The sequence below is a fragment of the Rhinolophus ferrumequinum genome, chromosome 20 (assembly GCF_004115265.2).
Source record: "Rhinolophus ferrumequinum isolate MPI-CBG mRhiFer1 chromosome 20, mRhiFer1_v1.p, whole genome shotgun sequence".
Lineage (NCBI taxonomy): Eukaryota > Metazoa > Chordata > Mammalia > Chiroptera > Rhinolophidae > Rhinolophus > Rhinolophus ferrumequinum.
Window position 1 is genome coordinate 19611098 of NC_046303.1, and position 144179 is coordinate 19755276.

General features: G+C 37.0%; 1 protein-coding gene across 6 annotated transcripts; it reads left to right on the plus strand.

Moving 5' to 3' along the window:
* The first annotated feature begins 13901 nt into the window (after window positions 1-13901).
* Window positions 13902-81929, plus strand: MACC1 (MET transcriptional regulator MACC1). Of its 6 annotated transcripts, none has more exons than XM_033087942.1 (5): window positions 13902-14017; window positions 58432-58553; window positions 59997-62032; window positions 65180-65368; window positions 78129-81929. In XM_033087942.1, exons 2-5 carry the CDS (start codon window positions 58439-58441, stop codon window positions 78339-78341), a joined length of 2553 nt encoding a protein of 850 aa, XP_032943833.1. In that variant the 5' UTR covers window positions 13902-14017; window positions 58432-58438; the 3' UTR covers window positions 78342-81929. The 6 variants fall into 6 exon arrangements, with proteins under 6 accessions (XP_032943833.1, XP_032943834.1, XP_032943832.1 ...); XM_033087943.1 differs by lacking the exon at window positions 13902-14017 and adding an exon at window positions 16300-16347; XM_033087941.1 differs by lacking the exon at window positions 13902-14017 and adding an exon at window positions 16456-16584.
* The last annotated feature ends 62250 nt before the right edge of the window (window positions 81930-144179 follow it).

Below are 144179 nucleotides of genomic sequence, written 5' to 3' on the forward strand. Positions count from 1 at the left end.
ACATTAAGCATTTTATGATAAGTCTGTGCTTCCTCAATTTATCATTCTATAGCTATCTTTCAAGTAAAGCTAGGAATGCAATGGGTCTGAAATTCCTGCAACCATTTAGTAATTGGGATTTGCCAGCCTTTTACTGTCTTGTTTTGTCTCATAAACAAGCAACTATATATATAAAAAAATTCTTTCCGAGTACAGCCACCACACAGCACTTTTTGTGTTTCTTGCACACATTTTTACTACTGGAAAGGGCAAGTATAAGACTCAGATAGTGGCTTGCTACAACGTTTACTATATGATATATGGGGTGGAAATTTGGAATTCATAAGACTGCTAAGAGAGGTACATTTTGTAAATCAAACAATGCTATAATCAGGATTCATGTATACTCAGTGGCTTCTTTCAGACAATGTTTCTGAGATTAAATATGCTTTCCCTGGAGAGTTATACTAAAATGTGACAGCAATCAGATTCCTTGGCTGATTAAATACTTAGTGAGCATTGAAATCAACTTCACATTTTCTGCCTGCGCAGTCAGGACAGAGGCTTATGTGGGGGCATCACAGCAGCCATCCTGTGAGGATAGACACACCACATCTGGTCACTAGAGTAATTCAGGCACACAGGAGAAACCCACCCACAGGCAGAGTGGCTTCCACCCTCTTCAGGCAGAGGTGGCACAGTCAGTTGTGACTTGTGACAGCAAGTCATCCACAGACACTCCAAAACTTTGATTTCTGAAGAAATAGCTTGGATCCATTGTTTGTCCTATTTTAATCTGGGTATTCAAAACAGTTGACACTGTAGTGATGGATTCTTGTGACTGTAGACGTCAGGGCACGTTTGCACCATAATGGATTTGAGGATGGTTGTGACGTTCTGTGTTGTTGCAGGTTTTGTAGGGAAGCTTGCTAGAGTAATTGTGTCTTTTTGAAGTAAAGAATGATGCAGACCATGCTCGTCTCCAGCTTTTGTTTTGCCTTTCTTTGTCAGAACAGAATTGCATATGGATATTCGGGAATATTTTGGGAAGCTGGATAGCATATTTGGGAAATCTGAGACTGGAGTTAGGGGAGCTGGATTAGAATCTTGACTCTGACTTACTAGTTGTGTGACCTTGGATGAGAAATTCACTACCTCAGTGTCTTCACCTATAAAAGAAGATGTCAAAATACCTGTCTTGTAGGATATTGGGAGGATCAGAATAAAAGAGTTATATGAAAACGGAGAAGGCCTCCATATGGTACATAGCACTTAGTGATACCCAGTACATGTTACTTCTCTGCAGTTGAACTCCCAGATAAAATGTAAGCTGGCTTTGCCTCAGGTCATATTTGATAGTGGTAAAGATGACAACCACGTTATTCCCCATACAGGAAACATTTAGTACACGTTAATCCTGTGATGCACCAGGGCACCAAGAGAAGTATGCTGGACCCAGTTTATGTGTTTGTTTGGCATCAGCTGTCTTCTTAGGCTTACGTCTTGCTTTGGTTATCAAGGCCATCACAGTCATCACCTCATTTCTGAACGACACCCGTTATCTTTGCCTCCCTGAGATGAGATGAAACCTGGACTGCTGGAAACCGTCATAGCTCATCTCCAGCACCTAGGTCCATTCTGACTACACCCATGAGGCTCAGAGTTGTCCAATAGATGCCCAAAGGGGCTGGGCAACACACTTTGGAGATATGAGAGTTCATGCCCTGTGGGGTGACTCTTGACTAACGAAAGAGAGAAAAGAAGAGCAAATAAAACACTCACCTTTCTTTTCTAGATGGCCTGGTCTGAAATACAGTGGTTCCATATGGTCAGTTCAGTAACAAATCACCTGGTATTTACTTCACTCGTTCCCAATCACTTTACTTTCTCCTTTACTCTTGTTTCCTTGGGGTTATACTCCTCAGTAAAATGTTAGTAAGTTAGCTTTGCCCCCATTCTCTAGGGATCTAGGGACTAGAGGCAAGAAACACCATTTTCCCACAATAAACTGATAATACAGCTTAATAAACATAAAGACATTAACAACATTTTCAAAATAATGTAGTAATGGCTATTCTATTACCATGGCCACAGAAAAGATGTATTCCTCAAAAAAGAAGGAAGGAAAAGTCAAGCAGGCTTCCCTGAAGAGACTTTTGAAGGATGAATATTTTTGAAGCATGAATAAAGATGGTCAAGAAAGACACAAAGAACAAATTGAGTGAGGGCAAAGGTGGATGAACAAATGACAACTTGCATGTAAAGAATAAGGGATCCCATAGGACTAGAGTGGAGGGCGTTTAGATGAGCGGGAAGTGTCTGCTGACTCAGACTGTGAAGGGCCCTGGAGGCCATGCTAAGGAGGCGTTTTGCCATTAGACTCTATACCTAGGGAGCTTTCAAAGGTTTTGAGTTGGGAGGTGATCTGATCAGAATGTAAGATATCGGAAGCAAGCGACTTACTTAGCTGGCTACTTACTACAGTGCACATGTTGCCATAAGAACCTAATCTAAGAAAGAGGAGGGACTGGAAAGTGAAAGATAAATTCCAGAGATGTTTTGGCGACTGAATCAAGGGGACTTGAAACACTTTGCCTGTGGTGTGAGAGAGGAGTGGACGATGCTCAGACAGTAGGCAAACAGCAGAATGAATGATGATATCATTATGACGATGGAGGGCTGCCGGGTCCTGCATGACAAGAGTTGTGAGGAGTGAGGAGGGCTGCGCAGGGTTAAGAAATACAGTAGCCAAGAATAGTGTGCAAGCGGGGCCAAGGGACTCCAGCCTCAAGGGCTGAGCCCTGAATCGGGCCAACGCATAGCTTTTATTAGTTAGGTGAGGAAGTAAAAGAAGTAAAGCTTGTCAATCTCAAGATCTATGAATCCCATATATTATAATAGGAAACTGATTCAAGCCAATCACCCTTGCTTGCAGGCAGCTGAACTGTAAGTCTCAGGATGTATGTACTTCCCCAAGGGACAAAACCTTTACGCATATGAATAGATGGAGAGCACATCATTGAGTCACTTCCCCTGCACGTTGTGGGAAGGAATGCAGCCACAGAGGCAGAGGCTTTCCTTAGCCGGGGAAAGGTGGGGGGCTGTGCCCACCTCTATCGACCCCGTGAGTTCCCCAGATGGTCCCCACCCAGCTGTGTCTGGCTTGGGTTGCTCCCTCCCCCCACCATCTGCCGTGGGGAATCTTACTCGTCATTGACTAGCCAGCCATCTTTTGGGGCCAAACAGGGAGACATAGGTGTAAGCACAAAGGTGAAGCAAAGTCCCTGAAAGGATCCGTCTCACAGACTCTCCTTTCTTTAGGGACAGGTACGAGGAGACAGACGGGTAGGCTGCTGTGTGGCAACAGAGGGCAGAGGGAAAACATGGTTTTTGGGAGGGAGCTAATTTTATAATAACTTAGTTAAGTTTCCCCATGAACATCTAGGCAAAGGTTCCTAGATATTGTTGGCAGTACAAATCCAGACCTAAAGAATGTTGTTAAACTACAGATAAAGTTGACTGCTGACATTCACTGGGAATAGATGCCAAGTCTTTTTAGAATAATCACATTTGTAAATACCAGTTTAGCAGGTAACCCTCACCTCCAACTCCCCCATGCCCAGCAAATGCACTGGACTGCAATGGGAAGTTCTAATAAGCTTGAGTAAGGATGTTAAATTATGTGATTGATATGTGAATGATGTAAATTCACTAGGTCATTAGGTTCACTCTTACCTGAGCATCCGGGCCCTTTATAAAACAGGAGAGCCAGATGTTGGCCTCAGAGAAACAACAAATTATTATGTCTTCAGAAGGACCTTTAGCGTCCTTCATGAATACTTCAAATTATGATGATTAGAGTTATTTATGAATGTAAAAGACATTTATATTCAGGTGCTGAATAAAGGCAAAATAGACCAGGGAGAGTTTGCAGAATGAAAACATTTATTAGGGAGGGAAGAAAACCTCACATATATTTATATTTCAGTAATGTATGTGAATTTTATAAATAACAATTAGCATTTATTAAGACATCTTCATAACATGCCAGACACAGTAGGACGAACTTGACATGTACTAACTCTGTTAACCTTTGCAAAATCCTGGTGATATCAGAATTATTTCCATTACTTTTGCGAGGAGGGCACAAGAGGGTCATAGATCACGCGGCTGGTGAGTCAGGCTTAGAACCAGGCAGTGCTATGCAGGCACTCTTCCTGGAATCATCATACTGTTCACCCCCCTAGTTCTCGAAGAACGGCAACGCTATTACTGCCAAGCAATTTACAGTTCTTGATGCATTATTTCATATTGACAGAAAACAGACTTATAACCTAGAAAATACAAGTATCATTAAGGGGCGTGAGGCTGACAAGGTTTGTATTCTTGAAGGTTACCCAGCTTTTTCATAGCTCTTCTGTGACATGAGCTGATTTTGAAGGCAAATACTATCAAGGCTGGAGAGTGCTTACTTCTGAGTAGAAAAAGTGAAAAACCCAAAGCTGAGTGAACCCACAGCATGGTGAAGTCAGAATAGAATCTAGGAAGTGTGATTTATCCTTTCTAGATTTGACCATAGTTCCAACAGCTTCTGTGGGGCCTGTTCTTTGGGAAAGAGAGCCCCAAGGTCCAGACTTTTCCATTGAACACAGTGTACCCCCACAGCTTGCCAGAGGTATAAATGTGTTCTGAGAGATGAATTCGAGGAGACAATTCTGGAAATCATTTCACCCAAAGGCCACTAAGACTTAGTGGGCAAGCACTTTGCCCCTCACTGCCCTGTGTAATCCGGCCTCCCACCTGCTCAGAAAATGGGACCATTTCCCTTTGTTGCTCCAAGGAGGTTTTCTTGGTCACTTTACAGGAACACAAAAGGAAATGTCCATCTTTCTTCATCAAATGCACTTCACTAACATTGTATCCTTAGGTATTGATAATTATAGTAGAAGATGGGGTTTCACACATTTACTTAACAAATGTTTGTGTCCAGTAAAACATAGCATTTAAGAGAATGGACTCTGGAGCCAGACTGTGTTCAAATCCTGAATCTGTCCCTTTACTGGCTCTGAGATTGATCAATGTCACTCTTTCCTTGTCTGTAAATTGTGGCTAATAATAGATCATGGGGTTGTTATAAGGATGAAATGCCTGGCACACGCATGCTTTGTTGGTGTTAGTATGTTCCGGAGTGCCAGGGCTGCTGTAGGGACCTGGGGTACTGTCATGGTCAAAGGTAGACAAAAGCCCTGTCTTCACACGTGGCCTATATTCCATCATTCTAGTCTGGAAGACAGATAGTCCGCAAGCATCAAGTTCGGTATACATTATGATTTCCAGTTGTGAACTAAATTGCACTGCATAATGTCTGTGCATACTCATATGCTTAACAATGCAATACTTTATATTACATAACCCTCCACTGTTTTCAAGCACCTTCCGCGTCTTGTATGATCACTGCAGTTTATTCACTGGCCCAGAACTTATTTGGCACATATTATTTTCACTCCTCCCCCGAAACCCGAAAGGCAAGGACCTTAGACTTGGAGAAATTCTCTAAGTTGGTAAATGGTGGAGGTAAAATCCAAACCTATGTTTGTCTCACTTTCAAGTCAATGTCCTTTACCTGCACTGTGCTGCCTCACTGCCCTGAGAAGTGGTGAGACGGAAATTACACCTGTTTCCAGGTGTGTCCTGGATCAATGTCACAAGGCTTAGTAAGTGGAAGAGTCGGCGTGTGAATCTAGGTGTTTGGATTTCTTTGTCGATGCTTTATCTACTATAGCAAAATTGTAAAATTCTACAAGCATGGAAAGAATGGTTAGAAATGCCTCTTAGTCCCTCAAACAACTCTCATACTTTATTGTTATTCATGTCAGCCTCAGGCTTAAAAATCCTTATCAACTGTGTGTGAGTCAATGGTTTGGAATCTGAATGCAGCTTCTCAAAAAATAATGTCCGGGAATAGTGGTTAGGTTCTTAGATCAGCCCGCAAATGTCTCCTTAACATTTAGGGGCACGGACATACAATGTTAATGAAGCTACTTGGTACTAATGATTTGTTAATTCTTCTGGATTTACACCAAGAGGGTTTCCTTTCTAGGAAAACCTCAAAGCCCTGAGATCAGTGCTCAGCTGGGAAAGATGGAGGGTGATTATACAGGAGGGTCACTCTATCACCCAGTGGGTCACTCGTTAGTCAAGGAAGGCCTGCATTTTCATTCTCCTGGAACAATGCCATGACAGAATTAGCATAGATGTTTCTGAATTTTGTATGTGACAATAGTCGTGTTTTGTACAATTTTTAATGGTTAAAAAATAGCATGACAGTCTATTTTAGTCTATCCAGACAGTGATCTGTCAATTCCCCGGTGCCACCCCCACAGTCTCCCAGAGAGATTATGTGTGGAAAGAATCTTTGAAAATCACTTTCAAATCTAGTATTTCTTTGATACCCCGACGTTCTCAGTGATGTTGGAAAAGTTGGCCAGGAGAGAGACCAATAGGCAAATCAATTGCAGCAGCATGAATATAAAAGGAAATTGTGTGGTGACACCACAAACTATCCTCCTAAGGCCATTAATTTGGCCAGAAACATTCTTTTATATTATGTGGTTTACGTTTTGGAAATGCAGGCAAATGTATCTAAATGAGTGCCAGAGCTCTTTCATATTTCTGAACTTTTACTTTCATCTTCCCACCAGTGAATATGAAAGGGACTTTTCTCTGTTTAATTTCTTCTTTGGAATCCTAAACCATTTCTGTAAAGGGTTTTTGATCCTCAAATACTTTTTTGAAAATTATTTTTACCCTTTTAATATATGGTTCCTTTTAACCACTCATATAAAACATTTATTTCACAATATGCAGTATTATGGTTTCCAGAGTATTGGAGCATTGATGATGCCAGAAAGATTATATTAAATGCCTTCATGGTAAAGTAGAAAAAACACTGAATTAGGAGCCTAGAGACCCAGGGTTCAGCCTGGTTCATCCACTAAGAACATTCTTTTAGATCTTTTGAGTCTCGGTTGCCATGCCTGATACATTGTTTGTGTTATAATGTTGTATGAATTTGTAAAGTAAAGGTAGTCTCAAACCTGAGAAATTCTAAGTAGCTCTTTAGAATTTGAGATTCTTTTTTTTAGACTCTACTTTAGCTCCTTTCTAATAACTTTCATGATACCTATGAGTGAGTTGGGCATCATTGAAATCGGTTCATTAGCTTCTTCCCTCAATAATGAGTAAACTATTATTCTTTTGCAAAGATGAATGGAATAGGAGTAAATCTATTTTATAAATTTTGATATCAATTTTTATAGGTATAAATAATAGAAGCAAACAATGTTCTTATAGTAGCACCAAATTTCACTATAGGCGTCTCCAAGAAGTCAATGCTTTAAAGTACTAAGGAAAGTTCAAAATAATTTAATTACACCAAGTAATTAATATGAATAATATCCCACTGATTTTAGTCTGAAACATGTTTGATATTTTGTCTTTCTTGGATATATTAAAATTCCTTTAGTCATGTTCATTTTAAAATGCGTTATTGCTCATGCATGGACCTTAAACATATATTTGGATCTTAAAAAATGTAAAATTTCTGGTGTCTTGTCCATTATTGAGAAATTGACTCCTTAAGTTCACATGCAAATTGTACTGTTTATGTGTGAAGAAACATAGTTATTGAACAGCATTTAAAATTATACCACAGGAACCTTAGTAACTTAAAAAGAGTTAGTATATGTTCAAATTGAGATAAATTATTTTCCTCTTCCTGGCAGCTTCAGTTCTTAGGATGACTACCTTAAATTATCAGCTTGGAATTTAGGGTGACACATTAATCACTTGCGTGTAGGGTAACTTAATTTCATTTTCCAGAAATTCAGTGAAATCTGCAGGCCTGTATTTATTAAATGTGGCACCTATGACTTTAAACTCTTATTTTGGGAAATTCCTAAATTTCTTCAAAAAATGAAGAGGGGGAAATCATTCTAACAGTGTTCCAGTTAACTGATTTTTTGTTTTGTTTTGTTTTTTAAATAAAAATGGCCATTTGGATGTTTCTAGTCTCTACCCTAGTATCATGTTAGAAGATTGTCCATGGCATATAATTGGGAAAAGATGAGCACACTGTGTCTCTTTTATTAGTGCGGTTATCACTAATAATCTCATAAACAAGTACATTTTAGCAAAAACTTCGTCTGGTCCTAGAAAATATTTCTTTATGAATTTCCCTAGTGAGAAGGACCTCAGTCTCTCTCTCTCTCTCTCTCTCTCTCTCTCTCTCTCTCTCTCTCTCTCTCTCTCTCTCTCTTTCTCTCTCTCAGAAACTTTAAACAAAGTTATAAATATTGTTTCCACTGAAATCTAGTATACAAAAGGAATTCAAAATTTGCTACTTGGTCATACATTTAAACTATGTGTAATACACATCTGCTGTATCCCAGACACTATGCTAGCAGCTGGGCAAATAATGAAGAAACAAACACAGGCTCTGGCCTCATGGAGCTTACCTGATCAACAAACATGAATTATTTACCAAAATTATCATGAAATTAAAAACTTTATGTGGATGTTCAATGGAAGGCTTTCCTGTGCGTGGGCAAGGTCTAACGGGAAAGAAGGAAGAGATTATTCCAGTTAGAGGGAATGTACAAAGACTCTTCGGTGGAAGGAAACTTGGAAAATTCCAGGAACTAACAGAAGTCTTCTCTGGAGCAAAGCAAATCATTGAGTGTTATATTATGAGCGTGGACAAATAGGAAGGAGTCAAGAAACCATGGAGTTATTTTAGCTTTACCCTGAGAACAAGGGAAAGCTATTTAAGAAATTTAAGGTGGGGGACTGGTATTTACATTTTGGGAAAAATTTTCCATTTTCAGTGTAAAGAATGATTGAGAAACATCAAAAGTGGATAAGCAGAGGCCAGTTAGGCTGTTGTTTAATTCTAGGCATGGTATGCGGTGCGTTGGGAGTAGGGTAATGTGTCAATGAACATGGAGAGAGGAATATGGGATGAGTTATATTTAGGAGGCGAACCTGACGGGCTGGTGATGGACGTGATGAACAGTGAGAGAAGCAGAGCATCTGTCCTGGGAGTTTGACAAAATTGAATGGCTCCTGGTGCCACTCCCTAAGGGAGGAAACATGGGCAAAGAAACCATTTGGGGGCAAATTTATGAGTCCAGTTTTGGATTGAGATGCACAAGTCGAAATGAAGAAGAGTGGAGAGCTGGATATTTGGGTTTAGAGCTCAGAGAAGGACTCTGATATAAATTTAAAATTATTAACGTATAGAAGGTAATAGAAGCAGTGGCAAGGATGAGATTGCCCAGGGAAAGAAATGAGGTGTGAGGTCAGTCTGACTAGGGGAGAATGAGCCTGCAAAGACAGAAAAAAAGAGCAGCCAGAAAGAGAGGAGAAGCATCAAGAGTGTGGTCTCTCAGATGATGAGGGACAGTAAGTTGCATGGAGGGGAGGGGTCAGTGAACCTCCTTGTAGGAATTTCATCCAACTTATCAGAGTTTTCTACCTCTTCATCTACAGGTGCATGGTAACAACTACTTCCTAGGTGAGTGTGGCTATGTCTTCAGTTTTGACTAAGGAATTAAGAGCGAGAAGGGTGTGTGTTTATTCTAGGCACAGGCAATAATAGCCTGTATGAAGTTTACCTGGGCTCTCCCTCTACCAGGACAACGGGCAGTGTTCAGAAAACAGGCTTCTCTGAAGATCTAAGTCCCTGAGTGATTAAGATGAGCAAAGCCCTCCGGGTGACTCTCAATGGACAGGCAGAGTGAGCAAGAGAGAAACCTTTGCTATGGTGAGCCTGAAGTCTTGGAGTTGTTTTTTTCTGCAGCATAATGTAGACCATTCTGACTGATTTCACTATTAAAAATCTGCTGAGAGATTAAGAAAGATAAAGATGGAGAAAAAATCCATTGGGTTTAAAAAAATGGCCATATGGAGAGCTTGATGAAAGCAGAAGTCAGATTAGAAAGGGTTGAGGACTGAGAAGAAAATAAGGAACTGACAGCAAGTTCATATAGAGAGAGTCTGTCAAAAGTTTATCAATGATGGGGAGCGAAGATTATCGTGGTTGCTTGAGAATGATGGAAAAGTTTGTCGTTTTTATGAAATGGGCGAGACTTAAGAGATGTGTGAAGAAGGAAGGGTTCCAGTGAGAGAAGAAGGAAGGGTTCCAGTGAGAGAAAGGTATAAAACAGAAAAAAATTGCAAAGGAAAATAAGAGATTATTGACGTTAAATGTTTCTTGAACAGGCAGGATGAATATGCCTTGAGAACTACTAACAGAGTTAGGCAAATTTTGACTAACAAGTAATTCTTGGTTCCTTAAAAAGAAAATCATTTATTGGAGCAAAAATAAATTTAAAGTAATAAATAAACAAATAAATATTCTGCAAAACAGTAAACCTGAAACAGTGATGAAACGTTCATTATATTTAATTACCTCATTCTTCTGTTTTGGTCACAGTGCCATCTGCAAGAAGAGACAAGCTCCTACTTCAACCCATTCTGTACAATGAGAGCTCTGTCCATTTAGAACCAGTTCTAGGCAAAACTTTAAGTCATCAACTTTTAATTTGGGCCACATTAATTAAGGTCTTTCATGTTGCAAGCAATACAATAATGAGGGATCTGAAAGGATAGAGAACAAAGTAAGAGCACAGGAAGTCACTGTGACGTTTGTACAATCAGAAAGAACTGAAACATAGTTTAGGGTGTAACCCTTAGTACACAATTCACTGGAATGTAGACTCTGTGAAGGCATGGATTCGAGTCTGTTTTTCTCACTGCAGTATCTCCAGCTCTTAGAAAAGTACCTGACACATAGTAAACACTCAGTAAGTATTTGTTGGATGTGAGAATGACTAACAACTCACCTTGCTTTGGCCTTATAAATGGGTGTCTAATACTTTTGAACTCTGATTCTGCCATTCCTGTGACTAGCCTTTCTCTTTGTTTCTTTCTGTCTGTTTCGACTCTACCACCAATCACCAACCGTCCACCCTACTGCTCTCTCCTCCCACGGTCTCTGCATATTACTCAAGTTTTTGACTAGTTTGTGGTTTCTATTTTCCGTCTTGTCAAGATGTTTATCTTGGTTTTGCAATACTCCCAAGCCTGTAACTCTATTTGAAGTTTTTCATTTGCATGTCATAAAAGAGATGATTTGATTGTTTTGTTCGTTAGTTACTATTCAATAAAAAAAAAAATAAGAAAATAAACCCAGATAGGAAATACCTCCATGTCAGAATACCTCATAAGACCCCTGTTTAGCTCTGCAGCTTTCAAATTTGCTACAGAAAGGAAAACATTTTGTATTTGACCCAACATTCAAACATCCATACAGACACATGCGTGCACACGTGTGCACACACATACACACACATATTCACATACACACTGAAATGAACACTTCATGAAACAATACTGACCTTTCTAAAATGTGTTTTCTTCTACTTATTCCATTTCATCCATTCTATTCTGTTCTATTTCCATATATTCTATCTCACTGGAAATGTTGATGAATTGACTTAAGACCACAAACACGTCTAACACACAGTGTGAAAAACCCTGGTCTAGTTTGCATTTGGCCAACTTCGGTTTGGACATTAATTTTCAATCCCGTTGTCCATGATCAATCACCTGTGGTCAGTCAGGACAGAGTCATGTTAGAAGGCTTGCAAAATGCCATCTGTTGCTAGATTCTCTCGTGAGTCGGGAGAGGCCCTCCTTTCTCATGTGGATGTGAGTGGTACTTGTGTAGTCTTTCTGCTACAGGTGATCCTGCTCAGTGTCACGCTGCCTTTATCCGCCCCCACTCCGCCCATTTCATCAACTAACCCCTACTAGAATGGTGGTTGATGAATCCTTGCCATGGGAACCCTTCTAAGGTATATTTCCACTTTAATATGGACTTATTGAATTAATTTACTTGCTCTTGAGAGCACTTCCTTTTAGAACTGAATCATGGGTCTCTCATAATGAAATAGTGGGTAACAGTGCAGAGGCAGGTGATGGTTAGAGGACCATCACCTCCAACCAGGTGATGGTTGGAGGACTCTTTATGCCTTTTCAATTACTTACATTCTCCTAACACTGGTCCTGTTTGCAAATAAAACTATTTTCTCTCGATTCCAGTAACAAGTTTGTAAGGGACCCTTAGAATACTATATAGATAACTTCCTGAGGTGGAAACTTGGCGTGGTAGACAGAATAATGGCCCCTCCAAGACGTCCACACCCTCATTCCTAGAACCTATGAATATATTACCCGGCATAGCAAAAGGGGCTTTTTAGGTGTGATTAAGCGTCTGCACCTTAAGGTGGGTAGGGGACGGGGGTTAGAATCCAGGAGTTCTCGTGTAATCAGCGAGTGAGTTCTTCGCAGAGAAGCTCCCCCAGCTGTTGTCAGGGAAAGAAAGGGGGGGGGAAAGGAGGGAGAGAGAGAAAAAGGGAGAGAGGGAGAGAGAGAGAGAGAGAGACAGAGAGAGAGAGAGAGAGAGAGACAGAGAGAGAGAGACAGAGAGACAGAGAGAGAGAGAAACAGAGAGGGAGGGAGAGTTGATGTGATGACAGGATCATAAAGATGTGACTTGAGAGGACTCAACCTGCTGTTGCTGGAGGAGGGAGAATCTAAGCTAAGGAATATGGACGACCTCTAGAAGTTGAAAAAGGCAAGGAAGTGGAGTCTCCCGCAGCATCTTTGGAAAGGAACGTGGTCATAATGATACTGTGGTTGTAGCCCAGTGAGACCCTGTTAGCCTCCTGTCTTCCAGAACTGTACAAATATAAATTTGCATGGTTTGAGTCACTAAATTTGTCGTAATTTGTTATGACAGCAATTGAAAACAAATACACTCAGAATGAACTTGTTAGCACCAGGAGAATGTGTGGAAATACAAACAGCCAACCTCATAAAGGCTCTGACATCCCAGATGGGAATCCTTATGTGGTAGTGGATGATTGGCTGAAGACATTCTCCTTCTGTGCTAGGGAACACCAGATGTTTGCATCTTGTAGGTAAGCCTGTCTGTGTCTCTAGGGAGTTCAATCTCTAAAACACAAGGTAGAGAATAGATCACACTGTGGTTTAATACCTAGTAGAAAGATACAAAATAAGTAGCAATATTCCAGAATATGAAATACACTGCTACCTGTTTTCAGTAGGTTTCAAACTGACAGAAAAATGATTTGAAAAATTCCATTGATGGTGTCCACAGCACACAGCAGAATGTGAATGGATGTTAACATTAAAAAATGTTTTTTCTTCATGTGCAAAATTTAAAAATGTTTAAGAAACAGATGTGTGTGTGTGTGTGTGTGTGTGTGTGTGTGTATGTTATCTAAATTATGTTTGCACATGAATTAGGAATATCTGCTGTCCCCTTGTCTTGGCTTCTAGATTATGAGTTTTAGAGAACACAATCAAAAGCTGGTATTTTATTCTCAAATAACTTATAATCTAGTATACCAGGGACTCAGAGTAAACTCTTTTATTCCCCCTAAAGTGGGTGAGGTAATTTGTATGCTTGTACACACACATCTTTTAATGGAATGCACAAATCACTATTTTAATGAAGAGATACAAAAGTCCATACATTCCTAGGACTTAGACAAATATACACTTTGAAAATTTTCTGGAAAAGCATGTGAGATCTCGGGAAACTGATGTAAAGGCAGCTGAAGATTTTTCCAAGGCGTGGTCGTGGTATGAAAGTGGCAGTTGTACCAATAAAAATACAGGGAAGTCAATAAACGGACAACTCTTTAGGTTATGAGGCAAGTACTCCATGGACGTTCCAGCCAAAACTGCACAGAGGGTTCTCTGTTGTTGATGAGTAGCAAAAGGGCAGCATGGAAACCTAACCCTTGGAAGAGCTGGCATGGATTTCCTTGTGTTACCCTGAAAGCAAGAAGTGAAAGAAAACAGTGATGAACTTCTAAACTACAGCTTGGTGGGGGTCAATTTATGGATGACTCATCTTACACTTGGAATCCGGAGCCAGAAAGAGGTAATGAAGGAAAATATGAAATTATAAGAACAACTTGGCTCGCTTTCTTAATCTAGGGAAATAAGGTCGATCTGACCGAGGTTAACTTTAGCCGTAACGTTTTACTATAATTTGAGCTATTCACTGAAAGTAACTGGTAAATGGCAGAGTTATTAACTATTTTTGGAAGGTTACCGTGTGATCATGACTCAGGACAAAGTGAACCAGGATGTCAGAGGCAGCATACAGACTGAAACAGGACAGAGAAAAAACTCCAGGGGGGACTTTCATATAAGCTTGCAAATGTGGCCTTTCTCTTTCCAAGATAGCCTCATACTGGAAAAAAATCTGAGCACGTGGGGAATATGGCTGTTTCCTATTACTCTTTTTGGTATATTTGTGCTACAGAGACCAAACAGGAGTGACATTTAACATAGGTCATTGAAGGATACCAGGAAAATCCCCTTTTGATTATTAAGTAACAGCATGGGCATATTTAAACCACTTTTTGTGTGTTTGATTTCCCCCTCCGGTGCAAGAATTCACTTGTTCTGTTCCCTAGTAGATACCGAGAGGGAGTCATGTCCAAATTCTAAACTAGCTGCAGCATTAAGAGAAAAAAAAATACCCCTGCATTAATAAGTAACTAACAGCTTCCGTGTGGTCAGAGAATTTTTAAGTTAGAAGGAACTTGAAGCAAAGTTTCCCCATTTTACTGGTCAGTACAATTTAGGTCAACAAATCTGTACCATGGGTAGGCACTGTGGAGCTTTTGGATATTTAGAGATTAAATACAACCCAGTCCTTCATATGATGGAGGCTAAATATTGTGGGGTAGGCAGAGGTGATATCTAGTACAGTGAGGTAAGAGTTGCGTTAGATGTATTAGTCAGAGTTTTTAGCTCCAAACAATAGAAATGACTTTGGCTAGTATAAACTGAAGAACGACACACCAAACTCCAGTCCCACAATTGCTGGGAAGGCTGGAGAATCGGGCACAAGGCTTATGAAGCCAGAGCAGCAGCCAAAATACAGTAATGCTACTGGATAAATTAGTTGTTTCTGCTGAAATCTAGAAACCTCAGTTTGTATGTCCATCACTGAGAATCCTGGGCTGTAGTCTCCATGGCTGCGACAGCCACATCCAGAGCAGGGCATTGTTTTCACAGCTGCCTCTGTTCAACACGACAGTGTTTCTGCTGTCTCTGCTTCTGTGTCGCCAGTTCCTAATTCCAGCTCCCAGATAGCTGTGTCTGTTTAGCCACTTAAGTGCTTTCTTCCCGCTTATCTCCAAGGCTGGCCTGAGTCACTGGCATTTCAGCTTGCATGTTGGTTGTCACCATTAGAGTGTGGATGGGGTGAAGCAGTTTTTAAACTCCCAGTTTAGTCCATCACAGTCTTTTTTCTCTTCAATAATCTTTTGGGCAAGTCCTTTTTTATTCTCAGTCTTTCAGTTTCGCCGCCTCCTCCTCCATCTCCAAGACGGTAGCTAAGTGTATGGTAGGAGGACACACATGACATTATGGTGTCGGGGCAAGGGGGCTTGAAGCCCTTGTGTTGCCATCTGGGTCCTGGCTGGTCACGTGCTGTGAAGGTGTGATGCTGCTGCTTAACCGACAGGCCTTTTTGGAACATTGTATAAGCAGGCCATCCATTGATGGGCGATTCTTATCATTTTCCTGGCACCACCAAGGCATAGTGTACCCTCTTTATCCTAACCCCTGGCTCAAAATTTACTTTACCCTGTACCACCCCCAATTTTCTTGTCTTGAATTTTAAGCAATCGGAAATAATGCTGGAATATGCAGAAGGAAAACACAAAATGAGGAAATGGAAAGGAAAAATGGAAGGAAATATCATCCATCTTACACTTGAAAGCACATTTTAAAAAATCCAGGGCATTTTGGAAGATGAAGGGTTAAAGGTCTCCATTGTATCTGTGGCCCCTCTGAGTGACAATCACAGTGCTGATGTAGGAGGAATTAGAAGCTTTCCATCCCCACCTGGAAAGCCCTTATTCGCCTGCTCAGTGGGCAGGTAGGCAGGTAGGCAGTGAAGCAGCCTTAGCTCTGAATCACTGAAGGAGAATCTGGTGGGGCCGGTTCCACAGCTGCATGAGCATTTGTTTGCACGAAGAGTGTTTAGTTCTTGCCAACATGAGGGTGCCTGCTTACTCTTTGGCAAACATCAAACCACTTTTGTTTCCTTTTACAGAAATGAGTTCGTATTTACAAATTGCCCCTAGATCTACCCACCTGATACGTATTTTTTTATGTACTGCTTTGCCTTTCCAGTTATTTTTTCTTCCTAGGGTGAAACTGTAGCCATCCACCCTCTTCTCCTGGTTTCAGGTGAGGAGTATGAATTGTGGGTGTTGTAGTTTTGCCTCTTAGGGTTTCTGGTTGGGCAGCCTGAAGCTACACGGGGAGGACTTCTAGTCCCAGGTGGCTCAGTAAGCAGCAGGTCAGGTGCCATGCCGCACACAGAGCAAGACACGCTTGAAGAGAGTCCTTGCTTTTCATAAAGTGACTTTCATTCACTAACATAATGTTCCTGAACTGAAGAGACTTGGGTTCATTTCCACAACTGTAAGTGTTGTTTTTAAAAATTAATATTCTCTTCATTATTGATATATGGTACATATAGGAAATTGGGCTATATCCAGAAGAATTGAACAAACTAAATGCTTCTTCCCAGGCCCTGCCTAGAAAGGAAAAAAAAGAAAGGTAATTGATATTCTGTGAGTTTGTGGGGCATGGTTTAGAACAAACTTTGACACATAGAATAATACCTTGAGACATAGACTACAATAAAATAATTTATAAAAAAAAGGAGAAAGACATGCAACATTCAAAATCAAATGTAAAAAAAAAAGACTCTGGTTTGCTTCAAATATGTCGATGGTTGAAATCCTCAGAAAATTTTAAATAGTTCAGAAAACAGCCAGGTGTGTTGAAGAGATTGTGGGCATTGAAGTCAGATGAAGTTGGATTCAGTGGCCCCAAGCTTTAGATGTGTGACCCCTCACTAGATGCTTCACTTTGTTGAGCCTCAGTTTCCTCACTTGTGAAGTCGATATAAAACCTACTTCATTGGGTTAATATAGTGAAATCAGCATAGTGTGTTGTACTAAACAAATGGTTAGGCACTAACTGACGGAGGATAAACTTGGCTTCCTCCCAATTAAGTTTCAATTAGACTTCAAAAACAGATTAAAGAGACAAAAATATTGTATGAGTCCACTGATGTGAGGTATTAAGAGTAGTTGAATTCATAGAAACACAAAATAGAATGCTGAGTGCCAGCGGGTTGGGGGAGGTGGGAATAAGAAGTGTTTAATGGGTATAGAGTTTTAGTTTTGCAATCTGAAAACGTTCTGGAGATTGGTTGCACCACAGTATAAATATACTTAACGCTTCTGAACTGTACTCTTAATAGTTAAGATGGTAAATTTTATGTTACTTGTTTTTCACTACAATTTAAAAAAAGATAGAGAATATAGTGAAAATTCTGGTGCCTCCCATTTATTAAGGCGTCCCTGACTCCAGAAAAAAATGTCTAAGTCCATTATCAGTGGATCTAATTTCAGGACCGATATTGGATCAACTATGTTCATGCCAAAGTTTTGCATGACAATAATTAGCTATGATGATGCGTTTCGGGTATATTCTTAAAGTTTCCTCAACCTTTGTGATGATCCTTTTATACCTTCCTTAACTTAATCATGTGATTATCTCTAATTCACAATAGTGATTTTTAATATGATTTCATAGGTACTGTACAGATAGAGGAATTATGAAGTCATAATTATTTGGTGCAACTTAATTGAAAACTATATACAAATAAATATTATTTATTCCAGTTGTCTCACATTCCCTGTAGCATTTTGTAAACAGATTATTTTTACGTGTCTCTGTCCTCAAGATAATAAAGACTATTAAGACGGGATGTGCCAAACACCATCTTATCTTAAAATAGCTAATTTGGAAGACAAAAGACAATTTGGGGTTATATTTATTTTACACTTGAAAGCATGTCTGAATTTTTGGAAAATCTTTTCTTGAAAAACCACACATATGCCTAACTATCTATTAAAACTAAGTATCCTCTATGGTATTTGGTGATAGCTGAAGGTGATAGCAACCAGTATTTGTGATGTGTGTGGAAAGTTTTGTATGTGATGTACTATTTAAATTAAAACTCTCTGAGGAGCTATGTCAGCAAGTGCAGGGTAGCATTAGAATGAAAACAAAGAAGAAGGGAAGCTGCAAAAGCACTTGATAAATATGGTATACTGTTTAAAAGGGCAGCATTGGTTTTACTGTTGAATGCCATCTATGGTCTACTCTCTCTAGGAAGTGTCATTATTTGACAATTATTTTTAGCAATTTTACAGTGTTCTTCCATTGGACTGGGCCTTGGGGTTAAAGAGTGACAGAGGCATAGCCCTTGAGGGGATCCTCTGCTCCTAGAGGAGATCCGGACTTATAAAAAGCTAAAGGGAGGAGATGCGACTCCATCAAACACTCATGCCCTTCCCAGTATCACTGTTGGTCCATTCATCCACTCCTTAGAAGGTGTGATGCTCAGTATCATGATTAAAAACAAGCCTCCATAAATCTTTGCTTGAACTATAATCACTGGAGTCCAGAACAAAATAAATTCGAAAACTTGTTTATGGGTCACTCAAAAACAGAGTGGAGTGACTTCCCAAAACATGAAAAAAACATGTGCCCAGATGCCAGAGGAAGGGGAGGTCATGGAACATGAATATCAAGATGACATCCTGGGAAGTGGTGGAGCTTCAGCCAGGCCTAGAAGGATGTACAGAGTTGAAATCAGCAGAAAAAGATGAAGAGAATATCTCATCTAGAGCAGTTTCCCAAATGTTTTATGGATGAAATCATTTTAGGCAATATCAATAACAATAATATTGAGTTAGCACAGTGAGAAAGTTATATTTTTCAACTTACTTTTAATTCTTCAAGGACTAAGTTTTGTTATTGTTGCTATGACTTTAAAATTCTTCTAACACATGTTTAATCCTCATTTTTAACAACAATAGAGTAAGTAACAGGTTTAATGATTTTAGCAGGCAAAAAGTATTTAGTTATAACTCAATAACTTAGAAAAACATTTATTTTTATAGTTAATTGCGTATTTATTCCAATAGACCTTAGTTTTTCCACTTATGGTACTAATAGAAATTTGCTTTTAAAAGACTTACCTGAGCTCAAATCAGAGTGGATTTACAGAAAATGTTAAGTAAAAAAATGTTCAGATGGTACTTGATAATGGAAAAATCATAAGGAGGTACTAGAATGTCTGAAGTTTGGGACATATTCAAGTAGAGGCAATGTCAAGTACAGAAACTAAGATGGGAAGTTTGAATAGGCTGTTTTTATGTATAGCTGCAAAGGGGGGACATTGGGTATTCTTTGAGGGTATCCTAGGGAACTTTGGGTGATGATGCTGGAATAAGTTTCAAGTTTATGGAAGCTTTAAAGAGATTTGTACTTTAGCTTCAAATTGGTGGAGTTCCAAAAAGGTCCTGACCCAGGGACAACATGTTGAAAGCTGTGCTTGAGGAAGATCATCCAAGGAATGGCATACATGGTTTGGAGCATGGGAACATGAATTCAGAGAGCACGTTGGAAACAGGTTTTAGTAGTCTGAGCATCAATGAATAATGGGTGCTGGGAATGAAAATGGAAGAGAGGAAATAGGAAGTCATGCAAAAAAAAAAAAGCAAATTAAGTAATAATAAAAATTATGATGATGATGAAAAACAACAGGCAAGATGTTCTTGAGTTTCTCAGCTTGGTGGCCTGCGAGAATGACAATAACACTGAGTCAAGAGGTAGAGCTTCTTCTTGTGGGAAGAAATGTTGCTTTTACTTCAGGCCATTTGAAATGGAGATGAGTAGACCCCCGGTGCAAAGGGAAGCTGCATTGTTAAAAACGTGGGACTGGAATTCGGGAGAGCCCTCAGAGTTGGCCAGAAAAATGGGACAGCGCACCTCCTTCACTAAAATGCAGCTTAGTTCTGCTTTTCTTCCTGTTCCACTCAAGAAGGAATGCTGAAGAAAGAGAATCTTCAGGTGTCTAAGGATGCGAGGGGGAAGGAAGAGGAGGTTGACTGCTTCCTCCCAAGATTTTACTGTTTCTTGGAGACTCTCTCCAGCACCTTGCTCAGAGATGACACTTCATTATAGGATCCTTCCTCAGAATAAACAAAAATATCTTTATTTCTAGCAAGGACAATAGCCACCAGATTTAATTTCTAGCAATGGTAGAGGGAAATTTGTGTGTCTTCTGTTTCCATTGGGAAAAGCACGGAATTCAGATGTTTTCCTAAAAAAATTATAATACATAATAGATAGATGTTTAAATATAGATTATCACAAAGACTTGTGCACTCACCTCCCAGCACACAAAAAATAAAATATTAGAAATTTTTTAAAAATGAAGGGCTCTTTTTAATCCTGTTCTCTTTTCCTACTTCAGTGGCTACTGCTGTCTCTCTTTGTAGATTTTCTGTCCATTGTGTGTTTTTATTCTTTTATCTGTATTATTTTTGTTTTATTTTTTCTACTGCTATGTGAATATACCCATAAATAGCATATGACATTGTTTTGAATGTTAAAAAATTTTATATAAACATCAGAGTACACATTATTCATCTGTTTTCTCTCAACATTGTACTTTTGAAATTAATTCATGTTGATGCTTGTAGCACAACTTATTCAGAGTCGTATCTACATGGTATTTTGTTATCATAAGTAGCACTCGAATAAATATTCTTATACGTGTCATTTGTCTACAAATGTAAGAATTACTCTAGTGAATGTTTCTAATAGATTTGCTGGGCCATACGCACATGCATCTTCAACTTTATGAAATACCGATAAATTGCTTTCCAAAATATCTATACCAGGTTATATTTCTAGCCAAAATGAATGAGAGTTTCTGTTTCTCCCCAATCTCAACACACTTATTTATGTTCTAATTAAATAACCTTTTTACATATGTAACTGAAAACTAGGTGCTTGTGGCATCTGGGAGACTCAGATATGTTTGGAACACTGCAATCTCTAAAATATAGTATAAAATTTGATCTCAAATCAACTTCCTTGCTTCTCAAACTATGGTGTAAGAGGTTGACTGACTTTTCCATTTAATAGACATTTGCTTTAGTATTAATTATATTAAAAATAACAATATTGATAACAACTGTTGACATTAATTGAATGCTTACCACATGCCAAGTACTGTCCTAAGCACTTTAATTACATTATCTTATTTAATTAATTTGGGGGGGCATATAATGATGTCAAACAAATTTTAGAGGTGAAAAGACTGAATCACAGAGACATTATGTCAATAGTAAGTAGGGGTGGTGGATTTCATATCTACTCAGTCTACTCCAATTAAGACAGATAAGAAAGGATAGGTGGGAACAGACTGGGAAGAGAGACATCCAAGTATCATAGTCCTTAACTCCTAAAAGTTTACAATCTAGTTAATATTTAAATAACATCAAAAGAGCTGTGTAAGTAAGTGGAAGTATCAAATAAGTGCTATATTTCTACTGGGGAAAATTTAATTTCCCTGGGAAGATTGAGAAGTGATTCTTGTAGGTGATCAAATTTTATTGAGCTTGGAAATGAGAGAAAGGGAGTTAAAGAGGCAATAAAATGAAGATAGTAGTTTTTTAGCAAATATGGGAAAGTGGAAAGTACAAGAACATTTAGTAAAGGTAATTTATCCAATCATTAACTCAACAAATAATTTCTGAGCATCTACTAAGTGTGAGGCACTGAGCTAAGTTGTGGAATACAACATGAACAAGAAAGACACCAGCCTTCCCCACAGATGGGTGTGCTTGGACGTGTAGAATTTAGTAAATGGGGGCAAACGTCTGAAGGGAAAGATAAGTTGCCTCTAATTTTGAAGGATCTTCAACTCTCAGCTTGAGGAGTGTGCCCTTTGTCCTGAAGGCAGTGAAGGATCAGTGTGAGTCACTGTGAGATGAGCTGCAATATTAATTTATTCAGTAAATAGTTACTCTACCTGTGCTTTGCTTAGTGCTAAGGATATAGGAGTGGAAGAGCTCATGTTACAGAGGCAGTGAAAAAATATGTATATAAAATTGATACGTAATACAATGTGAGCAATAAGGCAGGGGTTGCACAGGCTAGAGATGCCTCACCCAGACTGGAGAATTGTGGTGAGAAGATGGATGACCACAGTGGGAGATATTCCAACATGTTTTTGGGGATAAAGAAAACTGCTTGAAGAAATGTGACAACTGAGTTTAGTCTTTTATAAAACAACATTTTCTTTTCTGATTTATTTAAAAAATCTTACATGTTCACTGTAGAAAACTTGAGAACTACAATCATAATTACCAATGATATACATCTTTAAGATTTGTGTGTATATCCTGATAATGTTTTTATGCCTATAATATGTTAAGAATGAATCATTTACAAAAAATGTTATGCAATCATTTTAGTTCACTTGACAATATGCTACACATTTCCGTATCATGACATAGTCTTCTATCACATAATTTTAAATTGCTCATTTGTTTATGATAGAATTTAACCAGTCCTCTACTGTTAATCCTTTACTCTTACTGCTGTTTGCTATTGTGAGTAGTGCTACATTGAACATCATTGTACAAACATCTTACACATATCTGATTGCTTTTAAAGGTAAATGTGTAGAATTTGAATTATATGTCATATTACCCACTAAAACTCCTGACCATATCATACTAGAGAAGGAAAACCCTTACAGAATATTAATAAGAGATTGAATTGACGAAACCTGCATTTTAGAAATATCATCCTTAAAATATTGTGATGGGAGAATAGAAAAGATGGAAGCAGCCGATCAGGTAGGATTTATTGTGGAAATCTAGGTGAGGAAAAAAATAAAGCCTGCACAAATGAAGTCACATTAGCAATGCAGTGTTGTAGACTTTAGAGATATTAATTTTGCCAAAATTAGTGGATTAGAGACAGTGACTCAGAGGCAGGAAAGGGGTTAATATTGTGGATTACTTCTCAATTTCTGACATAGATAAGTAACCCTGGGGGGATGGTGGTATCTTTGTTCCTTCAGATAGGGAAGATGACAAACAGGTTCAGTTGAGGCCAATGGACTTTGACATGCCTATGACCATCCGATGGAGAAATTGCTTAAACAATTGGACAGGTCTGGAATCAGGAGTACAGATGGGTTAGAGATAGATAGCTGTGGGAGGCACTGATCCCTAGGCAGTGTTACAGTCATGGGTGTGGATGGGATTTCCCAGTGTTAAGGATCGCAGCATGAAAAGAGTAGAAGGCTCATGATGGTGTCCTCCGATGTAGTAATAACATTAAAGTTTAATCAAAGGAAGCCACCGCCATACTGGAGAGTGAGAAGGAGAGGCCAGAGAAATAGGAGAAAATCCAATGGAGAGCAGAACGAGGGAAGATAAAAGAGAACGTTCCAAGATGGGAGAAGTTAACAATGTCACATGTCATAGAGAGGCCCTAATAAAACTGAAAGGTGTCCTTTACATTTCACTGGAAGTCTTGTCCAGAACAATTAGAGTAGCAGGGACAGACACCAAAATACCATGGTTATAGCTGTATTTCAATCCGCAGTGGGTAACAGAGCTTAGGGAAGGAAGAGATGAGAAAGTGGGAAATCAGTCCCATGGAGACGGACTGGGGCTCCAGAAAGGAGGTTATAAGAGCTAACGCAGGGCATTGGATAGAAAGAGATTGTGGCAGTAAGATGTATCAAGTAGAGGGATGTGATGTGTGAGGGAGAGGACAGAGTTTAAAAGGGCTCCAAGATTTTAATCTGATATGACTAACAAGATTGCGAAGCCATCAACAAAGGCAGAGTTGAGGAAAAGCAACAGGCAGTTTTGTTGGTAGAGAGAAGAAAGGAGAGATGAGTTATGCATTGGATATGTTGATCTGAGGTATGTGTGGAGATGTGTAGGATATGGCAACATTCACACGGAGACATTCTGAAGTTGTTAGGATCCTGCAGCTCAGGGCAGAGATCCAAGTTAGAGACAAAGGTCATTGAGCTCTTCCTATAAAGGTGGTGTATGAAATTATGAGGAAGGCTGCAATAGCTTAAAGAAAATAAAAAAAATCACTGAGCGTGAGAAGTGCAAGAAAACCATAGGGAATGTTTAAATAAGCAGGTAAAGTAGGTGGAGCTACTGAAAACAGGGAAGGAATGATGAAAGCAATAGTAGAAAAACCACTGGGGGATAATTTAAGAAAGAAGAGGTGGGGGCCTTTTAGGCAGCCAAGGTCCTGAGCAAATCAGCCACAGGCAAAGCAAGCAGGAAGAGGACCAAGGAAGGCCTCTGGGATCTGGGCTAATTTCAACTCTTGCTTTGTCCTGAAAAATACATTTTTAGAATATTTATTGTAATGCTGTAATTTATGTTGTCTTCTAAGTTTTTGTTTTCCTTCTCAATTTCTTTTTACTTTTGTATGGAACTAAATACCTAACTTTAATTCTATGACACAGCTTTCAATTTCTCTTCCTGACTGAATTTACAGGAAATACTTTATGACAAAACTAACATTTCTAGAAACTAACTAGTTTTGACCTTATGAAAATTTATCAGAGGTAAAACTTTATGTGGGTTTTTCTTCCTTTTTTTTTTTTTTTGCCATTCTAAAGAAAATAAATTGCGTTGATTCACATACCAAACTTTTTTTGAATTTTCCGTAACTTTCTCCATGATACATAGAGCTTAAATTTATTTCTAGACCTTCAGACTAAGGTATTAGAAGAAGCCTCTTTATCCTTTGCTAATTAAAAAGTAGCATGTCTCCAGCAAAGTGAGCAGTCATTCTTACTGGGCCATTTCTTTGTGGATGATTTTGATAAACTGAAAATTCAGTAAAAAATATAACTTGATTTTGAATATCAAAAATCAAGGATGATTTTCCAGGTGTAAAGGGTACGACCGTGGTTTTATGTTATACCTGAAATCCAACTTATGTTTATGTATCCTCCTGGGAAAAGAAAGCACGTTTGGTATATAGCTCACCTGTTTACTGAAAAATATAGACTCATTTATTGTATCTCCGATGTTTCATTCAAGTTTCCAAAGGTTGATGTTATAAATACGCTAGTCAGTCATTTGGGAAGTGCATTTCACTTGGACTGTGATTTAGACACAACTGTGTCAGGATGTCAGGGTTGGAAAAAAAGCTGTTGGAGACTTTGTGCCAAATAAAAACTTGAAAATAGTATTTTTTAAAAATTGAACTATGAATAGAGGCCTTAATATGTACCTAAATGTATTTACAAAGATATTAAAAATTTAAAGTAGTTCTTACATATAATAAAAAATCCAAGTAACATAAAAGCATATAGAATGAGAAGTCAGCTGAAATGCCCGGTTGCAGTATGTGTGCCCTCTCCTTAGAAGCATAGCATGGTAAGCTTTCAGTCTCTTTTGAATGCTTCCAGTAATAAATATTCTGAGCATATGGGGTATCTGGCGCCTTTCCTATTTTTACTTAATATGTTTTGGTGATTAACCCATATCATTGCATATGAAGATACTACATTATTTTTTATTATTTTTATTTTTCAATTTCAGTTGACATTCAATATTATTTTATATTAGCTTCAGGTATATAGCATACTGCTTAGACATTTATATAAGTTACAAAGTGATTCCCACAATTAGTCTAGTACCCATCTGATACTATATATAGTTATTACAGAATTACTGATTATATTCTCTATTCTGTACTTTACATCCCCATGACTGTTTTGTAGCTACCAATTCGTACTTCTTAATCCCTTCACCTTTTTCACTCAGTCCCCCAAAACCCCTCCCTTCTGGCAACCATCAATTTATTCTCTGTATATATGAGTCTTTCTGTTTTGTTCGTTCATTTATTTTGTTCTTTAGATTCCACATATAAGTGAGATCATATGGTGTTTATCTTTCTCTGTCTGACTTATTTCACTTAGCATAAAACCCTTTGGGTCCACCCATGTTGTCGCAAATGGTAAGTTTTCATTCTTTTTTTTGGCCGAGTAATATTCCATTGGATATATGTACCACTTTTTTATCCAGTTGTCTATTGAGAAGCATTTCTGTTGTTTCCATATCTTGACTATTGTCAGTAGCACTGCAGTGAACATAGGGGTGCATATATCTTTTCAAATTAGGGTTTGGGATTTCTTTGGATAAATACCTAGAAGTGGAATTGCTCAGTCATAGGTAGCTCTATTTTTAATTTTTTGAGGAACCTCCAAACTGTTTTCCATAGTGGCTGCACCAGTTTGCAACCCCACTAACAGTACAAAAATTCCCTTTTCTCCACATCCTTGCCAACAGTTTTTTGTTGATTTGATGATATCTATTCTGACAGTTATGAGGTGATATCTCATTGTGGGTTTAATGTACATTTCTCTGATGATTAGAGACTTTGAGTATCTTTTCATATGTCCATTGGCCATCTGTTGTCCTCTTTGGAGAAATGTCTGTTCAAGTCCTCTGCCTATTTGTTATTTGTTTGTTTGTTTGTTTTTAATTTTTATTGGGGGATATTGGGGAACAGTGTGTTTTTCCAGGACCCATCAGCTCCAAGTCAAGTCGTTTTCAATCTAGTTGTGGAGGGCTCAGCTCACTGGCCCATGTGGGAATTGAACCGGCGACCTTGGTGTTATGAGCACCACGTCCTAACCAACTGAGTCAAACGGCTGCCCTTCTGCCTATTTTTAATTGGATTTTATTTTTTTTTTTGGTGTTGAGTTATATGAATTCTTTATAAAATTTTGGATAATAATCCCTTGTTGGATGTATCATTGGCAAACATTCCCTCCCATTCAGTAGGTTGTCTTTTTATTTTGTTGATGGTTTTCTTTTTGTGTAAAAACTGTAGTTTGATGTAGCCCCATTTGTTTATTTTTTCTTTTGATTTCCTTGCCCGAAAAGATATCAGAAAAAAATATCACTAAGAATAATGTCAGAGAATTTACTGCCTATGTTTTCTTCTAAGAGTTTTATGGTTTCAGGTCTTCACCTTGGAGACTTTAATCCATTTTGAGTTTATTATTGTAGATGGTATAAAAAGGTAGTCCAGTTTCATTTTCTTTTGCACATATCTGTCCAGTTTTTCCAGCATCATTTATTGAATGGACTGTCTTTACCTTATATATTTTTACCACCTTAGTCATAGCTTAAATGACCATATAGGTATGGGTTTATTTTTGGGCTCTTTTTTCTGTTCTATTGACCTATGCACATGTCTCTGTTTTTATGCCGGTACCATGCTGTTTTGATTCCTATAGACTTGTAGTATAGTTTGATATCAGGTAGTGTGATATCTTCAACTTTGTTCTTCTTCCTCAACATTGCAGTGGCTATTTAGGGTCTTCTGTGGTTCCATATACATTTTAGGATGATTTGTTCTAGTTCTGTGAAAAATGCCATTGGTATTTTGATAGGGATTGCATTGAATGTATAGATTACTTGGGGTAGTGTGGACATTTTAATGATGTTAATTCTTCCTATCCATGAGCATAGTATATGCTTCCATTTATTTGTATCTTCCTCAATAATTTTCCAAGTATAGATCTTTTACCTCCTTGGTTAAATTTATTCCTAGGTAATTATTTTGATGCAATTATAAAGGGGATTGTTTCTTAATTGCTCTTTCTGATAGTTTGTCATTGGTGTTTAAAAATGTAACCGATTTCTGAATATTAATTTTGTATCCTGTTATTTTACTGAATTCATTTATCAGTTTTTTGATGGAGTCTTTCAGATTCTCTCTGTATAGTATCATGTCATTTGCAAATAATGATAGTTTTACTTCTTCCTTTCCAATTTGGATGCCTTTAATTCTTTTTCTTGTCTGATTGCTGTAGCTAGAACTTCCAAAGCTATTTTGAATAAATGTGGTGAAAGTGGACATTCTTGTCTTGTTTCTGATTTTAAGGAAAATACTTTTAGCTTCTCACCACTGGGTATGATATTAGCTGAGGGTTTGTTGTATGTGGCCTTTATTTTGTTGAGGTATGTTCCCTCTATTCTCACTTTGCTCAGAATTTTTATCATCGATGGATGCTGGATTTTTTCAAATCTTTTTTTGCATCTATTGATATGATCGTATGACATTTATCTTTCATTTTGTTTATTTTACCACATCATTTTTTTTTACCACAATGATTATGTATATGCCAGAGTTTATTTATTAGCCTTGTATTGATGATTTTTAAATGTAATTTCTAGTTGTTAGCTACTATTAACACAGGTGCAGTGATCAAGGATGTTAAATTGAAGATTTTGTAGGGTATCTGATGGATACTTGTCTCATTAGGGAGAGCACCTCAAAGATGATGTAGATACCTGATCACTGCATTATACACCTGAAGCTGAAGCTGAACAATAATGAATGTCAACTACAATTTTATATATATTTGCAAGAAGTGGAGTACAGCATTAGGAATAGAGACAGTGGAAATATAATGGCTTATGCAATGTCAGGGGGTAGTAGATGGGGGAGAGGGGTTATCACTGTGTGAGGGATATAAATGATAAATGTCTAACTATTCCATAGTTTTGTACACCTGAAACTAAAAAAAAAAAAAAAAAAAAAAGGATGTTAAATTGGATAATTTTGATGTTAAATTGGCTAAGATTTTAAGACAATGATTTCAGATACAAAAATGAGAGGTATCTGACTAAAATCCCCACTGGGAGTATTTTCACAATTCTTGACCTCCTTACCTACTTCCAGGTTATAACAAAAAATAAAGGGAGAAAGACCATTGAGAGGATTTTGCGAGAATGACTTTTGGACAGCTAACCCAATGTAGAGAGGTAGAACCATGGGATCGTTTTTTTTTTTTTTTTTAACCTCAAGCTTAGAGGAACTTGCTTCCTTGTACAATCCTGGAAAGCTTCATATGTTTTCCTGCTAGAAAACCAGAGCTGAGGGAGGCATAGCTGACAGAAGAATTAAATGCATTTCTCAATTCACAGGAAGTTCACAGGAAGTTGTAAGCTTCTGAGGGTCCCCCAAAGCTCATCCGTGTACATGTATGTGTGTACACACACACACACACACACACACACACACACACATTACACGTAATATAAGCAATAAATATTGCAGAAGCAAAGCCAACTTTCAATCTGAGCAGTAGATTAAAAGTGTTCTATTTTATGTCTCCCTTTCCACCCCGATTCTCGAACTTTGGAGGCTTCAATAACAAGAGCTTGCACTCTGGGTGATGGAAAAGGTGAGGTAGAAAAAGAGAAGGTGTGCATTGCACGCTGTCCCCATAAGACTGTAGAATTGCACAGCAAGGGGGCAGGGAAATCTGTCTTACACTGGGAGATTGGTATGCTGTTGGCAATATTGGACGGGGCATTCTAATTTATGAATCAAAACTGCATTTTGCAATTTAAAATAACCACAGGATTTTCTTTAAATCTAAGAGTGACCAGAAGCTACATGGGGCCAACTGGGGAATTTTCGTCAGTGGTATTAGAGAAAACTCCCCCCAGTGAATACATTTTTAAAAAGAAAGTGGTGGATAAAAATGCAATTGCATTCTGATTTGTCTGGCAAATTGTGTATAAAATGGTTATATACTATCTTTGCCTACATATAAGGGAAGCACTCATTCTTAAACAAAGACAATATTCTAATCTATAGATTTTCAGAGCAGTGTAGACTCAATTAACTTACAGTAGGAATAATTGAAACTAAAACCATATCTTAGGGCTGCATTTCCTATGTGGTAATCACTAGTTACAGGGCCTTTTAAAATTTAAATTAATTAAATTTAAATAAAATTAAAAATTCAGTTCAGTTGCATTATCCATATTTCAAGTGTCCAATAGCTACGTGTAGCTATTGACTACCTGATTTGACAAAGCAGATGTAGAACATTTCGCAAATCACAGAATTTTTGTTCCTTATCACAGGCATTAAACCATTTAATTCTCACAAAACACAGTGGAAAAGGTATAATTATTTTTCTCACAAATAGATGTAAAAATCAAAGATCAGAGAGTTTTAGAAACTTGATCAAGTTCTCTGAATCCTGGTGCCATGTTCTTTCCTTTAAACCACACTGTTTGACCCTCAAGGCAACTACAAAATATGAAACTGATTTCACTATACTTTCAAAATACAACAGGGAGTATTCTGAAATCTAGAAACTCCTAAGGGAAGGAGGCTTTTGCTCATCGCTATATCATTATTGGGTTGGTGAGAAACACAATCTCATTTCTAGTTTCTAATTCCTCCCATTTTACAATCCATAAAATTTATTCACAGAAGGAGATTCAACTAAAAGACTATTTTAGTGAATGCCAAAGGTTTTACTAGCAATAGTGAAGTACTAAATAATGGCACTTATCTATATTATCCTTTCACTTTGGTATGTTTCTCTAAGAAACTACTCACTGACTTGTTTATGCGAAGATTGCTTTGAGACCAGATTTACATTCTGTTGTCTTTTACAAATGAAGATAAATGGAATTCATAATAAAATTATTGCTTCACACAAAATATCTAGTAGTGTGTGGGGATAACTGTTTTATTGGAGAGAGAAAATATAGGACCAATTGAAAAAAAGTAAAGATAATTAGCAGTCAGTGAGATATGAACACCTCCTCCCCTATTCTTTATAGGAGGCCAGAAAGGTCCAACTGGTGTATGGATTAAGTGTGTTACCTCCAAGTTATGTATTCATAGAGGCTAAAGCTGAAAAATAGAATCCAAGGTGGTCTTGAGTGCAAAACCTCAAGAGATTATTTATGATCTTTAGGGAGTTCAGGAGTGGAAGATGAGGAATGAGTTGGGTTCTGTCCCCTTCTCTGCATTCACATGATACACTTTCCTAGTTCAGGCTACTACCACTTCTTCTCGTCTCTAGTCGGCTCCACCTGTTGCTTTCCATCTTTCAAAAACTGGGGCATGCCATTCCCTTAACTTAAACTCCTTTGTGTCTTCTTTCTTTTAAGCTAAAGTTCAAGTTCCTCAGGATGTGTCGTAAGGACATTTAGGACAAGTCCCTGCTGGCTTCTGCATTCTTTCCTCTTGAGACGTTCCCAGACTTCCTACCTCTGTCGCTACCAAACTGCTGTGGCCCAGCCTTCCTCAGCTACTTCCGCTTCCTGAATGAAGCATGCTCACTCTTGTTTTCCACATCCTGTGTATCATATGCTTTTTGCTTGAAGCATTCTTTCTCTTCTTTTCCTTACAAACACCAGTGTGGAGCTGGTGTTTGAACCCAGAGAGCTCAACCTCAGGAACCCATTTCATAAACACTACATGACATACGAGGTCTGACAATTAAGTGCGCTTACATTGGCAGCACTGTACAAACAGCTCAGCAAGGTTTCATAACTTTGGTATATCAGTGTCTCACAGCTGTGTTCATGTCGACATGTGGCAGTGTCTTGCTGAGTGGCATTCATTATTGCTGTGTGTTTTTGTGCGCCGTCACGAGAAAGTCTGAGCTTGAATGTCAGAGCAACGAACAAACATTAAATTTCTTGTTAAACTTGTCAAGAGTGGAAGTGAAATCATGGACATAGTTCAAGTTTATGGGGATAATGCCATGAAAAAGTGTACATGGCATTATCCTGGCCGTATACAAATGGGTTAAACGTTTTTCTGAGGGGAGAAAACGTGTCGCTGATGAAGAGAGGTCAGGGCAGCCTGCAATGAGCACAACTAACAAAAACATTGTAAAAATTCATCGAATTGTGCATCAAAATTTTCGGCTGACTGTGAGAAGTATAGCAGACCAAGTCAACATCGATAGAGAAACAGTTAAGAAAATCTTAACTGAAAATCTTGGTATGAGAAAGGTATGTGCGAAAATGGTCCCAAAGGAGCTCACCAATGAAAACAAGCAAAGGAAAGTTGAAGTTTGCCAAGACCTTTTGGAGAGGCAAGACAATGTTTTGGGCCATGTCATCACTGGTGATGATACATGGGTGTGCCAATATGACCTGAAACAAAGCTTCAAATTGCACAATGGAAGTCAGCCAGTTCTCCATGATCAAAAATGTTCCGTCAGCCCAAATCAAGAGTCAAAATGATGTTGCTAAACATTTTTGATATCCAAGGGATTATTTGTTATGAATTTGTACCAACTGGAAAAACAGTTAACCAAGTTTGCTATTTGGAAATGCTGAAAAGGCTGCATTAAAAAGTAAGACAACCTGAACTTTTCACCAATTCATGGCTCTTGCATCACGACAATGCACCAGCTCACATGGCACTGTCTGTGAGGGAGTTTTTAGCCAGTAAACAAATAACTGTATTGGAACACCCTCGCTTCCTCACCTGATCTGGCCCCCAATGACTTCTTTCTTTACCTGAAGATAAAGGGAATATTGAAAGGAAGACATTTTGGTGACATTCAGGACATCAAGGGTAAGACGACGACAGCTCTGATGGCCATTCCAGGAAAAGAGTTCCAGAATTGCTTTGAAGGGTGGACCAGGCGCTGTTGTTGGTGCATAGCTTCCCAAGGGGTGACTGTAGTGGTATTCAGCAATGAGACATGTAAGCACTTTTTCTAGGATGAGTTCGCGAACTTAATTGTCATATCTCCATGGGGCAGGTAAGTTCAAGGGCCTTTACTGTCCTCTTGTATTTCATGAACCCATTTGCTGCTTTCATCCATGTCTTTTGTTATAACTGCAGACTGTGTCCTCCTTCCTCTAGGTCTGACCAGCACCTATCAAGGTCATCTTTATATTTGATTCATTGATTCAGATGACATAGTGCCTCTTCTCTCCCTTTATAATACACACACATACACACACACACACACGTATATATGTATGGATATATATATCATATATATATTTAAATTTTTATTGAATTCATTGGGGTTACATTGGTTAGTAAAATTATATATGTTTCAAGTGTACATATCTATAATACATCATCTATATATTGCATTGTGTGTTTACCACCCAGAGTCAGTTCTCCTTCCATCATATGCTTGATCCCCTTCTCTAATTCTACCAATCCCCCTCCTCCCTTACCCTCTGGTAACCACTAAACTGTTGTCTGTGTCTGTATCTGTTTCTTTGTTGGTCTTGTTTGTTTGTTGCTTTCAGTTTTATATCCCACATACGAGTGAAGTTGTGTGGTTCTCGACGTTTTTCTGTCTGACTGATTTTGCTTAGCATGATAATCTCAAGATCCATCCATCTTGTCACAAATGGCAGTATTTCATCTTTTCTTATGGCTGAGTAATATTCCTTTGTATATATACCACATCTTCTTTATCCAATCATCTCTCGAAGGACACTTTGGCTGTGACCACTGTGAATAACACTGCGTTGAACATAGGGGCACATATGTCTTTACTGAGAAATGTTTTCAAATTTTGGGGGTAGATACCCAGAAGAGGGATTGCTGGGTCATATGTCTTCTTGGGAGAAGTGTCTGTTCAGGTCCTCTGCCTATTTTTTAATTGCATACTGTTTTTCATAGTGGCTGTACCAATTTACATTCCAAGCAGCAGTGTGTGAGGGGTCCTACTTGTCTTGTTAACACATCTGTTAGAATGGCTATTATCAACAAAAAACTGGGAGTAGAAGAAAAAAATCATTAGCTACGAAGGTGGGAATGTGGTTCCTCAAAAAAATAAGAATAGAATTGTCATTTTAACAGGTGTGTCCACCTTCCTCTGAGTGGTTTTGATTTGCATTTTCCTGATAGCTAGTGAAGTTGAGCATTTTTTCATATAGCTGTTGGCCTTGTATAAGCCACATAATCTGTCTGTGTCCCAGTTTCTTATCTGGAAAAGGAGCTAATGACCCTGGCTGCTTTCCTCCTAAGGTAGTCCTAAGGATTAATAAGTTAGCATTCAAAAAGCACAGGTGCCGAAGACGATAGGCCCTCCGTAAATTCAAATTACTATTATTAATACCCTCCCTTTTTACTGTCAGCAGAATAAGTCACACAGGATCTAGTATCTATAAAGGACTTTGCATTCTTAAATGTGTTTTATAATGTTCAATACTTTAGAAAAGCCTCTCTGCAGTTTCAGCATCATACTTCTATGGACAGAGAATTCACTAAGAGTCTTTGGTGGATCTCTCTTTTTCATGAACTCTTCATTGTTTTCCAGTTCAGATCATTGTGATATTTTATCCTTATGTTGTCTCTTATTTGAAGAGTTTGATCTATATCAAGGCTGCTTGGGGTATATGGGATTTGTTCTTCTGATTGAATTAATTGGATAAAGCAGTTCTGCTTTGTTCCTTGTTTACATTCTGAACTAGTATGACACACTGGGGACCTTTATCCCTCTTGATCTCCCATCCAGTGCCTAATGCTGGTCCAGAAAAGTCCCTGGGACTTTACCCAGGCACTAGTTTAATTAGTGCCAGGTTTTTCCCAGCACTCGTGAAAGGGGATCAGACATTGCTTTGATCAATATCTTTTGGGGTTAGTTTGCTTCCCTTCCCACCTCTCTCCTCCATGTCCCAGATACTTTGTGCTCTCACAGACACTCAGACATACGTCGTCTTCATGAGGTTTTTTTTTTGCTAATATTCAAACTTCAGACCTTGCGATTATTCCCTTCTCTACCTGGATGAGTCTGTGTGGTAACTGGAAGATAGCCTGTCCTCATGACTTTGTTACTTCAGGGTTTTACCCCTAGAAAGTGGTGTTTTCTTCTCACAATCCTTGAAATGTTTTATGTTGAAATGTTTTTTATTAAATAAATATTTCTACAAATGAAATCACTTATATATTTTAGTGGACAAAATAAGCCTATATAATATAAGGAATAAAAATGAAAGCAAACAATAAATGTTAGCTTTGGAAGCATTTTTCCTAAAAGCTGTCATTGTAAGTCTACTATTCGATGATTAAAATTTGATTTAACCTTTTCTGTTTCATATGAAAAATTGAGTGTGAAGAATCATGACTTAGAAATTTTCAGGTCAAATGTGGCTTTTAAAAACTTGATATGATATATCCAAAGCTTGTCTGCAATACTTGTGCATCATGCAATTGCATTCTACTTTCTTAGTTTTTATCTGGAGACATTTGTAAAATAAGCCATGCTCCCAGGTTTATTCAGTCCTCAGTTCATTGATAGTGGGTACACAGGACATGTGCAGCTGTTACTAACAGACAGAAGAATTTGGTTTGTATAATGTTAAAAAATCAAAGCCACGTCAACATTTAAAAATGGTCAAGAAAGAAAAACATGTTGTCACTAAGATTCCACAGAATCTTTACCTTAGCTATGCTTATTTAATATACAAAACACCCAGGGTCACATGATACTTTACTCAGAGGGTCAAAAAATGTAGGTACATTAGTTTTGCATAGGGAATAGGCAAGAGGCAGAATTAGTTGAAAGCAAACCTGACAAGAAGAGAGGGTAGCCCCTTGCTGGATAAACCTGGGAGGAAGAAAAAAGAGAAAAGATAATGTTTGTTGCCTTGCTGAGTTTAAGAAAGCCTTAGACTCTCTTTAATTTTTAACAAAATCCCAAATCACTCAACCCTTTTCAAATGCAATTTTAATTTTAAGCCAGTACTGGGATTGACTTCTGGCAGTTAGGGAACCTGAGATCTGGTATTGAGCTGATCACCAACTAGGTAAGTGTTTTTAGAAGCTTCAGTGTCCCAGTTTCCATATTTATAAAAAAAAAAAGATACAGATGACGTTTATCAGTAGCATTCAAATGTGAACCATGGAAAAGTTGAGCTCTGTGAGGGGACTCCAGGGCCCCCCACTGCAGTGAAAAGGGGTGAGTATAGTGGGCCATTATCCCCTTACCTTTCAACCAAATCAACTTTGCTTTTATTTGTTTACATTCCAGCTGTATTTCTTTACGTTCTGGACAGTATTTCATTTGAAGAAATAGGTTCTCCATGCATGAGAGAATTATATTTGTAACCATTCAACTAAATTGTTGCCAAGCTCTTTTCAATTCTAAAGATATGTTTTCTATGACAATTAATGATAATATATGTTGTATTCAACACACATATACATATATCAACACATATTGTTTATATGTATATACTACCTTTCCCCAATATAACTTGAAGTACCTAATCATAAAAATATGTATACACTAAAATTGAAAAACATTAATAAAAGGTAAGTCTCATGTAATAATGGCAAGGTATGATGGGTTAGAGAGCAGGTTAAAAATTAAACAAACAACTGGGGACGTGAGAAGTTACAGCAAATGCACAAACCCCTGCCTAAGCTAAGGTAAAAGGTAGCCAAGGTAAAACCCAAATCATGGGGGGTACTAGTCTTTTAATAAGAGAAAACATAAATTGGGAGGAAGAAACATTTTCTATCCTCAAAGTCAGAAAAAATTGCCCTACATGGATTTTTAGGATAACATAATGGGCAAGTTCTCTGATTACAATTTTACAAAAATATAGGAAAATGTCACATATGGTCACATCTCATTTCTATCATGAGTAAAAACCAAGGAGGTAGTGCTAAGCCATCACTCTGTGAAGGCCGCTTCGATACTATAGGAGCCTGGAGTGATATGCTTCACTTCCGAAGCTGCATTTCGATCAGAATTGATTTAGTGATAAAGCTGGAAGAACTGTGTGCTGTGAACGGTTCATGTATTCCCTTTTAGCATCGGCATGGCTTTTAATGAAAACTACAAGGTAAGCAATTTTAAATTCACACTGTGGGACATGTCTGAAAGGCAGACTTTCCTTACTGTTCTTGAATACAGCAAAATGATGTTGGTGGAAAAAAAGTTCCTGATACGGTCTTGCTTTTAGAGTTGTTCACTGGACCTATCCGGAGGAGCCCAGAAGTTGTCAGGTGTAAATTTCTTAAGGGTGCAGTGAAAGGAGTGGGGCCTCCTTAACAGGCTCTGTATACCTTTGCCATGGAGCCAGATGAAAATGTCTCTCCCTGCGTTTCTCTTTAATAAAAACTAAAAATAAAGAAGACGGAAGGGGGCTACAACTTTGTGGTACTGTTTTCTGAGTTTGAAGAAGAAAAAGGCTGGATTCCCTGCCTCTGGCACTACTGAGCTGTGAGTCAGAACCTGGCTTCCTTTTTAATTCTATTCTATCACTTAAAATTGTATCATCTAAAAGCCTATGATCTAAAATTATGATATAAAAAGAGGTAAAACCCACTCAGAGTATCTTGGCTTCATATATCCCCCGGTGTTTAAATGAACTCCATTCCATTTGTGGATAGAGACCGATGATGGGATCACATTGTGAAGATCCCCTCATTTTACAGATGGAGACATGGAGGCTCTCAGCCAGCAAAGGGTCACTGCAGGTCATGTAACTGGAGGGCTGCAAACCCAGACCCAGCCTCCCGATCTTGCTACTTCTATTCTACCACTCCCCAATATCCAGAAAATGATTACAAAAGCTAATGTTTTCTTCAAACATGTCCTGTTGTATGTGTGTATGTGTGCGGAGGTGGGGGCTGCATATCTGTTTGTGTAAAGATGGTAGGTACAGGGATGGTAAGCAGTGTTGGCTCTTTGATTTCTAGCTCCTGCCAGTTTTGTGTTGCCACTCACGAGGTGAAAAGAGAATAGAAAGAGGCCGAACTTCCCTAAAAGCCTGAGTTTACCTTCCTAATGACAAGTGTATTTTTACCACATTACATATATCTTGCCAACAAGCGAGAAGAGGCCCTCGACAAGTGGGCCTGCATTTCCTAGCATATTGGACATTATAATAATTCCCTTAGTTTAGCTGCAGCTTTTCCAGGATATCTCTTATGAAACCTCAGAAGCGGATTTCTGAGAGAGCTTGTATCATTTTTCCAGTGACTGTATCAAAGTGCAACTTAAATGAGAAATGTGAATTAAAAAGAAAATAAAGTCAAAGTTGTGTCTTGTGACCATCACCTCAACATAACTGTTTTCACTTCCCCAAATTTCATTCCTGTTTTTATCTGTAATATATACATTTTGTACTTGCAACGTAGTTTATATAAACTTTCAAGATGAACTTTTTTACCTAGACAGAACATAAACAATTTCTCATGTTGTTAGAGACGCTGAAACTATTTTATTAAAAGGTGACTTCATGCTCTAAGTTGATACCTTGTAATTCATTTAATTATTCATCTATCGTAAAACATTTGGGTTATTTTCAGTTTATTTTTCTATCAGATATAATGCTCTGACAAAGATTTTTATATACGTAACTATCCTTTCCTTTGCAATTATTTTCTTGGGGAAAATACAAATTACTGATAAGGGCTAAAAGAGTTTTGTGATTATTAATGTGTATTCCTCAGGGATGGAATTTCTTTTGTGGGCCCTAAAATGTATACAACTTGGAAAAGGGGCTGTTTGTGTAAAAGAATGCAGAGTTACAAGCATAAATTGTTAAGGCCCCCTCAAGAGTGAGGGGCCATAAGCTCAATTTGCATCAGCTTCACATTGTTCAAGAGGGTCCCTCAAATACTGTAATAATTTTCAATTTCAATAGCAAGATATGAGAGTACTTTATCCCTGAAGCTTCCTGAGTACTGTTTGGTGATTTAATTATTTTTAGCTGATTTAGCTAGCATAACCAGGATCCATTTTACATGGATAATTTGCTTTAGTGTTCATTTCTTTGCTTATTAGAAAGACCATATTCCATTATCTCTTGCTACATAACAAACTACCCCAAAACAATGGCTCAAAGCAAGCATTTTGGTAGCTGAGAGATTTAGGTAGGGATTGGCTGGGTGGTTTTCTGCTCATCAGTATATAGACTGTGGCTCTCAGCTTACAGACGGGCCCATCTGGAGGGTTCCAGTTGGTTTCACATTCATTATTATCTGGCACTTTGCAGGGGATGGCTTGGCGTAGGTACTCAGGTGGGGCTGTTGACCACAGCACTTACATGTAGTCATTCCAGCATGGTGACCTCAGGGCAGTCAGACTGAAATGGTAGCTGGTTTCCCCTAAGGCAAGTTTTCAAAGAGTCCTAGGCAGAGACTACAAGGTATTTTATGATAGACTTGGAAATCCCAGCACATGGCTTTTCCTGCACTTTATTGTCAAGCAAATAACTAAGGTCAATCTAGATTGACAGGGAATCTCAATGACAGAATAGCTAAGAATTGAAGTAGAGGTCATATTTAATATACCACAGGCTCATACATTTTCCTTGACTGTGTACTTCTTGCATAAATTATCTGTTCAACAACATCACGTATTGAAATTTCAACAGAACTATAAAGGTTTAAGTAGAATGTTAACATGGCTTTATGACAGTAAGAAAAGAGATTTAATTTAGTAACTTGCATAAATCTAAATGTACCTTTATTTAGATTTATAAAATTATAATTTGTTCAACAGTAGGCTTAAATAAGGTCACATATAGTTTTATATTACATATACCAGGGTGCCAAAAAATGTATACAAGTGGACACTTTTGTCAACGTTGCTCAAGCAGTAGTTCCCTATAATGAGAAGTGTCTAGATGCTGATGGTAACCACTTTGAGCACCTCTGGTAATTGCAGAAGTCAAATGTGACTTGTATTAATCTTTTGTTGTCAGTATATATTATTACAATTTTAATAGTTTTTTTCTTTCTTAAAATGTGTATACATTTTTTGGGCCCCCATCTGTACATATTGTATTCTTTATGTATATCCTCATCTTCTATGTGTATATATTTATTATTTTATTCCTTTAGTAAGATGACAAAAATGAGATACCAAATTCTCATTAGCAAATTGAGTCAGAAAAATTGGCAGAGAAGGTCAGAGATGTGCCAGCCATTTGCCTGTTTGCCCTTAGCCTTCATTTCTGTCTTCTGCTCTTCTATGTACTGTAGATTTCTCATACCTCACAGATTACCTTTCAGCTTTTTATAGTCAGCAAGATCCCAGTTTGCCAATGGGAGGTCCTGGCAAGAGACTGAGAAACGAAGGAGGGGAAAGTGACTCACTTCCTGTTTTCAGCTTCTGGGCCTCCATCCACAGCAGCAAGAAGCTATGAACTCCGGCATCTTCGGGCCATTCCAGCCGCCATAGTAGACTTCTGCCTTGGTTCCAGCACCAGTGCCTCCTCAGATATCCCTGCACCTGCCAAGTGGAGCTCCCCTTGCAATACCAGCACCTGAAGCAGAGCCCCTGGGGAGCCTGGGTTCCAGCCAGTGGTACCTGCTCAGCAGTTCTAGCACCACTTTCATAGGTCCCAGCTGTGTGTGTAACGCACCTCATCCCAGCTGTGCAAGCACCTACTGCACGGCACCTCATCCATGGGCCAAGTCTGCCAGAGGGACCCCTATTTGGTGTTCTAGGACCTCTTGAGGCACCCCAGAAATGCTGTGACAATTGGGCTCCTGGGCTCTAGCACCTCCTCCTCCCTTTTGTTTCTGTGGCCCTGGGGGTACTTGCTTCCTTCAGATGTCAATGTCTAAGTTAGTTCACATTCTGCTTTTTGTTCTTTCAGCCTTCTGCTCCCCTTTGCTTCAAAGATCTCATACGGTTTCTATTTTCCTCACTGGATCCTGAGTGACACAGTAGGTGCTGTATTGCTGCTAGTCAGTTGCAGGTATGGATAAAATGTCCACGAAGGAAGAATTCAGATTAGTGCAGCTGGTGTGAGAGAAAGGCCAGCAGGCCATTCCTGAAATACTGATGCTTTGTTTTCTGAGTTTTTAATACCCTTTCTTGTTTATAGGCTTCATGTACATAGTACCAGTTGTGTTTTGCAAAGAAAGACTGTATTTTCACATACACAAAAAAACAAACATTATTAGGAGTAACACTTGTTTTTCTTGTCAGTGTCAAATTTAATTTTTAACAGGAGAAGTGATAGGAATATGTGTACTGATTAGTCTGTCATTAATAGTTCACAGACAGGCTCTCAAAAAAGAAAAAGTAGGTTAATACTAGGAAATGAGCTTGTGATGAAAACCCTTTGATTCTTCTTGGTTTGACAAATGCTAACAAGTTTTGGCCTTGTTGCTGTGTTGAACCCATAAGCAATTCATGCTTTAGAATTATCTGTGCAGGCTGTGGATATGGAAAAAGGCACAGCCAATTCCTTTTTGAATGAAAGAATCAACAGAGAGGAATGTTTATTTGCTATGCCTTGACTCTTATATTTGTCAGCTCTGCGAAATTTGTACAAGAAAAAAAAAATTGTATTTAATGTCAAGATCCAGTAACAATTTATTAATTTTGGGCTTTAAATCTTATACAAATGCTAAATAATAATAAAAATAGTAAGGTAAAAGTGATTTGAATAAAGGAAGCTAAGAGGAAAACTGTTTAAAATTAAACATTGATTTTGACATCACTGTAATTATCTTTGATATTCGGCAGACAAAAATGATATGGTATACATATATTTGAGCCAACATAAAAACCCATGATTTATTTTTTACCACCTTAAGCTTGGTCAATTGGATAGTTATCTTTCTATCTTTAAAGTACCACTTATTTATAGTTATTCCATATCCTTCTTCTATTAATAATAGAAGATGTCCTTCTTCTATTATTAAGTCACTTTGGGATATAAAAGACTGGCCTGAGTCAAGCTAAGAATTTATTTATTAAAGCCAGTTGAGGCTTATTTAGAATGTCACTTAATGTGACTGTCTCTGTGAGCTTGGAAAACAAATACATGCTTGACATTAATAACCAAGCTAGGTTAGGAGTGAGCTATTCAAGTCTTCACAGAATGAGGTTTTAGGATGGATATAAACGAAAGAATCTAGACATTTACTAGCTCTCCTATGTATGAATCTGAAGATAATTTAGGAAACTGAAAATATTTGTGATTGTCTGGTCTACTCACTTTCAATGAGCCACTTTAATCCTCTAATATGGCATTGATCATAGTGTAGAAGGATAGAAATCAGAGTCTCATATACTGACCTGGATCGGTGTCTCTATCTCTATCTATCTCTATCTCTATCTTTATCTCTATATCTCTTTCTCTTTCTTTGTCTCTTTACCCCATCTTATATCTGCAGGCAGTCTCCCTCACTTTGGTCTAGAACTAACAGACGATGGAATTTAAATGTTACTTCTTGGTTAGTCTTTCCAGAGCTTTGCACTGTGGCTGGCATTTTTTTTTAAAGGTAGCCGTTCATGTAAACTTACCCACATGCCAGATTTGCAATAGATTTGCAAACTACCTAGAAAACCTTCAAGAGTTCTACTGATCTGTTGCACATAACTTTTGGTCTGTTAATCCAGTTAATTTCTCTCTCAATTTTGAAGGGGAAATAAAAGTCATTCAACATTCACTCTATAATTACTTACTGAGCATCTACTATGTACTAGAAACTGTCCTAGGTTCTGGGGGTACAAGAATGAAAAAAATAGACACAAATAAATCTACTCTTATGGATCCTGCGTTCTAGTGGAGTGAAAATAGGACACAACAAAATAAATTAGTCATATATATTGCATATTAGCTGTTGTAAGTGGTTTATGGAAAAAATAAGACAGAGGAATCAACAAGGAGTGTGTGTTGAGTGATTCATTTTAAATTGGGAGGCTAGGGAAGTCCTCATTAATGAGGTAATATTTTAGTAAATATCTGAGATGCTAAGGAAGTCACCATAGATATCTAGGGAAAGGGAAAACAGCAAGTACAAAGGCGCTGAGGCAGGAATGTGACCCATGTGTTTGAGGAACAGCAAGTACGGTCAGTGTGTCCTGTAAGGCTAGAGACATGTGAGGAAGGTGAGAGACCTCAGACAGGTAATGAGGCCAGATTATAGAACAGGGCCAGAACGGCATCTGACTGCTTTTACTTGCTTGAGACGTCATTGCAAGGTTTTGAATATGGATGAATGATACGACCACAGTGATATGATCTGATCGTTTCAAAGAAAAGAGAGTGATGAGCTCGATAGGTGAAGTAAGGTGAGCAATAATAATTTACCATTGAATTTGGCAACAGGAGGTCATAGGTGACCTTAACAAGAGCATTTCTGGAGGCATGGGTATGGACAACATGATTCCAGGGTGTAAGAGAGAGAGGAAGAAAGTATTTGTGGATAAGCAGAGAAGGTATTTTTGTGTGTGTCTCTTTTGCTGTGAAGCGAAGGGGGAAATGGGGTGGGAGCTAGAAAGCAAAGCAATGTCAAGACAGGTTTAGTTGTGTTTTTCTTTAAGATGTCAAAAGTATCAGCATGTTTTTATGTTTATGGGAAAGACGCAATAGAGGGGAATGCTGCGTTTTCTTTGAGTGGGTCAGCAGGAATGGGACCTGCATACATGTGCAAGGGGAGACGCGGCTGGCAGCACCTACAGTGCATCCACAGTAACTGGGAAGAAATCCAAGTATGTGGGTGCAAATACAGGTAGTTCAAGAGATGTGCTGTTAGGAACAGGTGGGAGTTCTCTCTGATTGCTTATTTTTAAATACGTACTTTAACGAAGTATGAAACAAGATCCTCAGCTAAAAATGAGATCAGAGAAGGTTGTTAGAGATTTGACAAGAAAGGAGAGGGAGCTGTATGTGCCGGGGACGTTAAGTAAGATTGCCTGATAATGTTAGTTTAAGAACCCACTTGGAGTTAGTTTGTGTGCTTTTCATCACCTACAAGCAGGATGCTGGATTAGGACCAGTAGGTGCAGTGTTGGATTTCACCAAGGTATGGTTCCACTAGTTACTAGGAGGAAGTTGAGAGTTAAGGGGGCATGCAGGAAGGTGATTATAACTCCTTGTCATTTAAGCTGTAGATAGAGGAAGAGAAGGTTTGTGGGGAGACAGTGAAAAGGTAGTAGGATTGGTAGATTGCTGGTCCTATAGGGTGAAAGGATTGTTGAAATCAAGGGGTTGCCATGATATACTAGTTCATGTTAGAGTTCATCTCAATTTTAAGAATTTGCCTTGTTCTCACTGTGGTTTCCTGTTTATCCTGTTTTTCTTTAAATGTATCCCTCTTAGAAACTAGCCATGAATTAATCACTATTGCTCTCTCTATGTAAAATAATATTTTTATAATCAAATAATTTCTGCTCATTACAAGTTGAAAATGTAGAAAATGAAAATCAGTATCAAGATTCTTACCACGTAAACACATGTACTGGCAGTATTCTTGAATATGCCATTCCAGTCTTGTTTCTCTTTATCTGATTTGATTACAACAGTAATCATTCTGTGTATTTAAATTTTGTACCATGTTTAAGTTTTTTCATCTTACCGTAGTTTCATAAGCATACTTCATGCTGGGACATACTTTCATCAAAACTATCTTTAATGATTGCATAATATTCCAATAAAGGGATATTTCATAATTCAGTTTTGTCTATAGAATATTTGTACTAAATTACTGTGGCATTAAAATTATGTGCTGATGAATGTCTTTATACATAATTTAAAAAATGTTACTTAGATTATCTAAGGAATCTTTTTAAGTTCATTTTTCCATTTATTTTAAACAGAATAATCCAAATTCTTCAAACTAATTCTTAGACATTTTTTTCTTTATGTGAATCCCCTCAAAGTTTCCACATAGTGTTTTAATTACTTTCCCAGTGGATTTAAATGTAACAGACTGATTTTATATTTTCAGTATTTTGGGGTCCTATTTATTTATTTTATTATTTTATCCACTTTTCAATATGATGCTACATTTTTAATAGTGCTCCATCATGACCACAGCCATAAATTCACACAGCCTACCTGTTTTTTTGTTGATTAAGATAATCATTTATTTTAATTTTAATTACTTTGTTCAGTGAATAGATATTTTATACTTATGGACCAATTTTTTCTTTTCAAAGTTGCCAGAACCATTCAGAATGTTGGTGGTAATTGGCTCAACTTATTTATATTGGAAAACTCCAAAACCTTCCCAGTTAGCAGGTCCCTTTGAGCTTGTAAGGATCAAAGATGCATTTAGATTACAAGGGGTTATGGAGAGGCAACATGAGGAAGTTAAGAAGAAAAGCAACACGAGCAAGCAACGAGCGAGGCATTACTGAACCGGAAGCCAATTATGGATGTAGCAGGAGCTCTGGCCATGTGCTGATAACTCTTGTAGTTGTTCCCTCAGATGAGCTATTTAAGGCCTTCTGCATTAGGGTCTTAGGAACACTGGCCACAGATTACTCTGCATGTGGTCACTGAGAGCAGGGTGTCAGGGTCAGATTCTTGGGCTTTGGCTTTTTCTGACTCTTACTTCTTAGTGTATTAATTAATTAATTAATTAATTTCTGTATCTCAGTTTCCTTAACTGCAAAATGGAGACAATAATATAATCTACCCGAAGCACTGCTGTTCTGGTTAGAAGAGATAACGGATGTGAGATAACTTAGAACACTGCCTGGCACAGAGTATACCCAATAATTGTTAGCTATTATTAGTTACTGCAAATTTAAGTTAACTTACATTAGACAATATCTTTCCTACTTCTGCCAGGCTCCTATTGTTGTCAGTCTCTTTATTTTCTTTTATTTTATTATAATGACTTTCAGATATTTAAAGTATTTTTTTCCACTCTGTTCTCTGTTTTCATCCTCTTCCCTTTGTAACTAAACAGTCTGAATTCTCTTTTTTACTTTATCTTCGTAGATTAAAATCTGTTTAAAGGCATATTTTTACGTCTTTCCATATATTTTGTAAGTGTCATCTCAGTTTTAGCTTGGACATCTAACCCAATCATAAGAGACATTCTTATTTCTTGCTTCTCTTCTATAATCACATGTCATTTTCACTCAGTTTATTTCTCTTTGGGTGAGTTTAATTGGAATGCTGATTTTGGTTACTGTTTGAATACCAGAAGATGTATTTTAGAAAAATAAACGTTTTAATATGGTCTTATAAAAGCTTACAATATGTAATTGGCTGGGATACTGATAGAATTTTAAAGAGCAATCTGTCTCTTACTAGTGCTTATACTAGCAAATTGTAGGCCTTTGTAAAAAATCACGATTTCCTGGTGATTCAGCTTCACGTTTTCTACGTTCTAGAAGGACTGATACTATTTATCCTTCATAGTCTTACCAGAAGGTTGAGGAGAAATGTGATGTGTGTTTAGAAACCTGAAATAGGGAACAAAAGGGAATGTTGAAATTTTTATCAGCCCGATAGAAGGAAGAGAAAAATAAAAGCAAATAAATAAAACACGACAGAAAGTGGTAGAAATAAGTAAAAATCATGAGTTTTTAAGTAGTTATAGAAGGGTAGAACTCAATTATTTAAAAATTGATTAACAGTGTGAATTTTTAAAAAAGTCAACTATTTGCTATTTATAATGGTATATCTAACTAATAACCAGACAAAAGGGTTGAAATAAAGAGATAGTAAAAGATGTCAGGTAAATACTGTATTTCTTTAAATTTAAGACAATATCCATTTTAAGACACACCCTTATTTTATGAAATACCCAAAAGAAAATTAAAGCCATCTAAACTCTGACATCAGTTGCATATGCATCTTGATTTCAGATGTTAAATTGTGTTTAAAATGTGTTTAAAATTGTAAAATACAATAATAAAAAGAAAGACAGAATGGCAATATTAATATCACATAAAACATAATTTAGGTCAAAAAGACTTATAGGAATAAAGAGAAACATTATAGAAAAGTAAAGAGAAAATCCAATAAGAAAACATAACCTTTACATACTTAATATGGTCTAAGCAAAACCCTGAGCCTTATGAAGCAAAACCTGACTGAATTACAAGAAAATTCGACAATTTCAAAATCATGGTTGGAAATTTTATAACACCTCCAGCATAAAATTATAATCAAATGTAAGGATAGAGTAAAATAAGGATAATAAGGATAGAATATATTTGAACAACGTAATCTTTTAAAAACTTCATTTAATGGATACAAAGAGACTCAAGTATTTCATGCATAAAGTTAGTAATTTGTTGTTTAATTTCAGACACCCTTTAATTTCACACTCTGTGTTTGTATATTTCTAGTTTTTTAAATGAGAAAATGATAACACATTATACATACACACACACACACGTCACCCCAAACCCTCAAATGCACACTAAATACCACACAGTTAATATAGTTATATACTATATAAAGAAACAATACTGCTTAGTGCCAGTGGCTTCAAAATTGATATGCCCTTTATTTGTACTATGTTGATTTTGAAATGAATACTTATAATTCTAATGTTTTACTAGTTGGATTTAAAATGAAACTTTAGTTATTCTTGAATATTGTTTAACTAAAAGTGTTCTTTTGAGTTTAAGGGAAATAAATATATTGTTTTCCTAGAGAGACATTGGCCAGTATGTCATAACGAGAGATTCATATGCTATATAAAATTTGTGTATTAAAACTGTAAAAGACTTTTACTGGGACAATATTAATTATGAAGATGTTCTTTGTGTGTGTGTGTGTGTGTGTGTGTGTGTGTGTATGTGTGTGTGTGTGTTTATTTATGTATGTAGTGAACTAGAAAATGCCACCTGGACCACAAGTAAATTCTTTTTGCCTAAGTACAGGTAGAAGTACAGGTAGAACCAAGGCTTATGCTAAAAGCAGGCTTTTACATTATGTTAATATCCAAAAATGTGTTCATCTGGATCTTATAATTCTCAGAGAAAGAAACGACAAGGAGATAATGAATCCCAATCAGGAATACTGAGGGAGATAGTATTTTCCCCTAAAGCCTATGGCAGACCTAAAGGTGATCTCTAGGCTACACCAGGAAGATCCATGCCACTCACAGCAAGGGGTTTTTCCTTTATCACCCTGAAATCCATGTCCCAATAAATGCTTTTGCTCCTAGAAGGGTTGCCTTGCAGGGGTGGGCTGCCATATATTTTATTATGTCTAGTGACCTGTTTGTCTAAAACAAAACGAAACAAAACAAGTTCCAGTCACCTTGTAATTATGGTTTAGTGGCTCTCAGTCTTCCGTGTACCTCAGAATCTCCTGGGGGCTTTTCATAAAAATAATGATAATTGGGATCCACACCAGGTCGTGGGACAGGACTGTGCATGTGTATATTTTGTTCAAGTTCCACAGTTGATTTTGATGCAGAGGAATAGTTGAGATCCAAAATTTCACACTAAACTCCTTAGAGCAAGACCAGCACTGGCTGTAGGACAACAGTCCAGGAGGTCAGCCACCTGGCACCAGGTGGTGCTATGGGCACAACTCTGAGCCCCCATCCAGTTTCCTCAGCTGGACAGAAGGAACCCATCAGCTCCCACAGAGCAATGCTGGGGCTTTAGCAAAGGGACACACAACTTCCATCTTTGTATACTTACTTCACCTGCTTTAAATGAAATGAGATGGAGAAGAAGGGAAAGGAAGAGTTCCTTCTGGAAAGGTTGGATGTTCATTGAGGCCTCCAAGTGACGGAGATCAATTTTTCAGGCCGATTTAATGAAAGAAAAAGAACCGTGGTAGTTCTATTTATTCCATTCTGGATGGTTCCTTTGTATTTAATTTGCTGTTTCTATTAGAATTTAACACTTGAACTAGAATAACAAAATGTAATTTAAACATTAAAATTAGTCTTTTCTGTATAGCTGTTTTATATGTATATGTAAATATTTGTTTTATCCCCCGTCATCATGGTTTTAAATATTTTAACAATTTGCTCAAATAGAAGGAATTCACATTGAATATTTCACATCCTCCATGTAGGACCATGAACTTATACCCTAATATGTGTGATTACAGTCACCAATCATCCTGGTTGTCACTGCATTGAGAGATTTCACAGTTTGAAAATGGGACAGTCCTGGGCAAACCCAGGTTGATGGATGTTCCCTCTACTTATATCCCACTTATTCATTTGGATAGCTATGCTTTCCTGTTATTCCTGCCTTTGAGTAGGACTCAATACCTTTTGTTATTCACTATCATGTTTGTTTTGCATCACTAAGTACTGTGATATTTCCGAAGGTTGTATGGGAGAAGTAGGTGGTAGGATTGACAATGCATACCCCTCAGCAACACCGAGCTTCTTCTCATTAGTTATGTCTTCTTAGTATTATCCATCTCTCCCTGAGACAGCAATCACCTGCAGTCCCGATCTGGTTTCCTTTCTCACACAAGAAAATTTGATCTCTCTCAGCTTTTCTTCAGACTTCTTGTACACTCCATCCGTACTTGATACTGTCTTCAAATAAAGTGAAATTTTGAAGACTTAATTGTCTCTCAGAAAGAAAACGATCTTCCAGTTCCCAGGATTCAGAGAACAGTGAAGCATTACTAATAACAAAAATATTTCTTGTTTGACTGACTTCTATATGTATATACATTTATACCTATATCTACCTACCTATCTGTATACTGTATGTAAGTGTGTGTGTATATATGTATATTCGCATATATATCCATGTTAGTATTTTTCAAGTTTGTGCTTTGATAAATAGTTCATACTTTCTTTGCTCATGAGTCTCAGTTTACAAAATTGACAAATAAAAACACTGTGATTCCCTGAAACATTAAAAATTAGATGGGGTAAATTGTTGAGAACTTAACGGAAGCTCCGATTGTACACGCTGGATGATGGGGTTAGTGTTCCCTCCTTTAATCTTATCACTTCCTTACCTTCCTCCACGTGCTTCTTCTCACAGCAATTACCGGTGCATGAGCACTCTGCTCTCATTGAACACTGACCAAACATTCCCATTTACCCTCTGTCAGGAGGGCACGTTTGCCAGATGATAGAGAAATCCTTCATTCTCACCGTGTTCTAAGTTCAAACCAACGAAGACTGTGGATGTGCACAAAATATTTGCCAGGATTTTTTTCTCTTGGCAAAGAATATTGTGACTCTTATAATGAAGTCTATTCAGAAGCAGTGGGGCAAATGTTAGGTTTTATTGCAAAAGGACTGATAGAATCTAATTAGCAAATAATACAGTAATTTTTCAGTTATCCTCTTTAGAGAGGTGAAAGGAACATTATCAGGTTGAACAATCAATTAAGCTAAAATGACAAACTTCCACAGTGATTTTTCTATTTCCCCCTTTCCAATAATCCTTAAATGTCTGTCAGCAGCCACTCTTTACTCTTGCTAAAATCAACAGAATTGGCACAGATGTGAAAAAATACAACAGACAAGAACTATCATTTTAAACAATAATTTGGTGTCATTGGGGATTTATGGTATTTAATCTTTATAATAACTTAAAAAAAAACCCAGCTTCATTGATATGTAATTCATGTACCATTGCAACAACTATTTAAAGTAGATATTTTTATACTCTGTTGATGAGAAAAGTGATGTTCGAACCAGTGAATTCATTTGTAATCTTTGCTTTGAACCCATATCTGTCTAATTTCAAAGCCTGCATTTTTCCTTTACTGTCATGAGCCAAGCACTCTTTTTGACAGAAATAATGCAAATAGCTATTAAAATGTTCTGTGAAGAGTGACAAAGAGGACATAGTCCTTGTTTGATAGGAGGTATGATTCTACGGACCACTTTATTTCACTCTCGTTGAATTAAACTTTTTATTAGTTTTGCTTCAAGTTCTTAAAATCTAAGCTATTATAACTTTTGACATTATACAGCATGATAATTTCAAAGGATCTCATATTTTACTCTTTAGAATTCATTGAATGGGTAGCACTTGTTGTTCTTTTACTCCTCTTCTTATGGAGTTCACATCTAGAGATCACAGTTTGATTTCTGAACCTGCTAGTGTTGAACATGCTACCTTAGGCAATTCATTTAACTCTCTGCAGCTCACGTTTATCATCTGTAAAATGAGTGTCCTTCATCTGTATAATAATGCTTTTCTTTTTTCTTCATGATCCCTTATAATTGCAGTCATTCTCCTTGGGTCTGAAGGCTTCGTGTTGCCAACTCCATGAACCAGGACTGGCTACATAATTTGCAATGCTCAGTAAAAAACGAAAGAACAGGATTTCTTTTCAAAACATATTAGTATTTCAAGATGGCAACAGCAGAGCTTTACACCAAGCACGAGGCCTTTCTAAGAATCAGGCCCTGTGGCTGCACAGGTCACATGCTCATGCATTGGGCCCTGCTGTGAACTTGGTGAAGATCTCCTGGGATCAAGAATGAGGCCTGATACTCTCTGGCAACAGGCCCAGGGCACAGTCCCAAATCTACTTCCTTTGAAGGGAAGGTCTGACCCATGGGTAGGAAGCACGGTGTATTGTTCCAAAGCTTGTTCTCTAGAGTCTGGGATCCCTAACCTGAAACAGTGGCTCTGCGGCTTAGCACCTGTATGATCTCAGGCAAAGAAATTCCTTAAACCTGATTTCCTTCCCTTTAAATTGGGAATAACGATATAACCAACTTTCCAGAACTGTTGCTAGTTATAAATAAGAAAATTCATGCATGGTATTAAGAATGTAGCGAGTGTTCAATAAATAATAGCTCTTAGGATGAATGTGTTTTATTTCACAGCCCTGAAATATTCCTTTCGTGTATCTGTTTAGAGTCCTTTACACTTTCTCTTTCAGACTGAAGTTTCTGGGAAGGTTATCTGGTTACATCTTTAAGCCGAATATAAAACAATTTCCGGTTTACTGTTTCTCTGTTCCTGATTTGTGTTCACTAATAGGATGTTATCCTATTAGTGTGTGCATAAAAGTTATCACAATTTTCTCAAACTTCAGTTCTGCCAGGGATGGAAGCATCATAAGGTATAAATGAAGTGATAGATGGCTTGACATCGTGATATTAAGATGATGTATTGATGGAATGTTTTGAGTTACTAAGATTTGAGGGATCATTGAAATTAATGTGCGTTACTACTACTGCTTAATGCATCAGGGTCCCTGGAGAATCTTATAAAGCCTTTTTCCTGAGGAAAAGTGACTGCTCACATTTTCCTTGTCAGATCTTTTAAATCTTTAATCATAATGACCAGAGATAACACTCAAACTATTTCATAATTGGTGGGAGGGTATATACACTACTAGTCAGAGATTGCCACTAGCCCATCACAGGATGCCCTGGGGTGATATCCAAAGGTCATACACACCATGATCACATCCAGTAAAATCACATGTGGTGAGCATCATTGGCTGATTATAGTTTCTTTGTGATCCACTCAGGCATTTTATACCAGTTGCATTTACAAGAGAATGTGAAGTTATTTGAGTGGATTTAGCCTTTGGGGGTTGAAGAAGTCTACTGTCCTATAATTATTCTTCTGACATTTTTTCATTTGCTTTCGCCTATATGAGTGACAGCCTGCATGGAAGTATTTTTAATATAACCTAGGTCAAGAGTTAAAAAATAGTACAGATCATAGAAACATAAAGGAGATCTGAGGTATTCCAGGACTAATTGGAAAATACTTTGAACCTGCTGGGTGGCTAAAAATAACAGTTTTCACTATATAATGCCTACCATAAATATAATGATTTCAAAGGAGCACATTTTAAAGGAATAATTCGTTTAAATGGTATTGCTTCCCTGGTTACTCTTTTGTAAACACACCCTGCCCTGTTAAAAATCTGTGATCTTTTGCTAAGTCGTACAGTTGGTAAATGTTACCAATTACTTAAGGCCTAGTTTAAACAGTAAAATAAATGAAGAGCAAAATTTTATTCATCATTTTCTTAAGAAAAAAAATGAATCATGTAGAATCATTATAAGTATATTGTAAAAGGCATATTGACAAAGAAAATGTGTCCCCAATTAAGTGGGTAGTACACCACTCTTTTCCCATTTACTTATTCCCACAAATACTGACTCATGCTTCTTTGGACAAAGTTTTAAAACTTCCTGATTAGGACAGCACGTGCCACTGAGTCTGAAGTTGAATTAGAAGAAAACACAGGGAAATGACAAATGTGGTTAGCTATTTGCACCTGTGTAAACAAGCACTGCCCTCCCTAGGTCAGAATCGCGGTCCTTCCAGACAAGGGCTTTTCTCTTATGCTGCCTCTTCCTGTATCCATAGGGAAAAAAAAAAAATCCAGATTTAGGATGAAGTGCGGTGAGGGGTGTGTGTGTGCATAAAAAGATTGGGAGAAGGAGGATTTGATGAGGGATAGGCAGAGAAGAGGGAGAAATCCATTTGGTCAGGAAAAGAAATTAGCACGGTGGTTTTCAGAGTGTGGGTCCCAAAACCTGTTTTCCCCCTCCAGAACCAGCGCATCACATCACTTGGCCACTTTGTCAGAAATGCACATTCTCACGTGCAACCCTAGAACTTCTGGATCAGAAATACTGGGGTGAGGCTAGCAAACAGTGTTTGATCAAACCCTCCAGGTGACCCTGGTAAGGCTGAAGTTTGCAAGGCTTGAAGGACAGTGAAAATCTTCTTTGGTGACTGGGGAAGAGGGTTACTCCACAAACAATTTCAGCTAATCACAACTTGTGCCTTTGTTTCTGAGATGTTATGATTCTCCATGAGCATAGTTGCGTGAGGTACCATTCTTGATTCTTAGGTGGGTAAGGACTTCTAACTGTATTTCACTGAATTATAACTATTTTTTGCATCAAAGGTTGTTTGCCTCAAAGGAATCCTGGGTACAAATTATACCTTTCTACTCTTTTCTCCATAAGAAATTAAAGAATTTAGGTAGATCTGTCTAAATTGGTTTTCCACTTAAAATTTACTTTAACTTTTTGTTAAACACTTTTTCATCTAAACATCTTTTTTTCTTATTTCATTTTGATTTACTTAATTTTGATGAAGGATGTGAACTTAGTTTTTCTATCTCAAAGTTTTGGCCACCTATGGTATGCTTAGTTAGTTTTGGACCTTGTATTTGGTAAAAGCAACCAAAGAATTTTGAAGATCTTCCAGGAAACTTGAGATTTCGATGCAAATTGCATTTTGCATAATTCAGCTTTTCACCCAATCTTACCATGTCATTTTGTCTATCAGAAGAAAAAACTAGTTATTGCACCATTTGATTTTTTTTAAAGTATGGTACCTTATGAGATAAGCATTTGTTTGTTTATCATGTTTGGAAAACATGCTTTCCCTCTCCTTTCCTTTCTTTCCTTTTCCTTTCTTTCCCTTCTTCTCCTCATTTAATTGTTCTTTCTTTCTTTCTTTTTTTTACACCAATAAAGGTTTTTGATTTTTTTTAAATAAAATAAACTTTGAAATAAACTATCGAGAACTTGAAAGAAGGATATGATAAAAAATAAAAGTCAAAGGTGAAAGAGGTGTGGTTAACACATGAAGGAGAATAGGAAGTAACAGTTTGCAGGACAGCATGACTATAAATTTCAACTAGAAGGTGGGATAGTTTTAGGATTGGGAACCTTGTGTCTGAGAAGGGGTTTACAGCACAGAGTTTTGGCTCTGTGGGGTAGCTGTAATGTACATTGGTAATTATTTCTGAGTCTGTCACTCACCAGCTATTTGACTTGGTAGGTTAGTTATGTCCCATTGTTGCAATTCATTTTTGTGCTCTGTAAACTCTGATTTGAAACACCTTTTTAGCAGGATACAAAATTAATATGCAGAAATCCATTGTGTTCCTGTATACTAGTAATGAACAATGAGAAGGATAAATTATGTAAACAATACCATTTACAATTATATCAAAAAGAATAAAATAGCTAAGAATAAATTTAACCAATGAAGTGAAATACCTATACTCTAAAAACTATAAGACATTGAAGAAAGAAATTGAAAAGGACACAAATAAATGGAAGGATATACTGTGCATATGGACTGGAAGGATTAATACCATTAAAATGACTGTACTACCCAAAAATTTAAAAAAAATTAAATTTTTAAATCTACTAAAATTTTACTGTAATCCTTATCAAACTACCAATGACATTCTTTTAGAACTAGAACAAATAATCCTAAAATTTATATGGAACCACAAAGTATAGCAAATTTCAAACTCTATCACAAAGCTATTATAATCAAAACAGTATAGTGCTACCACAAAAAAATAGACAGGTAAATCAATGGAACAGAGTAGAAAGTCCAGAAATAAATTCTTTCTTATATGGTCAGCTAATCTATGACAAATGAGGCAAGAATATACAATGAAGAAATGACAGTCTCTTCAACAAGTGGTGTTGGGAAAACTGGACAGATACATGCAAAAAAAAAAAAAAAGAAAATTGAAACTGGACCACTCTCATTCACTGAATACAAAAATAAACTCAAAATGGATTAAAGACTTAAATGTAAGACATGAAACCATAAAACTCCTAGAAGAAAACATAGTAAAATTATTTGATGTCAGCCTGAGTAATACGTTCTTGGATATGTTCCTTTGAGCAAGGGGAAGAAAAGCAAAAATAAACAAATTGAACTTTATCAAACTAAAAAGCTTCTGCACAGCAAAGGAAACCATCAACCAAACAAAAAGATAACATAACTAAATGAGAGAATATATTCACAAATGATATATCCAATAAAGGGTTGATATCTTAAATGTATAAGGAACTCATACAACTCAATAACAAAAAAATAAACAATCTGATCAAAAAATGGGCAGAGGACATGAACAGACATTTTCCAAAGAAGACATACAGATGGGCAACAGATATGAAAAAGTGCTCAGCATCACTAATCATCAGGAAAGTGCAAATCACAACCACAATGAGATACTACCTCACACCAGTCAGAATGGCTATCATCGAAAAGTCAACAAATAACATGTGGTGATGAGGATGTGGAGAAAAGGGAACTCTCGTGCACTATTGGTGGGATTGCAGATTGATGCAGCCACTATGAAAAACAGTACGAAGATTCCTCAAAAAACTAAAAATAGATCTACCATACAACCCAGCATTTCAACTTCTGGGTATTTATCTGAAGAAAACAAAAATGCTAATTTGAAAAGATATGTGCACACCTTATGTTCATTGCACCATTAGTTACAATGGCCAAGATATGGAAGTAACCTAGGTGTCCATTGATAGATGAATGGATAAAGAAGATGTGAGATACATACATATATATATATATATATATATATATATATATATATATATATATATAGTTATTTTTCCTATTCAAAATGGACTATTATGCAGCAATAAAAAAGTGAATGAAATAAGTCAGACAAAGAAAAACAAATACCATATAGGTTTGCTTATATGTGAAATCTAAAAAATAAAACAAAACAACCAAAACAAAAACAGACTCATAGAAACAGAGACCAAAGGGATGGTTACTGTAGGGGAAGAAGATGGAGGATGGTTGTAAAAGGTAAAGGCTGATATAGTCAATAATATTGTAATAAGTTTGTAGTGACGGATGATTACTAGAATTAGTAGGGTGATCACATTGTAAAGTACAAAAATGTTGAATCACAAAATTGTGCACCTGAAACTAATATAACTAGTATAACATTGTATACCAACTCTACTTAAATTTTAAAAAGTTAAAAAAATAAAGGAATAGCTGTAAATGTTGAACAAAGAGGGGTGTTGACTGAGAGAAAGGAGAAGAGCTAAGTCAAGGACAACCATGTACTGCTAATGGAGGCCTTTGCCAAACTCTCTGCAAGGAAGCTAAACATTCTGGCCAGCCAGTGTGGTATGCCAATATATTTGCAGTGGAAATTCCAGTGGAGATTCCAATATATTTCCTTCGTGTTAAGGTACCACTCCCTCTTCCACCTAATTTTACAGTGCTCTTTTACTCTGACTCTGGGCCTGGCCATGTGACTCACTTTAACAACAGAATGAGGCAGAAACAACAATGTACTTGTTCTTAATCTGTGTTTCAGATTGCACATGCTTAGGGTGGTTGTTGGTTCAAGAAAGATGAGAGATGGGTGCAGTTGAGCCCAACCAAGATCAGTCAACTCTCAGCTGATCCCAGATGTGTGAGCAATAAAGGTTAATTATTTGTTGGAAAAAAATGCCTGCTTTTCAGTGTTGTTGTGGGACTAAGAAAACATATATGTAAAGAAGGCTGAGTCTCAACAATGGGATACCTACAATTAATACATATTGATACTTATAGTTGTAATTCATCTGTGTTCATAGTTGCATGGTACTCCATTTACTAAAACACCCTGATTTATTTATCCATTCATATAACAAATGATATTTTGGTTGATTTTACTTTTTTGTTAAATAATATAGTGAACATTCATGTATATCTCTTCTGATACACATGCCAGGTTTTACTAGAACTAATAACTGGAATTGGAATTGCTGGGTACTAGGCTGTCAGCATCTTTCCTAGACTATGCCAGACTGATTTCTAAGTAGTTGTATATATTGACACTTCCAATAGGAGTGTATAGATTTCCCTTTTCTTCAGGTGTCCACCAGTAATTGGTGCTGCCATATTTTAAAATTTTTGCAATTTGATGGGTGGTTTCATTTAGCATTTCCTTGATTACCAATAAATGCAGCATGTTTTAATATATTTAAGGGTCATTTAAATGCTTGTTCAGATTTTTTTCCCAAAATTTTCTATAATGTTTTTATTTTGCTTAACGATGTGTAGAAATCTTTAATATGTTTTGGAATTCAGTCTTTCTTTTCTTTTTTACGCATACGTAATGGATCTATCTTCTCCCAGTTCTTGCTTTGTAGTTTCACTTTTTGTAAATGATGTCCTTTGATATATAGGATTCCTCATTCTCATTCTTTTTGTTTGTTTGTTTTGCATTTTTTTGTGTTTGTGCTTGTTTAAGGAATTCTCTGTTTTCCAGAAATCATAAAGATAATTTCTTAGACTTTGTTTTCAGTTTTAAAGTTTTGCTTTACAGACCTTTAAATCTCTTAGAATTGATTTTGTGTATGACCAATGTTAGTTTTTTTTCTTCTTGGACAGCCAATTGTACTATCACGGTTTATTGAATAATCTGTCTTTTCCACATTACCCTGCATACCCACTTCTGTCATATATCCAATTTTCATTTGAGGGTGTGTCTACTTCTGGTAGTATTCTGTGTCCTTAGTCTATTTCTGTCCCAATTCCACATTGTCTTACTTAGCACGTAAAATAAATGCTGATACCTGGTGGTGCATGTTAGTTGCATGATGTTCTTCCTCTTGATTGTCTTGAATATTAGCCTTTTGCTTTTCTATATACATTTTAAAGTAGTTTCAGAACTTACAAATACATACATATACGTGTATGTTATATGTTATATATACATAACGTGATTTTTCTTGGAACTGAATTGAATGTATAGAAGGATTTGGGGAAGAATTTCCAGTTTTGTGATTTTTTTTTTTTTTTAGTCTTCCAATCTCCAAACAGGAAATGTCTGTTAATTGAAGTTTCAACTTACTATTCCTTTTTATTATTCTTGTGATTTTCATTATTACTTTTTCATAGGATCACTAATGCATTTCTAGATTTGCTTGTTGGCATTAATCCAGGACAGGAGCATTTTCCAGTGGAGTGTTTTTACATATCTAGTAAAGCATCCCACCAGAAATAGATGACCTATGGACATTATTTTTATGTGCAGTTTTCTATTTAAATACGCGTGACTACCTTGAGTTGGGTTTCTCTGCCAACCTGTATTTACTTACATACATGTTGCTCTATTTTTCACTTTGTAGGTGGAAAATGTTAACCAGCGAAAGAACCCATTTTCCGTCAGGAAGAATTTCACAAAGCAGGTCTGAAGGAAATCTGATTGACATGGAAGCTCGAAAAAACTCAAAAATTTGTAATATCACAGGTATGGGAATTTATAACTGTTTTTATCTTTTCATCTATTGCAGCTCTAACTCTGAAAAGTGCTACATAAAATTAGAAGAAGGATAAAATCCCAACATTATCATAGAAATACTTACACTAAAAGATGAGCAAAATAGTGTAGCCAACAGATCATAATAAATATTACGAGGAGGCAAAAACTCATCATTAAATGAGTGTTTTATATGCAATAAATATATAATGAATTTGGGGCTTAAAGACTTCTCTGGAGGTTGCAGTGGGCTACAAGATCTTTATGGAGCATAACACAGTTGAATTGATCCTCAGAGGAACAATAGTTTTAAGAGAGTTAGATGGGACTGTATTGAACAAAATATGGAAATAGGAGAAAAGCAGCCTTTTCAAAATGCATCTCCTAATTTTTAATATGTGCCATTTAAAACTGATTTCAATCAAGCTAATAGTTCTCTCTATACTAAGTAAAAGAAGTCTGGCAGTTTACCTGAATTTGTTTTTCTTTTGGCTGGCCTTTTGACTTACACTTTCTCTAAAGCAGCACTAGCTTCACAAAGTCCACAGAATCAATACCAATAATTATTGGGAAATGACCACGTATGGGTAGCTCTAAATATCAAAACAGACTTCAATATTTGTGAGATATGTAGAAATTCCTTATAGGTGATACGTGAATATTTTCATGTGTTGCTGATTCTTAAAATACTCTCCAAAGTAATAGCATGGTTTCATTTCATAGTGATAAACCTTTATTTTTTGTCATTTTAAACTTGAAAAATCTCAATGAATTACTTCAAGTAGTAAATCTAATGTTTATTTTAAGTGAAAAAAATTAATGTTATTAAAATTTATCAATACCAAGTTATCAGAAAATAATTAAGAGATGCATAATTGTCTAATATGGCATATTGTGTTTCTTAAAAGTTATTTTAGCTGTTAACAGATGTATTTGATATTTTTCACATCTTGAATATTATCAGAAAAGAAAAACAAGTGAATATTGAAAACAACTATTCAATGTTTAGAAAAATCCGGGAAATTGACTGAATTATTCTGTTTGTTCAGAGGTTTTCTTTTGTGAAAATGAGACATAAAACTATAAGGCGTAAGTATATGTAGTCTGGGTCATTTTCAAAGAAATGTGTTAAATTGATTATTATCTAAATTGTTCAATATTTATTTATTTATAAATCGTATTTATAAATTATATTTATAAACAATAACGTAAGATTATATAAGGTCAAAATAAACTGGTAGAACAATTTCCCTTTCCTCACAACATAAAAATTTGACTGAATTTAAGATTAATTTTGCAGCAGCACCTATTAGACTAGACATCAAAAAGCAAAATAAAAAGTCTTGAATTTTTCAGTGTAATAAAAATTAATCTTGGTTGTATCTCAGAATGACACTCATCTTTGTTTTGCTTTGCTTTCATTTAAATAACAAGAATGTCCAGACCCAGGTTTGCTTCTCAACTGGCCAGATGCTTTCACAAGTCGTGGCAATAACACCTCCAAAGCTACAAATCCATTTTGGAATGAGCTGTCTGCTTCTAATCCATTTTTGGATGACATAACTCAGCTAAGAAATAACCGGAAGAGAGATAATATTTCCATCTTGAAGGAAGATCCTTTTCTTTTTTTTAGAGAAATAGAAACTGGAAATTCTTTTGAGTCCTCTGGTGATGAGCTTGATGTACAACAATTGCTTAGGCAGTCTTCCTCAAGGAAATCAGGGAGATCTAAAAGTGTTTCAGAACTTTTGGACATTTTAGATGATACAGCACGTGCCCCTCAGGAAATAGATAACGCTGACCAGGTCCTAGAACAAGACTTAGAATGGCTTCAGAATGATCGAGAGGCTTATAAAATGGCTTGGCTAAGTCAACGCCAGCTGGCTCGTTCCTGCCTGGATTTGAATACAATTAATCAGAGTCCTGGATGGGCCCAAACGCAAGTTGCAGAGACCACGATAGTTTGTAAATTAAACCATGAAGGAGGGTCAATACAATTACCTGAATCAGATATTACTGTTCACGTGCCCCAAGGTCATGTCGCTGTGGGAGAATTCCAAGAGGTATCCCTCAGGGTTTTCCTTGATCCTCCACAAATGCTTAACCATGGTCTTTCATGCACAGTAAGCCCACTGTTGGAAATCACGTTAGGCAACCTTAACACAATGGAAGCCATTTTGCTGGAGATGAAAATCGGGGCTGAAGTGAGAAAGGATCCTTTCAGCCAAGTCATGACAGAAGTGGTGTGTTTACACAGCCTGAGTAAAGAAGGCCCTTTCAAAGTGTTAAACAATTGCTACATTTATAAAGACACCATCCAAGTCAAGCTAATAGACTTGAATCAGGTGATGTATCTAGTGGTTGCTGCACAAGCTAAAGCTACTCAGTCACCAGCTGCCACCGTTTGGGATTACATCCACAAAACTACCTCAATTGGAATTTATGGGCCAAAATATATCCATCCCAGTTTCACTACTGTTTTCACAGTTTGTGGACACAGCTACATGCCAGGAAAGCTTACAATCTCTGATATTAAGAAGGGGAGAAACACGTCTCCAGTTGTGTTTCAGCTCTGGGGGAAGCATTCATTCTTACTTGATAAGCCACAAGATTTAAGCATTTCTGTTTTCTCATGTGATCCTGATTTTGAAGTAAAGGCAGAAGGAGGAAGAAAAGAAATTAAACAAAAGCAGTTGCAAGCAAGTCAAATAGTTCATCAACAGTTTTTATTTTCTTTAGTTGACTCCAGAGAAATGCACTTATTTGTTTTCTGTGTTCAGTTGGAGCCTCCCAATGGTAGACCAGTTACACAGTTCTTTATCACTACACCTGATCCAGCCCCGAACTTAAAAAGACTCTCAAATCCACCAGAAAATTTGCAGAAGAAGGAAATCAATTCTGCTCCTTCATTACTGACAGTGCATGTTAAATATCCCACATTTCAAGACAGAAGATTGAACTTGACCAACTATGGGGTAACCTTGAAGGCAGTGCTAAGACAAAGCAAGACTGACTACTTACTTGAATATTTCAAGGGGGACACAATAGCTCTTCTTGGAGAAGGTAAGGTAAGAGCCATTGGGCAGTCCAAAGTGAAAGACTGGTATGTGGGAGTCCTGAGAGGTAAAATTGGACTTGTGCATTGCAAAAATATCAAGGTGATTGCAAAGGAACGCGTAATGTCTATGTCAGATAGCGTCTTTACAACCAGGAACCTTCTTGAACAAATTGCCCTGCCCTTTAAAAAACTGACTTATATCTATTCAGTTGTATTGACCTTGGTGTCAGAAAAAGTTTATGATTGGAAAGTTTTAGCTGATACCCTGGGTTACTCACACCTGGCACTGGAAGATTTTGATCAAATACAAGCAGACAAAGAATCAGAAAAAGTTTCTTATGTTTTAAAGAAGTTAAAGGAAGATTGTCACGCAAACAGGAATACCAGAAACTTTCTTTATGAACTTATTGTGGTGAGTATTTCTTGATCACAGTAATGTATTTACCATAGAAAGCTTCATTAACTCGGTAATATTTATAACCAAACGTCTGAGAGGAGAAGCTGAAAAATTCTCAGCAGTCTCAAATAAATTGAAGTCACTTTACTGGAAATATATAGCTTTTCCTACAAGATCATATATTTAGTTTCTTAGATTCAGTAGTGATTTTCGCAGAAACTAGGCCTGCAAGGATCTTCTTTTAAAGGAAGATTAAAGTTTGTTTGTTCTAGAGCGTAACAGTTAAGAGATTTTTTTCCTCTCTCAAATATTTGGATGGCTCTTAAAATATCATAGAAACTCCAATAACATGAATAAAAGCAAACTGAAACAAAACTAATTAACTTGGCCTTCGCTATAGGTTCACTTTTTAGTGTTTTTTAAAACATATAATCAGTGTCCTTTACTTAAGCAATTTAATATTCTTCTTCTATATGCAATTCATCATAATCCCAAAATAATATTGCTTATTCTCTTCTTAATCCTCATACTTTACTAGTACTCACAGGATCATTTTTTTTCCAAGACAACATTCACCCCAGTGTAAGGCTCAGTGGAGAGTTATACAAAAGATGAAGAACTGTTTTCCCTTTAAAATGGAAATTCAGTATTTTATAAAAGAAAAAACAATCAAGAGCATATTTCTAAAAATGGCTAAAATGTGGATGTATAAACAATAATAACAATAGCTATCGCTTCTCTAAGATTCTCTGTTTGGCACTGTGCCGAGCACTCTACACACAGTCTCTCATTCAGTCATGATAACAACTCTGTGGGGTAAATCTAGCTAGTTTTCATCTTACAAATAGGGGAAACTGAGTCTTGGGAGTTTGGGTTCCACAGTTGGTTAGTAGCAGAGATGGAATTTGAAAACTTTTTGGTTCCACAACTGTGTTTAAAACCACTGTGCCTTTCTGAAACAAGTTGTGTGTGTGTGTGTGTGTAAAAATGTGTCAGTACGTGTGTTAGTGTGTGTAGTAAATACCATTCTAACTGTGCAGGGCCGGGCTCTGTAGGAGATGAGTGATTCATCCAGACGGGCCAGGTTCATGTAGAGGAACTGAGCTTTAATCAAAGTGCGAAGGAGAGAAATTTCTGGAGAGGAATGTATCCAGTGACATTAACAATAACTTATATGGTAAAGAAATAAGTATATATAAAACATTTCCTCTCCTTCAATTAGTTTTATGATTCTACAGTGATACTGAGAGGGGTTAAATTTTCAAAGCCCCAATATCCAGTTGTTACGTGGATAGCTCTATGGTGGCATGCTGCATTATCACTTATTCTGGGCCGTTTACAATCATTGGCTGATCCACCTGGTCAAAGCTGCACATGCATTTTGCAGGAGCTAATTACCTCCGGTAGCTCATGTTCAGCATGGACCCATGGAGGTTTAAATTGAAAATTGCTTTCTTAGTGGTTCAAAATGGTAATGTTGGCCAAATGGCCTGAAAGTTTAAGCCTGATCATACCTACGATTGATGTAGGATAATTAATGGAATAGCTTTTGTGACTAATTAAGGTGGTGCTGGTGGAGAGCTCATTCAAGGGAATAAATAAATTGTTCCTAAAAAACTCATACTGTGCCTCAATGGAGGCTTCAGGACTTCTGAATGGAAGGGGCTTAGGTCTGACCAGAAGATGGTGGAGCACATGGTATAGAGTCTCTGTCTTGCAACTTTATTTGCATAGTAAGTATACATTTTTTCTTGGACTGTATTACTAATTTGAGATAGCTGGAATGCAGCAAATAACGATTTTGGGTTCTAAACCCCTTAGTCATCTCTAGACATTGACACCTGCTATCCTTATACACTTGAAACTTGACACTAAGTACTTCAGCATCTGATTCAACTTTCATAATGATTATAGGGAGCTAGACGAGGTGTTATTAACACTGTATTCATTTCAAAGGTTATTAAATAGAGATATTTTGTGTTTTTCCTAAATTCCTCTACTTTGTGGAGCTGGACTTTAAACTCAGGTTTGTAATTCTAAATGCATATTGTTTTCCCTTAAAACAAGGAACTGGAATCAGAATTGCTAAACCCACTCCACATAAGGTTCTCTTATTAAAAGAATCTTCAGGGGCCTGCTGGTTCAGTACTATTTCTCCCTAAGATCATAACTCCTCACTATAAAGGTATGGATCAATATATACTGTATGTACAAAGACGGTGGCCAGTCCTGCTAATGGTTCCATAGGAGTGAACACTCTATGGACTTTAATAGTTGCTCATTCATTTTTACTTACTGTTTCATAATGATAAAGCTTTTAAGTGCCATTGAATGAGGGTCTACCAAACATGTTTATTTGCTTGTTTGAACAGAAGAGAGATATAGATAGACCTAATCCCATATTTTTAAAACATACTCAAGGCCAAAAGAGAAACTCTTAGACTTGTTTGAAACACGTAGGTTGATTGACAAAGCTCAGATGCCTAATTGGGGAAGAAAGAAAGAGTCTGGTGATGTCCCATTTTGCATTGTAGAAGACTAAGTGTTTTATCTTTAATAATTTGTGGTTTATATTCAGCACAATTACACTGGTGGTGAAGGGACAGAGTTAGTTTTTTTTTAAAGTCATAATTATCAATAGCTTTGTTCAAAGTTGTAGGAATGTCTCACTTTCAGGCAATAGGCCTGATTCTGGGAAGTTTAAAATCACATTTTGATAAAAAATAGAATTATGTTTACCAGCACCAGTGTATTCACTCCTTAGAGACATCCTGTAGCCAGTTCTCTGGTATAGAGTGAATAATCATCCCTGGCTTGAAAAGTCGTAGACTGCTACAACCTCTTTAGAAGTATCTAGTTCAACATCCTCCTTTTGCAATTAAAGATATTAAAAAATATTAGGTAGGTGGTTTACCTAAGGCCCTATAATTAGCCACTGAGTTGGTCCTAAATCTCCCCTAATTTTGGTCAAGTTGTTTCTGTTGTCCTATGCTGGTTGGATTTTCTTAAAATTAAATCAACTTTTTTAAATTTTAGGAAACTCAAATATATGTGTGGTGAGAAAAAGCATGTCAGTTTCTAGAATATGTAATGAAAAATTTAATTTCTTGGAAAAAGCTCAAATTAGTTGCTTTTAATTATGATATGTAATTATTGCTTCAGGCTCTGCTAAAGATGGATTGCCAAGGGTTAGTAGCACATATCATCCAAGAGGCTGCGATTCTGACTTCAGCTGTCAAGCTTGGTAAAGGCTGGAGGGAACTAGCTGAAAAGTTAGTACGACTCACAAAGCAACAAATGGAGGCATATGAAATTCCTCACCGAGGAAAAGCTGGAGATCTTGCTGTTGAGGTAATGTTTCTGTTTGTCTCATTCAGTAGTGAAAAATTGCAGAACAAGTAAATCAAATGTAATCAGTCCTGAACCACTTACATAAATTAATTGGGTAGTGCTCTAGAGGATCCACTAACTGAAGTCACTGCCCTTACAATCTTTGATATTATCTGACATGTACACACATCACTGTTTAAAAGCATCGAGAGCCTTTAAAATATACTGATGTTTCTCCTATTGGATTGCATATTAGCATGGTCTTTGATCAGAAGAAGTGATCCGTTGGATAGCTAGCCAGTTGGTAGGCAGAGCAATAATAACTTGAGACAGAGAACGGATAAACTTTGAAGGGAGGAGATGGGACCCCATCAAGGCAAGGGATAAAGATATTATAGTAACAAGTATTTATCACCCTCAGGTAGAGGCTTAGTCATTTGTGATAAAATTGGGTGACAAGCATTAAGAGGGTGGATTGTGTGGGATGACTGGTAATGAGAGCTAGAGGTATATAAGAGCTTCTTTATCGCCTTCATAATTTTGCATATAATAAGAACTATAGACATCAACTACAGAATGACAGCACATAGAACAAAGTAAGTATTTACCTTGCAAATATTGTTGTTCTTAATATTAAAACAAATGTTATTTTAGGTAAATATGTTCTTCACTTACCATAAATAAATGTGAGTCAATTATTATTGAATTAAATATTCCAATGACAAGCACCTAAAAAATGTTCTATATTTTTTTCTTACAAGAGTTTAAGCATTTTCAAGGTATTTCAGTTAAGGAAAGATTATCTCTCTTAGATGATGACTTGGTAGGAGGCAGAAGCTATGTTCTCCACTTCTTTTTTGGGCACAGAGCTGGGAATTAATTTCTTGAGAAATTTTCTTACTTTGAAGCAACTGTGCTAGCTGACTGTGCAGGGCAAGGCAAGAGTCAAATGAAGTGTGTTGAATCCCAGAGGAAGTCTCAGCAGGCCAGCTTCTGGGCTCCGGGAGCCTGGCTCTCCAGCAGGACTCTTCTAACACGACAATTTAGCCAGGAGACGTAGCCAGAGGCTGAGGACATAATTCCCCCTCTTTGACTGCCCCCAAAAGGCATTATAACCCACAAATCAGTTTTTACTGAATGAGCTAAAAGATGAGACATGTTTTAAGAAGAAAAAAGGAACAATAATATGAGGGATATGTTGCTCTAATATTTCAGTTAACTGATTAAAAAAAAATGTCTGACTGAGATACCACTTCGCACCTATTAGAATGTACGAATCCAGAACACTGATGACACCCACTACTGGTGAGGATGTGGAACAGCAGGAACACTCATTCATTGCAGGTGGGAATGCAAAATGGTACAATCATTCCCTTTGGAAAGGACTTTGGCTGTTTCGTACAGATGAAACATACTCTTAGTTTGCAATCCATCAGTCATATTCCTTGGTGTTTACCCAGAGGGACTGAAAACTTACTTCCACACAAAAACCTGTATGTGAATCTTTATACCAACTTTATTCATAATTGCCAAAACTTGGAAGCAACCAAGATGTCCTTCAGTAGGTGAATTAATAATTAAACTGACAATTCCAGACAATGGAATATTATTCAGCACTGAAAAGAAATGAACTATCAATCCATGAAAAGACATGGAGGAAACGTAAATACATCTTACTAAGCTAAAGAAGCCAATCTAAAAAGGCTACACACAACATTCTAGAAAAGGCAAAACTATGAACACAGTAAAAAGATTAGTGGTCATCAGTGAATGGGAGGGAGGGGTGAATAGGTGGAGCCCAGAGGACTTTTCGGGCAGTGAAAATACTTGGTATGATACTATAACAATAGCTCTATGTCTTTATACATTTGTCCAAACTTGCAGTATGTGCAACACAAAAGAGAAAACCCTAATATAAACTTATGGATTTGGGGTGATTACAATGTACCAATGTAGATGCATCCATTGTAACAAATGTCCCACTGTGGTGAAGGATGTAGGTAATGGGGGAGGCTGTGCATTTGTGGGGACCAGTATGGTATATCTCTATATCTTTCCCTCAATTTTGCTGTGAACCTAAAATGGCTCCAAAAAAATCTTTTAAAAAATGGTCTAATTGAAAGCAGGACTTTTTTTTCTTAATGTCTCTGTTTGTAGAAAGTTTTTATTAAGAGTTATTTATCAAAGAGTTATTTTATTTATCAAAGAATTATTTATTCTCTCAGCTTTGTTAAGCATCTGACTTCTCTGTAATTATGGTAGTTTCTAGTTTGTCTTCCCGCAAATCTTGATGGAGGCCAATTAGCCCACTCTTCCATTGTTTACTTTTTCATAGCCCAGGTCACCATGACTAAGTCTATTCCAGAGATTATTAATACTCAGAAGCAGAAAGGAAAGCCCCTAGGTGGCTTTCTAGGGGCTATTACTTAATTTGTTGTTATTAATACTAGCAGTCATCATTCTGATCCATGTTATTAAATGCTTAAAAATAATCTGTGGTGTATTTGACCAAAAGCCATCCCAAATAATCTATGGGAATCTTTACATGTTAGGCCACTTAAACTAAAGATAAATATATGCTAATTTCCATCTCCCTGGGGGAAAAACAAAACTGTACAATTTTTTTTCTTTCAGGAAGGAGATGGTTCTGAACTATAATCAATTTACAAATCAAATAGTTGATTTCAAAACATGCTGGTATTAATTCCAGGTGGGGATGCAGAGGGAGGGAACTGAAATTGGGGCAGGTAGATAGCAAGGTCTCATGGTTCCCATGCTGCCTTATTTCTTTTATCTCACTACCTCAGAGGGCACAGTTTGGAAAATTTCCCTCTGTGAGTGCCAATGCCTACAATGTAGCTCTTTCTTTCACTTTCCTTTCTTTTCAATTTCTCTCTTTTCCCTTTGTTTTGTTTTTATCGTATTTAACAGTTATCTGGCACTTATTCTGTGCCAGGCACTATTCTGGTAATGTTTCGACTTATTTAATTCTTTCAACAGAAACATATAGAGCAGGCACTAATATTTTCTAAAATGTAAGGAGACTATGTTACTTGCTTAAACATGCATAGCTAGAAAGCCATGGAACCAGGTCTGGAGCACACGCCTTTGACTTTGGGGTCCTTGTACTTTACACTCGTCCTTTACACTCTGCCCACCCACTCCAGATCCAATATCGTGGCTGAGTGGCAAAGCCAGGAGCCGCGATCAGGACAGGGGGATTTAAGCATCTCATTTCACTTTTTCCTTCTATTTTTCAAGTTGTAATATTACCGAAATTTGTTTCAACATCTTCATCAAGCCTCGAGCCAATTAAAGAATGGAGATTGCTAATAGTATGTCTGTCAGCTTTTTCTTGAGTACTTTGCTCATTTCTTACTCTTTTGTAAGATGAAAAAAAGCCTCTCTAGAGACTTCTGAGAACATCACTTTTTAAATTAACCATCTTCTGAAGTTAAATTTTAAGAACTATTACTCAACTTTTCTAATGACATTGCAATTCCTACATAAAAACAAAACTATAAAACTTGAAACGTGTTTCTCAGAGTATTTCTTTTGAAAAAATACTCGTATGCTGTACAAAGATGGCTATTGCCAAGGTTTTCTTGTGAAAGTTAGTAAAAATTCATTGGTATTTTTCTGAAGATATTTAGAGCTTTAATTAAAAAAAAAGAAATCAATAAAATATTAGAAAAATAGCCCATTGTTAACAACAGTTGGATTTTACAAGGGGTGATGCTGGGGATTTCAGGGAGAAGATATTCACAGGCCTAACTTAGGTATTCTTCTGTTAGCCCTCTGGGGATCATGACCATATATGACAATAATTTACCTAGCAACTCTCTCCCACTGGCCCCCTGCATAACAATAAAGATTATGATCTTTCCATCTTATTCAGTGTGGACACTTATTCACCGAGGACACTAAAGGTTCACTTCGCCCTTTAAGTTACCTTTTACTAGTCAATGCTCACGGGCCTTTCCTCAACCACAGGCACCTATCGATAGGCCTGTTGAGACTGATTTCTTACCTGACCTGCTACAATGGGCCACCTCCCCACCCCCCTGCCCATGGAAGCCCAACAAAGTGAACATCTCTAATTGTAATATGTATTTTTATCTTAGAAACCTCTCACCTATAGAGAATTATAACTGGCAAGGCGTGTTGATAAGGCTTTGTCATTAACACTTAATCAGTGAGGATCTAATTCTCTGTTTCACCTTCTAGCCAGAGTCTATCCTTTTGACTGGCAACTGTGGTGTTCAAAGCACTTTATTCTAAGCATAGGTAAAAAATGAAAGTACGTGATCCTCAAACAGCTAATTTTATTAATTTTTGATCAGTCAATGAAAGTTTTATAAGAAATTCTTCCCACTTGTTTAGTATTTTTTTTTCCTCTAAATACTTGTTCTCAGTGTTTAATTCATCCGTATACTTAACACATTTTTGGGGACTGTCAGCTCTCGGCTTTGGAGCATTAGGAGCTACAAAAAACCACAAACAATGATTTTTTTTCTCTCTCTAAAGCCAAATTTTATTTGGCCTGGGAATTGGAATAAACCGTTAATATTTGAATTATTATGTTTTAAAGAAGTATATTATTAGATGCTAAAAAAGTGAAAATAACTAATAATGCAAATGATAATAGTTGTGCATTATGTGTTTTCTGAGTGGCAGCTAATCATTATGAACGTTTTCTTCACAATATCTCATTTATTTCAACCAACTTTGTAAGGGAGACATTGTACCATCTGTTTTTTACAGGAGTGCAAACTAAGAGTGAGTGAATTTCTGTAAGTTATCCAGACTCACATGGTTATTAAGTGACAGAATTAGGATCCACCTTCAGGTACTTTATACACAGTCCTATCCACTGGTGATAAGTCCTTTCAGAATCAACTAAATAAAAAAGTCAAAGTGGGAAGAAGCCATCAGCAAATACATACATAGTGGTCCTGAAGGATGGGAAGCATTTGAATAACTGGAGAGGACCTGGAGGGGATTTCAGTGCTTTTGGAGAATATGTGGGCTGGAGGGTAGAGTTAATCCTAATAATCATTGGGATATGTGGTCGGATATATATTATTTGATGTTGATGGAGGCGTCTCAAGTGGTTGCCAGAGCACAGAAGTTAAGATTCCTGGCCTGGATTCCTGTTCCAGCTCTACCATCCATTAGCTCCAGGACCTCGGGCAAGTTACTTGACTTTTCTAGGAATCAGTTCTTTTTAAATGTGGCAAATAATACTTATTCATTAAATATTTGGAAGATTAAATGAGATAATATATGTGAAATATTTGGGACAATGCTTTGCACATTGTAATAGATAAAATACATGTAATCTACTTTGAATTAAAAGGAAGAGGTGAATTTGGCAACTGTGTGCCACTGAGTGATTTTAGAAAAGAGAATAAGGTACTATACTAGTAATTTTTAGTAAAACGGCTGAAAGTAACAATAGAAAGAATATCGATAAGGGAAAATCAGCATTGATTTCAGGGCTTTTGTTCTGAGAAACTGGCAGAATTGTAAAGCATGGACAAAAATGAGAAAAAGTCTCGGCTGATAAGCTTTTTCTTATTGGCTAACAACATATCATTTTCCTTAGGAAATATCTCTTGCAAAATATGAAAGGAATGTTCTTGGACTTTTATAGTTTTCTGATTCTCATGCCAACTCCTGGATTCTGCTTACAGGGATGTGGGCATTGTCTGATTCAGTATCTGGACCTAGTTCAATTCTAGCCTTGGTACTTAAATCTTTAGTTTGCTGTTCTTTTGCAGTAAGAAATATATTTGCAATTTCTTTAAAAAGGAAAAAGTATTATATCAGAATTTATCTATTGGTGTGAAAATGTATAGAATAATTTTTTAAATCTTTGTTGTTGTTACTAGAGATTGGCACAGTGATATAATATTTAGATTATTATTGAGTAGTTTTTGCAATACTTTAAGGCTTTTTGCTACAGTTTTTAATTACCAAAAGATATTCCATTTTTTGAAATAATGGAATAAAGAAATAAAATCATAGTAAAATTAATGGTGTAACACATTGTATTCCTGAGATCTTTGATTGACTTCTATATTAGATGTCTCATTACCACTCTGAAAATCAAATATTAACAGAAATAATAATCACATTAGAGTAAATATTATAAAGATATTTTAAAATGAATTTAGAGACATTAGTATTTGACTTAGATTATCTTTATCAAGGTTTATTATTAGGGATCACAAACAACAAGGAATTTCAGAAAACCAAAGTCCAGCTAAGTATAAGACCTAAATCAGCATTTATTGAAATGGCTTAATATTGCAATAGATTCACGGCAATACCTTAGTGAAATGGCCCTAGGTTTGTAGCTAGTGGGTGACCTGGATTCTTTTTTCTAGATGTTTGACCATGGTTTTATTTGATATGTTAATGTTAATGTTAATATCCAATTAACATTAATTAGGCACCTAGTGTGTGCCAGGACCCTTCATACCTGTTTACTTTGTGTACTTAGCCATGCTTTTATGGCACTGGGTACACTTCCCTTCCAAGCCCCACTTTACAGAAGGAGAAAATAAGGGGGCACAGAAGTTTTGTAACTTAACCCAAGATTCTGGAGCTAGTAAGTCAAGAGTCTAGATTCAAACACACAATATGGTTCTGTAAATCCAGAGCTCTTACCACTATATTTTCCCTCATTTACTTCCATATTTACATTGAAAGATTAGATTGGAGAAGCCCAGTTTTTTAAAACTGCAATGTTCAGATGTCTACTAATAAATGGTTGTAGTGGGGTTTTGAGGGTTGGGTGACAAGGAGGCAGTATGGAATCCAACTAACCAGGAATTGGTAAGGATGGTTTGACCAGTAGGTTTTCCTAGGATGTCAGATTGTTTTGAGCAGATATACTAGCTAGGAATGGATCCTCCGTTTTCCTCTGGTTCATGCTTAACCGATGATGTTCCAAGTCGTTGGTTATACCTAGAACAACCAGAGCTGGCTGTCTCTAAAGAGTCTTTTCCAAGAGAATCTTATGTCAAGTTTTAAGCAAGTACCATCTCCCTTCTGAGGAAATAAGAATCCCTACTATGTTCCAGTTGCAGGTGATGGAAGGCCCACCTGGATATTGTAAAGATGTACTAAAGATAGAATACATGTAATAGTCATTAATAAGGCAAATTTGCCTTAATACATCTATAGCTAATTGCACTTAAAATGAAGCATCGCTTCTATAGTTTTATGAGGAAAGTAGGTGGATTATTAATCCTTTAATGTGGCAAAATGTAATTACCCAAAGGTAGTTAAAACCAGCTGCATTCGTTATGCTATTCATGTTTTGCAGGCTAAAAAAAGACATAGATATTATGTTCAAATCTAAATTGCCTTTATTCATGTTGCATTTCATTATCTAGGACATTATTTAAAGTCTTATTGGCTTCTGGGAATAAGTACTCTAAATTTGGAAAACTTTAATTTTTTAATCTCTATTCCTGTTTTGTTTCTTTTGTCATTCTACTTATTAGTTTTTCATTGCTCTTTTACCTTTGTTTTTGTACAATAACACCTAGAAGATAAACCAAAGCAAGACATGTTCTTTCCACACAAGTGCTGGGACTTTGGAAAATTGCTCAACTTTAGTAGATTAAATGCTGACTAATACTGTTGCCCTTTATATAGAGATCAAAACACATAAATGAGAAATTAACAACTTTGTGTTTTTATCAGCCTCATGCTTCCTCTTCAAAGATGAACTTGTCACACCATAAAGTTAACATTAAAAAAAAAATCCAAGAGTAACAGGGTAAGAACAATGCCTGTGTATTCAATATTTGTGATAAATATGAAAAGGCTGAGAGACTTTATTTTGTGGTTAAGAATTCCACAGAAACAAACCCTCAGCAACATGCTTTCCTTTTGATTTGTCAAGGCATTAGTGCAGAGTTTCTACATATCTTGCCTTAAATCATAACATTGAGCAAAAGTGGAAGAACTATTTTAATACCACTGAATATAGATATAACATAAACCTGGAAGACATTTTGGCAGTCCACAACTCATTTCCAGCTTTTGGAGGATTTAACTTAGGTCATCCTGGAAAGAAAATTGTTTATTCTACTCATTTTATTCATTCGATCATTTCCAGAGAAAATGACTTAATTTTTCTGTTTAATTTACCACCCACAGTTTAGAATCCTTTGTGGCCTTAATGTGTGTGTATTTTTGGACATAACTTTATAAAGTTTATAGTTAATTAATGTATGTAAATTACGTCTTGTGTCTTTGTTTTTGATAATGTATGTTCACTTGCTGAGTAGGAAAACTAGAATGACATAAGGTAATAAATGCCAAAGAAATAAAAGTGTAAGTATTTAAGGACTTGAGTTCAAATGTCATATATCTACACCACAAAGATATATGTGTCATATATCTACACTCTCAAACAACTGATGAGACTATTTATTGCATTGATAAAAGATGAACTTTTATTAGGCATTGTTAAGGCAAATTTCAATATAGAAAAATTATATTTATTGTACCTGGCAGAGTTTTGTTTATTAAAGGAAAACATAGTTCCCAAATTTAACGTTTTTTTATCAGTGTATCAAGTGCATAACTATAACATATGCTTTTGATTCCATTCCTTTTCAATTTTTCTTGATACTTGCTCCCTTAGTTACATTCCCCAATTCCATAATACTTTTAATATTCACCTGCGTTTATGTTTGCTGCCTAAAAGAATTTAACTTCTCTGGTGTGTTTTCTTTATGCTATCTCTTTAATTCTCAACACCTCTAAATTGTCCATCTAGCAAAGTTAGGATCCAAAACAAACTCTCCTTTCCATTGTAGAATATTAATTTTTACATATTTTTCCTTTTAAAAACACTTTTATTGTCCATGGCTTCTCCTTCTAGCCTTTTCTCTCTTCCTTTAATTTTCAAATTCCAAATGTGACCCATTTATTCTGTGGCATCCAGTTCCTTGGCACCTGCTCATACCTGCAGTCTGCCTTCCACCACTTTCTTTAAACTTCTTCCTCCAAGGTTTCCAAAGACCTACTAATTGCCAAAATCCTGTCTTTTTTCACTTTTCCTTTGTTTCCACATTGCGTGATGTCAGAGGTAGCAGAGGAGGTACCAGAAGAGAGATGTCCTCAGTGAGTGACATGTTGGTAGATGTTTAACAACCAGCTCTGCAGTTGTAGCTTTTGCCAGTTTCCCTGCTGTCAGTACTCCCAGCATGAAGGATGTTAGCCTCCCATTGTGAGGTCACTGAACGTGGACTGGAAGTCCATGAGAATAATCGGCTCTGGAGAGCAGGCTCCACTGCATATCTATTTTGGGATGCTATTAGACCTTGGCTTTTGCAACATGAAGCACCCTGTTTTCATTTTCTATCACTCTGACTCTAATTTCTCTCCATTCTTTTATTGCTTCTATTTCTTCCTTGTGACCCTTCACGGTAGACTTAATTGAGGGTTAAATGTGTCTTCCCTTTATTCTCGTCCTTGGCATTTTCCTCTGCTCTCATGCTTGTCATCATTACTTTATCCTGACTGATGCTAAGCCCTTGACTGCTCCCTGGAGATCATCTCCCCATTCCAATTTCTTATCATACAGCCACTCCTTTACCTCATACTCAGTGGGGCTAAAACTAGACTTCTTGCCTTGCCTTCACCCCAAAAGTACTCACTTTCCTACATGCCAGATGCTACATGAGGTGCCTTGGATGCAAGACTTGGAAGTGAGTACCCATATTAATAGATGAAAAAATTCAAAGTTCAGATAATTTGATTAATTTACTCAACTTGACCCATTTAATGGGCAATGGAACGCAGATGTGAAGCCAGGTTTTGTACTATGACACACCAAAACCCACCTTGCTTTGTATTACACTATAATGCTTGTCAGTTAATGAAAACTATGAAAACTATCTCTTTTTTCATCTCACACTGAATTAAAATATGCATTTTTGCTTTTTTCTTACCTGTTAATAATTACCAAGTCCTGTCTGTTTATACATTGGGTCATTCTTTGTGTAAGTCTTTATTTCCCTTCTATGCTATAAACTTCTAAAAGCAAGAGTCATACTATATTAATAATTTTGTCCCTTTATGTAACAAAATTCCTTGTACTGGTAGGTACTCAATATTTCTTGGTTTAATAAGTGAAATGATTACTTAATGAACAACAATGTATTTCAAATATTTCTATTGTATTTGTGCTACAGTAGTTCTTTTCTGTCATCTGTGTTAAGAGCAACCAGTGTTATTATATTCAGCAAATCAAATTTTGCACTGCAAAAATATTCTAGTTTAGTTTGTTGCAAAGAGGGAAAAAATGGGATGCAAAATATGCTTATCTTTTAGTACAAATCATGAAGTCTACCGTTACCCTAATGTTTTCAGCCCATTGCTACTGTATCCGTTTCTAGGCAGCTTATGGTTTAGACTTCAGGGAATCTCTAATGAGTTTAGGGCAAAATCCCTCCTTGCATTTCGGAGTAATTCAGGGGACTCCTCAGAAGTCTTTTTACATTTTCAGATCTTAATTAGGCACTAGGACTCAGCAATCTATCCAAATTTCTCTGAATTGCAAGAGCTGGACACACTGTTCTGCTATAAGTACAAATTGCCAACTGTGAGGGGGTCATCTTTCCCTCTGCATAGGTGAGTCATGCCATTGGACTTCGGAATCCAAAGTTTTCAACCCCCGCGTCACTAGGGTGTATTTCCTGCTCCATACAGCACTGAGGAAGGGGCTGCTCCCGACTGAGTGCGTCTAAGGCTTCATACAGAGCAATCCGCGTGCTGCGGCGGCTATGTGTGCAGAACTTCCCTACCCAGGAAAGTCGGTGGTGCCATTTTGGCTGCCTCTGACTATGAAGGTACCCTGAATCTGTAGAATAGTGAATGACCCCAGAATTACCTGTTTGTGATTCCTGCGAGACACCTGTTTTCTGTGATAACTGTGCTATCACCTCAGTATTGAAACATTCTCGGTTGCTGTATATCATAAAATAGCCTTAAATACATCTTTTATCAGACTTGGTCACTGAGGGCCTTAGATGCCTCTAGCTGGAAACACGATTATTTTAAATAATACATGACAAATGGAAATAGTGTATGTACCCGTTAGTTCAGCATCAGGAGAATTGAGTGCAACATAGCATGCAGGTCTCAAAGCTTTTGCAGAGCTTTACCCACTACAGAATGACTTACCTGTTTAGTGCTTCTTTGCATCTGAGCAGTAACAGGCAATATTGAGTCTGGCAAAAAAAAAAGAAAAGCTCTATTAATAATGCCTCACCTCATCTTCCATTGCTGAGCTATTAGTGGCGACCTGCACTTTTAGGAAGTTTGGTTTCAATGTGATTATTCAGAAAAAGAGAAAGGTAGATGAGAGAATTCTGTCAGTGGTAGAAGACATAATGCTTTATGAATCAGATTGGTGAGGGTCAAGCTGACATACAAAAATCTGGGATGGTTTCTGTTGCTGCATCATGACCACCTTGATATGCTATTGTTTTGCCATTGTCTCCCCTTCTCTACCTTGCAGAATCCAGCTTTGTCAAGAGAAGTGAAGATGCTGATGTTCATGGCACCCAAGGAATGCCAGTTTGGACAAATAACATCACATTGTCTTTTCAGCCTGATGCCTAACCTTTTATGTAGACTGAATTGAAGCATAATGAAACTCCTTACTTTCGTTCTTTTAAGTTGTAGAGTGTATGAGGATATAAGAGGAGTGTAAAAATTTATATCCCAAGGCCCTACTTCACATGATATTACTGTTAATGGAGGCCCTATTTTAAGAAGACAGTTCTGCATAATATTTAGCTCAGCCTGTGTTCCTGCATTTTGCAAGTGATAACATTACAAATGAATTAGTTTAGTGAGCCCAAATAAGTAGCAAGTAATAAAGTTTATATTCCAAATATTCCAATTATAACTGCATAGTTCATTTAGTAGTTGTTTCCCTAGAGAAAATTCATTTTAAGGGGTGTGTGTGTGTGTGTGTGTTACAGTTTGTCTTATGGCCAGCCTTTGTCTCTATTCTCTGGTTGCCTGGTTGCCTTGGTTACGACCACATACACGCTTGTACATGAAGATCCTCTTTGACGTACATTTATTTCTATGGAAACAATGACGTCATTGGTATGGGTAGGTGCTTAGAGAAAGAATAATAAAGTGTTGAATATTGATCTTTCTTGTGGTCAAAAATGTATCATTAAATCACTTTTTTTAATTAGAGAATTATATTTTTGCTTTCCTTTTGACTCGATCATGAAGCCACGTTTTTCCTTGTGTACAGACTTGCTCAAATAAAATGACTTAAAGCGTTAAACATACTGTATAGCTCCTTATGACATGTGGTGTCATAAAGCTCACCACAAATAGATGTAACAATAGAAGAGTTACTACTTTAACCTTAAAAGTCTTTCAGAGTGTTACAAGTTTATCTCAATAACATTTTTTATCATCAGAAATTGTGCAAGGAATTTTGTACTCACATTAAGTCAAGGAGCAATGTACACATGGTAGATCAAGAGAGAAAAAGGCCCTATATGTAGTACTTATTTTTAAAATCTGTTGGTTTAGAAACACAGGGCTATAACAGGGAACTGATCGTTATTAAAACATGTTTTCTGTGACATTAAATGAGTCCATGTATAATTGGTATTCCATTTTCTCTTAAGTCTTAAGAGACTTTAAAACTTTTTTAAAGCATCTGTCTTACTCTCTGTTTTACTTCCACATTATAGTCTATTTTTCTTCTTCTTTATAGATGATGTGGAAACCTGCCTATGATTTTCTCTATACTTGGGGTGCTCACTATGGAAACAGTTACAGAGATGTGCTACAAGATCTTCAATCAGCTTTGGATAAAATGAAAAACCCTGTGACCAAACAATGGCGAGAGTTAACGGGTGCTTTAATACTAGTAAATTCGTTAGATGTTTTGCGAGCAACGGCCTTTTCCACTTCTGAGGAAGTCTAGAAATGAAGGGTATGTTTGGGGGGAGCAAGAATGATAGGGGGGAAGTGGTGTGTGTACGTCAAAGAGAAAAGCTCAGAAAGTATTGCCTATTTTTTTCATGTTTGGAAAAGTATTTTCCATGTGAAAGCACAGCAGAACACAAAAATCCAAGGATAGATTTTATAATCAAACATATATTTTTTGTATATGTTTTAAATGCAAACATTAGACTGCTTTGTTGTTGAGAAAGGAAAGGAAAACCCTCTCTCCCTTACATAGTAGTTACTTTTAATTTATTTAAGTTAAAACAAATGGCCACTAACATAATTACAGCACTCAGATACCAGATAAACTACTGTTTATCTGATTCTCAGTTTATCTGGTTCTCAATGTGAACACTGGAGTTTGACCAGGAGACAGGTAGGGAGAGAAGAGAAGCAAACACATATTTTATGGATCAGCAAAGGGCTATAGACTTCCGATACCTGCTCTCTTCTTTCTCAGTGGGGTTTGCTAGCATTATTCCCATTTTTCTTGTGAAGAAACTAAGAACTGGAGAAGATGCTCGGGGCTATATAGCTAATGGGAACTAGGTTTTCCTTTCTGCAAAACCTGGTTCTATTGTTGTAAAACAACCAGAGTACATAGCAAAATAGTAAAAAAATAAAAATTGCATATTTAATCTTGTGGGGAAATGGTAGCTATTTCCTTGTAATTGAAGCTCACTGCTCTTTTCCACCATCTTTTGAAAGATGTCAAAAGGAAAACATGACGTATCATCAGAAATCTGTTGCCTGAGAACATGGTCCGGAGTTTTCACCACCACCCTTCAGCGTCTTGCGACTTAGGTGATCCTGGACTGTTCTTCACAATCATAGTGCAGAGTAGTTTTTTAACTCTCAGGGAGTTTGAATAAGAAGGCTCGTTTTATTTTTTGTTTTGTTTTTTTAAAGTTTGATTTATCACTGTTGAATGAAGTAATCTTAACCACAAAACAGTGATGTATGCATGCTCATGCAAACACTCTGTGTGTGTGTGTGTGTGTGTTTACCAGAGTGTTTTATAAAGCTTTTGGAAGACAAAAACTATATGGGAATTTGGGCCAGTATAAAGGATAACGGCTGGCAGAGTTCACAAAGAGATGGTCCGCGCTTACTCATGTGTTCAGTCCTCTGGCCTCCTGTCTTTTGGACAGTCATTCATTTATTGTCATTCAGTCAATAGATGGAGTGCGTGTTCCTGCTCTGTGCAAGGCACATAGATGCTTGAGGTTAATAATGGAAAAAAAAAAACCAGCGTGATCCCTGACTTCATATTACTAAGTGATAGATAGAGACAATAATAAAAAATTAAACAGGTAAATGTAAAATGGCATCTGTAATAACAGCTGCAGAGGAGAGGCTGGGATGCCAAGAGATACAGATATGGGGGCCCATGATCAGAATCGGGGATCGAATACGTTTTCCCTGGGAAAGAAATGATGAGTCTAAAGGAAGATTAGGCACTACTTCCATTTTGGGGAAGGTGAAGATACCATTCCACAACCTATTGAAGCTCTCAGGCAGGAGGGGATCGAAGGTGTCTCAGAGAACGGAGTGAAGGTCCCCAAAAGGTGAAGGAATGAAAGAAGAACAGACACACCCTGAAAGGTAATGTGGACAAGCTGAAGAAGAATTTTGTTTAGGGATCCTGAATAAAACATGTCCATTTGGCAAAAACGTAAAAGCAGAATCTCTTCAGAGCTTTTAATACACCCACCCTAGGGTATGTGGTATGCTGGCAAAGGTAACTTGAATTAGGGTTTAAGAACAAACTTTATGGCTTTCAATATTTATATTTGAGGAGAAGAGAATACAGCCTGCCCAAGGAGTTATGTACACACACTGAGGATGGAATTTATTATAGTTGAAAGTAAATTCAGGGAGAGGAAACAAAAACAATTTGTAAGTTCAGGACACAATCATTTTAGTGGTAATTTTGCTTTCTTTAGAACATTCTTGGAATCTTATTAACTTGTCCACAAAACAGAGAATTTCGGGAAGAGATAGTAAGGAATTAATTAATAACTGGGTTTCTCTCAGTTCCAAGATCTGAGAAGACAGAGATCGTGTTAGCTGATTAGGGTAGTAAGATTAAATAAATCACTTCAAGTTTAGATTGCATCATGTGTTGCGATTGTGGCTGGGAACTTTAAGAAGAGTTTAAAAAAATGAAAAACATCTCTGTAATTTAAGAATGAAGCAACAGTTTAAATATTAATACACACACAGATATTTTATAATCATAATAAATCCTTTCAGAGGAATTTTAAACCCATGTCCAAACAGTCTATTCTTATAAATGCATTCTTATATTTTATAAATCATTTCTACTTTTCTGAATTTTATATTTTTCTTTCCATAATGGGTTTTCATAATCAGAAAAGATTAACTCAGTAATCATGAATTGCCTTTAATATTTGGCAGCAAATCAAGGGAATTAATAAGGCACTTAAATTCCATCTCTGACATCATTAAAAGCATCAAAAACCATTAATCTAAAACTTCTTTAAGCATTTTGGAAGTAAAAAAGCATAGACGGTGCTTTGAGTTCCTCAGGCTTTGCCTCTAATGACGCATTAGTTCAGTGCTCAGCTTGCAACATAGTTTTTTCTATGCGAGCCACAATTCTCCAATTCCTTCTGCCAAAGCCTGAACATGAAGGCCAATTAAAGAGCTGCATGCAACCTGTTCACATCAGTAATGGATACAGCACACGTTTATCTCCTGTCATGTAGGAAATACATACGAAGTTTTAAACTTGGGGATGACCAGATCTCTGGAAGGAGTAGAAAGCACTACATTAATGGATGGTGTTGGTCCAACACATGTCACTGCTAGTAAACAGCTTTGAATATGTGATATGAAAACACAATAGAGACAGCACACTTGAAATTGCACGGTGCTGTAATTGGAAATTTCAAAACTTGAATTTTCTTACGGTGCTCCTGTAAATGATATTCTCTGTAATCTTTTTTTAATGCTTACGGAATATTTGAGGCAATACAAAGGAAAAAGAGAATAATGCAACCTTGTGTCTCTGGAGGCTTTTCTAATTAAAATGGGTCTCTTTTCTTCGCATACACTCAGATTCTTCCCCACTCTTCTATGTGAAGTTTCCTCCCTGGTGCTGCGGTAGAGCTTACTGAGTGAAGTCCCAAAGGTCAGAGGTTGCCGCTATGCTAGGTGGGTAAACCCAAAGATTTTCTTCAGAATAAAATAACCACCTGGAGGGCTTATTGGAACACAGACTGCTGGGCCCCAACTCCAGAATTTCTGATTCAGCAGGTGTGGCGTGGTGCCTAAGAACTTGCTTTTCTGATAAATTCCCAGGTGATGCAGAGGCTGTTGGTCCAGGGACCCCATTTTGAGAACCAATGAATTATTTTCCTTTATTTCTAGGGAAATAAGAGAATCTTTGTTAAACCAGAAAAACTCACTTTTATATAAACAGATTTTTATGTCATTCCATCAGAGAAATTGTTTTTAAATTGTGAAAAACCCAGAAATCACTTTATAAAATAGCTGCATTTATTTATATAACGTGAACTTTTTTCAAACATGCATTAATAAGAGCCTGAAAACTAATTTTGATTATAAAACTAATTAAAATGATTAAGATCTGTGTTTCATTTGAAATGTAAACATATTTGAATAAAAGTAGATTAATAATTGGAGACATTTATTCAGTGTGTTAAGATGATTTTGCAAATGTATGTAATGATGTACTTTTTTCCTGTAAAATATGTCTGGAGAAAGTCTTGTTTTTACTGATCCATTACTTGTTAAACTTCTTGTTGAACTTTTCCCCATTGAAAAAAATGTTTTTAACTACTGTGGTCAATAGAACTATCTGTATGCCTCACTTCCATTGTAGAATTACAAAGTGATTACAGGCGCTTGTTAATAAGATAGCCAGATGTTCTCTTCCTCAATGAGTAGTTCTGCATACGAGGAATGGTGATGAGCTGAACAACCTTGCTCTGACATTCATTGTATCATATCTCGTCCTCTGCTGTAATTCTCCTTATAATCATTCTTCTGTGGGTGCCTAGGAGGATCTATGACTTCCTTTGTTCTGTTCTTAGAGGTATTTGAGACTGTCTTTTTGTGCCTGGAAACAGATTTTAAATGTTCCCAATATTTAAGCCCACACTTATAGCTTTGGAATGTATCAAGATGTTTCATATATTTATATAATATGATCAGTAGTTGAAAACCAACTTAGTCATGATGAAATTCCTGGATTTGGGATTGGCAAGTTCAATGTAATGTTGACCTTACACATGTTAGGTTAAATGGCATAATACAATTAGCTACAACACTCCTTGGAATAGTAGAAAAATCCATTCTGTGGGAGGAAAATACACTCTTTTACTCCTAGGAAATATTGTATGTACTCAATGCTCACCTAATCCCCTTCCATCAGGAAAGTGTGAGGGGGAGATAAGAAAGAGTCTGATTATGTTCTAATGAAAGAAGACTATTAGGGACAATGGAAATGTTGTTTTCCTCTTTGTGCTCCTCTTTTTAAAACTGGAAAATGTCTCCTATTCTTTCTCATTATCTAATCAATAATAAGATACAAATTAACTGTCGCTTGGTTTTCTCCAGGATTGATTTAATGAGATTTAAGACTACTCTTTAAAACTACTAGGGAAGTTCAGCTAAAGAAAACACAGCAACCCTGTGTTGAGATTGTCATTTAACAGCCTTTCGGGAGCTGGTGTCAGAAAACCTATTTCACACTGGCTTAAGCACAAAGAATTTATTGTCTCTCACAGCTGAAAACTCAAGGGTCGTTTCAGGTATCTCAGGATTCAGGGCTTGAATGGTATGAACAAATTGCTTGTTTGTTATCCCCCCTTCTCTGCCTTTGATTATATTAGTTTCATCCTTGGGCTTTACAAAGCAGCCCCACAGCTCTGGGCTCTCCCCTTATGGGGCAAGGTGGCTGCAGCAGCTTCAGCCACCCATTTTCCATGTTCCAGTTTCTGGTTGGCATGGCTTTGTAATGTGTCAACTTAGCTAAATTAAACTATGTTTCCCAGAGTTCTCTTCCCTGAATATTTCTGGTTAGGGTTGACCGCAAGAGAAATCTGTGGAAAATTTGGGAGATCACAGTGGAGAAGTAGACATTGTGACTCTTGGAAGGTAGATGGAGGTCAGACCCTATTGCCGCCCCCAACTCAGCTTGTTAGGGGTGGGGGCAAGCAGCTGCCTGGCCTGCCACTCCAGTTTCCCTGGGTTCTCCTTTCTCTTCTCCACATTACAGCCAGGTAAGAATGTAAATCTGTAGCAATAGTACTACTTCTCCTGCGGGTTATCCACAGCAGCAAGGTTGCAGGCTTGGAGTCAGGGCTCTAGAGACCAATATGGGTACCAGAGACTGATAAATGTAGATTCTAGCTATCTCTGCTCTTCCCCAGACCACGTCTATGTTTTTTTTCACTGAGCCTGACCTATGTATGACTTAAGGTTCAGCACCACAGACAGAAGAAAGAGCCAGGCAAGACCGACCAGCTCTCACAAATGGGTCTGGTCAAATTGCTGTAATAAATCCTTATTGTACATCATGGCTGGTGGTTCAGCTTTTCTAAGTGAACCTTGATTGGTAGGGCGGGCAAGAGAGTATTTCCTGATAATTCCACAAAATGAGTTCCTCTGATTGGACCAATTTAGGTTTTATGCTCATCCCTCAGCCAGTCATTAAGGGCTATAACGAGTGGTTTTTGATTGGCCAGGCCTGGGTCACATGCTCCTTCCTTGACATCCCATCCAGACCATCAGTTCTGAGAGTCATTGATCACCTGGTGAAATGGAGATCTGTTCCTGTAAATGGAAACAGATAGATGTTGGGGAGGCCAAGAGCAATTTTCCACTAAAAATGTGAGTAAAATTAACCGCAGCACTATTTTCTGTACCAGGAAACATTTATCTATCAAGTGTAATACAAGAAGCTAGTCATATGAGTCCTTCTCATGAGACTGGGCAACGGGCCTGCTTCTATAAACGTCTGCACTAAATCAAACGCTAAGTAAATGGAACCTTACCAGCAATATCTACCCTCTATATACCATTAATAAGTTGCTGGTGATATCACAGAGCCACTTAAAACCCCAACAAGACTATGGGTTCACTTGGCCCAGAAGGCCCAGGGGCGAGCTCCTTAATTGCTCACTCACAAGCAGGACCCATAACCTAGTTGATACACCTCACCTGCTGCCAGAAGGAAACTGGGAGAGGCGTAGAGGAGGTGTTTCCAGAATGACTGGTTGAGAAAATTGAAGTTAGGATCGTATGGAATGACCTGCCAGTGAAAAACAGAATGGCGAAATCCTTTGAACAGTGTCTGAATGCAGTTACGAAAGCAAGTCCAAGGTCAGTGGTATTCTGTCTTTCTCAGCCATCTGACTTTTCATTGAAGACCTTTATCTCCTCTTTTGAATCAGTAATAACCTCTAAATACTACCCCAGGGAAAGTGGAACAGCCATGTGAGCAAGGTGAATTAGATGGTTCTAAGACAGAAAAAATGGGCAAAATGAAAGGGATTTACTGACAAAGGTGGTGTATGTGGTTGTTTTATATGCATAACAGCTCTCATAAGATATAACTCACATATCAGACATTTCACCCTGTCCATTTATAAGAACCCAGAAACATTTTCCTCTTAAAATATAGTTCCTGTTTAATATATGTTCAATTTTGTTCACAATTTACTCTGTGTGGAGAAATGCTTTCCAGGATGGAATATCATATTGTTACATTTTTTCAAGGTTGAGTGGAATGCTGTGGGTTGTGGTGAAATAAAAGATTAGTGATCAAGGTTATTCAAGAGAAAACGAGTAGAGAGCACTTGATGTTACATTCCTAACGCTATTTTCAAGAGGTTTCACTGACAGTTTAAGGGGAAAAATAATCTACAGTCCACCTTTCACTCTTAGAGAACCTTTGTATTCTTTCCCACTTTGATTGCTGAGATTACTGTGTGCTTAGGGATACGAGTCCAAGTTCTGATATGAGAGCTGCAAGTAATTAATCCACCTGCCCTGGGTTCCTGCCTGGAGCGAGGTTCTAAATTGATCCTAATGAGAGCTCTGTATTGACTAGTTAGTATATCCTGCATTTAGCTACTAGAAAATTCTATGAATTTGCTAGTACCATCAGTACCACAGACTAGGTGGCTTGAACGACAGAAATATATTTTCTTACAAATCCAGGATCAAAGTTTTGTCGGGGTTGGTTTCTTCTGAGGGCTGTGAGGGAAGGATCTATTCCAGGCCTCTCCTGACTTGTAGGTCCTTCTCCCTGTGTCTTCACAAGGCTTAACCTTGGACATGTGTCTACGCCCCATCTCCCCTTATTTAAAGGACATCAGTCATTGCGTTAAGGCCCACCCCACGTAACCTCATGTTAACCTATTGAAAGACGCTCTCTCCAAATACAGTCACATCCCTGGCTACTGCGGGTTAGGACTTCAACATGAATTTTGAAGGGAGACGCAAGTCAGCCCATAAAAGTGATTTGGTCAGCTTTGTTTTCTTTTATTTCCTGAAATCAGTTACTGTGTTCAACTGTCTTTTAAGCAATCATGCAGTGAACCTTTTTAAGGTTTATGTCCTGTTTTTCTATCACAGGCAAATCACAGATGCCCGAGAAGTAATGGGCACTTCAAAGATACAGAATTAGCAGAATGGTCGGGAGGTGGCATATCTAGGCAGCTGGAACTCTTATAAGACATTGTCATTTTCCTTCAGGCCAGTTATATCATCAAATGCTTCTTATCCAAACTAATAAAAAATATCGGTGTAGATAACACATACTTGTAGATAACGTCCCTTGGGTTTTCTCTGCCGTCACTGTAGGATCTCAGAGCTGCAGGTAAAGAATGCTCTTTGGACAGGTGGGAAATGATGGAAATGGTCTAAGAATAGACTGGATGCCCTGGGTGGGAACTACGACATGAGACTCGGTCTCTCTATTTGATTAATTTTGGGTGAACAGTGACATGCCTGGGGTCATCATCTGTTATTGAGCCAGCCAATATAATCGAAGGCTTAGATAACCCAGAAGGCACACTGAGCAAATCTGGGAAATTTGTCGTGAAGAGTGTGGTGGGTGGGGAAGAAAGAGTGTGGTGGGTGCAGATATGCTGGGTGAACTCTGTGGGGGCCGAGTAGATTATATAGAACAGGGATGTGAGAGAAGAGGCAGAAAAATGTCCAACTGGGAACTGCCATGAAGTCTTCCCCAGTTTTCATCTTTTATAGTCCTTTCAGTGCAATTTGGATAAACAACCTTTCCCAGTTTGCCTGGACTGAGGGTTTTCCTGAGACTTGGGAATTTCATTGCTGAAACCAGGAAAGTCCCAGGCAAACGGAGACAGTTGGTCACCCCAGGTACAAAACACTGAAAGCCGCTGTTAAAAATAAAAGTGGCAACTGGAAGGATAATACTTCAGATCGTTATCAGGCTTTTTGCACCATAGGTCACATAATCACAGCAGTTAAACCTGTGGTAACAGAAGGGACATGGGATATTTTTATATGTGGAGGGAGTCACGACAAGTACCAAGAATGTGTCACTGACTTGGAGTCAGGCTGTTTTGAGAAAAGGGCAAAACTTAAATACAAGGTGCAAACGTTGATAGGGAGAGATACCAAGAACAAACCTTGCTAATTAAAATTTTGGCTGAGGACCAGATCTGACAAAGCTCACATCACTGTGGTAGATAATCTTTGCAAGGAAAGCCGTAAATTTGTTACTCTATCACCAGTTTCTCTGATTACAAAACACTGAATTAGTCACAAAAATACAGTTGTCAAACCAATTTGCAATGTTACTGGCCAGTTTCTGGAAAAAGTATTTGTCAAACTGTTGTTTGGTTTACAAAGACCAGTTGTCAGGCATATGAAATTTAAAACCTGGAGATGGTGTGAAAACTTTTACTTCGCAATCTTTGCAAAGGGTGTTTGGAAATCCTAAGGATTACCGAGAGCATGACGGTGACTTAGTATGGATACAGTGATCAACCAACGTATCCATTAGCATTTAAGGTACACCAAATTGTGCCAAGTCCGGCACCAGATGTGTGAGCAATAATCCAAGTACATTTAAATGGGAAACGATTAATGATGACAACCCAGTCAATCTTAGTCTCCTCCTTGTTTTCCCTTTTTCTCTTTCTCCTCACCTTCCTCCTCTTCCTCTTTTTTCTCATTGGCAAAAGGGTAGAAGTAGACCTATTATTCTTAGAACAGTATGAAGTAACTACTTCCGAGGAAACAATGTCCATTGTCTGTCATGTCTAAAGCATTATGCACAGCGTGAGTCATAAACAAAGAAAATCCATTCTTCATTTTCTATCTAGTGGAGGAGCTGGATGTAAACAAGAAATTACAGAGATGGCAGAAAAAAAATTGGTCACAGTTGAATTTACGTGTAGGAAGGCCTTGAATGAATGCTCACTTTGTTAAAGGATTCACGAAACATATTGAACATGAAAAGTCATCGTCGTTACAATTCATGCCTGTTGCTTCTGCGGTTTTGTCACATAACAACAGATATGCTCCTGTCAACCATAATTTTTTTTTCTATTTACACTTATCTAGATTCAAAGCTCATTTGATAGTTAATTTTAACTATGTACATAGTGAAAAAAGTGGACTTGAAGACTTTTCTTCTCTTTGGACTGCCTACTTTTTACATTCCTTTTTTCTATGGACTGGGAATGCAGAGTTAGCACAATCGACCAGCTTTCCTGCCTTCTCAGCCCTATTTGTATATTGATAGCTTCTGTATTATTTAGGAGCAAAAAAAAACACCTTCAAATGGAAAGTTTCTAAAATCTTACACAAGGTTTCATATTAAATATTACAGTGACAACTACATTAATGCACTCCCCGATTCCTTGGAGGCAAAGGGCACTTGGAACGCCACATTTAAAGCTCTGAGCAAATTCAGGAATCTATCAGTAAGTCCTGACTCAACAGAATTAACTCCAGTTTACGGGCAATGCTCTTACATTAATAAAGGATTATTATTTCCAAAACATTCCAGTGTTTAAAAAAGTCTTAGAAAAACTACAACCCCAACTAAACCGTGCTCAAGTAGAAACAATTCTGTGTGACTAAGTACTTAGTACAGGAAAAGATCTTGAGAGAGGCCCAGTTATATTAACTGTGAAGATGTGACTTTGACAGTTGATCCTTTCTTTAGAAAAGAAAAGGTAAATATTTTAATGGTTGGGATATAAAAAATAAATAATTTCTGCATATTGGATAAGGTAGTTGGACAGAATCTTTGGAGCAAGGGGATTGATAGATCCCCCTAACACACTCCAGCAACTAAAATTGTAGACTATCAAAGCCATCTGTGAAAGGATTATCTAAAATTATACAGGATTATACAGCATGGCCCATTCACATCAGTTCACATACTGTAGCAATTTTTGAACAGAAATAATGTAATGCATTAGATTTTTGATGTTTTTATCTATTTTTATAAACAATGTTGGTTTTCCATACAAAAACATACTTTGTTTGAAGAGCTTTATGAAAAAGAGTCTAATAGAATACCTGCTTTGAAGTCTTGTTATTTCATTGTTTCTTCCTCTGGCAGTAAAGATGGGTCGAATTCCTGTCTGTGCTTTTTTTCTGGTGTTCCCTGGATAAACACCATGATTTCCAAATGGGGAGATACACTCACTGGTGAAGCAATTTGGGTGAATATGTCACATTCATATTGAGTACAGATATAAGAACCAATTCACCCAGAAAGTAAAGAGTAACTGATTGGAAGTCTAGTGCATAGGATTTATGCACTTATGATTTAACTCCTCTGGTGTTCAATTAAAGAGTTGTGGCCCCAGGCCTACACTTAAATACAGCAAAATTCGCTGAGCTAAGCCAACAATCTGCAACTGAAGAGCTGAAAATGACATAAATTACAAAGTAATCTTTATATGCAAAATGGGACAATTGTGACATAAACTATTTTAGGGTTGTGGTAAGTTGTAACAAACTCATAGATTTCTAATCAGCATTAATTTGAAAAGAGAAGAGTTTGTACAAATATTATAGAACCAAGTAGCCTTACATGTTGCCACCATTATGAATTAATAATATTTTTGTTTCCTCCTCTACTTCCCAAGGATTGACAGCTTCTGAGTCTGTAGCATGGTCCTGTCAGTGATATCTTGGAATGAATGTCCCTTCTCTGTTCTCTTAGTTTCTGTAAATAGGAGGAAGTTTCCTGCCCACTCTGTGTTCTGTGTTAAGGCTTTTCATTTTGAGTATAGTTCATACTTGTGCTACAAAGAGAATTTGTGAGCCAAGTGGCTTCTTCATTCATTCATTCATTTACTCATATACCTACTCAAATTGTTCATTACATTTTCAAAATAAATTCAATGACTGGCTCATGTTTGGAACTCAATTACCTTTAGTGGAATGAATGAATGAACGGGTGAGGACCTAGCTGACCAAACCCTCGTCTCAGTAGATTAAGATTCATCTGCTACATAGGCAGGAACAAGACCAGCGTTTGTTGCAGCCTCCGGAAGCGATAAGTCTGTGATGGGGGCAATGATACCAACAGTGTCGGGGATGTCACACAGGGCAGCAGTCCCATCACAGAGAGGGTGGCTATAGTTTTGACATGATTCTGTGATTCTCAAGTGACTAGCAAGTGTCCCAGTGTTATGCCTCTAACAAAGCCAGGCCCTGTAGGAAGACACGTGATGAACTTCAATGTTCCTTTGGGTCTTTCTTACGATCATGTTGAGGATGATTCATTAATTGCTACATAACATTAGGTTTCAGTATTGATGGTCTGTGCCTATGCCTTACTTGTTATTAAATCTTTTAACTATCACCCCTGCCACTGTGAGATTAGCATTCAGCTCAGACACGATTTGGAAATGGCTTTTCCCGTGAGAGGTTTACAATGACTGTCCTGTCCTCCCAACATGACAGTAGAAAAAGGTGCAGGTGCTCAGGTCCCTGAGCTGTGTTGCTGAGTTGACAAAACAGGCTGGTGTCATTTCCAGGGCAATAAATACACAGGCAGCCAAGGTTTCCCATGATGAAAATTCTTATAGATACCTATGACTCAATGTTGTTCTTGTGTACATTTGGAGGAACTGGATAAGCAAAGATTGCGAAGTAAGGATCCAAACACAGGGAAGTGACATGCCCCAAAGAGAAAAGACCAGCATGGAAAACAAAAACTCAATGAAGAGGAATTCAGGCAGGATAAAATAAAAACTTACCTTGGTTACTGGTTATCACTAGTAGCTTAAGAAAAAGAAACCGGAAACTGCAAAGTAATTTTAGAAACCAGGTCTAAGGAGTTGTAAAGAGATATTTTTTATGCCAAATTTAACTGTGTAGTACTGTGAGTGGTAGAATAAATTGTCTAAACCTTCTCAAAACCAATTCAAGAAACTTCTTGGAGCGTGTTCTTTATGAAAGTTTAAATTACAAAAGAGGATGGTTTCATCAGTGGAAATCACAGGGAAGAAGTTGGTGGACATATTCTGTAGAGTGACACATAGAAGATCTGATGACAGGGGGTTACTTTACATGGAAGAGGGTTGATTACCTTGTAGATAGTGTGCCCTGAGACCAGACCACGCAGACTATTTCTTCTCATTGCTCAGGTTCTAAAGCTGCTGGGCCTCTATCAGTCACAAGTACCTGGTGTATAAAGAATGATGAACAAGCCGTCGGCAAAGCCAGGCCAAAAAAGAGGGAAGGTCGTCATGGTAGAGGATGAAGCACAAAAACTGAGATGAAGGCGTGTGAGAGCTCAAGACCCCAAGTGAGGCTTTTTTTTTCATTGCAGTGTAGTCCATTTTGTACACTTGAATAATCCAGATCTTTTGTTGTTTTGCCATTGTATTAGTTAGCTGGGACTACCGTAACAAAATACCACAGACTTAAACAACAGAAATGTATTTCTCATAGTTCTGGTTGGTGGAAATCAAAGATGAAGGTGCCGGCATGGTTGGCACAAGCCAAATCTCTCTCCTTGGCTTCTAGATGGCCACCCTCTTGCTGCCTCTTTAAATGGTCATCCCTCTGATACCCCTTGTGTCTCTTCCCCTTCTTAGAAGGACGTTAGTCATACTGGACTTGGGACCCACCCTAAAGTCCTCATTTTAACTTACTTGCCTGTTTAAAGACCTTATCTCCAAATACTGTTACATTCTGAGGTGTGAGGGGTTGTGACTTCAACCTATAAAATGTGGGAGGACACAAGTCAGCCCATAACATTGCAATGCACGGCTTCAAGAGACAAGTGAAACAGAGTAGAGAAGACATGTCCAAACCCCAGGTATGACCCAGACCTTTGTGTGGAGTAAGAGACATTCCCCAGGTGCCAGTGTGTATATGTGGCTAAGAGAACATTTATCATGGGTCACGCATACCTCACTCCTCTCAGGCACCTGTGGCTGAGGTTATAGGAACACAGAAGAATCGCCTCTTCCAAGCGTAGATTCTGACATTCTCACCTGATCTTATCTTAATGCAGTTCAGAAGTATTAAACTTTGCAGATATTATTACAGATACCTAGGTTAATTAGGCCTAATTTCAATATGTCATCAAAATGTCAGCAGCCAAGGGGTCCTTGTCAGAGGGGAAGCAGGTCCCTCTTGACAACACTGTCTTCAAAATGCTTATTTTTTTTCAGAGTGCTACCATGTTTTCCCGAAAATAAAACCTAACTGGAAAATAAGCCATAGCATGATTTTTCAGGAATCACATCCCCTGAACATATGCGTCTTTTGGAGCAAAACTTAATATAAGACCCAGTTTTGTTTTCAGGGAAACACAGTATATATTTACCTTTTTGATTTGGAGTCCAAAAGGCAAACTTACAGCCAGCTTTTTTGTCTCAACACTCTATAATGGACAATATGTGTGAAGATAGAGGCAAATTAGAAAGAAGGGTAGTCTACAGCTTTAAATGTCACTTTAAAAAAGAAAAAAAACAAACATTTCCCTGTTGTGAACATCAAATAAGGTAATAAAAATGAGTGATCTGTAAAACTATTAAGTGACTTCTACACAAGCGAATCATTACTTTGTGGATAGTTTGGCCCCTGTGGTGGTGTTTTCTGGCATTTATCTAGTTTTTTGGTGAGTTAGAGACCAGCACTCTGATTGGTGTCTTTTTCAGATTTTCTTATTAATGTTTTTATCTATTTATAAAGTCAACACCATACATTTTACATAGTATGACAATAGAGGTCCTGGGGAAATATCACTCAAGAAGCCATTGAGTTATTAAAATTACTTATAATTGTTTATGCATTAGCCACACAACAGATATGGGAAATGAGAAATTTGCGTCAAAAGGAATAAAATGCCTTGAGGAGGTTTCTCAGGCCAAAAGGAAAAATAATGCCACAAGTAAGAAATGCAAAATAATTTGTCAAAGGGAGGACATTTGCAAGAGAGCTCCTGGGGCTGGTGGGGGCCTTGCTAGGAGATTTTCTAGAGTGACAAAGTTTCAAGGGAAAGGAAAACGAGGTTCTACTGGCATTTCCTGCCAGGTCTCAAACTCAGAACTGGGTGGAGAGAGGATAGAGCCTTCGGAAGTACTGGGGATGATGGCAGGAAGGGACAGGAGTACTGGAGAGGCAGTGAGTGGGCAGTAAGCCTACAGGCTGAGCAGGGCTGGAATCTGGGAGCATAGGGAATGCTCTACCCTTCACAGATGGGGCTTTCTTATCCTAGAGGCTCTTAGGGTGCTTTACAGCTTGGTTCTCTGCATGTACTATTTGGCATTGTTATATTTCCACTCCAATTTTATTGTATCAATTTCTCACCTTCAAGAAGTATACCACGTACATTAAAGATTACAAGATGCATAATTTAAAATACACAGTATTCTTTGTCTTATAGAGATCTGCTATTTAAATATGTGTTGTTCTTTCATATTCAAATCTTATGTATGTACTTCTCATTCACTTTAATGCCTTAACACCTAAAGGGAATAATTCATAGAAGTACAGACAACACTTTTTAACTAAAAGCTAAAGCAGAAACAAAGTTGAATGCAGAAAGTAAGTTGAAAAACCATACAATATGGAACAATATACATTTTAAGTGTGTAAATTATATATAATCTATGATTGCATGCATATATACAAGTATGTAGTAAAAGTATAAAAGACATGTATAGGGGAAATGCAAGGCAATTTCAGAAGAGTGATCATATCTAGAGAAAAGAAGAAACATGAGGAGTGGGGCATTGGCTCTTCATTACATTTTTATATTTTCTAAATGCAGCTTTGAACCTCAGGCAACAAAATATTAACATGCATTTAATCTAGGTATTTTCACATATGGATGCTTGCACGAACAATATATTTTGTACTTTTATGTTTGAAATACTTGATAACTAAAAATAAGTTAAAACTTAAACACAAAAAATGTCTAAACCCCCATTTTTCCAGTAGAAAAAAATCCTAGCAGAATTTCTCATCAAGTAGAATATTGCTTGAAATTTGTCATCAAGTAGAATCTCAGATCACCACTCTTGGCTAACCTCTTCACTTAGTAATTAAGAAACAGGCTTTCATCCAACATTAAGTGGTAAGGATGCTATATTTAAAACCGTTAGTTATTATGTATTCCTGTTTTATAAAGGAGAACTCATATGCCAGGAACTGAGTATTCAAGGCGCTGAGAACCTTTGTGATCACTATGGTTTTCCTCTCAAACATTAAAACTGCACACAGATTACATGTACAGATTGCCTCCCATACAGGGAAGTATGCTGTAGCTAAAGAATTCTGAGTTCAGGGCCAGAGAACTGGATTCTAGCTCAGTTCTGCCATTTAATAGTAGTTTTAGCAGAGACAAGACAGTTTCCCTCTCTGGGTCTTCACCTCTTCATCGGGAAATTGAAGATTTGAAATTCTTTCCAGCTGTGGGTATGTCGCGTCCAGCATGACGTGGGTTATGGGGAAGGAGAAGGGCGGCGCAGGGTTAAGAAAAGACAGTAGCCACAAATAGAGTATAAGCACGGGCCAAGGGGAACAGTCTCAACGCACTGAACCCCGAATCGAGCCAACGTGTAGTTTTTATTGGTAAACTTCTAAAGCGGTAATGATTGTTAATCTCAAAATCTGTGTGTTAGTAGCCTGCTGGCTGTCTCTCCGAAAGTTCCCATTGTGTTCCAGCCTGGACTTTGCATTCACACACATGCACATCTCCAAGGAAGCCATTGAAGGGGAGGGACCGATGTAATTCCATCGGGTCTCAGTTTGCTGAGACCTCCCCTCAAAGGAGCTTTTCCGATATCTGTCCATCAGGCCTCAGTTTGCTGAGGCACTCCCTTGTGACATCCTGGGAAGAGCACGGGGGAACAAACGGCTTGGCAGCTGTAAGGCAACATGGGTCCTCTCAGTAAGTGGCAAAGTAGCAGAGTGTGAAGGATGTAGGTTCTGAGGTGAGATGGGAAGGACTGTGATCCCTTCCTTACAGGGTGCATGTGAGGACTGAATAAAACAATACAAGCATAGCTGTTAGAACTACATTGCATTTGCTGTTTTGCATAGCTCTTTTATAACTGCAGTGCCCAGTGAATATAAAAGAGCTCAGCTCTTTTGATCGCTGTGATTCTGTATGCCCAGAACCCTGCTAGGCTTATGGACACATATGATACCAAATGCTTTATTTTGGTTCACTGCATGTATTTTCACACTATTTCTTGCATCCCAGGATTGAAATGACGTATATGCTCTTGCCCTGGGCCTCGAGTTAACAAAGTAGTTGAGATATAAAAAGTAAATACATGAGTTAATTACTAATCTATATAAGGCTCTATGCAGCCGAGAGCTGGCTGGTGAGGCTCACACCCAGTCTAGAGAACATCAGGACAAGACACACAGGTGTTAGAGTTTGAGCTGGAACAAAAAAGTATGCATTGAATAACATGGGAACTTCTTAAGTTTCAGGATCCATTGTTATCTTAGTCTCTTGTCAGCCATTGTCATCACTGCTACTTTAACAAAACAGAATAACATAAAGTCCGGAGTGCTTTCATCACTAACAAGGAGGGCTCTGGGTTCTGGGAAGAATCTGGATTAATTATTTACAATTTGGGGCATGGATTGATATCTTCTTTCTTAAGCAAGAAGTTGTGTGCCAAAATTTACATTCTTCCACTTAAAAGTATTAATTCAATTCTATTCTCAAGTTCAAATACTCTTTCCAAGCAAGCTATTTCCTTTTTAATCCTTGCTGCCAGGAATCCTTCTGCATGCTCATTACCGATATCCTGCTCAATGAGGCAATGCATTTCGTTTTAGGCTTCTTAGGTTGAACCTGGAGGGTAATTTGGCTCTCACAAAAGAACGAGGTAAGCCTGGTCACCATTGATATTTAGAATGTTAATGCCTTCCCCCACTAGAAAGAAGGCAGCCTCCCTTAGAGAGCCAGCCCTTAGTTTTTTTGTAGGAAGAGTTTATCCCGTCTCTCTGGCTGGCTATGCAATGTGGTGAACTGCCGTAAGCAAAGGTTCACAGGCAGATGGATGTGGGTTGGCCACTGCCTCCTACAACCACTGAGTTTATTTTGGCACATGACTTAGTTTCTCTGAGACGGTTTCCTTACTTGTAAAATAGAAAAACAAAAATCGACCTTATTGGATCATTGTCAGAATTAACACGACAATTCATGTTAAGTACTTAGAAAAGTAATTAAAAAGGGTTATTCATTTGTGTGGTACATAGAATTAAAAATATCCATAATAGTTCCCATTGCCTTACCCCTTCCTCTCTTTCAATAAAATATACATCATTTCAAGATTGTCATATTTAATGTTTTATTTTTATTCTCTAGAAAATGTAGAGGAATTTCAAAACTCAGATAATTGAAATAAAAACTGAAGGCTTTAGCTGGTCAATAGAGAGAAGATGGATACGAGCAGAAGAGACACACACTGTTCTTGTATACCACCTCAGCCATTTAAAGAAGTGTGGTGTTGTTTCCACAGTTTCTCTCTCTCTCTCTCCCTCTCCCTCTCTTCCTCTCTCTCTCCCCCCTCCCCCTCCCTCTCCCTCTCTTTTGCACGTTCATTAACATTTTGTTTCTATGAGGATCATAGCTTTCCTTTGCTGATAACCTTGAACATGTCCTCCCAATGTCTGTTTTGTTTTGCTTTGTTTTATAGTTATTTGAATTTCTCAAGTTGTTTGAGATAAAGGTTTTTGAATGAAGAGGGTTTTTACTGAACTGAGTCAGGTAATCTCAGAAAGCTGATTTAGAATCCAACCTGAGTCAGTAATCATTTTTTGTCCCACACTAATCATTGTTTATCACTCCAGCTGGCTCTTTAGTCCATGAAACTAATCAAATTTTATCCCCTCTTTTGTGCTGCTCTTCCATCCCGTCTTTTGTGCTGCTTTTGATAAGGAAGAACAAACAAAAAGTACACTATATTTGACTGAAAGGAAGCTACACAGAACTGATAACTGACTTCTGTTTTTCCATTGTGATTCTTTCTGTATTGTTAGTGTTGCGTTGGTCTCAGAAGAGCAGTGACTAGAAAGCAGCTCTTCAGAGGGTGGCCCCAAGCATCTGATAGCCTTTCCTCAGTGACAGCATTACTGGAACTAAAGTATTTTCTTCTACTATCCTTACTTGGCTTAAAACAACATGACATTTCCAGGCCACTTCCTGAAATGAGCCTGATGGCTACAGAGACTAAGGATATAATTGTGTGCTCTCTAATGTTATCAGCTAAAGGTATCGAAAATGGATTCTACAAGAGATTTTTAACTTTACCAATGCCTTCTTTTCTATGTAACTACTTATCTTCATGATAGAAATAACTAAAGTTTACCAAACATTAACTCTATGCCAGGCATTTCTACTAAGTGCCATAATGTGCATAGTACCTACCAAATAGTTGTAAGTACTATTGTCTGTACGTGCTTTACCAATCAGGACATTGAAACACAGAGAAGTGAAGTAAATAGCTCATGGTTACACAGTTTGTAAGGTTAAGGGGCAGGCACTGGACTCAAACTTGAGTCTTTGGACTCTAACTCCAGAAGAACCATATTTGGAGAGTGTTCTCACAATTGGTTTCAATTTATCCAAGGATGCTGTTGCTCCTAGATGCCATTTGGATTGTGTGAACATGACAGTTTTGAAAAGTAGTCTCCCCACCCAGATTCAGAGTCCATTTGGAGTAGCCTTGTTTCAGCTACAGTTACTTCAGTGTTTCTTCTTTGCAGTGGGGCTCCCAACTCTCTTTTCAATGGCTGCAGGGATTATTAGAAAAGATATTAGTCTAGTATTGGCTGAGGATTTATTATAAAATATTATTTCATGAGTTTATTATATATTTCCCAAGCATGTACTAGGTATGTTTGTTATTTTAATGTTCAATTAATTTTTGAAAAGATTTATTCTTTCGGAAGAGAAATTGCAAGATGCTACAGAGAATATGTATTTTCACTCTTTCAATGTGTATTTCTGATATATATATATATATAATATATATATATATATTATATATGTATATATATAAAGATAGACAAAATGGTATTTTTGGGGTGGGTGATGCTAAAAAAGGACTACATGAAGGACCTTAACTCACAGAAATGTGTCATGTGTAAGCAGGCACACTGGAGAAATGAAAGAGGACAGTGTGAATCAGAAATTTTTAGAGGAAACTCACTTTTCACCCCTACTTGGTAATAAGCAGTGAAATGAAAGGTTTTTGCTAGGTTTTTAGCTCAGAAGGAAATGAATAGTGATATTATTCATCCTTTAAGGAAATATCTAGTTACTGCTAAGAGAGAAAGTCACCCTTCATCATTGGAAATATTTTCTCCCTTTCTTGTGACAATACAAACCACATAGTGAATTTTTATTTCTACAGAAATGTACATTAATACAAAAAAAAAATGTCCCTTTCCCCAAATTTTGCCTGGGAACTATACCAAGTCATGGAATGTTCTTTTTGGCTACCATTTCCTTCAATCAAGTTAATTATTATTTATCTTTACTCCTTTATGAACTCTAAAATCTACCAGAGCACCTGGGAAGTCCCTATTTCCTGATTTTCTTGTCTTAATAGCCTCATAGGTTTACATTATAAAATATCTATGCTAAGACTTTAGAATTGTACTTTAAACAAACTGAAATTGGTATCCTGTATGGAGACCTGTGCTTAGACTATTGAAATACAAATATCATAAATTGGTATAGATGAGGATAAAAACCAATGAATGACATATAAACATTTTTACTTTGAAAGGTATTGTAAAAATTCAATAAAATTAAGAAAGAAATATACAGTCATTGTTTATTTAGAATCTTTCCTAAAATAGAACAACTTCATTCTTATGTGTCAAGGCTTCCAAGTAAAATACTATACTTATCAAGCATTATGCAAGTATTCTACATAAGTATAATCTGTTTAGATAATAAAGTCCTATTCTTTATTATCTCCCTCTTCATGATATTAAAAAGTTTTTAAATTTTTCTTGTCTCTTTTTTGCCGTTGTTCAGCTTTTCCTATTTTAACACTTGCTGATAACCAGGCCTTCTCTATCAGCTCATTTCTTTTCTCAAACTAGCTATTTCTAATCTTTTATAAAGATAGAAACCAGATCATAGGTCTTGTCTAAAGTTAGAGTTAACAGGCTCTAAATTAGGTCTCTCTTTGGTCTTTGTAATAGTGATTTTAGTTTATTTGGGGACTTATTTAAATTTCATCCAGATTAGTCTATATTCTGGATGATTGATATTTTTTTTATTAGTTTCAAGTGTACAAAATAATGTAATGGTTAGACCTTTACACCGCTCACAAAGTGATAACCCCTTTTTCTCAATCTACTACCCCTCTGACATCGTATACGGCTGTTAAAATTCCACTGACCCTATTCCCTATACTGTACTCCATATCCTGTAACTATATATATATATATTAAATTATAGTTGACATACAATATTATTCAGCTTCAGGTGTACACTGCAGTGGTCAGGCACATACACCATCCATGAAGTGGTCTCCCTAATAAGACAAGTGTCCATCGGATACCCTACAAAATCTTTACAGCATTACTAGAGAACGTTATGCTAAATGAAATAAGTGAGACGAAGAAAGACGAGTACCATATGATCTCACTTATATGTGGAATCTGAAGAATAGACTAAATGAGCAAACTAATCAGAAATAGTTTCAGAGATATAGAGAAAAAACTGAGGGTTGTTAGATGGGAGGGGTGTGAGGATGAGGGAGAAGGTGAGGGGATTAGAAAGCATAAACTGGTAACCACCAGATTGGATGACTGACATTTTCAGATAAGTGACCTCGGGGAAGTAAAGAGGTGGAGCTGTCCCCAGGCAGCTCCAGCAACACGAATAGAGGCAAGCATGGGTGTTGAGAGTGCAGTGTGTTTTAAAAATTGCAAATAGTTTAGGAAGGCTGCTGCCGCAACTCTTTTAAGACAAAGAGAAGGTATGTGGGTTGTGGCAACAAGAAATGGAACAATATGCAGAGGCAAAACAACAAAGGCTCTCATATTTCATGCTAAGGAGTTTTAACTTCAAGAGTGAGGTGTGAGAAGCCCTGAAGTGTTTTAAAGAAGAGAGCATCATGATTAGATTTGCATGTTTGAATGATTGCTTTGGTGTCGCTATGAAAGTGTTGCTATAAGTAATGAAGGAAATCATATATTATGTATTACGTGAACTGGCAGAATTTGATTCAATAGCTGGAATAGTGGAAGGGGATTATGTTTAATCCTTCATTATAACGTGACTTTTTATATTCATATCCAGAACAAAAAAAGCACTATACAAACTTGAGCTGCAATTCAAATGTGACAATAATAGATAAACTATCTCCCACAGGAACACAGAGAGCAGAATCACTAATATTCTGGATGGCCTCTTCAGAGAGATCCAGAGAGCTCTGATATATGTGTTGTTGGCATTTAGCACATAACAGTGAAGACTGGAGACAGGTCTAGAATGCCCTCCTTTATGCAAAGCATTTGAGAAAGAATGCAAAAGAGATATAGGTAGAAAGATGAGTTGAAATATCATGAAATGCCAATTACCAATTATTAAAAACTTCATCATCATTATCACTACATATACATAGTAATCACTATCTTAAGTTTCAAGTGATAAAAGAGATGGCAAGAAGGTCAGTGGCTTGCTTAGGAAATATACAGCAAAGATAAATATACAAATAGTCTTCACTTAAAGTTATGTCAGAATTTGGTCCTAAGAGGTGAGTTTTTTCTTCTGTACTGCTCAAAAACCGTTAAGTCCCAGGATACCAGATTGCTGCTCTAAGAAACTGAGAATGGAACTCCGAGAAATATGTTGCTATGTTGTCATGAACGTGATAACAATAACAAGATGGTGATGATGACGATGACGATGGTGGCCGTGGTGGTGGTGGTGGTGGTGATAAGGATGATGATTACTTAGTTTTCCTGACTGGTAATTCTGTCCCTTTCATTTCAGGGATAGGAAAATCCTAAAAAGTAAAGTATAGGAGGAGCGAAATATATAAAGTTGATTCTAATCTGCTTATTTAAGGAGCTAGATGAAATCATTAAATTCCATCCTTTAATTTTACTAATTAGGAAACCGAACCTCAAAAGGCCATTTAGTTGGACAGTTTCAAAGTGTCTTGTTTCATAGACTTCAGAATTTAGTATGTGTTTCTCATACGCTGAATGTCCCTTTGAATCACTAGCCCTTTGGGGCTCACTTCCTAAATCATTAGCAATATTGAATAATACAGCAGTGATTTAACACTACCGAAATCCATTCCTAGGTCGGCCCTACTTGGCAGCTATGTGGATATCCTGAGTTAACCATACATCACTTCTCTTCAGAAGGGCAGGGAATGTAAAGTTATGCTAATCAACACCCCAGAGGGATGAAAAGGCAGAGCTAAAACACCCAGGGCCTGTAGGTCCCTGCCTTGTCTCTTCTTGCTTATATGTTTCTTTAGGTGACTTCAAAATTCTACTGGGTATCATTAAATCCAGTCAAATGCCATTTAAGTTTGATCACCCAGTGCAAAAAGGGTTTTGGGGCAATGTCCTCGGCTTAGATTTTGTGAGATTGGTGTCAGTAATCTGACACAGGAATATCTATTTTTGGCTTTGGATGTATTTTTTATTAGTCTGCTCATTTTCAATCCAGAATGAGAGCTTTCATTTTGACCTATTTATAGTATTCTAGTACCATAGAATCAGCTTGCTTTATTTCAATAAGCTATTTATAGTGGTCTCTGCTTAACTGGGAAAAATTCTAAGAAAATATGATTTAAAAGTCTGACATGATCTAAACATTGTGTGAATGGTTAAATGTTTCTAGGATTCTGCTGAAAATGATTTGTGGAAAAAATGTGTGCCCATTCATGGCATGCATCTGAAGGCAATTTTGATAGAAAATGTTCCATATCCAAGACATAATGTGCTTTATATTGTACATTGTAAAATACAAATATGCTTATTGTAAGTATTAAAGCTGAATCAATTTTCTTAAGAAAATAGTTTCATGAAATACATGGGAGATGTGTATCAAATCAGCCTGTCTAGATGAGACTAAGAAAGCCGTATCAGCTTTATTTTAAACCATCAACATTGGTGACCTTGGTACAAATCAATAGAATCTGTTCAGCTTGTCTTTGGGAAATGGAGTTAAATCAACGTCTAATTCAAGCCCATTAATATCTATGAATCCTTCACAATGTTCCTGAGTCGAGGGATACAATAAATGGTTAACTTTCTCTTCCCCGATAGCCCACCAGCGAGCTAGGAGACAGATTAGTACACACTGGACCAAAATACAAATTTTGTCTACGACCATGACACATTTAAAGCATTGAAGGGGAATAGATGATGGCAGGGCTGAAGGGAAAAGCTTCACAGAGGAGGTGAAATTTAAGTTAGATATTTAAGAAAAAGTGCCTTTTTCCTTCCTTACAAAGTGCTCAAGAATCGTGTAGAATCATATATTCTTTCTTCCTGACTAAACAGATGCATCCAACATCCTAGTATGTGAACTAGTATTGCTAGAGAATTGATGGACTAAATTGACTTTTTAACATATAATTTAGTATTTATTTGTGAAGAGTGAAGTTGGGAGGAAATAGCTATTCTCGTTTCTCAAATGGGAAAATTGAGTCAAAAAGATAATTCAATGGAAAACCAGAAGAGAATTAGCACTTCTGTCTCTACAAAGATGAAACATTTTTATTAGAAAAGCAAAACCAAGAACAAACAAACAAACAGAGCAAGCAGCTCACTTCAGTTTCTTAAAGGATTATATGTCTGTGTAAGTAAGGGGCATTAGACTGATTCTGCTCTGAGCTTCAGTTGTCAGACTAGCACCTGGGATTTGTTTCCTGGGTTTGAGATTCATAAAGGCAACCTTATAACAATAAGAAGGGTGCAAAATTCAGAGAGCCTTGGGAAATCATGAGCTATCAGTTTTCATACAGAAGGATGATCACCACCCTTCCAAATAAAGTTAGGTTCAGGGGTTATGGGCAAAGCATAACATTCCCTCAAGAAGCAGCTTTGGATTGACTCAAATAGTCAAGGCAAGAGATTTCCACTTCATTGAGTAAGATTGAGATGACCGGCTCAAACATGAAAAATAAAATGAGCAGCTGAGAAAAAAAAAAAAAGAGCAAAGAATACCATTTCTGTTTTTGAACCATTTTGGAATGTTACATATGCACAAGATATATAAAAAGATGGGTTGAAAAGAAAACTGGCAAATCTTTTTTTTCCCCTTTCCATTATGAATTAAGAACCATCTGTACAGAACAATGTTCTATCATGCAATAGATGAAATGAGATGTATAAGGAGCTAGATGTATGTACAGATTTCTTTGACAAATACTTATAAAATACATTTAAAATGTGCATTTAAAATATCAGGAGTAGGTGTGAGTTAGCCTCTTCAGTGCTTTAATTGTAATTTTGCTTCATATCACAAGACTAGCAGTTGCTCAATTTAGAGACAAGCAAAGCAGCTAAACTCTAATGCCAGCCAGATTGTTCTAAGCATCATTTTTCAGGTCAATGAAAATGTAATGCTGAGTTGGATTTTTCTGTTAATAGCAATTGATTTGATATTAACTGAGCTCAGATGACTTCTAAGTTTCTTCCTATCAACCGAAGAGAAAAGACGATTTCTATCATGCCTAACATTATTTCCTGGTCAAAAGGAAAAGAGTACTTGTAACATTTGGAATATTATTTCCTGCTATGTCTGGTGACCCTCAGGATCAGACTCCTTATATTTCCACACAGGGCTCTGACAGCATTTGTTTGGCTATGATGTCCTTTTTGTGTTTTCTAAGCTTCAGCAATAATAGAGTTGGTGGTAGAAGTAGAAGGGGCTTTATGAGTTTGGACACTTTAAGTTCTGGATATTTGGCTTTGAGGGATACCTACAGGTCCCTGAGACCTGTGCTAAGATGACTCTCTTCTCCCTGTCACATTCCCAGCTTGTGATCTCATATCATTTGGATTTTCTGTTTTATTTGTTGAGGGCTGCCAGCCCGGTTGCCCTAAACTTCCACTCTGTCCACTTACAGACTTTCTTGATAGAGAAATGTATCTTCATCTTGACGTGATTCCAGGCAGTTGTCATTTTCATATTTTTTATCTTCCCTACTGAGGGTTTATAATTGACTTTAGAATGGAGTTGTTTTCTATGTCCTGTTTGGTGTGGTTCCTTAAACATAACTATCACCTAATGAATATGTGATTGTCAAGAGATGTAAGGTAAGTTTGGTAGCAATTTGTTAAGAATATTGTTTTTTCAAACTGACCTTCTTTTCCTTTTCACTTCTCTTTTCATGGATAACTGTACGGGTCAGTCAGAGGATGCTATTTACATAATACGTCTGGTTTTAATGAATTGTCATATGATATCTTTAAATAAAAATCAAAGAAACACAAGCTCAGTGATAGTATGGTTAGGTAGATTTATAGCTCGTTGAGCAATTAGACTCGATTTCTTGATTAATGGCTCAATGGATGGCTATTTTGTAGGGGAGCATGCTAGAATGATATTGTGGAACTTCTCTGTTAGAATTACACAAATCAGAATAATGTTCTAAAGGCTTATTTGTATCATTTAAAAGCACTCAATAATATGCTATTAAAATAGAAAACCCAAATGATCTCTTCAAATACACTTTTATATCTTCAAGTGAAATAAAATAAATCATTTTATAAGAGACTTTTGAGGGGGGCGGGAAGGGGAACAGGACTTTTATTGGGGAACAGTGTGTACTTCCAGGACTTTTCCAAGTCAAGTTGTTGTCCTTTTAATCTTAGTTGTGGAGGGCACAGTTCAGCTCCAGGTCCAGTTGCCGTTGTTAGTTGCAAGGGGCACAGCCTACCATCCCTTATGAGAGTTGACTGGCAACCTTGTGGTTGAGAGCCCGCTCTCCAACCAACTGAGCTATCTGGCCACATGGGAGCTGAGTGGCAGCTCATTGACTTCATTCTAGTTGCGGTGGGAGCTCTCGCAGGCCCTTGTGGGAATCAAACCGGCATTCCCATTGCCCAGAGCTCGTGCTCTAACCAACTGAGCCACTTGTCCGCCCAGGAAACTTTTTCTTTAAGTCAGTGTGGAATTTCTTCTCTCTCCTGGGTCACACGTTGTTCAGCCTTTTTCACAGATATTACTGGGAAAATAACTGAACAAATAACAATAACAGTAAAACTATGGATTCAGTGTTTATTAATTTGGGACATCGCTATAGCTAAATGGTAGCCCAGGTTCAACTCATAGTTCTTGGTACGTAGTGGAATGGCTAGTGAAAGAGAGAACTCATCAGGAAGCATTAATATATGCTTTCCTTCCCATGGGACCCTTCTCTTTCATTGTCTCATTCTTGTTAGATAATTAAGTCAAACTATATTATGGAAAACTCATCTATGGTGATACACATCACAAAGTAATGATTTCTGTAGATGGTGATAACTGGAAAGGCAGACGAGGTAGTTTTATGGGATATGAAAAATTCCCTGTACTTTGGCGTGAGTGGTGAATACATGAGTTTACATATATTAAGTAAAAGTTTAGTAGTTGGTGCACTTAACTGTATTTACTTTATTCCTCTATAAAAAAAATAGAGGGGTAATATGATTAAAAGCCTTAGGCAGTAATAAACAAATAACCAGCCATTAAATAAGTTTCACTCTAACAAATGGATGTATATAGTAAGGAAGGAAGGAAGAGTAGCAAATGTTGTTTCATGCTATAAGTTCTTTGAGTCCTAAATGCCATGATCAGGAAACCAGACTTTATTCCTTATATCTGAAGTAACTTTAGAGGATTCCATTCTTGAACACTTAATCTTGAACCGCATTGGGGTGAACTGATGACTGGAGGAATTGGTTGGTGATCGTCTGGAAAGCATATTGTTATCCATAATGGAAGGGCACCCTGTAAGAAGTCATGATTCCTGAGTGGAGGGTCAGAATCACTAACCTCCACCACACCCTAGGCAGGAGTGGATCAAGAGTATCCTCCAAGGGATTCTATGATCTTTTGTAGCTGGTTTTAAAGTAAACTGGTTTTAAAGTAAACTGTGCCTGGAGAATTAAAGGCCTGGAGGAGAAAATGAGAGAAAAAATGAGAGAAGTGTCTTCTGGGTGAGTTCCTTGGTATATGGTAAAGGCAGTCCAGGGCTACGTGGGATAAATGGCCTTTCCGCATACGATGTCTTCCTCACCTTCTCCTCTAAGAGCCTATGGAATTGTTTTACTGGAATGGGGCCAGCACATAGTAGGCATTTAATAAAGTTTTCTGAATGAATGGAAGTTGGATAATGCCCTCCAAAACAATACAATTTTTGCAACATAATTTTTTGTTGTTTTGTTTTTTATTGGCAAGATAATTGCAAAATTGTGATCACTCTAAATCTAAGTTAATATGTTAAATATTGCATTTCCTTGCTGAAATATGTCTCCAATGCCAGATGAAGACAGTTTAACAATTGGAGGATTTATTTATTTACTTGTTTATGTATTTATTCATTTTATATTTGTGTAAGAAATACTGCACTAAATAAACACAGAGCCATGCACTGCATCCTGATTTCAGAAATATTAAAAATTGAAAATTATGGCATTTTAGAAATGAGGGAGGTGGTGTGGTCAAAAAAGGTAAAAGGGGGTCAAATACATGGTGATGGAAGGAGAACTGACTCTGGGTGGTGAACACACAATGCAATATATACATGATGTGTTATAGCATTGTACGCTTGAAACCTGTCTAGTTTTGTTGACCATTGTCATCCCAATAAATTTTAATTATAAAAAAAAAAAAAGAAATGAAGGAATAAACATGCATAAGTCCCCTTCCCCCACCCTTTCTTGAGGACTCCCATTGCATATTCATGGCCCACCCACCTTTCTTGCCGTCTCATCTTCAGTGGCTCCCAGGATCAGCTGTATTACTGATACAGACTCTGTGGGAATATCCAGTAGATTAAAATCTGAGGGGGAAAAAAAGTGCGGCCACCTACTTGCTCTGCACAATTTACAGGAAATTGTATGCTGTCCCAGACCTTACACCTTAAAAAAAAACACAACAAAAAAACTACAATTGGGAAAGAAAGAAAAACTTGGAAGTCCCCTCCTCTAAGATTTTATTCTTGGCAAGAAAAGTCCATGATTTCTGTTGTTTGCTTGAAAGTTGAGTTTTCCTGCACATGTGCTTCCAGTAAAACCCCCCAAAGCATAAACAATCTCGACTTCACCTTACTTGTCCTTCTGTGCAGCTCCTCCTGTGAATTTACCCTTTTCTATTTACACAGGAGTCTCATCTGCTCCTCATTCCCACAGCTTCTTCAGGGCCTTGACGTGGCTGTTTGTTCTGAGATGTAATCATTATATTTAATAGTAATAATATAATATTACATAATTATTGATATATAATGACCATATATAAATATAAAACTGCTTTGCAATTTTCAAAGTACCTTCATACGTTTTTATTTAATGCAGATAAGGCAGCTATTATAAATTCTATTTTAAAGATGAACAAATAGCAGCACCCACTGATGTCCATGGTCACACAGCTATTAAATGCCAGCTAAGGATCCAGGACTGAGGTATGGCAGCATTTTGACGAGTGCTTAGGAAAACCCTCCTATACTTATGCTCGTAGCTCTTTGTTTCTTTGTGGATTGATTATTGAAGGAACCATCTAATTACATAAACCAAGTGCATCTGACTGCCCCCTTCAATGTTTAATATCTTACAACATATCATAAATTTTAGCAAAAAATTCTATTCTTGACCTCTCCCTCTCCCTTTCTCTCTGTCTCTGCTCCTATCATCCCAGTCCCATTTCTTTCTTTCCAGTAGCTCTCAACTATTTGAAGAGATATGATATGAAAGATACAACAGTGATGCTTCAATAACCCTTCTGTTGTTTCATTTCTCTCACATTTGGACAGTTGGATGCTAGTCTCAAAATTGCCCTTTGATTCTTTTTCACATACTCCTTGTTTAAAATGCAGTCATGTATTGCTTCCCATTGGAACCTTCTGGACAACCCCAGCCCACAACAAAACCATGCTTGAGTGCTGACACCAAGAATCTGCTCCTTTGGTTTTGAATTCTCTCCCACAGTGGCCCAGACCTGTTCTGCTTCCAATTTTCCTTTGTGGGGAATGATATCATCTAGTTATGCAAGTCATGGAGATGTGCACGGAGATGTCATTGATCCCTTTCTATTCTTCACTCCTCATATCCAATCCATCACCAACTCAGTCACTTTTTCCTCCTAATCAGCTCTTGAATCAAGTCACTTTTCTCTACATGACACAATCCTAATTCATGCCATCACCTGCCTGCTAAAACGTCTGCAGTAATTATCTAACCATCTCCTTATTTATTTCTACTCTCTCCTCACCCTCTCTCTCCTCACGTAATGTTCATGTCATTCTCTGTGTACCGCCATTAAAACTATTGCAATGTTTCTCTTTGCTTTTGAGATAAAGATCTATCTTGCACTGCCCATGGATTGTCACTTTCAGATCTCTCTGAAATCATGTTTTCCCATCTTTTATCTTGCTCCTCATAATGCAGTCTCACTGACTTCTTTCAGTTATTTAAACAGGCCTGCTTCTTCCACATACCTACTATTTTCTCTGCTTGGAGAATTCTCTCTTTCCCTCTGTCACTTTCAATTCTTAATTCAAATGCCACTGTTTCATTCAAACTTTCTCTGCCTTCCTTGACGTGCCAATTCTCCCCTTCACAGCAGTGTGCCCTTTTCGTTTGGGGCACTCACCACCGTGGTAGGTTTACTTTTGTTTGGTTAATTGTTTGATCAGGTGCTGCAAAGGAAAAGGTGAACAGTGAGTCTCTAACATTCCTTCCACCTTGGAAATGCCTGCGATAGTTTTTCTTGTAACTCCAACCACACCTTCTTGCAAATATTGACTGATGATATTTACTAGCACCTGACTCCCGAGCTGGGAATGCTTTTAACAAATGTACCTGATCTCTCTGGCCTGTCTCTTGTAAATATGTTTAATTTATAGATCTATGAACTGCAGCTGTGCTGATAACTGCAAGTTAATTCCATGGCTAGACCTGGACTGTGAGATGAGATGTATAGATTGTGAGACCACAACACTAAGCGGCTTTGGTTTGCTGATCCAAGCGATGCAGAGTGAGCACCATTCACTCCAGAACGAACACACATCATAGTGCAAAAAGCAGGAGGCTGCATCTGATGAGATTAGATCTGCTTAATATCATTGTGGCATCTTTTATTGATATTCCTTTCCTATAATCTTTGCTGATCATTAGTAGAGACTGATGCTGGGTAAGATGTCTATTTCATGTGAGTCTTACTGATAACTCTGGCTCTTGTTATTATATAGGTGGAATGTCTATATTTCCTCCTCATTGTCTCATGAGCTCCACGAAAGCAGAAAGATGATCGTTTTATCTGACAGTTATATTCCTATTATCTGACCCAGTATTTAGCACACATGGATGCATAATAAATATTTGTGTGGCAGAGATCACTAGAGCTCATCATATCCAATTTTTCTTTCATTTCTGCACACATGGGGAAAATATCCAGCTTCCTAGGCAATTAGGTTGAGGGCACATAGTTAATTTTGGCCAGTGGACTTTGAGAGGAAGTACATAGGAGGTGTGATCAAAAGAGACGGTGAATGTTTAAATAAAAATCAAAAAAAATTATTACAGTAAAAGACACATTGCCAATAACCCCCCTCATAATGCTTCCCCTCACTTCAAACACATTTATCCCATCGTTCTTGTCACTTTCTGAAGCAGTTCTGGAAGTTCTCTTTCATGAATGTCTTTAGTTGTGCTGTCGTGGCTGCCTCGATGTCCTAAATCAATTCAAAATATTTACCTTTCATGGTCATTTTGAGTTTGGGGTAGAGCCAGAAGTCAAATGGTGCCAAATCCTATGATAAGGTGGATAAGGACATACCTTAATGTTTTTATTTGATGAAATTGCTGTACCAGAAGCGATGTGTGACATGGAGCCTGTCCAGTGTGATCAAAGAATACGGTGAATGCTGCCGCTGAATGCCATCCAACAGAAAGGCAGGGATCTTCAATATAGGAAGCAGCACGTTGAATCTTAGTAACAGAGTGTGACAAGTTTCAACGTGTTTGATGCAGTCAGTTGGGTGTAAGCCATAGTTAAGAAAAGGTGTGCTTTAAAGTATGCCGTAAATCATCCTCCATCATGACAGTGCTCCATGTCTACATCGCTTCTGGTACATGGCAATTTCTGTCAAATAAAAACATTACAGTTTGTCCTCATCCATCTTATTCACTGGATCTGGCATCGTGCGACTTCTGGCTCTTCCCCAAAGTCAAAATGATTCAGGACATCGAGGCAGCCATGACAGAGCAACTAAACTAAAGACACTCACGAAAGAGGACTTCCAGAACTGCTTCAGAAAGTGGCAAGAACGATGGGGTAAGTGTGTTCAAAGCAAGGAGGAATATTTTGAGGGGGATTAATGGTAGTGTGTCTTTTACTGTAATAATTTTTTTTTTTAAATTTAAACATTCACTGTATTGTTTGATCAGACATCATACATAGCTTCAGGGTAGATGTAGGTAAGATCAGATGGAAATTGCCCACACTGTTTTTCCTTTCTCTAGCAAATGCTGAAACCTGTGTTGGGATGGCTATATGGAAAGATGGTAGAGCTCCTGTCATTTCTGTGTTCCTGACTAATATATAGATAACAACCATCCTCCTACCTATGTTGGATATATTCTATGAGCTAGAAATGCCAACTGATTTTGTGAAGCTTCTGAGATTTTGTGTGTAGCAGCTTATGCTTTCTGATTCCTGAATGAGCAGTAGGCAAGCAAGATTATGTATAAAAACAGTCTGGAGTACACCTGACTTTTTCTTCCCTTCCCTTGATTCTTTACTGGGAATTCAACCATATCTTTTTGTGTGGTTCTTAAAAACTTTGGTATGCATAAGATTTATCTCCATAGTTTGGTAAAAATAAGAATTTTAAGGTCTCTATCCAAAAATTCATTAGGTTTATGAGAGGCCCAGGGACTTGCATTTTAAATAGCACCCCTGGTATTCTCAGTTCCATGGTTCTGAAACGACACTTTGTAAACACTGCTATATACAGTAGTTGTGAAAGATCTATAATGTTGTCCCTTTTGTGTCAGTGGTTCTCAACCCTGGCTATATATCAGAACTGCATGGAGAGCTTTTAAAACAATATCAATATACAGGCCATACCACAGAACAATTGCATCTGATTATCTGGAAAGAGATGAATGTAAATGAATTTATTTTTTATAAGCTATGGGAAATTATTGCTTAGAAGGTCTCTGACTTACTGTGACCATTACAGGCAATTGGTAAACAGGCCCTATGCCAGTCAATAGCCCCTTCACTGAGAACCATGGTGCAGTATCCTGGGATGAGACCGAACAAGTACCAATTTCTTAAAATTTTCGAACATGGAGAGCAGAGCTTCTTGGTAAGATACTGACTTCATGGATCTTGGTTCCTCTGCTTCTAACTCCAACCCAGGCCAAACTGTTGCTGCAATGAGCAGGCAGGTGGGGACTGAAGAGTGTTTGCCTGAGGCTCTCAGATCCCTGACAGATGGAGCATCAGGTTGGGAGAACAGAGTTAGAGAATCCATGATGAGAATCTGAAGTCTGTGATTCCTCTGCTTACAGTGATCTTGTTTTGCTTTGGGGCTTGTGTGAGAATGAGGATGCAGAGGCCAAGATAAGCCCACCTAAGTGCACTTGGTTTCTTTGGCTTTTCGTGGGTGGAGGAATAGTTGGCAAGGTAAGCTGAATTTTCTATCCCTGAAGATTGGAGGCCTGTAGACACCAGGGAACAGAAAGACTTCCTGCCACAGAGATGGCCAATCTGGTGGCTCCAACATTGCCAGCCCACATGGACAGAGGCACCTCCTGTGGGACGGCTGCTCTTTAGTGTTCCCCAGCAGTAGGTTTTGGCTGCAATGAACAGAACCCCCAAAACAACAACTCATCTACAGGGCTCCCCTAAAAAGAGAGAGAAAGAAGTGGCAGGTGCTCAAACAAGACATCTGCTGTGGGCCACCTGCTAGACATTTGAACATATAAATGATTGAAAATGTGTAATAACATTTAAGGACAATTCAAAGCAACTTATGGAACTTAACACCATCTTCAAGTTTAGAAGTTCAGCATATCAATAAAAAGAAATGTTCACTGTTGATTACTGAATTTGTAGCATAGAAGAGTGAAGGAAATACCACAGAGTAAAATACACAGGGATAGAAAACATAAAGGAAGAGTTAAATGACATTAAGGAGACAATCAGGAAACAGGAATTCCTGAGGAAGTAAAAAGGGTAGATTATGTTAAGATATTAACTAATTAAATAATAGAGAAAAACCTTCTCTGAGTTGAAAAAAGTCCAGTTAAAAGGACTTTCTAAGTTCTAGTCAATTTTTTTACAAGAAAAAAACTCACACCTGAGCAAGGTAAAATTCCAAAATTTCAGACATGATCATTGATGTTTGAGATCTTGAATATGTAAAATAGGATACCTATTTTTCATAATTTTTGTAAGCAAGAGTATATAACATACGTAAAGCAAGTGGCACAATGGCAAGCGTATGTCAAAGTGCTCAGAAATGTTAGTTTCTTGTTTCTACTTGGTTGTATTTAGAATTACTATTCTTTTTTAATTTAAGGATATAAATACAGTTGGTATACAATTTTGTGTTGGTTATATTAGTCTCAGGTGTACAATACAGCGATTTGACATTTGTAGACCTTACAATGTGATCATCCCACCAATTCGAATTCTAGTCATCACCTGTCACCATGCAAACTTATCACTATATCACTGACTATATTCCTCTTCCCTCTTTCACCTATCTCCGCCAACCCCTCCCATCTGGTAACCATTCCTTTGGTTTATTTCTATTTGTTCTGTTGTTTATTCTTTAACCAATTACATTCATTTACATAGCATCCTCAGATTTTCTGTTAGCAATAATGGGCATTGACTAACACCCAAGGCTAACACCACTGTAGCATTTTCAAAAATCAAAATCATGCATAAGAAAAGTTATTCTTGAAATAGGGAAAATAAACGCATCATTCCATATCATTCCATAGCATACAGTTCATGTTAAGCAAATTTTCAAACTTACATTGCAGCATTTTCAATCATGCCTCCCACTTGCAGCACAATAATTCATATAGATTTGTTTTAGATTGTTTAACTTTAAGAGAATACAGAGACGATGAAAATATTTTTCATATTTTTCCAGGTAAAGATAATAGTGTTTATTTGTTTGTTTATTACCCTTAGAGCCTACATTGCTGAAATGTAACTGGCAATAAAAGGACATATTCCATTGTAGTTTATCGGTGTATTAGTTTTCTATTGCAGTGTAACAAGTTACTAGAAATTTAGTAACTTAATACAACATCCATTTATTATCTCACAATTTTTGAACGTCAGAGGTCTGGACACAGGAGCTGAGTTCTCGGCTCCTCTCAGAAAATTGCAGTCATGATATCAGCCAGGCTGCCTTCTCATCTGGAGCATGGAGTCCTCTTTCAAGCTCAATCATATTTTTGGCAGATTTCATTTCCTTGCAGGCGTAAGTTGAACTCCTCTCTTCCTTGTTAGCTATGGCCAGGTACCTGATCTCAGCAACTAGAGACTGCCCTCAGGTGCTCGCCACATGGTCCCATCCTCTCTCAACATGCAAGTTGACTTCTTCAAGGCCAGCATGCAACTCTTTTTCCCCCTTTTGAATTTTTTCCTTCAGGTCTCTTTGAAAAGCTTCCCTATTAGGTAAGGCTTATTCAGGTAGCCTTCTTTGGATTACCTCAAGGTAACTAATTGGGGACCTTGCTTGATCTGAAAAAAATCCCTTCACTGTTATCATATAGCATGAGCCATTTGTTATACGACTTTACAATAATGGGAGTGAATTCCATCATGTTCACAGTACCCCTCTCTACCCCCCAGTCAGGGGGAGGGGTGGTTATACAGGGAATGTACAGCAGGGTGCGCCATCTCTGAACTCTGCCTACCACAATCAGATTCAGATTACGTCATATGCCTATTGGTTTTTGTAGCAAGTGATAACGGTATTGTGGAAAAATCAAATTGAAGATGTGTGAGGGGATTATATTGTACTCGTTTCACCTTTTAGCATTTTAATCATTCACAATTGAAAACACATTTTTCCTTTCCTTATCCCATGTGTAAAGAAACAGTGTTTTTAATGTTTAGTCCCTGGACAATACAGATGGAGAACAGAGGAGCTTATTATTCATGATCATTGTTCTCTTATTTCGTTGTAGATATTTAAAAGCAGCAAAATTGTTGCCTTTTATATTTCAGTTATAAAAAGGGACTCTGTATGATATAAATTAAATGGTTAAAATTTTATATCTAGACTCCTAGAAAAACAGAGACATTATCCCATTAGATGAATAGGGCTTATGTAAAAATATTTTTAATATTCTTGATCATAGCAGCATTTTTATTATTTCTGTTTAGTTTAGATTGCTTGTTAAATTTCAGGTATTTCTTTCAACAATATTGTTTCTCTGGAATTTAACACTTATCATGCTGTTAGAAGAAGTGGTTAGAATTAGTATTGAGATAAAAAATTAGGTTTAAAATAGGTTTAAAATGTGTGTTATTCATATGTCAAACAATTCCAAGAAATACTCTGTAACCTATCATCTGTTAATAATTTATCTTCAAAATATAACAATTTATTTTTCTTCTAAAAAATCATCTGAAGTACCATTAATAGAGAACAAATCAGGTAATAGACTCCCTTTATTTTGGGTTTATTATTTTTAAAGAGAATTTTTTTTCCTTTTTAAAGAATTGTAATTATCTGAAGAGACTTAAGTTTGTGGTCAATTATATATATCAGGGAGTCCTATGTCTTAATTTATGTCCCTGAGAGAAGCATAGCTGGAGAAAAAGGCTTGCCTAAATCGTTTGTTTTGTGAAAAGATTTCAAGGAACTGGAGGGGATGAGTGGAAAGAGTGAAACGGAAGGTGGCAAAGCCATTCCAAGAGCATGTCACTGAGCTGATGACAACTGTGGTCAACTGAAAATCCATCACACTGAGAATCTTTTAAGGACCTGTATACTGCACCTCCAAATAGTCTGCTTCAGGGATAAAGCACTGTTTATCCACTAGTTCTCACCCACTATCAGTCAAGTGTTACCTCACAGGATATAAACTTCCTTGCCTTTTCTGATCTGTGTATGTGTCAGAACGAGCAAGTTCTTACACGCATCCTACGTGGGTGTGGCAGAGAAGCACGAGGATAGAAAGTGAGCAGCTTGTGGTACAGCTGAGGTTAAGATGCCATCAAGTTACACTTGCCTTGCTGTTGATTATTTAGAAATTGCTGGGGTAAAACACTGGTAGAATATTTGGTCATGTGCCTAGTTTTGCAACTTCTTTACTATCACATAGGTCCATTGGTCTGAGGCAATGTTATATGGGGACCCGTACTCGTGAATCAAGCATTCTGTAAGCATCTCATACAGATGCTGGCAACTACCTAGAAGCAGGGAAGGGAAAGCTATCTCCAGAACAGATGTCAACTGCATTAAAGATGAATTGCTACTCCTTCTGGGGCTGCCGTATTTCAATAATACTTTATTCCTAGCGTCAACATAAGAACTTGTGGCAAACCTCAGGATTCCCTGGATTGTTTTAATACGTATTAACTAAGTAATCAGAAGAACCTCCAGGACTCAGAGGGCCACCGCCAGTCTCAAGCCAGTGTGGCATTTCCATGTTCTTCAATGCTGAATGCATTAATCACAGAGGAACTTGACAGCGGCAGATCTAGTAGAATGAAATTCTGCAAAGCTGGTTGGTGTTTATTTGTTTATTTTTGTGACTACATTTCCATGATCTCACCGGAGACATTAAGGGAAGGAAACAATAATTATTCAATTAACTGCAGCTGCTGAAGTTGAGTCACCTGCAATTTCTATATATGCTCGTGTCAGAGAAAAACATACCCCTTTACTAGATACAAATCTATGGAACGTCACTCAACATTTATTAAAAAAAAATTAGCAGGTGTTCACTAGATGCTAATGGATGCATGCTTATGTGTGGGGATACAACAGAGAATCTTAGACACAGGCCCCTGCTCTCTGGAAGCAGATTAGCCGATTCTGGAGGAAGGAGCCTCACGTATGTGATGAAGTGATGGTGCAATATGAAGGGTTTTGCTCCTGTAAGTGGATGTGGTGTGTGTAATAATTTAGGGTATCTGTAGAAGAATAGCAATTGCGCACAATGAGTAACTCATTAGTCTGATGGTCTCCCAAACTTTGATTAGTACTACCCAAAACAATCTGTGAGGTATGGCAATTAAGTTCGTGAACTTGTTGCACTGATGTTGCTAACCTTTTTTGATATCAGAGAAATTATTCATTATGAATTTGTACCAACTGGAAAAACAGTTACCCAAGTTTACTATTTGGAAATGCTGAAAAGGCTGCATGAAAAAGTTAGACGACCTGAACTTTTTACCAACAATCCATGGCTCTTGCATCACGACAATGCACCAGCTCACACTGGACTGCCTGTGAGGGCGTTTTTAGCCAGTAAACAAATAACTGTATTGGAACACCCTCCCTTCTCATCTGATCTGGCCCCCAGTGACTCCTTTCTTTACCTGAAGATAAAGGAAATATTGAAAGGAAGACATTTTGATCACATTCAGGACGTCAAGGTTAATATGATGACAGCTCTGATAGCCATTCCAGAAAAGAGTTCCAAAATTGCTTTGAAGGGTGGACTAGGTGCTGGCATCAGTGCATAGCTTCCAAAGAGGAGAACTTCGAAGGTGACCATAGTGATATTCAGCAATGAGGTATGCAGCTTTTTCTAGGATGAATTCGCGAACTTAATTGTCAGACTGGGTATATCTTTCAAAGATTCTTCAATAGAGAATACATGTCATTCCATCTTAGTAGCTAAAGAGGTCAGAAATAAAAAAGAGGATGTAAAAAGGCTGTTGGATGTTGGACTACCTAGTGTGGTCAAATTTTCTTATTTATTATTTCTTTGTCTTTTGTCTGTACTTTTTGGGAAGATTTCCTCAATTGTATCTCCGAACTCTCCACCTTCTTTTGAATTTTTCAGTTCTACTTAAATCTTAGGAATTCATATTTGTCTATTTTATTTAAGCAACCTGTACCAATTTAAGCAATACCTTTTCATATCTCTTTATATATTAATGATATCAATGTTTTCTTGCCCCTGTATATTCTCTGTTTCTTTCAAATTGTTTTTGTCTTCTTTTCGATTGTTTATATCACTGCCATCACATGTGGATGAATGAGAGAATATGTTGTGAGAAATGCATCATTAGTCAATTTCGTCATTGTGGGAACACTGTCGAGTGAACCTGCATAAAACTAGATGGTTTAGCCTGCTCACCGCCTAGGCTATGAGGTATAACTCCTAGGCTCCAAGCCTGCACAGCATAGGACTATACTGTGAACTGTAGGTGACTAGCACACAACTGTAAGTGCAGCACTTTTATACGACCGGTCGTGCAGTTTTTTACACTGACATCACTTCAAACACGTGAGTAATGGCTTGCACTACCAAGACTAGGTTCCCCAAAAAGATATCCAATGCCCTGGAGGGAGGAGTGTGCTTTCCAGCTCTTGGGCCCCTGGCCCAAGATTGAGAAAAGGAAGGGAGAAGGGATGAGTCTTACTTGGAAGTCAGGTAAGAGTCTCCAGATTCCTGGCAGCCACATTATGCGTCCTGCCAAGTGTTACAACTTGATGTCAGCTTTGGTCCTCACTAGGTGATAGGAATTTTTCAGTTCTATAATCGTGTGGGACCACCATCGTATATACGGTCCCTTGTTGACTGAAACGTCTTCGTGTGGCACATGACTGTATATTCCACATTAGAGATATCTCTTCTCTCAAAGGTCAGTTAAGACTTGGCATTGTGCTCATGGATAAACGTGGAAGACAAAAAGCTGACTGCAATGCCTGTATGGTTTAAGTTTACTGTGAGGTTTATCTGAGGATTGTTTCTGAGGAAACTCTAGGATCAACATCTTGGAACAGTGAGATTGTTCAAGGTTCTGAGTTCCAGAATAATGGCGGCCAAGTGGCAAAGGAGGGTTGGGGGTGTTCTGCCTTCTGTGTTCGGGATGAGAATGGTCACTTAATCCTCGTTTCAGAAATGTACAGCTGAAATCCTACTGGGGTCCCCCAAATGGAGACCCTTTTTTTTCACCTGGCCAAAGACTAAACCTCTAGATATCTGCCGGGGTGGGGGGGGCTCAATTCCCTGAGACAAGCTGTGGGAAAGGGAGCCAACATCTCCAATAGAGTTCACTCTAGTCTCTCGAGTCGTGACCACGTTCCCACTTAGAGCTGCTGTCCCTGCACTTCCTGCGTACAAACTGTGCTGGTTCTTTGTTTTCCACGCTTCCAACTTTAATTTTGGCCTGTTAGGTGTGCTAAACCAGTTGTTCTTGTGAATTAGGAAAGGGTTCCCTCCAGAGGGCACCAGTCTCACTGGTGAGGGCAGGGTGAAGAGCTGGATTTTATATCCCCCTGGCCCTCATCCCGGCCTCTGTCATACATGGCTGTCATGGTCACCACAGGCCCATCTGCTGTTTACCTCAGTCTTGTGAGTTTTAAGTTTTTGAGAAATTCTTTTGGCAAAAGCTTAACTGTGTGTTTTTCTTTTTTCTAGAGGAACCTAAATTATATATCTTTATTTGTTTTTCCCACTAAATATCATTCAGAAATGGTATTTAGTGATTTTTAAGTCAGATAAATGTAATATTCTGGAATCATTATCTCACCAGCTCTATTCAGAGATTTGTATTCAACCTCCGTGATTCAACAGAATTACCTGGTTAAAATTCTTAAGACAGATTATGTGACAATTGAGATCAGAATATTGCTGCATAAGTAACTCTGAGGAACATACTATTTGCAAAGCAAACTCAAAGCCACATATTTGGCTTGAATCAGACAATATTAAAGCTTTGATGTCGGTTAGGATAAGGTTGATATTTGAAACTAATTAAGAAGTTGTGCAAAATTGCACATAAATATATCACTCAGCATATTCTTCATGGCTCAATAATTGCAGAGCATGATTCATCTCACTTAGTGACCTCCCGCTCAGGGGTGAAAACAGAGATGTCTTTATTCTCAGTGGTGAAAGCCAGGGGCTCTTTAGTACTCTTAAGCTAAGAGTTCTCACACTCTTTTGCATTTCTAATGGGTCAGAAACTAGTAAAATCACAAGGGGCTCTGCATTTTCTTTCTCTTGGCCACAGAGAAGTGGGCAAGAATGCATGCCGTGGGTTATCTGTATCAGAATCTAAGAATGTGTTTTAGACATTAGACCTATATATGATAAAATTCCTTTTTTTTCTCTTTTTTTTTTTTTTTGGCCCACAGCCAATAAATGACATTACCTATGCCCATCTCTACAGTGGCCAGCTCCCGCCCACAAACTATAGAAAGCTGACATCTTGCTATGGTAGCCCATTGTACACCACAGCATTCACTGTTCTCAAGAGAAACTTGTCCATTTGTGTTCCATGAACTCTATGGGCCCTGTTCTTGGCACAGAAACACCTCCAGTCAAATAACATTTTCTAAAGCACAATTTATCTTTGTATCATTTTCTCTATAAAGCCATATGCAGTTTCTATCCCTTGTCCATTAAGGTCTATATTCATTGGGCTGGCTTCTAAAGCTCTCAGAATTTGCCTTCGGCAGACCTCTATCACTTAGGTCTACATTTCCACCAAATTGGATGGCTTGCTGTTTCTCCAAAAATGTTGGTCAGTTTCCTGAGTCCGTACCTTGTCTCTCCATTTAGAAGTTAGTCTTTCTTCTTCCCCATCAGTATCTCTTAAATTTTATTCATTAATTAAATCCCAGCTCAAGGATGACTTCTTCACTCAAATGTGTCCTGTGACTTTGCAAACTTTACAACGTTAAATTTGATTGTCTGTGATATAAATTTATATAGTTTCCCTTACTCAATTTCAGTCACTTTAGACAAATCCCCCCTTTAAAATAAATAAATAAACAAATAAATAAATTCAACCTTTGAGCCAGGAGCCTGGCAAATAATAGATACTGAATAATTCTTTCCTGAATGCGTGACATTCTGAGTCTTTCAAGTATTTTTGGCAGTTAGATTTATAATAGCTTCTCTTTGGACAGAGAGAAGACATTTGTTTTACAATGGAAATTTTGTTTGTATAATTTAAAGGCTTAAGTGGGCATCTACATTGCCTCTTCATGACGAGTATGAGATACATTGTTGTCAATTGGTTGGATTTCCTTTGCGGTAAGACAGTATCAGGCAAAGTTTTATAAATATTCCAAGTATGTGTAACAATGTGTAATCCTTGTATTTGCTGAAAACGAGAGTTTATTCAAAAAAATGTTTTATTGAAAAGCTACTACATGCCCGGCACCGTTCTGGGCACTGGGAAGTATAGTGTCATATAAGGTATTCATGGAATCTTCCTTCTAGTTCAAGGATAGGCAATCCAAAAAGTGAGTAAAAAGATAATACATGTCACGTTGTGTTAAATGCTAAAAACAGTTAAAAAGAAGTGTTATGGCAAAGGGTCAGTTAAGTCTTTCTCGAAGAGATCTTTGAGAGTAAATCTAAATACTAGGAGAGGGCAAATTGTGTGATGATGTGGGTCAGTATCATTCTAGAGAGAGCAACCACAACAATGACCCTGAAGGGAAAATGAGCTTGGACTCTATGGCTGGAGGTGGTTAATCAAGAGGGAAAATGGAAGGAGTCAGAGATAAAGGCCCAAGATCATGTAACATCTTGTAGGCTGTGGCAAACAATTTGGATTTGCCTTTGAATGAGATAGAATCCATTGGATGTTCTGAGCAGAGATATGGTGTGATATAATTGTAGGGACCAGGCCTACATCAGCTGATTTCAGAAGGTGATTTCGGTTCTCTGCATGAAATATGATGAGGTCTTGGATTAGAGAGAAGGCATTGAAGGGGGTCAGAAGAGTTCAGACTCAGGAGACATGTCGAAATTATAGATAAGCAGACTCTGATGATTCGATATGGATAAGAAGGCACGAGAGGACTGCGGCATGGCTCAGAGATTTGCGGCCTGAAAAACTAGAGAAATGATGCTACCATTCCCCAGAGAAAACTGGGGAAAGAGCCAGTTGCTGGTGAGAAATCTGCTGTCGAATCTTGTTTTTCATAATGACTGCCTTTTCACGTATTTTTGTTTTGTCTTTGATATACTAAGTTTAACGACTCTGGACATAGATGTAGATCTGTATTTATTTATCCTGCTCAGATTATCCCGTCTATTCTATATGAAAACTTTTGTATTTTTTAAATTGTGGAAAGTTCTTTGTCATTATATCTTTAAATATTGCTTTTGAAGAGAGACATTCTTGCTGTTTTCTCTTCCTAAAATTCCTGCTGAATATATTGGACCTTCATTCTATTCTCCATGACTCTTAAATATTTTGAATTTTTGACCAGCTTCCTGTGATTTCAACCATGTTATCTTACAATTTATAATTTTTTCTTAAGCTGGCTGTAATCAGTTACCTTTTAGAAGTTCAATTTGGTTTTTATAATTCTGCTTATTCCTTTTCCCCCTTTTATATCCTTTTATTCATTATGGTTGTGTTTTCTCTTTGACTCTGTCATTCATTGAAAATACTAATTTATAGTTTTCTCTCAGATTCTTCTATGATCTCCAGTTCTTTCAGTTCCCCCACACTTCCATCTCACCCTTATTGTGACCTCCTCCTTCTTTTTCTCCATTTCTGAACTCCAGCTCAGTAGGGACCTTTTTTTCTGTCTTTGCTCCATGTTCCATAGGCCATAGAACTGTGTCCATACTGCATTTTTGCCATGACAAAAGGGTCATGGATGCTCACTGCACCAGGACAGGTTTTTATGTGAATTTCTCAACTTGGGTTTTATGCACCTTCTGTATGAGCAATTCTACTCATGCGTATGATTTGAGTTTGGGGTCTTGATTTATCATGGATGACTTTATCCCTTCAGTTATGGCCTTGAGTCAAAAGAAAATTTTCATTGCTTTGTTTGGTCCAGTGGATAGACTTTTTCATGGAAGAGGCGGTAAGGTCTCTAGCACCCAGTGTCACATGGGTGTCATTTCACTTTCAGTGGAATTACAATCCTGATGCCAGACTCTGCAACATGTGCCCATTCAATTGAATACATTGAAGGAACATTGCAATGCCAAATTCTACGCACCTTTCTCACGTGAATTCCCAGCATACTCCTGGCACATAGGTATATCTTTCTCTCTTTTTTCCAGTTCAGATAGTCATTTAATTGCATTGTTGATTTATGTTGTCCGGCATTTCTAGTATTTTTAGCAAGATGAGTTCATTTCCTGCCAATTTAGATCGCTACGTTGCCAAAAATCAGAAACAGCTTTGTTATGACTACATATCACACAGAGTACTCAGGACTCTTCTTTTCCACACCCTGAAACATTGGAAAACATGTTAGGCCAATATCAGATTGTCTTTGTTGGGTCCAGGCCTAGGTATGGTAATGTACTCTTGAGGATGGGGAGAAAACCAAAATTAACATTTCTTGGAGTCAAGTCTGTCGTAGAAGTGAAAGCAAGGGAAGAGATCTGCCTCATCTTGCTGTTAATAGCTTCATCCAACACAGCATCAGAAACTAAGGATTTTCCTAAAGCCCAGGGTGATTCTGAAACACCAAATGCATTATTTATAATTAAAGAAAGTGTCAGTTGTTTGTAACCTTCACCTGTGTGTCCTTCATAAGATTTCTGAAAATTTGAAAAGGAAAACAAGTTGTTTTTCCTTAGTTTTGTGTGACTATTAGGCAGTAAGAAACTTTTCAAAGTTGGATATATTAGTTTGAGGTCCTATTCCCATTCCCACCCAAAATCCTACTCAAGAAATAGTATTTAGATGGTTAAAAGAAATACTTTCTCTACTATCCGTCTTATACAATCATATGGGACCATTTTAAGAAAAATCAGATACTCATTGTTTCTCAGAATTCGTAAGTCAGGCTTTCCTGGTTTCTTGAGTTCATGAATATTCTGCTTCCCTCGATTGAGTAGAAGGGAAGGGCAGTCATATTTCTCAACTTCCACTATGAGTTGGGCACTTTGCAAACGTTATTTCACTTAATCCTCACAGCCATTAAAGCACGTAGTCACCATTACTCATTTTTGGCAGAAGTGAGGAAATGAGACTCACAGAGATTAATACCCTTACTAATGTCTAAGAATTATTTAGCAGGTGAGCAGAGTTAAGACTTAAGCCCCATTACTAATGCCTTGGCTTCGTGAACTATCTAAAAATAAGAGAAATCCAAAGCTCATTTCTGAGATCTTACTAGTGATTCCAGGCCATTTCTGGACACAGATGGATGGACCTAGAGCCAGATTTGAAGCATCTTAACTACATCATGCTTCCCATCCCTTAACTTTTGACTTCTAATAAGTGGTCGTGTCTTTTGAAAATCCTTTTCGCGTACATGGACTGCTTCTGAAAGATCAAATCTATAAAATCTTTTTCTTATATAGCCTAACCCTAAAACCCAAGTAGAGAAATAGTCATTTTTTTCTTGTGCATGTTCCTTCTTTTGTCCACATTTCAAAGCAAGGGTTTTATAGAGCTAAACATTGGTGAGTATTTTAGCTATGTAAATATTCTAATTGGTTTAATATTTGCCTCAATATCCTGAGATACAATGGTAATAAAATAATTGTCGATATCATAATAACTACCATTTACTTTGCAATATGCACATTTTATTAGGCAGTGTACACACATTATCTCAGCACATGAGTGATAGACTGAACAATCCCCACTTTTTAGCCAAAAATCTGAGGTTAGACAATTTTCCAAAGTCACCTAGCTGGTCCGCGGGACTGCAATAATTTGATCTATGGGACGCCAAAGCCTAAGTTCTTGCTACTATATATCATCTCATGAAAGACTTGGTGAGAACACTTCTATTTTACTATGGTTCGGTTTCTGAACTCAAAATGGTTATTCTACTCCTATAGGTTTTGTGAACCTGAGTAAAATATAGTAGATGCAATCTCAATTAATATTTAATATAAATGCACAGGGAAGAGTAGGTGGTTGCTGCCTTATATCCGTGTGTTGCCAGTGTAATTCAATTCTACTTCACCTTTGTGTGGTGCTGCTTTTGTGGAGGAGAAATTGTTCCTCTGGTCCTGGAAGCCATTTACTGGAGGTGACATGCTGTACTGTTTAAAATAGTAAAGTCATCCTTTCAAGGGGCAACACTTAATACTTGACAGTGCTTATTGAGTGTTATCCACTTTGATTATGCCTTTGTTTCACTGAGTTCATATTTGCCACCCAACATTTCATATTTACAAACAATGAGACTTCGAAAGGTGTACATTCAAGCAAGTGTGATAAAACACAGAGTGTTTTTGAAGGATTCCAACTTGCCCTGTTCTTATATTTTGTACCTTTCCTTTCACCATTGTAAAGGTATTAAACTAATTGGACCAGAACTTCCTATGCATGTCTAATTCAATATTTAGTTTAGTGTCCAAAGACAATATATGCCTTATAGTTTTGTTTCTTTAGAACACTTTGATCATTGTAAATTTTTTTTTTCCTTCTCTACTACTAGGACTTTTATTTAGGGGTATAATCAAAGTTGAACTTAGTGTTTTGTTTTGTTTTTTGTGTTTTTCTAACTCTAATGGAAATCACATATTTGAATGCCTAACAAATGTATTATTTTATTTAAAAGAAGATAGAGATACTTGTTTTTCTATAGTTTAAAGTAACATAATGACTAATTAAGCCAATAAAAGTGAAACCGTTTATTTTTATCTATGTGTGACATTAAAATAAAACTTAAAAACATCTGTGTTTCTCTCCTCTTCAGAACTATGGAGATTTTCCTCCTCGATGGTACATTATTTTTCTTCCTTTTACTGCTCTCTTTAATCTTCTACACACCCTACCTGACACTTCTTTTTAATCTTACTCTTTTGCTCATGATTTTTTGGACTTTGTTGGCATTCTAAGTCCGTAGGTATATGCAAGAGGTTCTAGGTGGGCTCCCTGCAATAACTCACAAACTCTAGATATTTAAATATTATTGGCCTCTTTGAAAAAAGCTAGTTGAAAAATAGTAAGATGTCAGAGGAACTCATGTGCTTTTTTTTTATCTTCTTGGTCACAGGTCTTTATGACTTTGAACAGCTTTTATTGAAAACTGTTTTATTGAAAAAATATTTTATCTTATTCTGTAGACAGTAAGTACTGAATAAAAGTTCAACTTAGTAACTGAAAAGTCTCAGAAATACTTCTTTTGTTTTTGAGGAAAGTGAAACCATATGTCTTGATTTAAACTGCTGTGTGAAACTATCAATAGAATCTGTCTCTCCAGCAAAAAATTACATGTGTTAAAATTTAAACACTTATATAACTGACTTATTTTCCTTAGGAGAGAAAGAATGCAAGGATACATCTCTTTTAAAACAAAAAAAAAAAAAAAAAGCTTCTTTATACTACTTATAAAGCACAAGACAAATGGGGTTCCTTTATGTTGCTACTCATTATCTAATTTGTATAAAATAATACCTAATAAACTGTATTCATTAACCTCTACTGTAACATTTTATACATTGTTAGTTCTTAGATTTGTTTATTTAAAAATATAAACTATGTTCATTTGACAAAGTAATTTTCTTAAAAGAAAATTCATTGCATTCAGGACTATTCCTAAGTAAGACTTATTTTGAAGAGTAAGAAATGAGGCATTTTGATCCCACACTGTCATTGTTAATAGGGTCACTGAGATTTTTACAAGACAGCATGCCCTTTCCTATTGTTATTATTTTGAAGTAAGATACTCTAAGAATTTTGAATAAAGACTCCTTTTCAAGGGTCAAATTAGTAAAATCAACACACACCTGACAGTAAGCAATAAACAGAAGTCATTTAAGAATCACTCCATCTTAAGAAATGACATTATTAGAACCTTAGTAGGTTCTAATTGAAAGAAAAAAAAACCTCAAGTAAGGTATGTAGATTATATTATAGCATCCTGACTTTCATAATTGTACTTTGATTATGTTTGAGAATTTTCTTGTATTTTTAGGAAACACTCTGAAATATTTAGGAATACACAGGCATATTGCCAGCAATTTACTCTGAAATAGTTGAGTATATATAGAGGGGAAGGAAGGAAGGCAGAGAGAATGATAAATGAGGTAAATTTTTAACATTTGGGGAATCTGGTTGAAGGGTATACAGGAATTATTGTACTATTTTTGCAACTTTTCTGTAAATCTGAAATTCTCTCAAAGTAAAAAATTAAAGGAAAAGAAAAAAAAATCAGTTCACCTAAGGAGGAAGACAGGGGGGCTTTTTGGTTTCTATTTTAGTTTCTGAGAGATCTGCTGCCAGAGAAAACATGCTTTGAAAAGCAGACTTGAATATTGTAATGATCGAAAATAGAAATCCCTCCAACTATCAATTAATAATTTGCCATTCATTTAGTACAAGTTCTCTTGTGAGTCTAACTAGAGTGAAACAATCTCCAAGAGACTGATAAACTCAAGGTATACAGACAAGTTCCAATTTCCTATAATGCAAAGCTGGAATTAAAAATTGGTTACTGCACCAATGTAACACAGCCTGTGTATGTCACAAGCCTCCTGCTGCAAATGACATCTCTACTTCATCTCTCCAATTTTGCAAACACCAGATACCAAGTGAATCATATCACCCCCAAGTAGCATATGTCCAAACCATATATGAGAAAAAGTGAATACAAATGGAAGAATAATCAGTACATTATTCACAATTCTATTGTTACTTCTTTTATTGGTAGTTCTCAACTGTTTGCTCTAATTTTATTAAGAACCAGAAAAATTAATTAGTATAAGACCCTATGTATTGATTACAGTAACTAGTATGTGTCATTATCAGGAGAATCTGGATCCTTGAAACATGAATAAGGCTGGAAAAAACCCACAACACTTGCATTCTTAGAAATGACAAGTATTCTAACCTGAAATAAATCATAGTTCAGATAAGAAAATAATTTAACTGATAACAAGATGCAAATAAGACCCTGATTACTAAATTTGCTCATGCATCAAAATAATACTTAAATTTAAGTGTGGATCAGTTCATCTGAAGAGCTTATTAAAACAGATATTGCTGTGGCCTAACCCCCAGAACTTCAGAAGATTGGGGTGGGGCCTGAGAAGTTGCATTTCTAATGGGATCCTGGAACCACACTTTGCGAACCACTGCATTAGAAAACTGTGATATTAGTATGGTCTTCCCCTAACAGTGCTCATTCTGCTACTGAAAGAGGGACTTACTGTGTCATCTCCATAATAAATAGAATTTTTTAAATAGAATCCACTTTGAATAGAATCCAAAGTGGAAATGCCTTGTGTTTCTCTTTGTAGTGAATAGCATTGCATTTTTAAAAATCTTGACATAAGTTTATTCTTTAGTTGTAACATACGTTACATATTGTAAATCACATGGCTAACTTGTTGGGAGATGAAATTTTTGGCAAAATGAACAATTTGGAATGAAACAAGAAGTGCACAACAATTGAAGTTTCGTCAGTCTGTGAGGAAAATGAAAAATAGGCAAACCATACTAACTCCCATTATCTGAGGTACAGGTCCAGCCTGAAGGGAAGCAGCGATGCTGAGCTGTGTTCTAGTGAATGGCAACAAACGTCAGAGGGTAGAGCGAGCAATAGCGAGTGTTCCAAAAAGTTAAATAGAGAAAAAGAAAATTGGAATCAGGGGAGATTAAAAACAGTGAGAGAACTAGTGGTAGCAAGAAGGAAAGCTGGTTAGAAGAAGGAGATAAGAAGAACATAGCATTGGGCTGTGCAGAACTGTATGAATAGTTCCATACACCTTTCCAGCGCTTGGGAGAAGCACTGAGTCACCGAAAGTACAGAGAAAATGAAATGCTGCTGTGTGGGGCCTGTGGGTCGTTTAGTGAAAAAGCAAGTGAATAGTCCCTAAAATATTTTATGATTATAGCGCATAATAGATGACCTTGACATCGAAAGAAAAGTTGAAATAATGTTTGGCATGCACTGTTCACAAGATAGGGAAATACATAGCATACTATAGATTTTCCTAAACAGACTATAAAAATAAAAATTGTTTTAAAACTCTAACATGGTAAGTGCTAAATTGCACATGTGTAATTAGTCAAATATTGATTGACATGTACGCTAGACAAATATCTTCTAACCACAAACATAGAATAAGGTTATGAAATTTGCCACACTTACAGAGCTAGGAGTAGTAGTGATAACAATAATAAAAATAATGATAATGTAATAATAACTAACATCTTTGTGCATGACTTGGTACCAGCCATCATTTTGAGTACTTTACGTGTATTTTATTAGTTTTCATCATATTTTTTTCTCAAGTGATAATTATAATTCAGCTCTGAGATAGATAATGTTCATTTCCCTATTTTATAGATGAGGAATCTGAAGTACAAAGGGGCTGAGTAATTGCCCAACACCACACAGCTATTAACGGGGCAGAATCACGATAAAAACTCAACCGGTAGGATCTCAAAAACTATGCTGGACGGTCTCTCTCAATAGTGGAGGGGAGGTTTCAGAGTGTATCCATAGCTCATCCCCATCTGTAAATCACACAGATCAGCGAACACACACATCATAGAAAAAGGATGGTAAATAAATGTCAGTCTGTGTGACAGCTCAGCTTGGCAGGCATGAAACTGCCTGAAATGCCAGTTTGAAAAAGGTCGTAGGCCACATTTGGTGCTGGCACCATTGGGTTATAGGAAAGTGAAAACAGAAAGAAACCTGGTACCTGCTTTCGAAAATAGTTATAAGTAAATAAAAGCAGGAACATTTTTACTTACTCTCTTCTTGAAACATGAAATTTGTGAAAGAGCCGTTGTACTTAGTAGAAAGTCTAGGGGTTAGAGATAAAAAAGTAAAAAAGATAACACATTAGAAGGAAAAATGTTTTTCACTTATTTCCCTGGACCCTTGGGACAAAACGTAATTAATGATTACAAAGTGCTTTGAAAATAGAACTGCACTGTGTAACGTCAGCCTTGGTGCTAACCTTTAGTAGGGTTCACAATCAATCAATGTGTTAAATGCCAGGTATCATTAGTGCTGGAAGCCACAGGCAGCCACCCAGTACCTACCCATGTTACTTCCTGGCAGTCTGAGTCTTCAGTCTGTGTAATGAAGCTGGCCCTCACTCCGCATTATAACACAAGTAATTATTCATCCAAACTTGTCTTGTTGCAGGGAATTCATTCCTGTCTCCTCGGTTGTCCCCCACTCTGACCCAGGCAGCACGAATGTGGGCTCAAAATAGCAGCTACACGTGCAGCAAGCGGCCATGGTGAGACTTTGCATTTATGTGGTTTTCATATCCTTGATTTCAGAGTACTTCCCCCACAAAAAAAAAAAAAAAAAAAAATTAACCCTTGAAGTCCCAGGAGCTGAATACTATCTTATGCTCTCCTGTGCCTCAGTCCTTTGAAATATAAAGCACATTCCTTGTGAATGAGCTCTGCTTTGCGTAATTGAAAACTATTCCATTCTCTCTATTTTTATTCATTTATAAACTTTCTTGTTTACTTGTTTGGTTTCTCCTTTCTTCACTGCTGGAGTGGGAGAGTGGAAGTGTCAGTTCTACAATGGTCACTACACTTTCTTATCACATCACATGCTTAAAGCAACATATTCACTAACACCTACAAATATAACACATGCTGGGCATGATGGAAGATAAACATATAATCCTTATTCTCTTATCACACCAGCCTCAGGAAAATCAAGCATTAAAGTAACAACCAGAGACGCATTTGACTCCACTCCTCACTTTTATAATACTAACATGATTTTAATATCCTTGTTCTCACCTTGTTTGGTTTTAACTGTCTTCTAACGTGAAGGTCTAGTGAATGGAATCCTGATTTAAGCACTCCATCTATATCATCCAAGTAAAATCCTGTTGGAAACAGTCTTCTACCATCTTTTGCACACACATCTTTGTCTTGTGGATCCAGGGAGCTGACCATCTTGGCTCAAAATCCCCTACATACTTATTCCAAAGTACCTGGATTCCCTCATGCTAATGAGGGCCTCTGCCTGTCCCAGAGTTCCTAAAATGCTAAGACAAATTAAATTCAACTCTAACCGTCAGAAAAGAGGATGATGGACAGATGTGGTCTGTGCTGTGAAGGAATTTATAATCTAGCCTTGCATATTGGCTCTAGTTATAAATATAGCATCTCATGTTCTTTTGTTTTTTAGAGGTTTAATAGATACTTTATATTAAGTCATTCAGTATCCATGTTGAGTGTATAATTGTTTTTCCCCCAGCTTTATTGAGACATAATTGACACATAACATTGTGTAAGTTTAAGGTGTACAATGTGATGATTTGATACATATGTTGACAAATGATTGCCACAATAAAGTTAACACATTCTTCAAGTCACATATTATCCGTTTTGTTGTTGTGGTGGTGAGCACATTTATATTTCATATAATTCTATTGCCAGTGTTTTGGTGGATTGATGAGCAGTAGGATGGATCCTAAGTTCCAATCAAGACCAATAATGGAACATGATCTCTACCTTGTGGTTCTTGGTTAGGCAACTTTTCTCGATATTAATGGCTAACTTTTTTGAACACAATATGCAGCAGGCACTTTTCTAAAAGCTTCACCTGTGTTTAGTCATTTTATCCCCCCAACACCCATTTTCTTATTATCTCCTCTTTGAGAGACACATTCAAAATTCAAGGTCACACAGGGAAAAAAGTAGCAGAGGCAGGATTTAAACACAGATGGTCCAATTTTAACTATTGTAACTATAAGAGTAAACAACCACAGTTGGTATTGCATTTCTAGAACTGCAATGTATATTTATTGAAATATTAGTCCTTTAGAATGTTTGAAAAAGGAAGTACTGTGAATAAATAAGTTTGAGTAACATTGCATATGCCTTGTATGAGATTCATGGTACATTTTAACATGTTAAAAGCTTATACAGTGGGTGCCAACAAAATGTATACACATTTTAAGAAAGGAAAAAACTGTATTAAAATTGTGATGCTCAATATATACTGATAACAAAAGATGAATACAACTCACGTTTGACTTCTGCAATCACAAGAGGTGCTCAAAGTGGTTACCATCAGTGTAATTTTAATACTGTTATTTCCCTTTCTTTAAATGTGTATACATTTTTTTTTTTGGCACCCTCTGTGTACCCAACTCTAGGGAGGAAAACAGTTTAAGTTTTTATAACACAATTTTCCCAAATGTTTTTGCCTATGGAATGCTTTTCACTGCAGAGTTCCTTCACATGCTGCTGAAAAATCCACTTTGAGAAATAATGTCTTAACAGGAAGGAATATAAGGGAAAAAAATGATGTTTCTGGAAAAGACTCTTAGTGATAAAGTGAGATAAAGGTTCCTATAAAGTCAGGAATTTGGGAGAAGTTTCTGTGTTATGTTTTAGTAAAGCATGATTTCAATATTAGCTGACTTGCTTTTTATTTCTCTCTACTTCTGCTTCCATCTGTAATTCATCTTGTCTTTTTAAAAGTTTACTTGTACGCCTTGGCCTGTCTACACTGAGAAGTCGAAACTTTATATATTTACTTTAATGTAAAATGTTTAAAGAATAAAAACATACATTAGGAAAATATACATATCATATGTATCAGCCAAATTAATTTCAGAAAGTGGACACGTTTGTGCCCTTAGCATCCAGATCAGAACATAGGGCATTACTGGAAGCCCAGAAGACTCTCCCTCTTCAGTGACGACCCACACTCACTAAGCAAGGGTAACCATGACCCTGACTTCTATCTCCATAGGTTTGTTTTTCTTCAGTAGTTGTTTGTTTATAGCTTCATTGAGATATAATTGACATCTATTAAACTGCACATATTTAAAGTGTATTTTTGATGAGTTTTGATGTATGTATCACAATCAAAATAATGATAATATCCACCATCCCCCAAATTTTCCTTCTGACCTTTATAATTCTGTATCCCCAAGCCAGCACTGGTCTGCTTTCTGTCACTATATGCATAGATTAGTCTGTATCTTCTAGAATTTTATACACATGGAATCATACATATTCATCTTTTCTTTTTGAGGGGGGTCTGGCTTATTTCACTCACTGTAACTATTTTGAGATTCTTTCATTTTGTATGTTAGTATTTTGTTCCTTTGCTGAGTAGTATTCCGTTATATGGATATATTACAATTTCTTTATCTATTCACCTATTGATGGACATTTAGATTTAGTTTTTAGTTTAAAGGTATTACAGATAGAGCTTCTATGAACACTTATACACAAGTTTTTGTACTAATATATTTTCATCTCTCTCTCGTAAACACTTAGGAGTGATATGGCTGGGTCATATAGTCAGTGTATGTTTAACTTTTTAGGAAACTGCCAAACTGTTTTCTAAAGTGAATGTATCCATTTATATTTCCACCAGTAGTATATAGGCTTCCAGTTTTTCCATTGCTTCACCAACACTTGATATGGTCAGTTTTTCACTTTAGCCGTTCTGGAGAGTGTGTAGTGACATTGTATTGAGGTTTTTAATTTCATTTCCTTAACAGCATATTTTTTATATGCTTATTTGCTATTCTACATCTGTAGTAAAATGTGTGGTCAAATATTTTGCCCTTTTTAATTGGGTTATTCATTTTCTTATTATTGAGACTTGAAAGTTATTTCTCTATTTTGGATATAAACTCTTAGTTGGAAATCAGTTTTGCAAATATTTTCTCCCAATCTACATGAACTTTCATTTCTGTGACAGTGTCTTTTGAAGAGCAAATGGTTTTAATTTTGATGTAGTGTCACTTAGGGTCCATGATAAAATTTTGATTAATTTTTGTTATTCGTGAGATAAGGTCAAGTTTTGGTTTTGTTTGTTTTTTGTATGATGCTATCCACTTGTATGTACTATTACTATTTATTGGAAAGACTTCTTTCTCCCATTGAAATGCTTTGGCTTCTTTGTCAAAAAGCAAATGACTATATATATGTGTGTCTATTTCTGGACTTTATATTCCATTCCATTGATCTATTGGTCTATCTTTACACTAATACACATTGTCTTAATACTATAGCTTTACAAGAATTCTTGAAATCAAGTAGTGTACTTCCTTCAACTTTATTCTTTAACAAAGTTGTTTTGACTGAGGTCCTTTGCATTTACATATAAATTTTAGGATCAGCTTATCAATTTCTAAAAAAAAAATGCCTCTTGGGATTTTTGTTTGGTTTGTATTAAATCTATAGATCAATTTGGGGGACGATGCACATCTTAAATATATTTAGTCTTCGTGTCCATATAGTCAGTATGTTTATTTATTTAAATCTTTAATTTATTGCAGTGTTTTTTTATATTAGTTTCAGGTGTACAAAACAACACAATGATTAGATATTTACACCCTTCACAAAGAAGTCACAACCCCTCCCAGTCTACTACCCCCTGATGTTATACATGGCTATTACAATATCATCGACTATCTTCCCTATGCTGTACTTTATATCCTGTGGGGGGAAAATTATATATATATGTATATTTATAGTTGACATTCAATATTATTCTAAATTAGCTTTAAGTGTGTAGCACAGTGGTCAGGCATCTATACGCAATGTATGAAGTGATCCCCCTGATAAGTCCAGTGCCCATCTGGCGCCCTACAGAATCTGTACAACATTATTGATTGTATTCTCCATACTGTATTTCACATCCCTCTGACTATTTTGTGACTACCAATTTGTACCTTCATCTTCTCCCTATTCCCCAACCCCCCTCTTATCTAAGAACCATCATTTTTTTCTCTATCTCTGTGTCTATTTGTTTTGTTTGCTCATTAATTTTATTCTTTAGATTCCATATATAAGTGAGATCATATGGCATTTGTCTTTCTCAGTCTGACTTATTTCACTTAGCATAATGTTCTCTAGGTCCATCCATGTTGTTGCAAATGGTAAGATTTCATTCTTTTTTTATTGCAGAATAATACTCCATTGTATAAATGTACTACCATTTTTTCATCTGATTGTCTATTAATGGACATTTTGGTTGTTTCCATATTTTGGTTATTGTGAATCGTGCTGAAATAAACATAAGGGTGCATACATTTTTTTGAATCAGTATTTTGGATTTCTTTGCATAAGAATAACAATTCCACCCAGAAGTGGAATTGTTGAGTCATAAGGTAGTTCTATTTTTAATTTTTTGAGGAACCTCCATACTGTTTTCCATAGTGGCTGCACCAATTTGCAATCCTCCCAACAATACACAAGTGTTCCCTTTTCTCCACATTCTCGCCAACACTTGTTTGTTGTTTGTTGATTTATTGATGATAGCCGTTCTGACAGGAATGAGGTGGTATCTCATCGTGGTTTTTATTTGCATTTCCCTGATGATTAGTTATGTTGAACATCTTTTCATATGTGTATTTGCCATCTGTATATCCTCTTGGAAGAGATGCCTATTCAGGCCCTGTGCCATTTTTTTTATTGGGTTGTTTGTTTTTTGGTGTTAAGTCATATGAGTTTTTTAAAATAAATTTTTAATGTTAACCCCTTATCAGATGTATCATTGGCAAATATGTTCTCCCATTCAGTAGGATGCCTTTTTGTTTTGTTGGTGGTTTCCTTTGATTGCAGTATATTTTTGTAGTTTGCAGTATTTAGGTTTCATGCATCTTTTATTAGGGCATTCCTAAGTGTTTTATATTTTTGATGCTATTGTGAATGGTATTTAATTTTTTTAAGTTTATTATTCATTGCTAGTATAACGGAAATTAGTTTTGCCTGCTTGACAAAGCATATTCTTTTCTAAAACTTAGAGAACTTGTAACTAGCATCTGGGCTGTCATTTGTAATGTTACAATATTTAAAAAATCTATGTTGCAAAGGAAAAATACAAGAGTCCACTCTCTGAGACAATCTGTGACTCACTGTTGGATTCACTCATTCATATTTCAACCCACTGAAATTTATGGTGAAGGAAAAGTTTTAAATATTCTCAAATGCTCTTTATAAAACATAAGCTCAGGGGTAAAGAGAATTTCTATGAAAAGAACAAAAACTTCAGGAAAAAGACCCATGCTTTGACTTTGGATCTAAGTTTGGTATTGACCATACACAGATGGCTCAAACCACACTATTAAAACCATGAGTTATTAACTTACATAGTCCACTAATTGATGGAAAATCTTACCAACTGGCTTTGGAAATACCTTAGTCCAATCTAACATTTTTGCCTATTTGAGAGAGTCCTACTACAAATATTTTAGCATATTAGGTCTTTAAATACTTTCTCAAATCTCCTTCCCCTAATAAACACACACACACACACACACACACACACACACACACACACACACACCCCAAAGAAGCTTCCATAGACTAAATTGTGACACCCCCCCCTCCAATTCATACAGTGAAGTCTTAAGCCACAGTGTGACTGTATTTGGAGGAAGGGTCTTTTGGAGGTAATTATGGTGAAATGAGGTCCTAAGGGTGAGCCCTAATCCAATAGGACGGATGGCCTTATGGGAAAAGGAGGAGGGAGAGACCTCCCTCTCTCTCTTTCCTTCAAGTGCACAAACTGAGAGAAGACTGTGTGAGCACACAGCTAGAAGGCAGCCATCTGCAAGCCAAAAAGAAAGCTCTCACCAGAACCTGACCATGCTGGCACCATGCAGTCAGACTTCCAGTCTCCAGAACTGTGAGAAAATAGATTTCTGTTCCTTCAGCCACCCAGTCTATGGTATTCTGTTATGGGAGCCTGAGGAGACTATTCTCAGAGGAGTATAATCACATGTAATCACATGTCCTATAGTATTCTTTGTTATACAGTTGCTTAATTTACTGCACGCAGTGAATTTCCTGATTACTCTAGCAGATTTTAGGATTCATTCATAGGTAGCCTTCTCTGGTGATCCTGGTGTTTTCTCATTGATTTACTGCTGGGTGTATTATTATTACAACCACAGGAAATCAAACTGCAACTCATTAGCAGTTTATTAAATGACATCTCTTCCCAAAATGTGAAAAATGAAACCCCTCTTAATATTAGGCATTATTTTGCTAAGAAATTATTTAGTATGGTGAATGGCTAATAGCTTTTGGCTTAAGAAGAGCTAGGTAAAAGAAGAAAATTATGTCAATAATGTTTGTTAATTTTATTTGATTGAGTCTTTTGGTGTCTGAATTTCTGATAGGCCTTCTTCAGGTTGCTGATATTTTTCTTTGTGTCTTTGTTTCCCAATACATTTAGAGCCTTTATTCATTTTTATAAGATTGATAAACAATCAAGACAGAGTTCATGGAAATTATTTTAAGTACCACGTGCTGATTGCACCACTGGAGCTATTCATGGCAATTCTTTAGTTTCCATGAGAATGTCTTCTAGCATGAAATTCCTAGGTTACTAGTCCTTGTAATATTTTGAGAGTCCGATGCTCCTGAGATGCTTGCCTCCATTCCTTAGTGAGAAATAACTGCAGTGCACTGTTTACTTGGTAAAATATCAACCACTGCACTCTAAATATTAGCAGGCTCTCCCTTGCTCAGATTCCCAGGAGTAGGGATACTCTTCATAGGAACCATGTTGAAAAGGTATCCAAGCTGGAATGGGATTTTGAAAAGATGAGAACTTTTTTCTGAAAAATAAATTTGTAAATGTTTGCATTCAGCTGACAGACATGATTAACGTTTTAGAAAAATCTCTTACAGAAAATGGAGAAAACAAAAAGAAAGCCCTCCAAAATCCTAACTATGTTAATAACATTACATTTAGTTTATATCCTGATGGTATTTTTAATATACATATTCTGTATAGACTATTGTAACTGGATTAACGATGGAGTCATGTAAGTTTAATAAGGAGAAAAGATTTATTATGCAATTATCAGTATTCACTTCTCTTTGTACTATGTTTTCAATATATTGTGTGCATATATACTGTATAATATATGTATGTATACATATATATGTTTGTGCATATATACTGTATAATATATGTATATTAAACCTAAAGGTTCATTATTTAGGATTTTACTATGTGCAATACAGACAAACTTAAGAAATGCCTTTGATCAGACCAAAACTCTTTTATTTATTTATTTAAATTTTTATTAAATTTATTGGGTGACATTGGTTATTAAATTATATAGGTTTCTAGTGTACAATTCTATAATACATCATTTATATATTTCATTATGTGTTCACCACCCAGAGTCAATTCTTCCATCACCATATATTTGACCCCCTTTATCTTCTTCTACCACCTTCCCTCCCCCCTTACCCTCTGGTAACCACTAAATGTTGTCTGTGTCTATGAGTTTTTGCTTGTTTGTCTTGTTCATTTGTTGCCTTTAGTTCCATATCCAACATGAGTGAAATCATATGGTTCTAGACATTCTGTGTCTCACTTATTTCGCTTAGCGTAATAATTTCAAGATCCATCCACGTTGTCACAAATAGCAGTATTTCATCATTTCTTATGGCTGAATAATATTCCACTGTATATATGTCCCACATGTTTTTTGAGTATCTACCCCCAAAGTCTGAAAACATTTATCCATAAAGATATATGCATCCCTATGTCCATTGCAGCATTATTCACAGTGACCAAAACGTGGAAACAACTGCAGTGTCCTTTCATAGATGATTGGATAAAGATCAAAACTCTTTTAAAGAAATAAAAATAATATCTTAAATAGTTTTGGGGAAAATACAGGTTTTTCCTTAGACTCCAACACTCTCCGCCACTTCTTATTACTGAAAATGTGCCAGATTTGATTGAAGCTACAGGAAAAATAAACATCCAGATAAGAAATGAAATGTTTAGGTAATTGTGAAGTTCTCCCCAAACCTCCAGATGTTTGGCATCCTGTAAAGAAACTGTCACATGACTGAATTTTCCACTTTACACCTGGATGTTTCACTACTACAGACATTTTCTCAAAGCTGTTTATATGAAACATTCATTTCTTGTCATGATTCCTTAGTTGATTTTAAAATGACAACAATGAAACAAATTATATAGCTTCCAAGTATTAGTCAAGCCACATTAAAATGATGTTCGAAAATAAATATTTAAAGAGATTTATTGTAAGTGTATACTTGGTATACTTTTGTCCTTTTACAGCTATGCAAGATATGAACATTCGTTTATGTTTGGATTGACAACTGAAAATCATGAATCAACTATTAATTTTTTTTTTTTTTACTTTTTTTTTTTAGTACTTATTCCACTCTTCAGACAGTATTCTTTGTCATGGAAAGTGATGCAGCACCATGAATTCTAGCTCAGAGTTCACAAAATCAAATGCCTTCAAGGATCAGGGTGAAAAATATTAATAAGTTAAGTGGGCTGAATAAAAGACCAAAATAACTCCTTGAGACAGTCTGTGAGTAGACTAAATTCCCTACCTAAAAAGATTAAGAAGGAAAAAAAGATAGTGAGAACCTAAGAAAACGTTTTTGGGAACTGAATTTTGTTCAAGAATTATTCAATTTTTTTAACCTTTTAATTTTAACCTAATTCACCTCCTTTATGGAAAAGGAGACTGAGGTCCAGTTTACTAGCAGCCTACATAAAACTAAAACTTAGTTATTCTGACCCCTAAACCAGTAATCTCTCTATCCTCACTACCTTTCTTTATGCTGCGTGCAGCACATTCATGCATTTTTCAGCAGATTCTTTATATTCTTTCACAGAATTATAGGTTATCAGTATTTTCAAGTAATGTAGATATGAGTTCAGATTGTCTAGCTTACAACAATTGCCATGTTATTTTTTGTATAATATAATTATTGCAAGCATGGGCTTTGGAGTATAAACCAATTCAAGACCCAATTCCATCATTTAAAAATTGTGTCACCATGGGAAAATGAGTCACTTAACCTCTATGAACCTCAGGCCGCTCATTTGTAATGTAGGAAACCTAAGGGCACTTCTTTAGAGTGTTGTTGTGAGAAATAAATGAGATGATGTCCAAGAAGTTCTTAGCTCAATGCCTGGGAAAAGATTAAATACTCAGTACGTATTGCTTGGTATGGTTATATTATAGAAACTTTCAACATAGAATTGTTGTTTTAAGAATGACCTATACACTTATTCCTTATTCATTTTTCTACTATTTCAGATATGGGAAATACTTTTACTCGTCCACGTATTCATTTAACAATTATTTATTCAGCATTTAATATGTGCTAAGCATTTTCCTAGCCACTGCATTTATAATGTAAGAAGATACACAAAGGCCATGCCATCATGACTAGTGCAGTTTTTAGCAGAAGACATATAATAAATTGCATGGAGAGAGGGAAGGAAACAGGATGGGTTCAAGTAGTGATGCTGGTTTTGATGAAAAGAAACGATTTGGGAAATTTATGGTAGATCAAGGGTTTAAGAATCATAAAGTCTCAAGTAGGAAAAAGTTAGAATACTTAAGAAATTAAAAGAAGTTTAGTGAGGCTGGAGCTAATGAAGATGGGATGAAAGGTCAAAGGTGAAGTCAAAGAGGGAATCAAGGGCTAGATTATGTAGAGCTACAGTTCATGACAAAGCATTTCGACATTTTTCAGAATGTGAAAAGGAAGGTATTTAGTGGGTTTTGAAAAAGAAAACGTCTTAATATGACATATTTTTTTTAAACATTAACACCAGAAGAGTTAAATCATAAGCCTCTGAAGACCCATTTCCTCATCTGCAAAGCCCAGGCTGATTGTGTTGCCCACAGTTAGAGAAGCAGTTGCCTTGTTTACTCGTTCAGGAACTTCTTTTAGAACATGAACTTCTTGAAAACTGGAATTATGGTCACATTCACATTTGCCTGACAGGTACTAAGTGTTCTAAATAAGTGACTGAATAGACCTCATCAAGACCCTTGGGTTTAGTCCTAGGCAAATATTTCAAGCCAAAATGATTTGCTGATGGGGTGGAAGAACACAAGTGAAAGCAAGGAATTGGAATCATCTTGTGAGTGGTGGTGACACTAATTTGGGGAAGATTGGGGAGCTAGAAGGGAAAAAATCACGAGTTCTGCCTTGGCCAGGTTTACTTGAAATGCTTGTTAGGCACACAAGGGGAAACATGGGATGGGCAGAGTTCAGGGAAAAAATGAAGCTGAGATTTTACTGGGAAGCATCAGTGTTTGTTTAGAACAGATGAAATCACCTAGGGAGTGTGTATAGAGAGAATAGAGTAAGGTTGAGACTATTGGAATCTGACACATTTCAATAATGTGAAGTTCAGAGGAGGAGAAGCTTAAAGAAAGGATTCTGGCCTTTTTATTTTATTTTCTTTTATTTTACATTCTCGCAAAATGAAACAACATTGTGTGTTGCTTAATTTCTTTTGCCTTTTCACCCCCACTTTACCAGGTGTTTCATACTAATCAGAATTTATAGTTACCTACTTTGATTTTGTTGAGTTATTATTTACTTCTGGCTCTGTAATTGTGAAATAGGATTCAGTGAAATCTATTTTAAGCTATTATGTTCTCCAGGGCACAGGAGAAAGTGGATAAAAAGTATAGTTGTGAAAGTGGATAATAGTCCTACTCTGGCCAGCTTATTTTAGTCCCAGAGGCTATTAAGTAGATATCGAGGTAATTATGTTGCAATTATGGAAAACAATATAATCAAAACCTACTTAGGGGATAATTTAAGGAAAGGACCTTACATGACATTTTTCAGTGAAATGAAGATTTCCCATGAGAAGGCAAATGTCTTCAGTAGCAGAGTGAAAAATAAATATTAATATTAATAGCTGGCAGCAGTGGAAACATTCTCTCTTTAGGAAAATACCCAGATAATTTACATGGAGTGGAATATGAGAGCATGAGAAGAAGGTTAGGAGGAAGCCCAGGAAACAAAAGAGATAATTAAAAATGCACAAACACAGAGAGCAGAAAGTTAAGGGGAAAAGAGCCTAGCCTCGGTAACAGTATAAAATTGCCCAAGAAGTTTGGAAGCAGTAATGTCTAATGATTATTATTAAATTGTTATTACTGCACTAATTAAAACTCCAAGTTTTCATGAAAATGTGCTACACAAACAATGCCATCTGTAAGTGCATTTGTATGTTGTGTTTGTACGTGTTTATGATTTTTTTTTTTTTTTTTTTTAGTGTGCAAAGCAAGGCAAAGTGCTGAGGTTAACTCCAGGACAGACCGTAATAAAGTCAACACTTAGCATGGAGAGTATTCAATGGAGTTAGAAATGGGAGCCCTTCACCCTCTTGAATATGGAAGCAAGAGGCATACCGGTGAGGGTTTAACAAATTATAAATGTAACTTGGAAGTTTGAACCCATCTTGAATAACTCTTAAGAACAAAGTATGTACTAATTGTTGTTGTTGTGTGTGTGTGTTTATTTTGTTTTATTTTTTTATTCAGGAATATTGGGGAACAGTGTTTTTCCAGGACCCATCAGCTTCATGTCAAGTCATCGTTTTTTTTCAGTCTAGTTGTCGGGGGCTCAGCTCAGGTCCAGGTCAAGTCGTTGTTTTCAGTGTAGTTGTGGAGGCTGTACCTCCATGGCCCATGTGGGATTCAAGCAAAACTCCTAGAGCTTGAAATACAGCGACCTTGGTGTTATGAGCACTGCGCTCCAACCACTGAGCCAACCAGCCATCCCGTGTGTTTATTGTATAATTGTCCTGTCTTGACCCAGTTTTGAGTCCCTGGCTAGAGACAGGTCAGTTCCTCTTTTTGAGCAGTCAATTAATTCCACACCCCCAACTGTTTGTCAACCACTTTCCTTATCTGGCTCTCACACTCCAGATATACTATACACCCCATGGCCAGCTACCACATAACTGGGAAGAGCCTCTATGCCCCAGGGCCTGTCAAATTATTCAAATCCACTGGTAGCCAATCCACTGGGAGCCCTGGAAACCTAAGTCCATCCCATTTGTCATACATAAGCTGCCCCTGTTGCTGTTTTCCTTTCCTATACAACCCCGTGTGGCCTTCTTTCTCTTCTGGAGCTGTTCGTAATGAAGAGTTCCGCCTTTCATCTATCCATGCATCAATGCGTTGTATCCCACCATCAAAAGAAACTTTAGATTTCATAAAACACAAAAAAAGCATCAGCTTGATATCTAAAATTTGCTTCAAAAATTTTAAAGTATCTACTTATTCCCTTCTATTATATACGGAAGGTATTAATATGGTGTCCCTAAATAATGCATCTTTCAAGTGGCTGTGTAAGAATCATGCCAAGGGATTTGTTAGAAATGTGGACTAATGCTTCATCCTAGACTCCAGAATCAGAATCTCCGGACGGTATGAAGTGAGAAACTGTGTTTTTAAGTTTTTCAGGTGATTTTAGTAGACATATGGAACTGAGTGTGAAAGATAATACAAAAGATACTGTCTCACCTTCAAGGATTTTAATTCTGGTTTGAAGTCCTAGATCTGCTTTTTACTACCATGTTACCTAACATTTTTTAGAGACTCAAAGTTATTGTCTGTAAAATGAGAATAATAACTTGCTGGATTAGTGTGATAATGAAAGACTGTCTCAAAACTGTCTAGCAAAATTCCTAGAGCTTGAAATACAGTAGATGTTATTATCATTATTTGGACACAACAAACACTAGAAACAATGTAATATATAACAAGGGTCGGGAAGAACAGACATTTACAAAGTTTGAGGATAGGATTTAGAAACTGCAAAAATCCTTCACTACTGAAAGGTCTATATGGCCCAGATATATTCGACAGAATACATAGGAGATATTAATTCAGTATTTAATTCTCAAAGTTTAGTTCATGAATATGATGTCTCTGTGAGGTAAATACTTATTTGTGAGTAAGTGTTCATTGAAGAGCCACCTACATGATGTATTTCAGTTGCTTCATTGGCAGTTTGGATGGTCTCCTGCATCCTGGTGACCCTAAATAACGCAGCTTTCAAGTGGCTGTGTAAGAATCGTGCCAAGGGATTTGTTAGAAATGTAGACTAACGCTCCATCCTAGACTCCAGAATCAGAATCTCCGGAGGGTATGAAGTGAGAAACCTAAGTCCACTTTCTGTGCCTGTGCAGGAGCCTCCAGTATTTACCTAGGTGGCTGTGATGCATCCACAACAACCCTTTTCTCTCACATGCTCTCACAAGTTTTCTCTTCTTTGAAGTCTTTATCTTATCATTTAAAATGCACATCACACAATGAAAGAGTGAGTGCCAAGTCTCAAAGATGAAAGTTTTAGATAAAGCTTCTACACTTGGAAACCATGGGAGGAATTAGTAATGAAAATGTTTCCAAATACAGTACTCCCTCGGTATCTGGGTGCTGGGGAGATACAAATAGTCAAGTGTGCTACATAAAATGTCATAGAACAATGCATAAAATCAGCGCTCTGAATCGCAGATTCTCAACCATGAATCAAAAATACTGTTTTTGATCCAAAGTTGGTTGAATCTGCATATGTGAAACCCTGGGAAATAGAGAGCTGACTGTATATTTATTGAAAAAAATCCATGTATAGAGGAATCCACACAGTTCTAACTCATGTTGTTTAAGGGTCAACTGCATATACATGCTGGGATGATCTAATGTCTGTCTGAGGTGGTTTGCAGGACATTACGTTTTTTATACTCACTCATTTGACCATAAATAATCCAAAGGAAAGATTATATTTTTATTAGATTTTTAAAAGTTATTACACCCAACTTATCTAACTAAGCATGATTTATTTTCAGCATTGAAAACGTACTGTGGCTATCAAGTTCTGCTTGAAGTTACCTGCATTGCATTAAACCACAATTACTGCTAGTACTCTCCTGTTTGCAAAAGAAGAGGAAAAGATGCAAATTTAAGATCTTTATTAAGACTATTACTCTTATTTTCTTAACCACTCAATGACTGGATGATCATGAAAAGTTATGCCTTCTCTGAGTCCATGTATTCATTTATAGAATTAGAAATGACACTACTTGCCACATAAGAATTTTTTGAAGATTACATCAAATACATTTGATATATATGAAAACAAATTTGTAAATTTTCAAGCATAATAAAAATTCACTATTTTTTCAACTTAGGCAGTTAGTGTAAGACTCGGGCTTTTTGG

Excerpts from the sequence above, each read along its gene's own strand:
- MACC1 (XM_033087942.1), top strand. The coding sequence starts at position 58,439 with ATGTTAACCAGCGAAAGAACCCATTTTCCGTCAGGAAGAATTTCACAA. Across the intron at positions 58,554-59,996 it reads AAAAATTTGTAATATCACAG|AATGTCCAGACCCAGGTTTG; the intron begins GTATGGGAATTT and ends TTAAATAACAAG. Across the intron at positions 62,033-65,179 it reads TTCTTTATGAACTTATTGTG|GCTCTGCTAAAGATGGATTG; the intron begins GTGAGTATTTCT and ends TTATTGCTTCAG.